Raw genomic sequence first — 144179 nt, 5'->3', positions numbered from 1 at the left:
AAAAATCAGCTGAAAGCCTGATTAGCAAGATAACATGGCCAGGAGTCTACATTTAAGAATTATCCATCCATTTATTTGACACTGTCTTTTCTATGATATACTGTCTGAAAAACAAACAAATGATGTGTGAATCCCACCCTCACTTTGAAGCTGTCTACAAAGGTAGGTTTGGTATTTGGGAACACAAATCTCAGTTGGATAAACTGAAACTGATTTATGACAGAGATTATTTTCCCTCCAGCAGAATCAGCAGTAAGATTTGGTGTGGTTTTGTTTTTTGTTTCTACAAGTGCTAAAGATGCAACCAAAATCACAGCTTGTGCACCATTTTTTCCTCATCTTCTACCACGGTTTGGCTGAAATCTGTCAGCCTGTTAACATTTAGAAGTCCACATGGCACCTGCCTGTTAGAGCTGAACCTTAATCAAAACCAGTCTTTGAGAAACCTGATCTGTTCCTGTTATATGTGGTTTTAACTAATCATAGTGATTACGGCACATATTACAATAAAACTGCTTGTTCAGGGAGACAACGGAAAAAGAATAAGAGAAAAAAAAAAAGTTTTTACAAAGGAAAAGTCTCATAGTTGTCTAAAAGAGCTACTCAAAAAGAATCATGCTTGGTTTTGATTGCCGCTCTAATGTGACAGTACATTGACAGATGCTAATGTAAACCATGTGGATGGACAGATGGATCAGTGTGATGCATCCATGTTGCCTCCCTGATGATCACGCATCATGCCATTCAACTTAATACATTGTTCTGTCCACTCGTCAGCACCATTTGCAAATCATCATTGTATACTGTTTTATTTAGGTTAGTCCCAACTTTTTTGGAATTGGGGTTATAAAAGCCCTGAGCGATTATCACCCTCAGCTGCAAAAGGATGGCTGTGAATTTATGCATTACACTTAAAATACTCAATATCTAAATGTTATATTTCATACATGTGCCTTATTTTCTACTGTATTTTTTAGTTTACCTCCTGTGCATGTGCAAATTAATGTTTTCATACATAACCACCTTTCAGTTTAAAATGACTAATTCAATCAATGTTAATTATTTTTAACTGACTGCACTTTTGGAAGTGGTTCTTACATATTGTCATATATGTCCATGTTAATTCTTAAATATACAAAGAGACTTATATAAAACTGTCACCACTGTGTTCCATAGGAAAGTCATCAATGCACAGATGTTTTACTCATTATACTACTATACTATATTGGCTGGTCTATGAACATATTATTAGCTTTTATGGAACAACTAAAAATATTCTGCATCTAGCACATTCAGTGGGTCCTTTAAGATCTTGTAAAGTTTTTGGCTGCGTTGTGTCTTGACTTTGTATTACAGCACTGTGGTTTCTGTTTAATTCATTTAGTGAAAATAATTCAAATTACTTGAATTGTAAATTACCATGGTTATAGTTTGGGGTTAATTAATAAGGACAAAAGTGGATTCTGAGCAATAGCCAGCTGCAAAGCCACTATTCCGCGTTAAGCATGTTATGTTAATTGGCAGCTGATGATGCTAAAGTTACCCCAAATGTGAAAAAGGGCAGAAACAGTTTGCAGTTAGACGCTTATGCTGGTGCAAAATGCCACAGAAATGTGAACAGTCCAGTCTCCACCATGTTTTGTTACGCTCTGTATCTACTAGTGAGAATGGGCTGGTAAAGGGAGTGTCCCCGAGAGTACAGCCAAACTACCAAGAGCTACTTTACTGCAATATGACTGGAATGCCCTGGTCAGCTTTACTAGGGCACATGCGAATTCCGAATTAACAAAACAGAAGCTCTGGTACCTTTTGTGTGATGACACAGTAGAGAGTAATTATCAACAGCAGTCCGCCACAGATAGAGGTGATAATGAAGCCGAGCGTGTACATGTTTTTGACTGTTCTCCTCTGAGAGGCCTTCACTGAGTTCCTATCATAACTCTCTGTGGAGAAGGGGACATGTGACCTGTTATCTCAATAGCCCCAGACATAAGTGATGAACTGTCTGATTCACCAGGGATTTTCCAGACAGAGATTCCCACCTGTGAAATGCTGTGAGGGAGACTCTGTCGGGAAGTCTGTAGAAGAGCCAAATGTTTCTGTGTATTCATGCTGACATGTCCAGTCGACTGGTGCATCACTCATCGTCACCAGCTCCCAGTAAACTGACAGCACCTCTGAAGCCCTCTGCAGAGCCTCAGAAGGAGACCCTCTGTAGAGCATCTCAAAGCTCTCAGGTTTATCCTAAGGCAGGTTCAAATAAAAAGAACAAAAGGTGAACTTTAACAGACCAGTCTTTTCAAACATATGTTGCTTTTTCTTGATTTATCTCTTCATTCCAGACAGTCCCTCATATCACATTTTTCTGCATCATGTTTTATATTATAAAAAATTCAGTCTTTTTTTCTGGTTTAATAAAAACCTTGTGCCTACTTCGAAAAAAAAAAAAAAAATAGACACTCACCTCAACCTCTTCATTTATCTGCGGCACACATTTCTGAGAATAGATGTTAAGTATGAGAGCCCTCAGGGACTGAACGTAGCCATCATTGACTGAACCCCTGCTATATTTGAAGTGGGTGGTGAGAAGCTCCAATATCCAGGGTAAAGCAGCTTTTACAAAGCAGCATTTGCTCTGTGGGGAATCCGAGCACGAGGTAATAGAAAAGAAAATACAAAGCAGTAAATGGAAAGTTTGAATCAAACATTTCAAGTGGAAACAGACCTCATAAAAACTAAAGTTACCTTACCAAACTTCTCCGTTCTATGAAAGTGTAGGTTATTGAGCAGCCACTTCTCAACTGGTTATCCATCTGCAAAAGCATCAGGGAGTTTCAGCTAGGACCGTGTTAACTAACAGACACTTTCTAATGTCTCTAATGTTGAATCGACACCTACCAGATGTCTAACTGTTAGCAGGTGCTCCCTCGTGATAGAGTGTCTGCATGGACCAGGGATCTCAGCCATAGTCAGAGGGAAGCTCAGGAACATAAGCACACACAGACACCTAACCTGCAACTGACATAAGGCATAACCTCATATCAGTCACTTCTTGGAGAAAGAGCTGTCTCACACATGTGGGCCACTTCTGTGCTCAGATTTGGAAAAAAAAACATTCAAATATGGATGTCCAGCATGAATGTTTTTACTTGACTCACTCAGGGTGAATATTTTTTTACCAAACATCTTCTTTTCTATTCAATGATGAACAGCATTCAAACAAAGTAATCACTCCCACATTAAACTGCCTCTCCTACGATGCAATATTACAAATGTAAGCTTTCCTGCAGCAAACCCTTCTAATAAACTATTTTACTAGAGAAACAGCTAAATTAAAAGGAATGTCTTTGTAATTACATGAGAGCCGTTGAATGGTATGCATCAGTGCAGCTCTCGTTTTCCCAAAAAGTCAGCGTGAAACATTATCCAGAGTTTTTTTTCTTTTTAATTTTACAATATCTTGCAAAATCAACAGATACATGAAAAAACTTTTGGGTTAATGTTGTGACAATCCCTAAGGAATTTTTTCCCCACCCATGCACATTTATGTTTTAGAATTCTGCGTCTTGACTCTGATCCCAACCAAGGATTATGTTTCATTTACAGCGCTGCATAGGCTGATGTTAAAAGGTGCAAGACCTCAGTGGAACCTGGCTTGAAGTTTGATTAGTTCCAGTAATGGTCAATATGCCTCTTCACCATGAAGAGAAGCCTAGTAAAGCAACAAGGAAGGTCCCCTGAAGTGAATGATGCCAGCAGCTACCATGTACCGTTTGGCAACTATTAAAGTAAAATCGTATCCAGATGGATTTAATTCTTTGACACTAAATTCAAATGTGAGAATAAACATATGTTAGTCACACTGCAGGTAAAATGTGCGCATTGGGAGGTACAACTCCCTTGACCTTTACATCCATTTGAACATTTACAACTGGTTCTCAAATAGTTAACAGAGGTGCCGATGAAACACTGGACTGAAGCAATAAAGTATGATTGATTTGTTGTTTGGTAAGTTCTGAGATGCATTAAAACACAAAAGACGATTCTTTAAAAACCTCTGGAGAAATGAAATGTGGTTTTGTTATGCTAGTGTCTGTTCCTCATACAATGCTGAGTTGTACAGTTAACTCTTGTTTAGGTTCATGAATTACATAATATAGTCACTGTGATGCAAATTGGACTTTAAAAGTGGTGTGAACATATGATGTGAAGGAAAGAGGTTTGTTTATGTTCAAAGACTATCGCTGGTCTTTGACTGTTATTGGTATGCCACTTAGTGACTGATGATGACTTAAAATCAAATGAATATAATCTAATATCTATTGAATGGTATGTGGCAGAAACTGAAGCACATGATGCAAATGTCACTTATCACATGATTTGCTTTTTAGACGAGTTCTATGATGTTTGTAGGTCAGCAAAATGCACAACCACACAACAAATTTCAGACTTCAAATAATACCAGCATGCTTTGCTGTTTGCATGCACTGAACCATGAGCCTTTATCTGAATTTGCACTACGGTTACTTTAGAAACATTCACTCTTACCTTTGCTTTGCTCTGGATCAGGGTTGACACAAAGATGGTCATCTGGTACGTGTTTGACAATGGAAAAGCCCAGACTCCACTGTCACACACATTGAAGCAAAGAAGTCCTTTTCACGTATTCAATCCCACTCCACAGAAAGGAATTTTCTGTTAAGCAAATTTGACACTTTGTCATGTGGCGCTGCTCTTCAAAGTATTGCCTGATGTACTCCTCCTGCACAGAGTGAGTTCAAACCAAGACTGTCTCCACTGACAGACAGCCCTTATAAAGACCTCCCACCTCTCCTCTATTTGACAAGACACAAGGTCCTGGACATTGCAGACATGTGCTGACAAATTTGTTTCAAGTAGCATATAGTCTGGAAATTGCATTCTTGCTCAATATGAGTGGAAAAAAAGTCTAAGTGAAGTTGAAGTATTGAAAATACAGGAAGGAGTGAGTATCTAAAGCTGATGATAGCAACATCTGTTCTTGTACCTGAAATGTTATCCTTTGAAACCACTCTGCCATTAAAAAATGGTCCACATCTGAACTCTCAGAATAACAATTTTGATCGGAGGCGATGCACCCATGCTGTCCTTAGGAGATTAAAAACTGCAGTAGAATGGACCCACCTCTGTCTGAAACTGAGCAAGGAAAATAAAAGGCACTCTGGCTGGGATCGCTGTGGGGGATCTGCAGAGGTTGTCAGAGGAAGGTGTTGCTTCATGCTGCTCGTGGAATCCTGTACTTTGTATTTTTTTAATGTCACATTAGACCAAAGAGGAGTGTGGTTTGTTGTGTGAGTGGGTGTGTACGACTACAGACTTAAGTGAACACAACAGAAAGAGAGAGAGGGAAAGAGAGGGGGGAGAGGCTACCACAAACATGCAAATACACACACTTGCTAGCTATTTTATACAACAGATCAACAAACCCCAACAAAGGAAAACACCAAAAAACAACCCCACCAGTAGCCTGGAATCTATTAAGACAGGAAGTCAAATTCATCACTTCATGTATGAGGTATATATATATATATATATATATATATATATATATATATATATATATATATATATATATATATATATATATATGTATGTATGTATACACATACATATATACAAGTCCAGGATTCCTAACATTTTCATTTGTCCAGTATTTTAGTTGGACTGGTTTTGGTCTTTTGAAAATGTTCCATCTCTCATCCAATAGACTTCTTCATTTCTAATAACTGGTGGGGAAAACTTTATTGATAAACCTGCAGGGGGAGTGGTCCGTAGGAGTTTTTCCAAATGCTAATGAACTTAGTGTTAGGGTTGTAGAGAGAGTATGTCCCTGGGGATAGGGTCATTGGTGGGTATTGTGTGAGAGTTTCAGGGTCAGTGTCCAAATCCTTCAGGGGGGGTTTGTTTGATTTCAGGTGAGTCCAGATGTGAAAGGTTGTTAGTTGAAAACTGTTTGGGAATGTTGTTTAAAATGGTGTTATAGGTTTTTGACATGTAGTGTCTCAGACCACCACCGCTGTTCAGGGAAGGATTTTCCACTGTCACAAAAATAGCTTCTTTGACTCCTCTCTCAAACCATTTGTCTTCTCTGGCCAACATCCTGACATTACTGTCATCAAAGCAGTGTCCTTTTTCATCCAAGTGAAGATGGACTGCACTGTCTCGGTCTGAGGTGGAGGTTCTCCTGTGTTGAGCTATGTGTTTATGGAGGGGTTGTTTGGTTTCTCCTATGTATACGTCTGTGTATGGAATGTTAATGCCTTTTCCTTTTTCTGACTTTTCCTCTGTGTTGTTGGTGGGTTTTTGGTTCCTTGGTTTGGGTTTAAGGAAGGCCCAGTTAGGGTAGCTACATGTTCTCAGTGCTTCCGTAACGTGCTTTTCTTCCTTCTTCCCTTCAGACTCTCTAGGAATTTCTTTTGCTCTATGGTTGAGGGTTCCAATGACTCCCAGTTTGTGTTCTAGTGGGTGGTGAGAATCAAAAAGAAGATATTTATCTGTGTGGGTTGGTTTCCTATAAATGTCTATGGTTACTCCTCTGTCATGACAGAGGACATGTGCTTACCCTATCTGGGCCTTCCTTAAAGCCAAACTAAGAACCAAAAACCCACCAACAACACAGAGGAAAAGCCAGAAAAAAGGCATTGTCATCAGTGGCATTGAACCTACTTATTTTTCAGTCAGTATTGCGTATACCCACTTCTAAAATCCCCCTGATGCGCACCATTCAGTAGTATCTGCGAGCCAAATTGCCCATTTTCAAGCCATGACCCGCTCTACTCTGCCTTTAGTTAGCTAGTAACCGGTGCCTTCACTGATTAGATTGGTTAACTTTAGGCATGAGGACTGATGAGCCAATAAGAGGCAGAGTAGGGCAGGTCATTCTGAGGAAAATATTGCTAACTAGTGCTGACCATCTCTGGAACCTGATTGGACACCTCAGGTGCCAGTGCCACCCCAACTGATTGACAGCACGTCTCGTTGAAAGATATGCGATTATTGGAAATGCAAAGGAGAAAGAATAAATGTCTTTCAAGTGAGTGGCACATATGGAGAGAACCTACTTTCATGGAATATGTAATTCTGAGGTAAGTTTTAAGATGGTTTCCAAATGAGTCGCTATTTTAGACTACTGTCCATATGACTACACAGTTAGAGGAGAAGAGATGGTGTCGCCAATAGCTGAACTATGCTAGTAGGCTAATGTTATGAAAAGCTAGCATCCCATGTTTGCCTCATGTTGAATACATTTGACATTCATGCAGCTTCTTCTGTGACCAGTAATACCTACAAACTGCTCCTGGTCAAGTCATGATAATTGTATGATAGTGAGCAAATACAACTGATGGATTTTTGGGTAAACGAAATAGAGTAGTCTTACATGTCACTGTTTCTAAAACAGGGCGTATTTCCAGACTACTTAAGAAAAAAAGACAAAAATTGAGAGTATACCCACTTCTCAAGGGACCATTACACCACTGATTGTCATTCCATACGAGCGGGAGTCTCTGAAAAATTAGGAAGAATTTTCAACCAGCTCAATATCCCAGTATTTCTCAAACCCACCAATACCCTGACACAGGCTTTGGTACAAACCAAGGACCAACTACCTAGGGAGAAGGAAAGCAACATGGTCTATGCCATTCAGTGCAGTGAGGAATGTAGGATTTATACATAGGAGAAACCAAACAACTTCTCCATAAACACACAGCTCAACACAGGAGAACTTCCACATCAGGCTGAGACTGTGCAGTCCATCTTCACTTGGGAGAAAAAGGACACTCCTTCTATGACAGTAATTTCAGGATGTTGGTCAGAAAAGACAAATGGTTTGAGAGAGAAGTCAAAGAAGCCATTATTGTGAAAATGGAAAATCCTTCCCTGAACGGAAGTGGTGGTCTGAGACACTACATATCAAAAACCTTAAACACTATTTTAAACAACATTCTCAAACATTTTTAAACCACCTTCCACACCTGGACTCACCTGAAACCAAACAAACCTCCCTTGAAGGATTTGGACAGTGACCTACCCCTCTTGTCAACAACCCTGAAACTCACACACAATACCCACTAACGACCCTACCCCAAGGACACACTCTACGAACCTAACACTTAAGGTCATTAGCATATGGAAAAACACCTACACAGACCATTCCCCCCATGGGTTAATACTGTAAGTCCAGTTTCCCTCACCAGAGAGACGAAATGTTTTCAAAAAAGTGATAAACCTGTCCAGTTGAACCAAGAACTACCAAGATGAACTACCAAGAAGAACGATGACCTGGGCAAATCAGAACCTACACAGACATCCAGTACTTTAGGTTTCACCCATGTATTAATAATAGAGCCAACCCCTCCACTTTATATTCATCTAACTGTCATAGTTAATGTAGTTGCTTTGCAGATAAATGTTTTCATGTAAAAATGGCATTAAATACAAATACATTAATAAACAGATGTAGAACTGATGTAGACTTTCAGTTCAATTCAATATTATTAATATATAGCACTGATCATAATACAGTTATCTCAGGCCACTTCAGAGATTAAAATCAAGTGCCAAAAATATTATACAGAGATGGGATTTCATTTCTGTATAATAAAAAAAAATTCCTGGGAGCTTGCTTGAAGACATAGCAGGAAGAAAAACTTCTTTTAGGCGGAAAAAGACAACTGACAAAACTGGGCTCCATTCAATGGCATCTATTAAAAGTCATAATGAATTACATAGGTCATAAAATCCCAAACAATAAACCAAATGAAGCATATGGGCACAGAAGACATTTAATTAGAGATTAATGTATAACAGAAAGTAAAAATGATTTATCATGGATAACAAAATAAAAAGAAATTGATCAATAAAATGTAATAAAATCAATACACTTACACTGGCTGATGGGATAATCTGTGTATCATTAACCAAAATCACATTTGATGTTTATTATATTTCTTCACCAGCCTATATGCTAATATTTAACACAACTCTGACAAAAAGTGGTTTTATAGTTTTTCCTTTATGTCATCTTCTGGAAAACAATAAGAAACAGGTAGGTGACTCATGCTGTACTCGTGGGTATCTAATATTTAGCCGGATCCAAAAAACAGATCCAATTCATTAAGTCACAGACCCTGGGTACAAATGCTTGATGGGCCCCTGTGGTCAACATCACCTGGTGATTGGTCTTTAATGAATAAACCATGGCCAACAGGCTTTACATGGAACAGTCTGGATTCATTATGGAGTATATTGGACCTTACTGGAAAACAGTAATATCATAAATGGGTTTCATGTATGGCTACCAAAATCACCAACAAATCAACATTATTCATCCACAGACTCTGTTACTCACTGAACACAGTGTAAAGGTCCCTGCTTACACACATCTGTGTGTTATGGAATCAAGTGTTCGCCTTTAAGCAAGAGCTCACAGCCAGTTTTTTGACAGTTGTCTAATAATCTTTGCGTGCTGCCTGATCTGATAGTTTACATTATAGCTCTGTAAGCTTAGCTCTGTTTTAGTTGCAAAACAGCCACAGTAAAACCACAAATCACTTCCATTTTCCAAATGGTTTATATTGTCAGTAACTGCACTGAGGATCTGTTTTGAATTGTCCAAATAAGTCAAAACTGTCACAGTTTTGTCTGAACCATGGATCAACAAACAGTGAAAAGTAAGAATAATAGCATCATGTAATAACCTAATAGCCTTATAAACACACTACTACTACTACTACTACTACTACTACTACTACTATTACTACTACTACTACTACTACTAATAATAATAATAATAATAATAATAATAATGATAATAATGGATTAGATTTCTATAACGCTTTTCAAGACACCAAAAGCACTTCACATTATCGATCCATAATTCATTCGGTCATATAGAAAACACACTGCGATTTCAGTATCAAACTCCATTTTTTTTAGTGGTGGTGTTAGTTTTCCTCACCATGGGAGCCCAGCAGAGTGACTCAATACTCCCTTTAGTGGCCACATAGATCTGCTACATCATAGCTATAGTTCATAGATCTATGATCCAGTACATTGACATTGTTGGCATAAACTTTAAACTTTTTTTAAAAAAATCATACTAATTATAAATTATGTAATATTTTACATCGGCAATACCACATGTAAACCCTTTAAAGCAGGGGTCATCGAGGAGATTTGTGTGAAGGCAAGAATTTCATGGGGGGCAGATTTGATTGTACTATTAAATTGCTGAAAATGCTATTTGTACATGTAGACCAGTAGTATAAGAAAATTGTTTTATTGGTGAAGCAAATATTACAAGGCCAAAATTTTGCCTGTATGTATTCTATTAAGGTAAAAATGAATGTGGTTTTGATTATTACACTGAAGGTGTTTGCACATACAGTACTGGGTACATGACTCTGCTGCTCAATACTCTACGTGTTACGCCATTTATCATGTATCATGTCATGTCATTTATTATGTTTAGTGTCTTTAGCTTAGTAATGTATATGCTGGTTTTTTTTACCGAAGCAATGTATTTATTTATTTTGACTTGCAGGTTTTTAAATTAATTTGCTTATTGATTACGTGTTGTTATTACTGTTTTTTGCTCGATTTCATTTAGTGTTGCGCACTGGTCTAAACCAGGATCTCAGAAAACAACTTTTGTTCTGTTCTCATGTATGCGCAGAACTGACTGACAATAAAACCTCTTTGAACCTTTTAACTGGTTAGTTGTCTATTTCACTGCTGTCTTTAACTTGTTCCCAGGAGCCCTTGAGAATTCCCTCTGGATAATCTATCCTGGTCAACAACACCAAACACATCCACATAAAACACACTGTCTGCAAAATGACACACCTTCTCACCCAAAGACCTCAACCATAAAACCATCACTCTAAGTTCACTTATCATCACAAGTGACCCGCGGCTCAGTCTGAGGTCACTGACTTGTAAACGTACACAGCAGCGCTGAACAAGACACCATGTATATCATGTGTATAAAAGCATGTTCACATCTACTTTCCCTGTTTGCTTGTGTTCCTGTCTGCCTGTGTGTTTATCTGTTTTGTATGTTTTCATGAGGCACTGGGATAATTGTGGCAACAAATTGCCCGGTTCAACAACAGTAACGATTATGTATTTATGAAATTCTTTGTTGAATTTTTATCATCTCCTGCAGAGGATCTAAGGGTTAGTTAGATTTGGGATGATGGGGCTGTTATGGATCGTGGCTCTGCAGGTGGAACTGACCAATCACAGCAAACTGAGTCTTTTGGGAGGACAGGGGAACATCTCCAGATTCCTGTGTTGAAAGGAAACACATAAATATGCAAGCAAATAACATTCCACCGGCCATTTTATTGGAAACTTTAACTATTTCATTCTTGCTATCTACTACATTAGACATGTGTCCAGACTAAATGTACTATATTTGTGATAATGGCACAAAGTAACCAGTTTTTTGCCTGAATGTGTAGCCCTATGTGACTATAACATTAAACCATATGATGATTTTTATGCATTAGCGGTAATAACCATGATCAGTGTTGGGAGTAATGTGTTACAAAAGTAATGCATTACAGTAACAGATTACTTTTCGCTGTAACACAGTAGTGTAAGGCATTACCTATCCATTTTCAGTAATATCTTACTTGGTACATGTTCAAAAGCTCACTTTTCGCCCATAATTTAATTGGTGATATGACAAAAAAAAAAAAAAGAACAACAAGACCGCAAACAGCAAAAATGCAGCAGGAAAGTTCTATTTCCTGTTTGTGCTCAGCCAATGGGTGAAGATGGTAGAAGACAGTCCATTGGCCACATGGACATATGCCCATTACTAACCCTAACCCTGCTTTACAGAAGCTAGATAGCATGATCCCAGTGATCAGTAATGACAAGGTAAGCTAACGTTTCTATGACTAGCTAGAATTCTTTATTGATTGCAGATTTATCTACTGGCTTTCTCAGCACTGCGTCCCATGTTTGAACATATAAAATGTTGGAAAAAATGCAAGCGTTCCTGCCGATTTTGAACATCGTAGACTGTAGTGTTACTTACTGAGCTATCTGTCCACATGTACTTCAGGGTGCAAATGTATGCCTCCCAAAACTCTCCTATTTCTTGTACTGGGGAGGGGGGGTTGATATTTGACTTTGTGTGTGCGTGTCAGTTATGATGAGAGACTTTATGTAACTCAAAAGTAATACAGGACGCATGTAATGCATTACAGTTCTGAGACAGTAATATTGTAAGGGTAGGAATTACTTTTAATAACAGTAACAAGTAATCTGTAATGAATTACAGTTTGGAAGTAACTTGCAAAACACTAACCACAATATTACTGTCACTGAACAAACCAGAGAGGGGAGTTACTAATTACCTCTATACGTCCACTATGTTTCACTGCATTATCCCTCCTAAATAGATGAATAAATTAATAAACAAAAACATAAATCATATCTACGTATTCACAAATTCTATATAATCATAAATAATATTCTGCCTTTAAGGTGCTTGTTTGACTATCGATTTACAGTGGATGGGTGTACCTTGGTAAAAAAAGAAAAAAAAAAGAAAAGAAAAAGTAATGAATAAAAATATCCATGTGGCTATGTTTTAACTTAAGGGACAATAGAAAGTTTAATGTAAGCCAATCATTTTCTTTTTTAATAATTCATGCATGTAGGGGTTAAGTGAGGTTCTCCCACATTTTTGTCCCAAACCCCCACACCAGTTGTGTGCAACAGTAACCATCCAACAGTGGTTAAATAGCTGGTTTACCAACCAGTCAGAACTAAGAAGTCTCTTTGATGAGAAGTGAACCATCCCCAACAACTACCTTCTGCAAAATGCTTAAAATGACTATGACCTACCCAACTGAGAATTTATTTGACTTGTGGGAAATAACATTTCCAAAAAACCCCATCCTGCACCAATAAAATCTAATCAACTGTGGGTTTCTGACTATGTCCTACTCTGTTGAATATTTTAGATGTGAACAGAGTGGTTTAAGGCTTCAAAAGAGACATTAAAACCGTGTCTGATTGTAAGTCGTATTTTTGGTCAGATTTATACTGTGTTTTTTATATTGTCTGACTCTGCCCTGAACACCCATTTGCGACTCAGCCAAATCACTGAATAGAAAATTCAGATTCAGAACATTGTATTTATATCCAAGGGACAATGCAGTTTGCAGACATGGGACAAAATTGCAGCTCATACTACGATGGTTGGCAAAAAACTGAGATCTTTTTTCATTCAGCAGTAGCCCACATTTGTTTCTAATAAACCATTTAACATTTTAAGCATTGCTACTTTTGCCTCAATTTTTCAGATGTTTCACCCTCATGTCAACAGGAAAGGAAGGAGTGGGATTATTTATAAATCATGTTGTAAAATTCAACTATATCCTCCATAGTAAAATATTTAATTGTACATCTGTTGTTGCTGCACAATTCCATTTATTGAAAGGAACATTTAACTGTGAGCTTTAATAATGAGCTACTCAATTTTGTGAATACTGGGAAAATGGCTCATAAATAAAATATGCCCAAGAAGAAAATAGTAAAATATTTAAAATGTCTGAAAAGCAAAGTAAGACAAGGTTTTTCTTCAATGTGTAATAGCCTAACACTTCAGTACAGCAAAACAATAATTACTATGTCTCCGCTTGCGGACCGTAAATGTGGTTTTAAATGGAATTGTACTGCTGTTTTAAAAGATCATAAGTCATAGTTACACATCAGAAATGTAGGTCAGAAAAACCTCAAGTAACACAACACTATTATTTTTTGTCAACTTAGATCCAAACCCATAGTTACGCAAACATTTTAATTTCAACTACTGACAAATAGTTGTCAAAAATAATGCAGATTTGGTCTTGTGATGTCTGCTTCTGGTTTTCGGCATTTGCCTGATTTGTGGTTTGGAATGAACTCCAGGCTGAATATTTCTGTTGAATCAGTGAGAGAAATGTTTTTGCAGGGGTTTGAATATTCTGTTGATGAAATGCCTGCAAAGACAGAGCCACCCTCACCTCCCTGTATATTGTCAAAAGGTAAAATACAAAAAAGACAATTCATGGATGTGAGAGCAAGGACACATGACCTCCTCAGAGACTATTACTGCCACCCCGTCGTAATGTGGCCGAACCTTCCTGACCCACTCAAACAAAGCAAGACAGAAAGGTCTGACAAGACCATCTGATGGATTTGTGATATTCTATTGTGTTTCTTATCTATATGTCTCTTCTGCAAGTGCTAAATATGTTGAGTCAGTCCGTACATCCCTCTGAATATGCATGCTAACTCTAAATAGCTGGGGTTTATCTTAGGATGAGCCTCAATCATGAAACTTAACTCAAACAAATACAGGAGTGTAGAAGCATTTCCAAGCCAAGCATGACAAACATTACCCAGAACTTTCTTCCACTGTAACAGAAAACTGCCAGAGTCTAGAATCACACACAAAACCAAGCCATCTGATGATTGTGACATAATCATACTGTAGGCGTTGGTATCTTACAGATCAATCGCCACTTAAGAAAAGTAGTGTGTGTTACTTTCACACATTACACAAATGTGAGTCAATTTGCTTTACATATCATCTCAGAATGGAAATTTTCCACAGTTAGATTCATAAAGACTGCCACATGTTTATGTTGCACATGTGCTGGGGCTAATTTTAAAAAAAAAATGCAATGCCAATCTGATTTAACTGTTATCTGGCATAGTAAGAAAATGCATTTGACAAACTCTGAAAGAAAAACAATGTCGATATCACAGCAAACACGCTCATAACAAATGGAAACCAAGTAAACAAGTTTATTCTTGTTCCGTCAGTAGAATACAGATTTTCATTGTCGCTGTTTCATAATAATCAGCAGTCACATGTGGATAATCTTTGCATTTTCTGGTAAAAGCTTATAAATGGAAAAATGTTGGAATGTTTTCAGTGCAACTGGAAGAAAAAAACAGAAGAAAGGTATGCTGCAAAAAATTCTGCATCCTTGTACCCTTTAGCATTCTTTAAAAGACACATTTAGATTCATCAAAAAGCCACTCAATATAGAGGACTGGACATTTGCAATCAAGAGAAAGGCCAAGTAAAATGGATGTTGTTTGGCTTCTGTTCACACTGCTGTGGCAAATCCTATCCGGTTATTGCGACGGTCAAATTCTGTGTAGTAGCGGGCAATGAAGTTGGCTCCCAGGATCCAGATTGGGCCTGTAGGGGGCGGCACATCCAAGCCCATGAAGGTGACAGTGCAGACATCCCCTTGAATCTGTGATTGCTAAAGCAAAAAAAAAAAAAAAATCATCTGAGTTTTATTTTCAGCCTGAGTACTTAAAGAATAACAAATTAATATTAAGTTAATATGCGTCATCTTGCTTACCCATAAAATATAGTCCTCATGAGTGAGTAAGTATTCCTGGCCACCCAGATGGAAAGTGACACTGGGCAAAGTCTTCACAGTGTCACAGTTAACTTTGTACTGAGGACATAAATGAGTGATGACAGCTTGTAAATTTTGCCCTTTTTTTTTTTTTTTTTTTTTGGCGGGAAACAATGTTGGGAGTGTAAAAACTTACACCGCTTTCATCTAGCTGTGCTCCGATGGTTTTCATCAGCACAGACACAGACGAGGCAGGGCCTGTGATGTAGGAGGAGCCTGTGTCGATCACAGCTGTGCATCCTCCTGCACAAAACATCATCTCTGCTCCCACAGAAACACTGGAAAAATTGAAGAAGACAGAAAGAAAACAATATGCATGTTGCTTCAGAATGGGTGTACATGTATGATGAACAGTAAAACAAGATGAGGCAATGATCTTACCCTTTCATAGTAACTTCCCATGTCCCTTTTTCTCTGGTATCAACATAATTGAAGTTTCCAGTGTAGTAGTTTGGGTCAGTGCCACCCAGTACCAGCTCTCCACCTGGTGAGTGTTTTGGGTCCCTGAAAATGATAAACTGCTTTTCATTGTTTACATTTTTAAGTACACTCTACTTTTCATCTTACCCTTTTCACTGGTGTAACTGTGACTTTCTAAGTTATGTGAATTTAGAAGGTTTTCAAAAGGAAAAGAAAACACATGAGAAAGGCTCATCTTTTCCCATCCAGTTTGTTTTGGATGTGACTGAGTACATTCAGGGGTACAAATGTGTAAGAAAACAGACATAAATTGCTGTCTGCTTTCTCATAACACCACTTTGTCTTGTCTGGCCCATATCCAGCTTTAGCACTCTGGGTGTTCTAGATTTTTCTTCAGCTCTTGTCTTTCTTTTCTCTTCTTGATCATCATTACATATATTTTCTGATACACCCTGTTGTTAAAAAAAATCCTGCATATTTCCTCATATATATGAACAATGATATGGGTCAGAGGATCTTGCTGAGTGATATTTTGACAGATTTCAACCCACCTGCTGTAGTAAACAGAGAACACCTCTTCCTTAAGGACGTGCTGAGACATGATACGGTCAAAGACTGGTGTGATACCATCAATGGCCCTGTTGGGGTACCCCATTCCCAGGACTCCATCAAACTTAGCAAATATAAAGGGCATGGCAGACAGAGATGTGGCTTCAGCAAACACTTGCACCACTGGAATACCCCCCACCTGCAGAACAATGAGAGGGTCAAGTGCTTCTTTCACAATATGCTCCCTGACGATGGAGTGATTTCTTTGGCTGATTTTTAACTCACCACCACCACATCCTCACTCAGAAATCCCCTGATATTTCCAGATGCATACTGGATGGAAAATCCCGTTCCATTCTCAACATACGTCCGAGATTGCGATGCGTCATACCTATTGTGAGTAACTGAAAGTTCAAAATTCATTTGAGTGACAAAGCAAATATCTGGGAAGTTTTCCCATTCTTTTATCTACTTGCTAGAAACAGTCTGTTGTGTTTGCGTAAGGTAATACTTACAACAGGCAGTGGAGAAAGGTGAGCAGCTTTGTGAAGGCACCCATAGGTTGGCTGAGCCTGTGTCGAACACTACATTGAACATCTGGGCAGGAGAGCCGATGCTGATTTCTCCATAGTATTGTGTCTGTTGGAAAAACATTTACATTTATTATTCGCTCAACTAAAAATGCTTTAATGCTTGTCTAATGTTATTTCCATGTGCACAAAGATGCACCTATAATTCAAGAATGTTATTTTAAGAGCATGACTGCTAAAGAAAAACAAAGGTTCTCCAAAGGTGAAGGTAACGCCGTATTATAGTCAGTTTGACATTCATCCAAGAGGCTTCATCTGCTCTGAAAGCACAAGGATGAGGGGTTATTTTAACTCTCAAGGCTAGGGTCTGGTTTATTGTTACAAACGCTGCAAATCAGAGTGTATGTGGTGTAGTATTAGCACTGCAAAGATACACAATGTCTTATAAATTGCCTTGTAAACAGGTATATACAGTACAGTCTCACATCCAAGTAGTTGGTTAGAGGGGTGGGAGCGGTCCCGTTGCTGGTATCATCTGAGCTCTTCTGGGTTAGTTCACTCATCACCTGCTCTGCCGAGACCCCCAGCTCATGCAGTGTCTCTCTGATAGATGACATCTTCTTCAAGGTGATTCTGAAAATACAACAGAGAGAAACGTTCTTCAGAAATTGAATTACTGCTGGGAAAAATGTATACAGTGACTGAAAAAAATGCTCAAAACATCTGTGAACAATATTTTTCATGCTAAATATCTGATATATATATGTCTGGTCATCTTCCCAGTATAGCAGTGAATGTTTAATAAAATACAGAGTGCGCTGGTTTCAGTGCTTAGCCAGAAAACTGATCAAAAACACATGTTAAACCAATGCTGAAAACATTTGCCTTTGTAATGAGCTAATAGCATGTGTTTGTTTCCCTGTCTGGTCTTTGTTTTCATATTTACTTTCACTACTTATTAGTGTACTAGCAACTATTACTTTAGATGCATGCAATTCTTCATCATGGTGAAAGGGACAAGAGGCTTGTATTTGGTGAAAAACATAATCTCTTACCTGTGCAAAGAATGACTTGTTGTCAGTGTTAGTGATAGAGAAACCCAACACATCCAGTAATTCACCATGAGCGACATTTTGACATCGGTAGCACAAGGTCAGTGATGACGGCACACGTTTATTGAGTCTGTCTTCCACACTGTCTATGTCTCTAACTGGTCCCTTGGCTCTTTTTATACCATGTCGTCTTCCCTGGAGTCTCACCCATGGGCCGCAAGTTAGAGCTGGGAGCTTTCCAAAAGGTGACTCCCCACCTCCCCCACCCCCCTTCTGTCAACCCACCCTGTGATAAACAGGTCCCAGTGAGAGGTCAGAACTTCGACCTCCTAAAAAACACTAAAGACAGAAAGCAGGGGTGCAGCTCTCCTGGGAGTGCTGACGTTGTTGGGATGGACACCTTGTCTGCAGCAACTTTTAATACAGTTATAAGTTAAGCAATATGACTTTAACTACAGTTAGATTCTCTTACATTATCACAGAACTTTCTGTGTTGGGTTTTGGTTACAGTAATTGTCCAATTTTTTATTCCTATATCACTCTTTCATTTCTGTTATTTATTGCATCAATGTTTCCCTTTCATGACAGCTTCAATGGTATTTACGGGAATGATTACTTTAAATTATTACTCTGAATCCAGTGCTTTTACACTAAGGTTGAAGGAAGTGATGTATATCACCCACCATCGTGCAACATATTTTTAATACAAGAATTTCAAGATTTGTATTTAACCCTAATCCAAAAATGCTTGGACATGCATGCATTTAAGCAAAGAATATTCCTAAATAACTAATTATGACGAGTTATGTGCACTCATCATTATTCAGCAACACTTAAAACAATTCTCTAATTGTGTGTATAAATCATTCATTCATTATCTGAACCCGTTTCATTCTCACTAGGGTCGTGGGGGTCGTTGGAGCCTATTCCAGCTATTTATGGGTGAAGCTGGGGTACACCCTGGACGAGTCACCAGTTCATCGCAGGGCTGGATGTATGTATGAATGAATGAATGAATAAATAAATAAATAAATAAAATTGTCATTGTTGCTCAAGAAGCAGTATAGATGTTGCAGAACAGACATTATTTTTATATATCATTAAGTAAACCAATATATATAAAATAATGTATGTTCTGCAACATCTGTTCTGGAGCATTTAGGATAGTAAAACTTTTAGTATCCTTTACACTACATGTCCTTACCATTTGAAATATGCTGTTGCCCCTAAGGTTGGAATAACTTTGTTTTCAGACATATCCACTTTTTATATTTTTATTAATGTCTTTTATTTGATGTCTGCACATCAGTAATCACCTTTGAGTGCAATGACGGTTACACTTTATCAAGAATAAGCCACATGTCACAATCACTTCACAAGAAGAGGTAAAAAAAAAAAAAATGTTACTCCATCTTTATGGGCAACAGAGTAAATCCATAGGGAAGAATGTTCAAGTCAAATATTCTTACAAGTCTAGACGTTATGGTAAAATTTAACACCTTTCTACATTACTCCAAACAGATAACTGAAGGTCACTACAGCTTAAGCAGCACTTTGGTATTGACTTTCACAAGCGCAAACATGTAATCGATAAGAACAACACACATCAGTTCATTTTAAGGTCTTTGAAAGGGATCATTGGCAAGAGATGGAGGCCATGTTGAGAATATTATGCAGCACAGTGACTGGCAGCAATCTGTGTTTTGATACTGTAATTCTTGCTGTGATGCACTGACTTGACAAGGGTTTACACCTAATCATTTTGCCCCAGTTCTCACTAGGATTTAACTCTGGGAGGATTTTCGCAGTATCAGGACTATCAGGGCAGGGTCATGCGTTGGTACCGCACTGACCACCCAGTCAAGCCTGTAGATATGGGGGTCTACGTCATGTACAAACTGAGACGGTCATAGCAGAGGTCAAGAGGTCAACAGTTAGATAGTCCCTGTGGGCAGAGCTTCCAGGAGGCGATAGCATGGTCACACAGCTCAAACAGCAGTGAGGAGTTATAGCAACAACCAGTTTGTAATGTTATATTACACAGAGATACTCTTATTTATTTTGTCATAAATATGAAACATAAAGGAAAATGCATCTGTTTTATCATTCATTTCAAAGCTGTATGTATTCAGTACTTTTTGCCACTTAAACCATAAACACAACATGTATTACCATAAGCTGTGGTATCATAAAGTTGTACTAGTAGTTAACACAACATGATCATCAGTTTAGAGTTATGTTTCAAACTGCTTAACTTACACAAATCTAGTTTTTCAGTCTTCTTTTTGTTCTGCTTTGATTTCTGCATAGTTCACATGGAAGTATTCAGCTGTTAGATGCTTCACTTTGACTGGTCAGTCTGTTAGTAGATGCTAAGCAGGTAGCATGAATCAATTTGACTGAAGTTTTTTTTTTTTTTCTTTTTTTTTTTTTCAGCTGAAAACAGCTGTCTTTTGCAGATGGACGGAACTTCAATAGAACAGTGAGCACACTAGACCACAGGTTACACTGAGCAAATCAAAAACTTAAACTGTGTTGAGTCATTCGATCTGGAATTCATTCTCCTCTTGCATCACACATATTTGGAGCTGTTATTGTTTAATACTCAAGGCTTAATACTCTACATTTTCATATTTCTTTTTGGCTGCAGTTAAGTCACAGAGGCATATCTTGATGGGATTTGTTAAGGACAAACTTACAGACGTCTGACTCAGGACATGTCAGGCTAAAAGGACACCCGTGGCTCTTTCCCACACTGTCGACAGAGACCATGCGTCACTTGTGGCTGGCCTCCCCCTTCTGTGGTGACTCCCCTCAGTAGTGGGCATGGGAAATGTGAACATCTCTCCTGCATTATGACTTACTTGAGTTTCACATGTTTTCATGTGTCAGTCACTTTTCCTCAGGGGCCATGGGCATGAGTCCTAACTTAAAAATGGTGATACAACATCCTGTTACTTGGTTAATCTGGCTGAATATAAAACGAAGGGAGAAAGCTGTAGGCTGTCTAAAAATGTGGCAAAATCTCACATTTTTGCTAAGCGATGCACAGCAGAAGGAGATTTCATGTAAGAGGATCTTGAGTGGTTGTGAGCTATCAGTCATGATAAGAAAGGTATGAAGCAGCACTGTTCTTGTTTGCAGGAAACAGGACTTAAGGGAAGTTATAACTCAAGTAAAAAGCTTGACTCCCAAATCCACAAAAGCTCAGCCTTAAATCCCGAGCAGCTGGTCCAAGCAATGAAACACTGAGTGTGTTTGCTTTTGGCTTATTCCTCAGCCAATGCCTCTCTCAATTAAGTACACAAAACCCAGAAAACAATGATTCAGTTTCACACATTTTAAGCCTTGTTATGTTTTATGTGAACCCACAGAACTCTAAATAAGAAATGATGAGACTGTGACCATCTGGACACTATGTTTGTGAGCATGTGAAAAAGGCGTCACAACAGGAGGTAAAAAATGTAGAAATAAAGACCAGAAGAGAAAATAAAAGCAGTTTTTTATTTAATTGATGATTGGGATTAAAGATGGAAGTGTCTGGGTTTGTTGTTGTGTTAAATTTTTTACCCGACATATTGTTTTCATTTTTACAATTTTTACAGCATAGTTGGATGAATTTGGATGTTTGGATATGTTGCATCCTTACTGGCCACCAAGGGGCAGCATTGTCCTTCAAAAGGCATCATGAACTGAGCAAATTAGACTTCAACACCGACTATATTGGTACCCACATAAATTATGTGTCCAATGATTTACTCACAGTTGTTTTTTTTGTTTTGCTTTTACGCAAGGTAAAATGCTTAAATAAACTGAAAATAATGTCCTAGACTGCAGATGATATAAGATTAGAGTTTACATTTGTTGCATCTTTATTTTTTGCAATACAGACTAGCAATAATAACACAGACTTCTATTAAACACTTTAGTAGATTCAGGAGCGCATAATTAGAAGAATAAGCAACAGAACAGACTAAAAAACATCATATACGGCAGTACAAGGATCATGTAAGAAGAAAACATATGATAAAAAATAAATATCTAGTTTAGGGCAATATACCAAATGAGGACTGATGAAAAGGTTAATAACATTATATATAACACCAAAACAAAAATGGAAATGGCCCATGTGATGCATAGCTTATCTAGAACAGATTATGTGAAGATATATGGTTAGTGTCCTGTGAAGATGATGTGCATATGATTCCCAGGGAGATCCATTAGGAAACAGGTGCTCTACCAAGAAAGAGAACATCTGGTGAATATGTGAAACCATGGCAACTGTGCTTGTTTTGCTATTTAATGTTTATGACAAAATGTACCTATCCATCACCTACACCATGAATATTTAATAATTACAGTCACACGGTAAGGTATGTATGGATCGCCTTATTACCATTAAGCAGCTCTGATGGATCTTTGTTGGTTTCATACATCTCGCTGCTTATTTTTATGCTTTTTTTGCATAATCTGTGTCTGGGTTTGCACATCTCATAACCAATACTTCTGCAGTAGTGATAGATTATCATGAACAGACAGCAGGCTAAATACAAATCTACGTTAATTCAATTGTGCATCTGCTTTTTACAGCTGCACACAATATCAACAGATATAAAATAACTATGTGAAGCCAGATGATTCAATAAACGGAAGAACAAAGCCAGAAAGCTTTTTAGAATTGTCTGTTTTATACTTCAGAGTCTCTTTAATAAGAGACACTGGACTGTCCAGGCTTCCTGCAGTCAGAACATATGGTATGGCTAATAAAATGGCTGGTAAAGATGTTGAATTATGCTCACCTGTCACCTGACTGATACAATGAAATCCATCCAACCGAAAATGGCCACCTACATGTTCTTTGACAGTCAGTGATATACAATGCAAAGCTACTCAAATGTTAATATAAAAGTGCTGTGGATAGACTATACTGAGACCTACAATAACAGTAATGGAGTGCAAAGAGTTAATAAAGCTCAAGGGTAAAAGATTTAGGAGAATGTAATCGCAGAAATGGAATATAATATCGATAAATCTCAGGGCATAATCACAGAAAAATGAAGGAGAGTGAGCAGGTAGTAGTTGACCACACTGCTTGAACAGACTTCATCTTTTTCTTATTTCTGTTTTATAGCACATGGCATCCAGTTTATTCTGTTTATTATTCTTTATTGTGGATCCCCGTGAACCAACGCACAAACGACAGGCTGGTCTTCCTGGGGTTCTCTTAACCCTATAACGCCAAACGTATCATACTTGATACATGAGTTTTGAAGCCCCTCTACATGATCAGTGTGATTTTTTTTTCTTGAAAAACCTGATGTATACAATTAGATACATGCAATACACAGATAATCCACCAGGGGGGATGAATTAATTCACCGGAGGGCTTTCCAGTGATACTAAAAGATTAAATTAATGAGAAAGGAGGAAGAACTTTGTCAGTTTTGAATTGGAATTATCAATTTGTTAGACGTGTGTGTTATATTATGTTTTTATTTGTTCAAAAATAATAATATTTGAGCATTGAGACCTGATGTATCAAATATGATACGGAATTGAAACATACATGGAAACTGATATTTGAAAAAAATAAATAAATAAAAATTGGAGGGTTTGTTCAGAAGGACTAATAAAGGCTCCAGTTTCAAACAACTGGAATTTTCTGTCAATGATTCAGTAGTTCAGGATTTACAGAGTTACAAAAAAAAAGTTCAGGGTACAAAATAACAAAACACAGATCCAGTTACAGTAAAAAAGAAAGAAGAAGAAGAAGAAGAAGAAGAAGAAGAAGAAGAAGAAGAAGAAGAAGTGTTTTATGTTTTTCAGTGTTATGGTGCATTATCGCCATGTACTTCACTGTGGATCAGAGTTAATTTCATCTTAATTAAAAACCCCAGAGCAAACAAACCACTTGATCAAAGAAAGAACTCCAAGGATTTTGTGTTTTATGCTTTATATTTGTAGTAAGTGTGTGAGGGTGTTCAGTTGCACATTGCACATTCACCTTTAGATGTCAGTAATTGAAAAAATGACACAACTTTACCTTCAAGCAAGGTTTCCATGTAGCATAAACCTACACTTTTTACTTTTATGACCCTCATGTAAACATAAATATCTGTTCTTTTTACCCCTTGTAACTTTAAAAAATGGCTTGGTACAATAGCTTTAGTATATTTGAGAATGATCAATTATTGTTTTTTTTTTTTTTTTTTTGCATCATTACAATACCTCCTCTCAAGGCAGATGGAACAATAGCACGACATGATCCTTAATGATGCATATCACTCACAAAAATTGTAACAAAATGAAAATTACACAAACAATCATATAAAGTTCTGTAGTTGACATGAAAAAAACATATTTTAATTCTGGTTAAGTTTAATTTTAGTACATTACTTTTATCTTATCTGAAGTCTGAACTGTTTAATAGTCTTTGTATCGTATTGATATGACATGAATTTGGGTTTGTTTGGCACAGAAACAGCTAGTAGAAATGCCCTTCAGAGCTACTTGAGATTTCATAAACTTTGAGTTTATTTCAGAGCCTGAATACTTTCACCTTCACTTGTATCAGTTGAGTCGGCATATCTACTTTTACCAGAGTCTGTTTTTGTTTTTACTCTGTACAAGTTGTTTACTTCACACCCAACACTCAGAATATTTAACCACCTGAAGCAAGTTATGATCAGTAATTCCTCTCCTACTGGTTGTAATGTTATTCTTGTTGGTGAGGTTGAGTGGATTTAAAACCTTTTTTTTTTTTTTAGCTGAAAGCAACACTATGAAAGCAGTGTTTGTGAATTAAAACATTAAGTTCAGATCCAAACAGTGAAATAATGATCTTAAGTTGCTATAACACCCAAAAAGCATTTATAATAAAGTTGCTTTTATTTTAATGTTCTAGTATCTCCTCTGTGAAATACATTTGCTTTAATCTATTGAATGCATTAGACCTGTGTTTAATCTTTCCATCTGTAGGGCTAAAAAAAAAAAAAAAATAGATGTTATATGCAGCTTGATTACATCTTTAGGAGTCAGCTCTCTTTTGTTGTGGTTACCTTAGTCACATGGACAGGATTGTGTGCACAGGATATCCCCATTAAAAAAAGGCATCCTCGTCTAATTGCTCAGCATCGTGGCTTCCTGTACAACAAGCTCCCATATCCTCACAGCCACCAAACATCCTCTGTGTAATGTTCACAATAATGGGCTGACTCATCTCTGATGGCAGATAATGGAAACATCTTAAAGTAACATTTCTACAGTATCCCTCAGTGTTGTGTCAAAGTTTAAACCTATATGGATTTTGTAAGATTATTACTCCATTTTTCTTATGACAGCTTTTAGTGCAATTCAAGACATTTCCCAGTAATAAAGGCTAAAAGTTTTAGTAGTTTTTCCTCATAGTGTCAGTTTACAGGCTTGTGTGTTAACTACAACAACACATAAAACATAAAGATGACACGAGCAATACACTGTGAACGCATTTCATACATAAAGGCAATTTACTGTGATTTACATGAGCAAAAACAACTTCTGGACAAAAGAAAAACAAAGTGCTTGAACCATAAAACTGTAAAAATATAAGAGAAAAATTAATTGCAGACAAACAGGATAAAGAAGTAGACACTGTAACGTGGTTAAAACTGCTTATTCTGTTTATCACAGTGCTACTTTTGTGTTTCCAAATGAATTTCTCTTACTATTTAACCTTTCCTTATTTATCACCATTTATTATAATATTGTCATTTGTATTTTGCATTTTTACAGTAAATTATGTATTTTCCTGTATTTAATTTAGATACTCATGAAAAATCTGAGTTAAATCAGAAGTTATTATATCAAAACAGAAAAAAAAAAATGGAGAAAATATAACTTTTTGTGCAACAATATCATTAACCGTAAAGACCCAAACAGCCACCAGCAACCAAAATCATCTTTTGATCTAAAATGTTTAATACCTGTTGATCCACTGAGCCTACCAACACACGTAAATAATTGGTGTAAAATGCAGTTTGTCATCTTTTCATGGCCATCAGATATGATACATTTGGATGTTCAGAGGCTCCGTAGTGAGCACAGGAACATCGTCATCTTCTACAACATTGATTCACCAGTAAAACCCATGGAGTTTGATCAGTGACAGTGGATGGAGACAATTTGTTTATGTTCAGTTAATTATTTATTTTACTGAAAAAGTCACTTTTTCTTCAGTTTACCTTGTTTTTGATGGAAGAAACCTCATGTTTAATTGAAGCTTTTATGAACAGTTTCATGATCAACAAATTAAATAATGGAAAATACCTGATTTTGACAGAAAAAATGCAAAATACAGAGGATAATATTACAATAAATGGTGATAAATTATTTAAGAAAGGTGAAATAGAGAGAAAAATACATTTGGGAACTGACACAAAAATAGCTCTGTCTTTATGGGTTAACTGAACATAAAAACAAGTGTCTCCATCCACTGTCATTGATACAACTCCATGGGTTTTACTAAGGTTAGGGTTTAATTGGTGTAAAATGCAATTTGTTGTCTTTTCATGGTCATCAGATATGACCCATTTGGATGTTCAGAGGCTCTGTAGTTACCATGGAAACACCGTCATTTTCTATAACATTGATTCCACAGTGAAACCCATGGAGCTGGATCAATGACAGTGGATGGACACACTTGGTGTATGTTCAGTTATTGATATCTTTGTTGAAAAAGTCACTTTTTCTTCAGTTTTCTCTCTTTTGATATAATTACCTTTGAATTTACTACGAGTTTTCATGAACATCTAATTTAAATACAGGAAATTAAATATAGGAAAATACATGATTTACAGTAAAAAAAAGAAGCAAAATTCAGAGGATAATATTGTAATAAATAGGTGTAAATCACTTAAGAAAGTTTAAATAGAGAGAAACTGCTGTAAAAGTAGTACTGCGTCTTTATAGGTTAATACACACGGCATCAATGAAACCATTACACTTGATTTTTTTTATTGTGGGAGCTTCATAATTATATATTTTTTTAAATTAAATCTGCTTTGATTTATCAGCTGTGCAATTCTAAATATGTTATCTAATGAATGAAGTGCATTTATTGCAAGGCCAATAAATTTGTTGAAAAGAAAATAATACAAACTTGAAAATCATAGCAGTCAGACCCAAGGCACAGTGATGTTCATTCTCAAATAATCTTGTCATGGCGTTGCTCTTGAGGTCTGATTATTCTTCATTTCTGGGGGCATTTTATGGACAATATCAGTCCCAGAATTAAAAGTACAGGATTGGCACTGATCACTGTGGAAAATCACCTTATCTATTTTTCAGCCAATCACACGGCAGCACACCAAAAAAAATCAAAAATGGTCACAGTTCAGTGGCCATCAACATGCCTTGAGCTGTTACAGTTAACTCAGCCAAATCAATGCTCAAAAAAGTATTTATAAAAACGTAAGTGTAAAGTTTTCATTGATGCCAATACACTTTTCTTCTAAAAGCTGCACGGTTTTGTTGTGTTTTAATTCTGGTTTTGTTTCTGTTTACATTCAGAACAATCATGTAGTGTATTGATGTAGGGCATTATAACAATACTGTATTATAAAAAAGTATCTTTGTGTATCTTTTGTTAAAATCATTTATATAGTATATGCTGAGTCCTACCCATGCCTTTCTGCAAATACCTGTTCCTGCCACTTCGCCACCCCATGAAAACTTTTCTCGATGTAACTGCTTCAGGGTGAACAGCAGCGACAGAGGATTGAAATACCAGATACTTACTTTTGTCAGTACAGTTACATACGGTTATGAAAGCTGTTATTAAAGATGTGTTAAAATCACATCCAGAAAAGCAGTCATATATGTCTATATTTTTCTTTTCCTTTTCTTATATCTTCAGATGTTGTTCATCTTAAAACACATGCTGATTACATTCACTCCACTTTTAGCTCAAAGACAGTACTTTCCTTTTAAGCTTTCTGACTTTGTTTCTGTTCTATGGGCAGTTGTATGGCATTCTGCTCTTTCTGGTAAACCACAGTAACAGCCACTTTACAAACAATTTCACAACAAACAACAAATGAACCTCATGAAGTGCTTATAATAACTACAAATTAACCCATAATGACCCAGTGCTACTTTTGTGGCAGTTCCCAAATGAATTTTTCTCTCTATTGAACCCTTCTTAAATGATTTATCTCCATTATTTTTGGTTCAGTTTGTTTGTTTGTTTGTTCATTTCTATTGGTTGAGCTCATGCTAAATTGGGTTTATAGATTGGCAGCGGCCCAGAAAAGATGTGGTTACATTTTGGGAAAAGTAGGTCAAAGTTCACATTGTTTATACGTTTCTAAAATCTTTTTCTTCTCCCATTCACTTATAATGAGCGAAATTTCAAATGTCTATAAAAACATCCATTTTATTTCAATTTACTTCAAACTTAGCACATATACAGAGGCAACTGATATGCTGACATTAGCACACACATAGACATGATGACATCAGCTGGATTGATCCCAGAATAAGCTACAATATCTGCGAGGGGAGGAGTTTGTTGTGTCTGGCACCACTTATTATAATATCATTCTCTGTATTTTGCATTTGTTTCAATGAAAATCAGGTATTTTCCTATATCTAATTCACTGATTCATTGAAGCTCAGATTAAAGTTGGTCGGCGGTGGATGTTTGGGTCTTCATGGGTTAAATCAGTGTGTGAATGAATCATCATTAGTTCAGTAATGTACAAATCATACACATGACAAATGCTAAATGTCAAAAAAGCAAACATAAAAAGTAAACTGATGAGAAAATAGATGCCTCTCTGGATGAAGTGTAAATAACAAACCAATCAGAGGATGATGTACAGGACACTTTTTTCTTGTTTTATTTTGTTTATTTTATTGGTTTATTCAATAGGGAGCATGCATATTTATGAACATTGTTGTATAAAAAATACATCCATGTAAATATGCCAGAATTAGTAAAAATAACTACTTTTCATCTGCAGTCCCTATAGGCAGGTGACTAGATAAAACAAGACATAAAACAGCCAACATTGATACAGCGCTCGTTCACTATAAATTACAAATTAAAAAATACACATAATGCTCCCTCCCACCAAACATCATGTCTTTCTTCCTGTCTAGTCATTTTGTCAACCTGAGGATAATATTTAATTACATTGTTGTGTGTCCAAGGGGATGTGAGATGGTTGTGAAGAGATGTGATGTTTGATGAGAGGGAGCTGCAGCAGCGTCATAGCAGAATGAACAACTCTTTCATGCAAAACACCTCAGGTATTGACCTCAGATGCAACTGCACTCATATATAGATAAACACACGGCAGTCTGAGTAACAACTTGTAAGTCAGTAATATTTCTATATAGTAAATCCCCTCCACAATCAGTTAAATTCTACTTTCTTTTCTTTTATGTCTTTGTAAAATATAACCTCTTTGTCCCAATATAAAATCCCCTCAGTTACTAGACAGATGGTGCTTGTCAGGTTGATTGTCTGGAAGCAGAAACTTTGCGTATTCGTTATTCACACAACATGAGATAAGAGATAAAATGCATGATGGTGGAACGTGGTTTACAGCAGAACGGAATGTATTAATATCAAAAACTGAGACACTGTTTGACAGAGGAAACAAACCAAAACCTGAACTCACATCAACTGAAGGAAGGAGATAGTGATAATAACAGCATGTATTTCTGAAGGTTTTATTTTTGTGAACAAGCAGTAGGAGTAAAATTCACATTAAAGACCATTTACTCCTGAACTCATAATGTCTAAACAAATTGTCTCCTGTTTGGAACTGTGAAGAACTAGGACAAAGCTTCATTATCTCATTTGGGGAAATATTTTTAAACCTTGCATGAGGTCTGTCAGTGATGTGAAACCCATGGCTGGTAATAAAATAAATGAGGATTGGATCTGTGCTTATGTACACTGGTGTGACAGCAGAGGTATGCACACCAGTGAGAAACAAAAATTTAACTCATAAAGACACAAACATCTATCATTGACCAAATGCATCTACTGATCTAAACTGAATACCACCTCTTGATTTATCAGCCCTATCAATACATGTAAATAATTGGTATAAAATACTGTTTGCCATCTTTTCATGGTCATCAGATATGACCCATTTGGACATTCAGAGGCTCCGTAGTTACCATGGAAACACCGTCATCATCTACAACACTGATTCATCAGTAAAACCCATGCAGTTTGATAACTGACAGTGGATGGACACGCTTGTTTTATGTCCAGTTAATGATATATTTTACTGAAAAAGCCCGTTTTCTTTGTTTTTAATATAAAAACTATCAACTTTAATCTGAGTTTTATGAACGTTTGAATGATCAGCAAAATAAATACAGGAAAATACCTGATTTATACTGATAAAATGCAAAATACAGAAGATAATATTATAATAAATGGTGATTAATCATTTAAGAAAGGTTAGATATAGAGAAAATTTTATTAGGGAGCTGACACAAAAGTAGCACTGGGTCTTTATGGGTTAAGAGGCTTTTGTTGTTGGACAGTTTTCAGCAGCAAAATGTCTTTGAGAAGTACTTATGATAAGATAAGATAAGATAAGATAAGATAAGATAAGATAAGATAAGATAAGATAAGATAAGATAAGATAAGATAAGATAAAACTTTATTGATCCTACTGTGGGGAAATTTAACAGTTTACAGCAGCAATATGCAACACACCAGTGCAACAAAAAGGCAGGTAGAAATAAACGTTTTTAAAAGTATAAAAAAAATTAACTATAAATGTTTTATATATATATATATATATATATATATATATATATATATATATATATATATATATATATATATAAAAATGAAGTAGTAACATGTAAATTGTGTAATGTATTGTAATAGCATATTTCACCTTTTTTATATACCATGGGCTATTAACTCTACAACAGAGCATCCATACATCCATACATACATCCATACACCCATCCATCCATCCATCCATCCATCCATCCATACATACATACATACATACATACATACATACATACATACATACATACATGCATACATACATACATATATACATGCATAATTTTCATATGACATCCAATTATCACCATTAGTAATGTTAGGTAGGAGCTATAGTTTGATGCTAATTTTAGCTCGTTTCACATGTTGTTCTACTTCAAAATGTGGTTCGACATCCAATGACACTTTCATCCTCCATTGTCTTTTCAGATGTTTGAGTAGGGATTTTTCAGTTCCCTGATTATGAGGTGATCATTTTGTTAGTAAAAGTCCTGCCTGTTCTTGTGTATCTCATGGGAGCTAACTTGAAGTATGAATGCAGATCAGTGATGAGAGATTAAATAATGTTTTTGATCCTGTGTGAATTGTGCCACTATATGTCAGCTTAAAGAATAATTAAACAAAGCAACAAAGTTTCAGTTTGTGATAATGTTGGTGTAGTATCTAGTCCAGAGTGAAATGTCTCAGTGAGCTGTGTTTCTCATCTCATGTGATATGAGTCACTAATACCGCTACTGGTCCTGTTTCACCTCATTCTAATAGAGTTAAGTGAAAAAAAGGTCATATTAAATTTGCAGAGAAATCTCTAGTGCCTCAGAACAGGTAGTAGAAACAGACAGTGACAATGAAGCCACCTCCATGCCTTTCAGGTGTGTAGTCTTTCTATTTACATGTTTTTTCAATCTGACTTTCTTGACTTGCAAAATTATCTTTTAGGGCTGACAAACATCATTTGGGATTCATAACTCAAATGAGATTAAAAATGTTTCTTGCCACTGACAGTAATATCATCATCAGTTTACAAATGATCATGTGTAATTATACTGTAAATGTGTAAATAATATGTATGTGTCTGTACAGAAAAAGTAATTTGAATAGCAGATACTCTTGAATTCCCCATTTTTACTCTTAAATGTTCTGCCTGTTTTCTGCACTTTGTTTCCTGTATTTTTGCTGCTTTAAACACTGCAATTTCCCCACAGTGGGATCAATAAAGTCAAATCTTATCTTATCTTACCTTACCTTACCTTACCTTACCTTATCTTATCTTATCTTATCTTATCTTATCTTATCTTATCTTATCTTATCTTATCTTATCTTATCTTATCTTATCTTATCTTATCTTATCTTATCTTATCTTATCTTATCTTACCTTACCTTACCTTACCTTACCTTACCTTACCTTACCTTACCTTATCTTATCTTATCTTATCTTGCCACGGTAATACATTTTTTACCCAAGATACGGTCCCATGGATTACAAGTGGAAGGGATGGGATTTTGCATGTTCATATAACTGACCTTCTCACCCTGCCTGTGACATCAGAGAAAAATAATGTGTGAACCTGGTCGTTTTAGGAATGACAGAAGTGCAGTTGTCCCTGCACATAGAATGTACATAGAAACCCAGAATCCTTTGCAGAGTCAGATGGGGAAGTGTTAGTGCACTCTTCTCAGTATTATGGTTATCATATAAATTACATACCTCAAAAAAAATCTAATAAAATCAAAGTATTAACCACGGCAGAGAAATTATGCCAGTGAATGTACATTAGGCCACACATTGTCTGGTGAATATAAATAAATGTACTATTAGATACTGTTCATTTATTCACATGCATAATGATTTACAAGTGAATAATAATACAAACAGTGCCATTTGGGGAGAAGTCACTGATAAACAGCTTTGCATTTACATTTACAAATAGTCAGTGCTTTGCTTCCAGATTAAAGTCAACACAGCCCTGCTCCCTCCATCGCTGCAATGTTCTCTGTGCCTGAATAATTCAATATTGCTCACAGTCTGCTCCTGTTGTGTACTGCATGGTGAAGAATCAGTGAAGGGGAAGGCTCAATGCATGGGGACAGGCCTTGTTTTCTACGCCCGCAGCCAAGCGTGTGTCTTATGTAAGCAAAAGGGGGTTGGATGGCCAGAGTACAACATCCACCGCATGAAAACTCCTGTCGCTTTGTCATCGTATGCCCCCCCCCCCCCCCCCCGCTCTTGTTTTCAGCGTCACTAACGCACCAATTGTTACTAACAGTGTTCATCACAAACAGCTCACTATTGCAGTATCTTGTTTCCTACCAGTCTAAAGGCTGTCTTTACATCTCCATATCTGCCTGAGCTCTTTATCTTTATCTCTGTGGCCCCCACCCCCCACAATCTCCTCGAGTTTCTCTAAACAGGCAGACATTTTGACAGGACACTGACAATAACTGTTTTAGACTCATTACCAATCGATTTACTTTTGTAGTTGTGCTTTTCTGTTTCTGAATTTAGCTTTTTTTGCAAGCCATTTGCTTGCATAAAAAGTGAAAATTACACTCATTAACATGTAGTTGCTGCTCACCGCATCATTACAAAAACTTGAACCTTGAATCCTACGAGACATCTGGAAAATGAGGATTCAGCTGGTAACTCCTGCATTATTTAATAAACCCTCCAGTCGTCTGATCTTTCACAGGTGTACTGTACATTAGTGTTTTTCTCATGATTTCACTATACATTAGGACACTCAGATGCTTCTCTGTAGTCACATCGACATGTCAATTCACTTTATATTACACACCTTTTTGAATTTTTCTTGCTTTTCATTGTAAATACAAAACTCTTCAAGCTACGACACTTTATTTCTTCATTTCCTCATTGCATATAAAACAGCAGGGATGAATATTTGCAACTCGTAGTGAGCACGTGGCCATTTTTTCATGAGGAACAGAAATAAATCTTGCTAAACTCTACTGACCAGCTGTTCATCTGTTACGCACTAATCTCTCTCACATGAAGGTAACTGAAGGCATCAGACTCTCCAGTGCACTCATTGTTGGTAAAAGATATAAACCACACTTTGTGAGAATTAAATTATGGACTTAATGAAACACATTCAGCTCTGACTGTGTAGACTTCTGGTGCTATTTTGTCCCTTTTGAAGCTTTGACGCAGCGTGACCGATCAATGAAATGTTTGATTTGTGGGTTAATATTTAATCACGTTACACTGTTCGGGGGGACGTGGCATTCCTGAGGTTTGGACACTCATTAAACTAAACATAGCCTCTGTTATATATTACCAGACTCTTTTTTTGCTGTTCTGACTGTCACTCAAAGACATATTTTTCTCATTTTTTCCTAAATAAAGCAAGTCTTATATTCACAGGTTTGTTAAATCACTAAAGAATTGTTGAAGAGCCATAAAGCCTCAGACATAGTGTTTGCCAATTATGTCATTTACTCAAGAATGAGTCACTGGTATTTACAGTAAAGACTCTACATACCTATAGTCAACCCACACTAGTGTTTTCATTTATATTCTCTGTTTACATTTCATATAACAATCTTATCTTACTCTCCTTAGGCTGTTCTTTTTCTTCTTACCACTACATTAAGTTTAGTCAACGCTCCTCTTTTGACTGAAATGAAGTAAAAGGAAGTGTGACCAGCTAGAATAACTGATAAAACTGAGCTGAAATTTTGCTTTTAAAATGAGTCAGTGTTTGGTGTGTTATTTTAACTTAATTTAGCTGTATTAGGGTTCTTTTCCCTTTGGAATCTCACTTGTTCCCATTGACCTATTTATTTATTTATCTACATTTTTAGTGTTTCTATTACAACTAGTAATATTGCATTATCATTATTATTCATTTCTTTTTACTCTTTATGTTATTGAAAGAAATTATGTTTATAGACATATAAACATCATTTCTTCTACTTTTATGTCATTTTTATTTGTCCCTCTATACTTCATGGAAGGTATGCAAATGATATTCTTTTATTTTGTTTAAAGTACAATTAAGTCAAGGTGAGGTATTCTATAAGCCTTTTGGGTTACTGACCTCACCTATATATTTTCGTACCCTTCTCTCTATCAAGAGAGATATATATATGTATTTGTCTCTATACTATATGTGCAAATAAATAAGTAAGTAAATAAAAAGACAGTGGCAATGTAAATAGACCTGTTTTTGAGGGATTTATACGAAGCAGGAATGTCCATGTATTCACCTTGCCGGTTTAAGTGCATTACATGTATGTCGTGTTCTTTGGCCTGCAGCAACGTCACGTCACATGTCACTGAACACTTTATAACAAAGCAGGATATAATGGAAATGTCAGTCATTGTTGCCTCTTTGTTCAAAGTGACACAGATCTACAGAACCCAATGAATGCAGGACAAACTCATCTAAAATAACAGAGAATATCAGCCATATTTTATTTGTTTGAGACAAATGACTCTATCGACAAGCAAAAAAGGTAAATGTTAAGACATCAGGAATGCTGCAGCGCTCAATATAGAGGTGAAATGGGATGGAAAGCTGCCTTTCATGAGTTGCTATCCAGGCCACTGCCCTCGCAGCCTGTGGTCCAGTGCCAGTTACTGAACTTTATCCGTACAGGCAGGAAACACAGAGGGCCTGTTTTCCCTGGCAGTGGCATGTGTTTCTCACCTGATCCCTTCACACAAACAGATACTCCATAAATCTGCTCTTTTGTAGACATTCACACATTCTTTTCTCAGTCATTTAAGAAGGTTCTCTCTGCATCTACATCAGAACACTGTTAGGATGGTTGGAGTGAAACCATACAAGTGTCAACATTTGAAGATCCAAGACTTACATAGTGAATTTTTTTATGTTGCATGTGTACATTGTGCTTCACCAAATGATCAAAATATCACAGACTGCCATCAAGATTAGACAGGTGTGAATATCATGGAGATGGAGATCACAAATGACAAAACATTCTGCACAGTTTAAGCCCCAAATAAATCATTTCATACTTTCTCTCATTTGGCAACACTTCTTTCCAAACAGATATTTTGTGACCTCCAGAACTTCAGTTTACTCTTGCTCCTGTATACTCTGGTCTTTAGTTTTCTTTCTTTTAATTTCCCGTACAGACCATGGTTGAAATGAAATATCTGTTGTGCACAAGGAGACAAAAAATTGGAGGCTATTGTGTGTCCTCCAACTTTTGAGAGCATCAGTTTTGGTGAGTTTCTCATTTTGTTAAATCAGCAGAAGATTTACAGGAAGTTGATGAAAGATGATAAAAGGTTTATAGCGTTTGTTGAGTTGTATTTGCCTATGTAGTGCAGGAATAAAAATAAAAACTGTACTGGATCTCGCCTTGAATGTGACTAAAGTTATGTATAGCAAAATTAGATCTTTTGTTTTGTTTTGTTCTGAACTTTTCTCTAAACTTAATTTAAGTTACACTGTAAAAAAAATCCTGTTGTTTTAATGGAAAAAAAAAATGGCAGCTGTGGTTTCCAGAACAATACTGTAAAAAACACATCCAACTGTAAACATATTTAAGGAGTAACATGTAGATTTAACAGTTTAAACATGTAGATTTAACACTGGATTTAAATGATAAATGGACTGCATTTATTTAGCACATTTTCTACACCTTCATGGTGTCCAAAGCTCTTTCCAAATCCACCAGGTCCAACTGGGAGCAATTTAAGGTTCAGTGTCTTCCATGGACACTTTGACATATGGACAGTCGGAACCAGGATTCGAACCACCAACCCTTTGGTTATAGGACGAGCCGCTCTACCAACTCTACCAACCCATTCATTTACAAATTTAAAATGTTAAATTGTAAATATTTACTTTTTATATAACTTTTTAATTAAAAAAAGAGAGAAAAAAAAGCAAATATGTCGTTATTTCAACACTATGGTCTTGCAATTTAAACAGCACCACAATGTTTTTCAATTCACAGTTTTATTTTCTAAAAACAACAGAAATACATCATTTCTACACACAAATCTGATTTTGTTCACATACTCTTGCTGTAAAAACTACAGCTATATTTGATTTAATCATTGACACAAAAATCTTTTCAGATAAACAACTTTGCATTGTATTGTCACTTACAGTTTTTTTTATGTTGCAATTTTACAACTTTTTGGTGTTAATTCTACAGTCATTTTTTACAGTGTACACATGTTTTTAAGTAAATTCAATACTGATATTATGTCAATCAATGTTTGCAGTTAAATTCTAATAAACTCACAGCCATAGAATTACAACCAGCTGGTTTTCCGCGTCGGCTTTAGATTATTTATGAATAAAAAAGTACAGGCTGCAGCTCCTGAGGGGATTAGACAACAGATGAGATAGCTGTAATCGCTTTGTAGACGCGTGCGGGCCGGTGGGTTGGGTGGAGCTTCAGCCTCGGCAAGTGTGGGGTCTGGTTGGATTTTCCCTCGTGGAGTGGCAGCCGGACGCATGCGCCTCCCTTTACCGTTTCTCCATCCAGAGCGCAGGAGCAAATAGGATGAACTTGTCATGTTACCTGCTTAAAGGCGCCGCCGGTTGCGTGTGGAAAGCTCAGTCTGGTGTCATTCATAGGTAAATGTTAACTGTTTTTCTTATCTGCTGTAAAGTTAAAAGAAAAGTGGAAACAGACAGATTAATAAGGAGAGGAGTGTTTGGATGTGAAGCGAGCAATCACAGGGTGGATTAGATCCTCTACCCAGGAATCAGAGCGCGCATTGTTGTTGAAGATGCGGAAACAGCAACACAAGCAACAACAACAATCTGGATTTTAACCCAACGGGATCATTTACATGCATTGGAAGAGGCATGCCTTGGCTCAGGAGAAGGGTGAAAATGTTCCAACTTGGATCGACACCCAAGCACCCTGAACTTTTCTTCTTGTTGGGACTATCTCTGTGCAATGTGTCGGCTGATTATTACACAGATTATCCGCAGAACTAACGGGTTTGGTTTGCACCTGATTCATCATGTCCAAAGTCATTCAGAAGAAGAACCACTGGATCACAAAAGTGACCGAGTGCGCAGTGGTCCGGGACGCGTGTGGGGAGCTGAATGTGGAGCTGCGCGGAGGAGCGGAGAATGGGGAGTTTGCATACATCGGTCAAGTTAGGGAGGATGCTGTGGTTTACCAGGACGGAAAAGTCTGCGAAGGGGAACTGCTACTGGAAGTGGAGGGGCTGTCTGTGTCTGGATTACCCCTCTATGACATTTTAACTGTGATGAAATGCTGCAAAGATCCAATCAGGTTAAAAACTGTGCGCCAAGGTGAGCAAAGTAAAAAGAAATATGTGGAATCTAAATATCAAATCCATCAGTATGTGTGTGTGTGTGTGTGTGTAGGTGTGTGTGTGTGTGTGTGTGTCTGTGAGATTAACATTCATGCACACATGCCCCAAACTACAGAAATCCCACTGGAAATAGTTTTATAATTGCCATGTGGCACATTATTATAATCAAATAATAACAAAATGGTGATCTACATGTGTGTGTGAAGTAGGACAGAAGAGTGGAGCTGCTGCTGCTGCTGCTGCTCATCTTCCCTGTTGACATGAAGCTGCCTTGACAGTCCTCCTGCCCCCGTTTGTCTAACATTGCTAAAGCCACTGTGGGTCAGACCTGCAGGGTCACAGATTAGTCCACATAGAGTCACTGTAGCTTCATAAACTCATGCACATCACACACTCTTCCTGCTGTCATGTACAAATGAAGCAAATAGGACAAAGTTGGGATATCTTTTCCAACTTATGATGGTTCATTTTCTGTTATGTCAAAATTTGCAGTTTAAAACTTACAAAGAAGTGTGTTCTGTTCTACAAATGACTTTCCTTAAGAGAGGGATGCTTTGTTTTGGACTCCTGGGCAGCTAAGGTTATTTCTGGAAGTGCTCCCTGTGTGTTAGATGAGCTCGACCCATTGCCCACGGTCTGCTGCGCATCTGTCTATGGATGCAGCCACGGATTTAAACACTGGTCTCCTGTGTATTATGCACTGCTTTGTGTTTTTTGTTACTCTTCATCAGACCCCAATCTGGATACTCTGCGGTGCTTTCCGGGCCTCTAGTGAAATGAGTCATTTTTTTTAAGTTTTAATATTAGATTAAGGCATTTGTGTGTTTCATCCTAAATATCTGTCATCAGCCTGCCATTCTGATTTCCACTCTCTTACTAGCACGATACTTTACAAAGCTTGTACGTCTCTCTGGGGAAATCATTAACTGTGTTATATAACAGTGGTTTAGTTTCAGTGTAGCATCATAGCCTTCCTAGTGTACTGTATGTCCATTAGTGGCAGTGTAGTGAATGTTTGACCTCTGAGCCTGAAGTCATGACCACTGGGACACAAGCTCAGCACTAACCCAGCTTTATGTTTGCAGAACAGGCATTTGGACGCCCTCAGTTTGACATATGGACAGACAACGCTCGCATTACTGTAAAAGTACTAGAAGAAGGCTTTAAATATTCATAATCAGTAGTGGTGTGCAATATGACGATATTAGGATTAGAACATATCGATGATCCAATAAAGCAGAGGGATCGCTGAATCCTCTACAACAGGGGTGTCAGACTCATTTTCTTCTGGGGGCCAAATTCAGTTATGCCAATATTTACATTTACAAACTATCCAAACAAAAAGGATGTGAATAACCTGTAAAAAATGGAATTTGTTAAGAAATCTAAGTACAAATTTATCAATATTCTGCCTCGACTAATCATTTATACATATGAATCACAAATCAGATCTACAAAGACACAAAACATGTAGTAACAGGCAGAATATTGTTAAAATTGTGCTTAATTTTCTTTAGACATTTCAGGTTGTTCATATTTGTTCTGGTTATTCACATTTTATTGTTAAAGGATAGTTTGTTAATGTAAACATTTCATAATTTAATGTTTTTTGCATTAAATCAAAGGGAAAAAATTGGTGTTGTCATTGTTTATAGGTTATTATGATATTATTTTTGAGTTCGATGCCCTAACTTGCACTTTGTAAATTCATCTCGCGGGCCGGATTGGAACCTTTGGCAGGCCGGTTTTGGCCCCCGGGCCACATGTTTGACACCTGTGATCTACAGTAAGATGTAGTAAGAGTCATAGAGTATTCAGCTCTGGATGTATTTATATGCTGATGACACAGAGACGCATCATTTTGGTTCATGTCCACGTCATATGGATTTCACAGACATTGTATAGTGGGAGTCATGGCTGACAGTGAAATGGAAGAGATACTTCCTGAAAAGAACTCCACTTTCATCGTATGGCATTGCTTTGGCTTTTCCCCAAACGATAAAGCGCAAACAACAGTAATTTGCAAAATTACCAGCCACCTGTCCTGTAAGCCTGGAGTATTATTTGAAACGGGCATTTCCTCTTTTGTTTTTTTGTCATGTCTATTTAAAGCTACCTCAAAAACCAAGTGCAGTTTAGTTTTTATGTAGCAAAAGTGCACTTAGTCAGAGTGTTGTTGTTTACATTTTAGTAGGTTTATGTTGTTGGCACATGTTGGCACAAACTATTTAAATCAAAAATGTGCTGGAAGGTTCTTTGGAGTAAATTGTCTGTTTTATTTTTTTCCTTTTAGGGCTATGTTTTACATAGGGAAATTGTTTGGTTGCACTGTTCAGAAACTTTCAAATTAGTCAGAAAGATCAATGTAAAGAATCGTGATAAAATTGAGATCGTAATTTTATTAAAAAAAAAAAAAAAAAAAAAATCATGATATGGTATTTTTGCCATATCGCCCACCCCTTATAATCAGTGATGAATCTGTTTCAAACTCACACAGACACTGTTTTTCTCATTAATGCTGTGCTCTATTTACACTATATGAGAGATGGGGATTGTTAAAGACAAAGAGTAGGTGTAATGATATCCTGAGCTATCTTCATGGCTTTGTCATTAACTTTTTTATGAGTCAGCAGATTCCCTTTGACTCTAATTAAACTAAAGGGATATTCTTCGACTTTCTAAACTCACAAAACCTCCTTTGTGCCTCGGCCTGTTGGGTTACCATGCAGAACCGGTCAGTGACTGCGATCCAAGCTGTTCCAGACCAGATGACAGACTGTGGGGACAGATCAGTTCTCTTTTCCTCGACTCTCCAAAGGCCTGTGGGTCAGATTACAGGGGCCACATCACCTCAGTACTGTAGTTGGAAACCCTATCGCTTTGTGCAGGTAGGCAGGTCGTTGTTGGCGTGGTATGCTGCAGCCCCACAGGTGTGTTGCTCCCATTGAGGAATGCGGCACGAAACCACTTGAATGTCTGAGCATTCCTGTGGAGAGGGTGGAATATTACACTCCTGTGGTCCTGACATTGGGGTTTTTTATTAATCTTTGTAAATAACACTTCAGGAGTGAAAGAGTCGTGGGACAGGATTTTCCACAGACTTCAAACGTTGGTTATTTACACAACACGTGTATAATGACACACTAGGAAATTTCCCTGTGAGATTTCTCTGCAAATGTTTTTGTCTTTTTACTCCATAGTCAGTGAAGAACATGTAGTTTATTCAAAAGTCAAACTAAAGTACACACTTGCACAAAGAACACATTAAATGCAAATGTACTTTGTGACTTTGCAACATATTCTTTTCTCTCCCTCAGCAACCTCAAGTTTACCTTGTTGACAGATACTCAGGTGAATAATGAATAGTATTATGGTACGGAGCAATTTTGAGGTTAAAGTACAAAGAGTGAGTAGTTTAAGACACATGGCGACTTTGACCTACGTAGGTGGAGGCCTGTTATCATCAGTTGAATCTGCCTCACAGGTGAAAGGGTTTGTTTTAAATTAGAGGGTGTGTGATAGTGGATTTCTAAGGCTTCAGATATTACCAATAGTTTGACGCAAGCAAAAGCAATGATATCAGCTGATATTGTCAAAATCAGAAACAGTCTTTGACTTTATAACTGTTAAGCTATACATCTGAGTGATAAAAATAATAAATACCTATCATCATTGCACATCAAGTCAAATCAAACTGACACTGAATATGAAACTAAATACTAAAAGTAGGTGATTCTAGCTGCAGCTTCTTAGACATTTTAATAAACCTAAGTCAATAATTACACTTGCTTAGGCTAATATTATCCAAATAACCACAGGAGTGAAATTCTGAACATATTGATTGTTTGTAAAAAGCCCTATCAGTGCTGATAAATCAGATTAGGTCAAATTCTTCCTCATGCATATTAACCCATAAAGACCCAAACAGCCACCGGTGACCAAAAGCATCTACTGATCTAAAATGTTTGATAACTTCTCATCCACTAATTCTATCAATACATGTAAATAATTGGTGTAAAATGCAGTTTATCATCTTTTCATGGTCATCAGATATGACCCATTTTGACGTTCAGAGGCTCCGTAGTTACTGTGCAAACACTATCATCTTCTACAACATTGATTCACCAGTAAAATCCACGGAGTTATATCAATGACAATGGATGGAAACACTTGGTTTATGTCCAGTTAATGATATATTTTACTGAAAAAGTCACTTTTTCTTCAGTTTTCAGTTTTTTTTTTTTTAACTTTAATCTTAGTTTTTATGAACATCAATATGATCAGTAAATTAAACATAGGAAAATACCTGATGTTCACTGAATAAACACAAAATATAGAGGACAATGTCATAATAAATGATGGTAAATCACTTAAGAAAAGTAAATATAGAGAAAAAAAAAATTTTGGAACTGCCACAAAAGTAGCTCTGGGTCTTTAGGGGTTGATTAACATGTACAATATGTTCAGGTCATGTATTGGAATTATATTAACGGGTACTGGTTTAATCTGATACATTTACACTCACTGTAACGTATTCTACAACTTGGTCATTTTTCTCTGTATTTAAGCAGTTTATTTTTACAAGTGCACCAGAAGCCCCTCCAGCATCTGAAGGGTCTGGGGGTTTATGGTGCTCTGATCTCAGGAGTGTTTGTCTCACTGCTTGTCTGTTCTCCAGGACAAATGGTCCTTAGTCCTTCAGATCTTATCCCTCTATTTAACCCAGTCAGGGAGAATCATGACAGCCTGTTGGATGCCAGGCATTCCTAAGAAGTGGGTCCAAGAGTTCACTGGTTTACTGAAATATCTAATTTGCTTTCATACTCGAAATTTCAGCCTTAACCCTTCTCTCAGGTCACCTAATGAGTAGACTCTTTTAGTGGCATAGTGGTCTTGCCATGAGGGAGGAGACCATCTGTTTATTGAATTCAGAGTTCAGCTTAGTAAGCATCTACCCGGCTGAAGTGTCCTTTAGCAAGGCTCTGTGTAGTGAAGAGAGTAGACAACAGAACAATGATATACAGTATCATCAAAAAGTGTCATGTTGAAGAATACAAAAGGCCAATCAGTCATTTGTTTAATTTCTGTGTTTTGTTGATTTAGATGTGTAAAGACAGCGGCAAATTAAATGATTGAAATTGTGCCTGTGGTTTTAAGGAGTTCATACACACACCAGGAGAATGTGAGGAGCTTTGCAGACACTGATGTCTTTTGTGTCCCTTATATTTTCTGAACTGCAAAGACTTTGTCAGCTTTGATTAAGTGCCAACTACATAAGTCTATCCCCGAAAGGCTCATCCAGTGATTATGACACGAATCCTGAGGTTATATCTTCTCCTCCTCCTCCCTTCCCTTCTCACACCCCTGTTCCTTATGAGCACTTTGTTTTAGGCAGCCAGTCTGATGGTATTTTGGGACTTGTTTTTATTATATATGATGACCTTTATCTTAAGCATTATATACAGGAATAGTAGCTTTTGAACAACTGATTGTCCTCAACAGAATCTCTTCACATGGTGATGTTTGCATAAGTGTAAAACCCAGATTTATAGACTGTATTTTAACTTGAGCCGTCTTACATTGCAAACAGCTACTGCACACCAGCAAAGGGTCAGTACCGCCACACAGGCAGCTTGTGTCATTTAAGCTTGAACAAACGGCAGTGTAATTCAGACTTTGCCTCAGGTGTTGGAACAATAAGGCTGGAGTAGAATGCAGGCTAGAGATGGAACGAAAATAACCACCAGCACCAGCTTGAAAATGTTTTGTTATCCTTATATAGTATTATGTCAGTCTATAAACTGACAGGTGGACATCTAAAAACCTACAGAGAATTACAGCCTTCAGCTTCTCCTATATGTGCCTGTGTTTTGACATAGTGCTTAAGGTCATGTGAAAACTTAGCTCCCGTTTGGAAACAATGCAGGCCTCTACAATATAAATCATCCCATATTAGAGTCTCAGAATGGGCTGGAAGGGTTAGAAAAGTAAGAAAGATAAGAAAAGTGTCCAGTCAGTGCAATGCTTCCTGAAGGAATGAAAACACAATTGTGTGAGTACATTTGACTGAGAGCTTGTGTGTGTTTCTCTGAGAGCTGGACAGAGATGTGCATCACTTCATTGGTGCAGAAAACAGGTGTTACCCCACGGGGAGTCAGGAAGTCTTGTCTGACCCTGCGTCTACACACAAAAAAACAAACAGATGTTGTGTTATTAGGTGAATATTTCTGTTGTGTTTGAAATGGCTTCAAAGAATAGTGAGTTTGTGTATTTCTCATCAGTTCTCGTGAGTTTAGAGGAACTTAAAATATAGAAATGACCTCAGCTCAAAAAGAATTCTCCGTGCGATAAAGGAGAGTAGCTTTGTGCCTGTACAGTATGAAATACTCCATCACAGTGGACTGGGGGATGTGATGATCTTAAAGTAGATGGACTTCATTTGGTATATGAGGAATAATACTGATCATGTCGTTAGGTAATAACTGCACTGTTCATTCGCTACTATGACTTTATTTATTTATTTTATTTTTGTCAGTAGTAGTTTGTCACACTCGTAAACATGCACCACACCGAAATTTGTCTTCTGCCTTTAACCCGTCACTAGATCATGCATCACACACACTGCATGCTAGCAGCAGTGGGCTGGCCATGTCAGGCGCCCGGGGAGCAAATGAGGGAGTTAAGTGCCTTGTTCAAGGGCACATCAGCCAACAACTCTCCGCCAGTCCAGGGAATCAAGCCCGCAACCCTTCGGTCACAAGCTGACTCTCCAGCTGACTCTCCATATAGTAGATACAGCATACTGTTTGATAGAGTTGCAACTAAGATTGATTTCAGTTGATTGATTGATATGATTTAAATAATTGATTAATCTGTAGATTATTTTAATAATTAATTGATTCATCGGATAAACTCAAAAGACTCAATTCTCAAAGCTCGGCATTTAACCCAAAGCAATATAGGCTGCAAACAAGTCATTAATGTTTACGTCCCAGCAATAGCTTCAGGTATAGTTAGCGAGCGCTAGCCCACTGCCTAGACTTGTTATGGCTAGATATAGAACCAATCCCAGTTCACCCCTTAGCCCACTGCCTTACCCCTACCCCTTGGCCCTCGCACTTAGCACTACTGCTTGAAACAGAGCTGCAAGGGGTAGGGGTTGAAACATCCCCCTATGAAATGGGACAACCCTTCAACACCTGTTACGTCATCAGCAGTCATCAATTCCACTAGATGTGACAACTTTGTTTCTGAAAGTATTAACCATGCCGTCAGCAGTTGGAACCAACTCTGTTGCATGGACTTTGGTCATCTTTTTGCAGCTATCAACTATAAACCACAGAAATGTGATCTATAACACATTAAAATGGAAATAAATGGTCAATCAAATGATTAAGTGTTTTACGAAGAAAATATGTACATTTGTGTGTTTCTTTCATCACACTGCTGCACTTTTTGGCTGTGTTTACCTCCATCTTACCAATGATTTGAACAGAATTATGGGAAATTTCGTCTACCCCTCCATTTGTAGTGTAGTCCTGAAAAATCTCAGTTTCGAGGGCCACACAGACGTCCACCTTAGCCCTTCCCCTCCGTCTAATCGAGAATCGAGAAAACACTACCCCTTCACGTGTACACGCAAAACAGAGGGGTAGAGGTAAGGGGGAGGGCCAAGGGGTGAATTGGGATTCAGCCATAGTCTTCAACCAGCTCCAGTTATAGGCTATCAAACTAGTGTTGTATGTATTAGTTCCAGTCAACGATAGGTAACGTTAGTCTGTTGGCCTGATAAATGGAGATGGATGAAAACGCTGGAATTACGACGATAGTCTCTAACTAACTTGCAGGCTAAAGTAATCACGACACATAGGCTATCTTAAGCTAGGTTTACATCATGTCGCTTGTGGCCACAGCAGCCCTGTTGGCCCTAAACATACGGCGCTGTGGGATTTTGGCTAATTTTTTTCTCCAAATTCAAGTTTTGTTACATAAACAGCACACTACGTTTGGGCCAAACGGGGCTGCCTGGCATCAGAAACCTCAGCCACGTTCCTCTGTGTTTTCCTCCGTTACACTACACAGCGTGTGGGCATGCCTCACTGCTAACATGCTCAAGACCCAACGAATCGACTGCCAAATTCTTTGCCAACACTTTTAAGAATTGATTTGGATCGAGTTAATCGACTCGCTGTTGCAGCACTACTATTTGACTTTACAGCCTCTGTACCCATGTATTCACAGTGTTATACAGGGAGTGTTGCATCATTTGTAGCTTTAATATTGATGGGCTTGGAAATTGAATTCCATTCATAGTGATTCTTTACTTTCAATATTAATGTGTTATTTATAAATGACATGACATGATCTGTACAATCCCTCTGAGAGGCAGATCATATGTCCAGTTAAGATCATCCATGATTTACGGTCATTGTATCAAATACTGTCATGTGAACTGTCTAGTTTTATTTATCGTGAATGAATGAAAATGACTGAAATTGCGTGATTACCTTTTGGTGTATTTGTTTGCATGTGTTAATATTAACAGTTTTTGTCTAGTGAGGCTTCTTGTTTGTATTTGGACGTGTGTGTACTACTACTTCATGCACCATGAGTTTGCAGTGTTAGTTTCATCAGGCTTACTACAGTTCATTGTTGCACTTGCATCTGAGCTGCCTTTAAAAAAATGCAATCTGTAGCCTTCTGCCATCATTATAATGCTTTATTTTTGAATATGTTTGAATCTTTTATCTATGAATTCATTGTTTTTACAATCTTTTGAAGTGTTAATATGGAATCAGATATTTATGCTTTTATAGTTTATTCACTGCTACATTTATTCTACACTTGTCTTGAAAAACATAATAAGGGGCATAAATTCTCATTTTGTTGTTACTATTAGAAATGCTTTTCAGTTACTGTATCTTTACCAGCTTCAAACAGAGCATCTTGATGTTCTGATCATTATCCTCATTCCTGTATTGGTCTGAAATGTCCATACAAAAGAGACAACAAACATGCCAATTAAATCAGCATGAATTTCCATGAGGGAAAAGGATCCTGTCACTATAAAGCTCATGTACGATATGAACATGTCTTTGAATATCTCTGAGGATTGTCATTTTGTCAAGGAAAGACAGCAATTTCTTCTATATCTTGGAATCATCAGCTCACTGTAACTAACATTCACACAGCTCTTCTTTACCAAAATTGAATACGATGGTATATGATCACAAGTTATGTCTAGTAGCCAGAAAGATAAAAAACAGCACATTCTAGCCAGCTATCTCATAAAACACACTGCGTTCTTCTCTCTCACATGTGAATAAGCCATTACATGTCATTTTCATACATTTGAGAAATGAAGAAGAGCTGATACTCTGCTGATCTACTTCATCACTCAACACACTGTTAAGTTGTAGTAGAAGCAGTACAGACAGGTCAAGCAGTGACACGGTTACATGTTCGATGGGCTTTAACTTTGTACATATATTATCTATATCTGTGTATGTTACATAGGTCAGTAGGTATTTGTAAGTACTTACACATGGTAAGGATGATGATTGCATAAAATAAAAAAAAATGTTAACAAAAATACTTTAAAATGTGCTCGGGAACACGGTTTCATCAAAATGTCAGTGATTTTGACAAGGTTTACACCAAAGTGCTTAACATGCGGTTCCCATACAAGAAATTCACTTAAATTTGGCTATGATGTGTTAAATAACATTTTAAGCTACACTGATGTCAAAATTTAGGAAAGTATATTGGAAACTTCTGGGCTTATTGACACAGATTTAGAGTAGTGTTTCAATTCTTGATCCTATGATTACGGAAGTGCAGAACTGCTACAGAAGTAAAAAAAAAGTAGCGTCTCTCATTGTAACGTAATAGCTTTATGTTCAAATTGATGATTTTCTTGTTTTAATGAGATACCATTCTCGTTAAAATGAGAAAATTCTCATTCAAACGAGATGTTTCTCATTTGAACGAGAAAATTATTGCATTAAAAAATGTTTACAAGAGACCTCCCATGATGCTTCAGGCAGGGTATGTTAGTCGGGGTATGACTCTGGTTTATGGCTCATTCAGAGCAGACCAGAGACTGGAGCAGGTCATTTTAACATGATTTTAATGAAATAAGTATCAAACGAGAAAATCATCTTGTTTGAATGTATTAAGTTATAACGAGAAACATTACTTTTTTTTTTTTAACTTCTGTGGCAGTTCTGTGCTTCTGTATATTATTATATTAGGGACCAGTGTGTCTACAAAACACATAAAATATTTTAAATACAAGCATTTATTATACATCACAGTAATAAGCTAACAAATGAGTGCGTACAGAATAGGAAAAGAAAAACTTTGACTTTTCCCATAGATGTGTGTGTTCCCTTGACCTGACCCAGTAGCAGAAGTGTAGTGTTCAAATGTGTATCACTGGTTCTATGAGGAAGCTACATGTACGAAACATTCAAAGAAACTAAATACACAGAGAAAAGGGGAATGATCTGTGACATAATGACATGAATAGAGTTAGGACATAATATAAAAATGATTGTAACTGCGTACAATAATAAATAGCAGCAATAAAAGTAAGATACAAATATAAAAGTTAATGAAGTTAGACGACACATAGTGGAATAAATAGTTCAAATAGTTAAATATTACCGTAAACCCTGCTCTTTAGAATGAATGATTAACAGATTTTCCAAGTAATGTTTGAAAAAAAGAGATGTTGAAGGAGATTCAAGCTTAATGAACATTCATAACCTCTGAAAGAAAAGCCACTGCACAACTGTTTGATTCCATAATATATGACAGAATTATGGACAATAAAAGCACGTGTTTCGAGATCAGTACGATCATAGTCATATTTGACTTCTATGTTTGTCTCTTTATATTCATGTTCTGCATGAGTAGCTGAAATCTACTGATGAATCAGTTATGAATAATAATAATAAGAATTAAATCCTAAAAGAAAACCTTTCAGTGACTTAAGAATGTCCATCTCCACTGAACTGAGCACTCTGTGGCTCCACAAATATCAGGCTTTCTAGTCATACACAAAGCACACTGTCAGAGTGAAACTTCTGTCATGAGAAAATAGATATGCATGTAGGTAAATACATGTGGGATGGAGGGAATGAATTACAAATACTGTTATTCCATTGTTAAGCCTCTCCACTATAACTCCCCCATCCTTATCTTTATATTTATTAGATTTTCACCTTTGCTTCTTGTACTGACTTTTATTTGCATTTTTTGTTTTAGAATATTCTTAATAATTTACTTAATGGCTGAGTTATATAATTAAATCCCTATGTCTTTTACAAGCTACCACTGTTCTATATTAATTAAACATCAAGTTTATGAAAAATAGATGAAAATTAATCAAAGAATTGGAACAATGAGTTTTTTTCCATAGTGATGATGGCGTAGTATACATACGTTTGCATTCGTTAAAGGCAGGAATATGTCTGTGGGCTATTTGCCATGAGTCAGTTAAGTACACTAGGAAAAAAAATGTTTTTGTAGCTAAATTTGTTAACCCAGCAGGGGGTTGGTATTTGATAGTTGAAACATAGGATTCCTTTAAAGCTCAGCTGTTGGAGAGTCAGCAGATTGGTAGATACGGCAGCTGAACAGGACATTTATGTGTTTTTTCTTTAACGCTGTTCTTTTTGTACTGCTCTAAATAACAGCACAGTTTTTCCTCCATCTCGCCTGCTAGAATGTGATGGTTTGGATGTGGTGATCCAGAAAAAAAAAAACATACTGGGACACAGCTTGCTGTCCCTATCTCTCGCTCTCTCTTTCACTTACTTGTGCAGTGACCTACACACACTCACATGCTGCTACTAAGTCACACAGTCAATCACACACACACATGCACATGCACGCACACACACACACACACACACACACACACACACACACACACACACACACACACATACACAAGCTCACTGCAAGACAGTCTCATATAGTGGAGATAAATTGACATTTAAGCTGTGCTCCTCCTAGATTCACACATCTGGAAGGGATTATCCACCATTACAGGCTTCGTTTTATACACATGAATCATAGTTGTACTTGTAGCCCATTTCTTTGGTTTTGTTGTGGTTTTTCGCCACAGTAATTACACCTTGCTTAAGATGCAAATAGACTCTGGTGTGACAAACGTTCTAATTTTCGCAAAAGTCCTCTGTCATCAAGCTTATTTCAACAGAATTGAGCAGGATGTGAGCAGAAATTGTCACATCTCAGTAAAGGAACGGTCGGTATCTATTTTTATTTGTATTTTTATTTGATTGATTACAGTCTGAAATAAATCTACACGTGTAGCATTATTCTTATTATATGAGCCCTGTTCTGTTGTGTATTTGAGGTGAAAGGTTTTCAGATGATCCTTAGAGGATTTCTCATGTTGCTGATCTCTCTATTCCTCCCCTCCTCCTCCTCCATGGTCAATCTCCACAGATTCAGGTTGCTCATAAGCTCTTGAGAGGCTGACCTGACCCTGCTCGGTTTACCAGTGTATAAAACGCTTTATGTAGTATCATCTGATGTCCTGACACTAATGTTCACACTGATGTTTAATCTGAAAGCATGCTTCTGAGTGGCAAAATATATCAAGATGATTCCCTACAGTTTGACTTTGGGCAGCAAGTTATCATGTTTGAAGTAAAAAAAAAAAAAAAAACGTGATAACTTAATATAGTGTAATGTTACCCTTGTCTTACTCACTGAAGAATAATATACTTTTAAAAGAATATCAGCTATCATGGTGTTAATTGTTATGAGTAACAGAGTTTGACTTGAACAAATCAAATTTGGACCCTTTTGATTTTGGCTGCTTTTATTCAATATTCTGCCTCCATGTCCTCACAGCTGACTTGAAAACTTACTGCAACAACACTGGGAGAATGATGAGGGAAGGTTAAGCTGGAAACAATCATTTACAGAATGGTCAGATAACATGCCGGACAGCTGAAATGTAAATATTTCACTATCAAACTGGCAAAGAATTCAAAGAATTTCTGGAAAAACCTACAAAATGTTTGAGTGCAAAATACGGTCACAAAAATAACCTCAGACATGTAAGTTGTTTTATCGGCTCTATTATACAGTTTAGTTTTTATTTAAGATCATTACTTTATTTGGTGATAGTAAGCATGTATCTAACAGTAGTGGATGAAGTTCACTGAATTGAACCATATGATTTTGAAGATATGATTTTTGTTGCACTTTCAGACTGTGATAACATGGTATTTTCTTTTCTAAAGTGCATTCTTCATAATTGTGGTGTATCTTTTCACTGTGTTCTAAAGGCCAGTGTTAACTCCTTATTTGACCTTTGTGGAATATTTAAATCATAGGTTTAAAGATGTAGCAGATAAAAAGCAATGTACAATATGCAGCCCTTACTACTACTAGTACTGTTACTACTACTACTACTACTACTACTACTACTACTACTTACTATTATTTCAGATTTTATTCGTTGTTTACATTTTTAAATGTAGTTTATAGTTTATATATATGCAGTTTTGTAACTATGTTGTGCCTTAACCCATAAAGACCTAGAACTATTTTTATGGTGACTTCCAAATGAATTTTCTATAAACTGAACCTTTCCAGAGTCATTTATTTACATTTATTGGATTTTTCATTAAAAATCTGGTATTTTTCTGTATTTACTTTACTGATCATGTCAATATTCACAACAGTTTACGCTAAATTCAAAGGTTATCAAAATCAATCATCAATTTATAGGCATCAAAACAGAGAAAACTAAAGAAAAGGGAATTTTTAAGCAAAATGCATCATTAACTGAACATCAAAACAAGTCCATAACCACTGTTATTTATCAATCTACATGGGTTTTACTGGTGAATCAGTATAGCAGAAGATGACAGTGTTTCCATGTTTACTACAGAGCCTCTGAATGTCCAAATGGATCATATCTGACGTTGCTGAAAAGCTGAGAAACTGCATTTTACTGGAATTATTTCAATGTTGTGATTGGATTAGTGGTTCAACAGTTATTAAACATTTTAGATCAATAGGTGCATTTGGTCAGAGGTGGATGTTTAGGTCTTTGAGGGTTAAGATGATTTCTATTCTATTCTATTCTATTCTATTCTATTCTATTCTATTCTATTCTATTCTAAATGGTAAAGTGCAGAACATTCTTTGCAGCTGAATTGTCCTTGTAATCCCTATCTTGTAATCCCCTATACATGTATAGAAAATAAAATATGATTATCAGATCCCAGTGGAATAAAATGACAGTGATTTATATGTATCAGCAGGAGATGGAGATATTTCAGAAAGGTATCAGGTGAAGTGTTGTGAATAAAAATCTCACTTCAGAGCCCTCTTGTGGCAGAATCATGTATCATATATCATGTATATTACTGAGTTATGACTATTCCTTATGGTTTTTAGTTATACAGACATATCAGTGTCACTCAGGTGCTGGTGTTATTTATACAGATCTGAGGAGCCAAGGCAAACACTGAGGTTCCTCTGACATATTTCACAAGAACCAAACCATGCACACAGTCAAAGCAGCGGCCTTTTGATCTCTCAGGTTTAGAGGAACCCTACCGGTTTCCCATGATCATCTTCCCAGGCTTTTTACCCTGGAAAAGGTTAAAAAGGTAAATCACACCAGAGGACCTGATGACTTCAAACAGGTGAAGTGCGTGTTCCGCTGCTGCAGCTCAAACATTTTTATGAGGTTTGTGTATGAGAGTGTGACTACCCCAGCATCTACACCATCTCCTTTGTGTCGAGTCATATATCTGCATCTTGTGGCAGGTGGAATGATGTCTTTTTAAATCAAAGCAGCTTTGTGGGATATTGCCTCCTCCATCTGATATTCTCATTAGTGTCAAGAAGCTTCCAGACTGTTCCGGTTGTGGTGGTTTCAGTTAGTCACAGGAGCTGAGGATTGGGCTGTGAAGATGAAGTTGATCAGTGTTTTTGAACATGTGGAGACAAAATGAAGTACGAGACTCATTTTCATGCTAATCCTGCAGCTTCTTAAGCTATGGAAACCAAAACGAAATAAAACACTAAAAATTAAGTCACTAATGGTAAACATATAACAAAATAAAAATTACATTTACAGTTACAAAGTTAAAACGTAGTTAATTTGTAATGACAGTCAAAATATAGAATGATCTTCACACACTCTTGGATATTCTATACCTAGATGCAGATTTGTTTGGCTCCAAAGTTAAGCAACTACACCCATTTAACCTGTAAAACCAGGAATACTTTCCATTATTGCGAGCTATTACTAATTATCTACCAGTACTGGTCATGCTTATGACATTAATTGTGCTTTGTGTGTTACTTTTAAGTAAGAGAGGTGCAAATTCAGTAAAAAATCACCATAAATGCAGCACACTTGACCTTTTTATTATGTGACTTATGCTGGTGCAGAACCAATGGAGAGCAGCCGTCGTCAGCCAGAAGTGACGTACCATCATTGTGATGAGTGCGAGTAAAAAAGCAGCAGTCAGTGAGAAAGATTGAGTGGAAAGCATGTGTTTGTACTCATTGTTTGTGCAGCCGTAAGCTTTGCATTCCACCATTGTCCTAGAGATGCAACCCAGCACTGGCTGATAATGTGTCATCGTAGACTGGTGTCTGCTGGACAGAGTCAGAGATCAGTCCATCACAACCCAGGTAATCAGACAAAACAATGTTATTGCGTCATTACTGCATCGTTACTGTGTCATTACTGTGACCGTGTAGGAGGCAACATGTCGCTGACCATGCCTGACTGACAGAGCAGTGACTTAGTATTTGAGTGTACTTGACAACGGGCTATGATGTAAGTTATCTGACGGAAACGCTAGTATTATATGTGATCTTTTGAAATAGCTAACAATGAAATTTCACGACAGGTACCCTTTAAAGATGACAAATTGTGGTGATTGAAGCCAAAAAAACTGGTTGACATTGTCTCAGTCTTGCTCGTTTGACTTCTGACCTTCTTCTACTAAATAACCAATGCAAAGTCTACATCAGATGGCACACTGATTACTGTAGCGTCTACTTTTTAACCTGTGTTTTTTAAATTGTCATTCATAATTAGCTTCATATGAAGTCCACAGTTCCACATTCTCTTCCTTCTGACTTGGATTTTTTTCTATACACATAAATACCACTTTTTTTAAAACAAATATCAGCCTCTCTTTATTGTTTATAACTACATCATCATAGATCGACATTATAGGTGCTATTATTGCTGACGTTTCCTCAACCTAACCTGAGCCTTTTGCTCAATTCTGCACTAATCTTCTCTCATTTGTGTGCCAAATACATCATGTGACTATCTGAGAAGAACTAGAAATGTACCAAAAATGTTCATGGATACCTGAACAGGTCTTCTACGTATCTGCATCAAGATTTGGCAAAAATGGCCAAACTGTAGAGCGCCAATTTGGTCTATCCCATGATACCAGCAGAGACATGGAGACAACCTGCAGACTGGAATTAAACGGTTGGAATTTGTTGCTGCCATGAGCGCCTAAAACTTTGGGAGGTGGGAGGTTAATCTGAGCAAACAGATCAATATAATTATGTAACTCTATTCTTCATATGACAAAGTGAAAAATGACCTGATTCGTGGGTGGTAAGGGTTGTAAGGGTAATGGGCATGTCTTTGAAAAATGAATTCTTAAAGACATAAGAGATTAATTGATCGTGAGAGGAGCTGACAGTCAATTGCCAATTGATTACATGAGCTGCAGACAGGAATTGATTAACTGACTAATAATTTCAACACAAGTCCATCTTCTCAGTTGCAAGTGCCTATCCTAAGCACTTCTCCTGCAGGCGTTCATTTTTATTTACAGATTATGCCCTCTGTCCTGCTGAACTAAACCCACGTCTGCTCCTCTTCTCATGACCGTATATCATGTGAGCCCTCCCAAGATCTGTGTTTTGCTTCAATCCATGTGGAAATCTACCACAATCTGACACATGCCTTTGCCAATCAAATCAGCTGCTGTTTTTCTTCCAGCTGTGGGTCTGTATTTCCAGAGTAAATTTAGACTGTTTTGACAAAGCGAGATAATGATGGAAGCATTTTTCCTTTAGCCGTTGTTGTCGTCTTAACCCATTTTGAGCACTTAACTTGTGCACCTTGCTTTCAGTCTTATCTGGTGTTATCTTGCCTTTGTAAAGCTGACCTAAAAATGAATGCCGTCTCACTGAGCTCGTAGACGAAAAATAACATTTTCCTCTTTTATCTTTGTCTCTGTTCTCAATATAGAGCTTCAGTGTGAGGTTATATATGGTAGCAACGTCTGTTTAATCAGTAAACCATCTCTGTAGGTGCCATAATCTGACCAAAATCTCATCAGATATAGTTTTTAAATGAAAAGTGTAGTTTTAAAACCCTGTTTCTGCTGTTTTCCCAGAGCTAAAATAATGATAGATGCAGAGATACACATAGTATCCTTCAACTCAAACTGTGGATTTGTTCCGTTACCGCCTGGGACTGTTTGCAGGTTTCTGTCTGTCCGAGGGAGGGAGTGACCTTGGGCTGCAGCTGTTTATCAGAAGTTGGCAGCATCTGGCTGTACTGAGGGGTGAGTTGTAGTGGTGTGAGAGCTCAACGCACAGAAGTGTTGAGCAGGTCAGGCAGGGTTATTTAGAGGACGGGGCTACAGTATAGAAGTAGTTGGTTTCATGTAAAATCAAAAGGGGAATGATGACAGAGTCTAATCAAACAGTTTTAGGTGGGGCAATGTTCTGCAGTACCTTTACATTTATATACTGTATTGTCCATTTGTACTCAGGTTATATCACCATATTCTGGCTCTGGTTTGCAATAGATGACTAAATGTTGCTTTGAGGTAATCATCATTGGTCGATTATTTCACAGTATCAGCACAATATTATTTTGCAAGGTTTTAAATGTAAAATGAATACAGATACATCAGTCTTGTCAGTGTGGCTGCTGTCAAACAATGTTAGTACACCTTATTTTTTAATTCACAAGAAATACAACAGAAACAGAAGGCAGAATAAATCACAGAAATAAATCAGTGCAGACATAACAGTGTCTAACAAGTGGTGCCAGGCACAACAAACCCCGCCCCTCGCACGTATTTCGCCCATTATTAGTAAATGGGGAGATTTTCAAAAATCATTAAAAAATTTGTACTTTGACCTACCTTTCCCAAAAAGTAATGACATCTATTCTGGGTCACTAGCAGTCTATAATCCCAATTTGGTATGAATTGAACCAATAAATTTGCTGCTACAGTGTTAACAAACAAACAAACAAACAAGCAGAACCAAATACAATACCCCTTGTCTCCCCTTCGGTGGGCAGGGTAAGAAATGTTTGTTTAATGAAGATTATGTAAAGATGTAGATGGGGCCATCGTGACATCACCCACTGGTTATTGGACTGCTGTTTTGATGCCAGGAGTTTGTGCTTTGGCCACGTTGGAGTCAAAATGCACCATATTTGGGCAAATGTATGAGTTGTGTGAGTGCAAACGGTAATTGGTGAGTTATTGTTAACACTAGCTTACAGTAAAATGAGCCATTATGCTGCATAACAAAGTCATATGACAGTCTTGTTAATGTAACTTGTAGCTCAATATCAAGAAAATAATTTGTTTTATTCAGCAAATACAAGCCCAACTTAGCAGGAAAGAAATCATTCATACAGGGTGGGGAAGCAAAATTTACAATGAACATTTAGTTGTTTTTTCTCAGCAGGCACTACGTCAATTGTTTTGAAACCAAACATATATTGATGTCATAATCATACCTAACACTATTATCCATACCTTTTCAGAAACTTTTGCCCATATGAGTAATCAGGAAAGCAAACGTCAAAGAGTGTGTGATTTGCTGAATGCACTCGTCACACCAAAGGAGATTTCAAAAATAGTTGGAGTGTCCATAAAGACTGTTTATAATGTAAAGAAGAGAATGACTATGAGCAAAACTATTACAAGAAAGTCTGGAAGATACTATTAAAGAAGAATGGGAGAAGTTGTCCCCCGAATATTTGAGGAACACTTGCGCAAGTTTCAGGAAGTGTGTGAAGGCAGTTATTGAGAAAGAAGGAGGACACATAGAATAAAAACATTTTCTATTTTGTAAATTTTCTTGTGGCAAATAAATTCTCATGACTTTCAATAAACTAACTGGTCATACACTGTCTTTCAATCCCTGCCTCAAAATATTGTAAATTTTGCTTCCCCACCCTGTACATACCAAGCCTGACATGGCAGATATGAAAGCCTTCTATTAGCCACACAGTCTTATTAATGGAGCAATAATTAAAAAACAATCTAATTCAACTTATCTACAGTCTGGCTCTGTGATGCTAAAATAACCAGGACAATGATTGGAAAAAATATATACTATTCATATGAAGAGCGGAAACAGTGTAATGCTATTTTTCCATACAGTGCATAAGTCTTGTTTGTGGTAAAGACGTCACACACCACTTTATGAGTCTTCAGTAACTTTTCACAGGCCTGTCTGGTTGGTAACAGTCTAGACGTCATCATACAGTACAACATGTGATTATTTTACATCAACATTTCACAAATATTCACACAACAGGCCTTTATTTGGCTTGTTTGAGATCAGCCATATAAATAGTTGTCACTAATAATTAGAGGCATGCACAAATAAAAAAATAATTTGTCAGTTAGTCACAAGAACAAGGATAGCTCACATCGTTTTTTTTTGGAAGCAGATTATTATTTTGGGTGGGAGTGGGAGGAGATTTCAGTTAATAGTCAGAAAATGAATGGTATACTTGTAGTTCACTCATACCATGTTTGGTCAATTTTTATTTGTTGTTTTATTTAATGTTTTAATTGTATTCTTATTCTTATTTTGGTTTGGGTGGAGGGTGTGTGTCAGATATGTTGTCACAACTAATTGACCTTTCGTGGCTTGACAATTTGACCAGAATTGTAATTAAAAAAAGTGTAAAAAAAAAAAATACCCCATTTATTAATTTGCTGTTTGCTCTCAGATGAAAAAAAAAAAAAATTAAAACCATGGTATGAGAAAGTCCAAATAAACAAATGAGGCTAGAATGGCACATGGAGAACAAATATTGACTTATTGCATTTTCATAGTGGCCGTTGGTGGTATTACACTTTAAGATACAAATGTATTTGCTTCACTTTGAGACGCAGCCCTTTCCTCATACTCTGTCTGTTGTTGTTGTTGTTGTTATTATGAAATTTTTATTTTATGGGTATTTTATGAGATGTAAAAAAAAAATACAAGAACAACAACAACAGCATATCAGCACTAAACATTGTTCTTCATCTGCTCTGGTCTTTAAAAAAAAACATTAGTTGACGTATAGATTTGCTCCTGATTTGTAAGCAGGTACTGTTTAGAAACCCACTCTCACTGTGTGCAAGGAGTCTCAGCAGAACACATTCTTAAGAAGAATGTGTTAAAAATTTACAACCTAACATCATTATTTGGGTAAAGTGAGTGTTTATTTCTTAGATTTTTTAGGCCATACCTCCTGGATGTAATGCTTCTTGGCAGCCAACTTTCAAGTATTGAATTTCAGAGCCTCACATCATCCTTGAACTCCTTGCAAACAAGATTGCAAAGTTTTAAAGAGAAGTATGAAAAGCAACATCCTACGGGGTATTTGCAGCTGCAGGAGAAAAAAAAAAATCCCAAAGTTATAGATTTAACAAGTTGATCCTCACAATGCTTGCTCATCAGATCAATCTAGATCTCAGTGTGTTTTTTAAAATGATCAGCAACAACCTCAATTATAATATACTGCCAGAAATTAGTAGATATGCATTGATTAAATTTCATGAATTTGGGTACAGAATATGAAGGTATTTTAAACGACAATACCTTTGACCTTTTGAGGAACTCCAGTTTGTGTACATAATCTTGTGCATCACATGGTCTGTTCTCTTAAAAGTTAAGCTTTTATTTACAACTACATGCTGTTTCTAGGGTTGTTTCTAGGGTAAGAATAACTTTTTTAGGGCTCTTCTGCTTTGCCAGTTGTTGACAACAAATAATTGAAGCTTTGCCGTGATGTACAGTAAATTTATAGTAAGTTATACAGTAAGTTTTCACATATAGTCCACTGAGGGAGAAATGTATAATTTAGACAATCTTCACACTCTTTTCTTTAATTATTCATAAGCTTGTTATCATTGCAGTGTTAAGGCTTTGACAACCCACCGTAGATTTATATAATCCATAACATGATGACGTGGATAGTAAAGATGATAGAATAGAATAGAATAGAATAGAATAGAATAGAATAGAATAGAATAGAATAGAATAGAGTCATTGCAATACAGATGTAGTACCATGCAAAAAGAGTTTGCATCTCTGTAAAATTCCATACATAAAAACAGTTAACAATACAAATTTAAATAGAACTAAGGGAACTAAGGATAATAAATGTGCAGTATGGATTGAAATATGAATTGTAAATCTAACTACAAAAATATGCCTATGAGTAGAAAACATGGAGAAATGTGCATTGAAGTTTCACTAATATCATCTCAGATATGAAGACTCTTGGGGATTTGCAGCTGAATATGATACAAACATGTTTTGATGTTCCAACATCTTGACTTTACACCATCAGCAAACACTTCAGATGAAGTTCTGCAGGTTACAGAGAACAAACCAAACATTTTTAGTGCTGACAGAGTGTAAAAAAATCACTGGAAGTAGACATGCAAGCCTAGTTACAGTAATGCTGGGCTAGTGGGTGAACAAAGAGAAGTTGTTTGTGACAGATTGCACCATTTTTGTTCTTCTTCTACAGGATTACTTTATTGTTCACCACTGCATAATTAAAAAAGTGAACATTAGTTTATTAAAATTGAAAACTGATGTCTGCCCATTTAATAAGTGTTCAAATAGTCAAATATTCAAGTCCAGCTTTAGTTATTTCAGTGTTTTGACAAAGACGTTAGGAGCAGGTAGAGTACAAACAACTGGGCATATTTATGCTGTTTGATTATGTGATGAAAGCTCCATCTTGCTTCATATTTAAAAATAAGGCGTGCATTTAATAAGATGTTTTCCACTAAAAATTGGAACAAAAATAAGATCCCCTAAATAAATGTAGAGAACCATCATCATATAAAATGGAGCTGTTTCTATTAAGACCATGCAGGCAAGTATGAGGGAAAGAGAGGGAGTCCAAGGCCCAATCCCAGTTCACCCCTTGGCCCTCCCCCTTACCCCTACTCCTTGACCCCTGCACTTGGCACTATCCCTTGAAACGGAGCTGCAAGGGGTAGGGGTTGAAACATTCCCCTATGAAATGGGACAACCCTTCGAGACCTGTTACGTCATCAGCAGTCATTGATGCCGCTACAAACAGATGCAACAACTTTGTTTCAGAAATAATTCACCATGTTGTCAGCAGCTGTAACTGTCTTTGTTGATGGGCTTTGGTCATCTTTTTGCAGCTATCAACCGCAAACTGCTGAAATGTGGTCTACAACACGTTGAAACGGCATTAAACAGTCAATCAAATGATTAAGTTCTTTGCAAAGAAAATCTGTGCATTTGTGTGTTTCTTGCATCACACTGCTGCACTTTCTTGCAGTGTTTACCTCCATCTTGCCAATGATTTGAATAGAATTATGGGAGATTTCTCATACCCCTCTGTTTGTAGTTTGGTCCTGAAAATCTCTGTTTCGAGGGCGAAACAGCCTTCCCCCTGAGCCCTTCCCCTTTGACTCATCGAGAATCGGGACACCATTACTCCTTCACGTGAATGCGCAAAATGGAGGGGTGGGGGTAAAGGGGGAGGGCCAAGGGGTGAATTGGGATTGAGCCCAAATTTGCCACATGGATTAGACTTTTCTGGTATCTTGCATGATTTTACCAGGAAAAGCTGTAAAAGGCACAAGGTCTTTGCTGTGTTTGTTTATGATTAAAATATCCTTCCTTTTCCTATAGACCTTGAACACATCACTGGTTTAAATATGTCTGGGTAAGCACTGGAAAGTATCCAGTCGTATTGTCATCACCTCTTCGGCTCCGGTGGATTTCTTGCCATTAATATGAAGGACGAGGGAAGGAAGGGATTACTAATCGACTTTTACTATTTGTATGACAGGAGCCTTGAATGTAAGAAACACATGGGTTGAGTACAAATGAAGATATCATAAATATTCACGTGACATAATGCACATAACATTATCCTCTTTGTCACGACAAACCAACCGCTCAGTGGGTGATGTGACAGGCCTATTTCTGCCCAAGTAAGAGTCAAGTATTTCCTGATAAAGTGATTTAATTGATTCATGCCCATTGTTTTGTAAAAACAATTTAGACTGAGTACGCTTTCAATAAATTGAATTTTTTTGGCCTCAAACCCCCAAAAGATGAAAATGAACAAACAAAGAAATGATTTAATGAAAATACCCTGTAAATAAACTATATTACCAACACTGTGACCACTGTTCCATGTTGTAAAAACTTCCAATTTTAAATTCAAGACTTTAATATATAGCCTGATGTGTAGACCTGTTATTGACTTTTTGTATCAAATGTATGGTGTGGCAGCAAGGATTTTGCCGTGGCGGTGCGCCGTGGCAAAACCTTACCAGCAGAAACACTGTGATATGTGTAGATGTTTTTTGTGGCTGTACTTTGGACATTTTTAGGAAGGATAGGGTTTGAGATAATAAATATATGAATATGATAAAAAAAATACCTGAAAGTATTGTGCATTTCATATTGTGTTTTCCTTTACATAAATGCACGACTGGCCTAATTTTTTTGTGGCTGTACTTTAGACATTTTTATGAAGGATAGGGTTTGAGAGAATAAATGTATGAATATGATTTTTTTTTTAAATGTTATTGTTCATATTGTGTTTTCCTTTACATAAATGCATGACTGGCCTAAATTTGTTACACTTTTGTGAAACATTATGTAACCTAAAAATGATTTGGGTAGAAATAGGGTAAATTAAGAGAGGACACTTGACACATGGCATCACATGAAACCCACAGAATCAGAGCTTCATTTAAGTAATACTCAGAGACACAATTAAACACTGCAGAGGATGAACCGCAGTGAGTGGGAAGCGGCGCTTGATCTCAAATTATTCATGTTTTCCTCTCCTCTTATTTCTGATACAGTGAAAGTGTTTATTGTGCTGTATTTATTTTTAAACTCCTAGCGTTTTCATGTCCATCTTCTCGCTCATCAAACTGTCAACATCAGTGGTTCCCAGTCCTTTTTAATGTTTCAAAGATACAGCTCATACCACGGGTTGCTATTATATAAGATTCTGTCTGAGCGCTTTGTATTTGGTGCGGAAGTGGAAGCTGTTGAAGCTGGAGGTAGGGAGATAACAGTGCACAGATTAGGAGCTTTGATCAAAATACTGCAGATGTTCCTTTATCGTCTTCTGGCTTCTTCTGTCCTCGTTTCTCTTGACTTGAAATGATTCTTGTGAAGGTCAAACTGAACTCCTCTTCCCATTGGCGGAAGCACAGAGCAATCTTGGAAAGCCTTGGATTGTTTGGAATCACTGGTCTTCTGTGTTAGTGACTTGGTTTAACAGCATAATGACACATCTCCCCCGCAGGCTCTGTTTTGCCATTTGAGGCCTCACAACCAATCTTTTCCCTCATTTCATCATCGGTGTCGGTCGGTCGGTTATCTACTGTCATACTTCAATCTCTATTATCTTGCAGTTGTCTCTCTGTTTGCTGAATTCCAGCTGTGAGGAAGTATCTGTGATATTTTCTAATCTGAAGGTCAGATATTTCATAGTTTCAAAATGAAAGCTTTATAAAGCGTGCGCTATGTGTAACTAGAGTCAGATATAGAGACATATTTTTAACCCCGAGCATTCTGTTTGAGGCAGAGACGAGCCAGTGATTTTAATGAATGCTCTAGTTTTATCCCATCATTACATGGAGATCCTGTACACTTGAAATGTCTTTTTGTTGGCTCAGTGAACCTTTTGCAGAAAACGCCATAATTTGGTTGGCAACAGATCCATCTTTCTGTTTTTTCAGATTGAAGTCGGTCCATTTTTCATGTTTCTGTTTACACAAAGTGCTACAGAAAGGGACAGACTCTTCTGTTCTCCAGACCATCTGTTATATCTTCACCCATGGGGATACTCACCCAACGAATCAATTGTGTTGTTTCACCAGAAGCCAGAAGCAGTGCATCACAGTTTAGTTTAGGAAGGAGGAGCTCAAATCATAACGACACTGCCTTATGCCTCTGTGCTCATCGGATCTGAACTGTTTCCTTTTCTTTCTTTCTTTCTTTCTTTCTTTCTTTCTTTCTTTCTTTCTTTCTTTCTTTAGGATCCCCATTAGCTGTACGTAGGGATGTAACGATTACCAATATAACGATAAACCGTGGTAAAATAGCAGACGGTTAGTATTACTATTTAAATTTTAATTATCATGATTGATTACCACACTTTAAGGGGAACAAACCCTATGTAAAGATCTGCTTTTATGTCAAATATTTGAGTATAGTTTTAATTTATTACAATTTTAATTTTATATACCTAATATTTGGAACCAATATTCACTTTTTAAGTCTTTGAAAAGGTTCGTTAAGCATCTTTGTGTTGTTTATGCAATAAATTATATACATTTTTCAAATCGGATGTTTTTTTTTGTGTGTTTTCTGGCCTTTTATGTTTTTATAGTAGCTTAAAGTGAAAAAATAATAGGCAGATGATATAGATGAAGTTGTGCTGAAAAAAAGATACCAAACATGGGTATAGTATACATTTGTTCATATAGTATATAAAGGCAAAATCAAAAGTACTGAAAAACAGCCAAAACAGGCTCAGACCACTAGGGGTTAATATTTGAATGATTCTGCCAACAGAAGGTACATTGTGCCTATTATTTTATTTTATTTATTTATTTATTTTTTTAAATACTTGGTTACTTGGTTAAAATATTTCAATGTGTGTATTAGTACTTTTTGAACATTTTGGGCACAATTTCAATAATACCGTGATAATAATGATAATTTTGGTCACAATAACCGTGATATGAGATTTTCATATCGTTACATCCCTAGCTGTACCATAGCTGCAGCTATTCTTCCTGCGGTCCTTACAATAATCTTAACTTAATTCAAATAGCATACAATATAATCATACAAAACAATTTTTTACATACAACATAACATGAAAGAAAATAAATAACAGACAAGATACAGACACAACAGCTCCTTTAGGTCAGCAGTGGTATTGTATATTTAGTACATATATTCAATTAGCCCAAGTATCAGTCATTTATGGTCAATATAGATGCTTCTTTTTCCCAGAATATTTTATTGGAAATATGCAATACAAAACTTTTGCAACAATTCCAAAAATACAATTTACCATTTCCATTTTTGCATATATACAAAGTCAGAGAAAGAAAGAAAAAAAAAAAACAAAAGAAACAAAAAACTAATGCAAAACCCCAAAACACCCTAAAACAACCCCCACCCACCCACCCACTTCAGCTCATCATGGCCAAAACAAAATACTGGTTATTTATGCAATAGTGTATCCGCTACAGGCACGCAGTCAGTTAGGTAGTATCTGTAGATTAGTAAAATAAGAAATAAGTGGCTGCTATTTGTGGGAAAATGTGTCTGTACATTTTCTCAATGTGTATTTAATCTTTTCAAGTTTTAGAAAACGCATGACATCTTTGAGCCACTGGGAAGAGTATAGATGCTTCTGACTAACTTCCTGAATTTTGTTTTACAGTTTTCTTGTGTGATTTGTTCCGGTAGTTTGTTCCATTCTTGCATAGCTCTGTATGTTACCATTTGTTTCATTGTGTTTGTTCTTGATTTGGGTTGTGTAAAAATACCTCTGGTCGCCAGCCTGGTTGCATAGATATGTCTATCTGAACTAAAACAAACATTTTTGGACAAGATGGATGGCGTTTTTGTTATAATATTTCTAAAGAAAACCAGTAGTGAATAAAGTAATGTTTTGTTTTTGTTTTTTTTTAACAGAGAGCCAGTTCAAGTGGCCATGTTTGTTATTGACTTAAGTATGATGGCTTCACATATGAATTAATTAAAAGAGTAAATTAACTAAAGTAAAGGCCAGGATTAATTAATGTGTAGTGATTGTTTTTTAATACCCATTTATGCCTATACTTTGATGATTTCATCAATAAATTGTCTGCATATAATGGTAAATTAACAGTTATAATTCCACTTCCTCTTTGTTTCTTTCCATCCTCTTATCTGTCTGTTTGTTTCTGGAGGATAATGGAAAATCATTTAACATTTTTCCAGTTAACTTGCTAAAATATGTCTTGCTATAGATCCTTTTGCTGCTCTGTTTTCTTCTCTACAGTTTGCTACATGTGTCGTTCACTGACTAAAGAGACATTTTTTGAAACTATTCAAGCTCTTTAGGTTTTAATGCACATTCAATGATATTAAGCGATATCAGGAACCAGTAACACTTTTTAGGTTTGCAGAGGCTGAGGGATATACCATCCTCTGATAGATCTTGCTTTCTTTGACTATTAATCTTCATTTCAGAGCAACTGAAAAAAGTAAAGTACATTTGAGAAGTAGCAATAATGTACTTACCGGGATGAAAAAGGACTTTTTTTTTTTTTTTTACATGTTTGTCTTGATCAACCAGTAGGTGTGTAATTTCTTCTTAGTATCACACGTTTTATGATATTCTGCCCTATACTTTTCTCCTTTTTTCTTTTTTTTCTTTCATTGTCTCTGTCCATGACTCATGAAATCTGAGGATAAGCCTATATCAGGTGTACACAACCCATGGCTCCAGGGCCTCATGCAGTTCTTTAGTCCATCTCCTGTGGATCCTTGTGGTTTTGTACAGGGATAGAAGCAACAAGTTACAAATAGCCTCCCTACTTTTACCTAAGTATTTTATTTTTAGCTACTTTACTTCAGCATGGTCTAAAAAAAGGCATCATGGAACAATACAGTCTCCGATACTAAGGCAGCTTATTGAATGACAGTTAACTGAATTCTAAATCGAGATGAAATGGCACAGAAGTGGACTGGATATGAACAGACATAAATGCAGATTTACACAAATCACAACAGGTAAAGCTCAAGCTGAACATGAAGGAAATATTTTAAGGGACCAGTTGAGTTTGAGAAAGGTAACTAAAATACAGAGAAATGTTTTCCAAATGATTAGTTGATCTTTGTTTAGGCCATTTTGTCAACTAAAATGTGCATCATACATCATCTGTTACCTACATTTAATACTTTTTTTGGCTTCAGGTAGATGACTTTTTTCTATTTCCAGCCAAAACTGGTTCTTTAGATAGTAAAGACTGCTGGTCTTTGACCTATATTAATTTCAAACTTACTTATAATATACAACTTAAATGCAAACTTATAAATGTAATTGACATAATAATGTAATAAGGTCCAAATAAAGCACATGATGTGTGTATGTGCTGCTCCATATTGAGGATAATTTGATTTGAACAGGCAGGACTGACATTTACTCATAAAGGTTTGCAGCATCATACCAACAAGTCAGTCTGCTGAGATCTGAGGCCTTTCTTTAATCTTACTCCAGCTGGTGATCTCCAGCTGTCAGCCTGCTGTGTGTTATCTCCGCTGTCAGACAGTTTTGATAAAGACTGAGGCATGTGACTCACCTAAAGTTGTTTCCTTGAACAACACTTGAAAAACTGTAATTTTCTGCGATGTTGCCTCATTTTCTGTTTATAAATGCTTTTTAGCATATTAGCTAAATCCTCTGACAAACATGTCCAGCTGGCATTTCTGAGATAGTGCTTCCCCTCAGCACAAAATTCTGGTACTAGGATCCAATTGGGTAACTAACTGAAGAAATTCACATGACAGATTAATTTAATGAATCTCCCCATGGGGCCTCTTGTCTGTCAGCTATCTTCTGACACACAGCTCTGTATATGTGATGGATAGTCCCACAGTTAGAGCAGCTATTTTTATAAAAGTGGGTGTTCCATATATGTTAATTAATATTAGGTTCAACACAGTAGAGTTTACAGATATATAGGTCATTAAATGTCCCCTCCACTAGTCTCCCTTTTAGCTCAACCCCACTGGTTTGTTTGCTAAAACATAGCTGGTGAGCCACATCAACTGCACCAGCATCCCCTTCAATTACAGCCCTCAAGTTACAAATTAGTGGTTATTATGCTCAGTGCAGAGGCTCCTTCTTTTCCACTCCTTCATCCCGATGCATATAAACTATAATTCAAGCCTAATGTGGTAATTTCTTGTCTTGTTTTTTATTGTTTTGAGTTTCATCATATTATCTGGCTGGTGATGACACACTTGTCCCTGTGGTGTGATGCGTTCCAGTCTGCTGCAGCAGTGGAAGGAGGGAGGACGGGAATGTGTATCTCATCTCCGTCTCATTGCCTGTGGTCACAGGCTCCTGTGAAAGAGGGGACTTTAATGACAGGAGGGCCCTTTGTGTGTGACGGCTAGGCAGGCAATGACATTTAACAGAGGCAGCCAGTTAGAACTGATGGCATGCTCACATAGCTTGATGTTTCTTATCAGCGGCAGGGAGGATTCAGCCCACTCCAAGCCTCAGTGTGTTCACATGTGTAGCCCATGGGAGGAAAAAAACATACAGTACAGACATAAAAATAACTGCTTTGTGTGTATTTTTACAACATGAAATAAAGAAACGTTTACTTTATTTTAGGGAGCATGAAAAGGTATCTTGCTGTGTGGGTAATGTTGACTTGATTTTCCATTATTTGACAGGAGAAGATGTGCATGTTTAGTCTGTCTTCACATATTTTTGGACTGAGATTTTCTAAGCAAAGTCTATGTTTATCTGGGCTGATGCATCAACTGTCTCCCTGCTCGGCGCTTTTGCTTTTTCTTTTTCGTTTACAATACGACCAACTTTTCTTTCATTTCATGGCTGTTTTTTCATTTTCCATTCTTTGGCCTACTCAGCTACTAACGCTCAGCTCAAAGAGAACGGTAGGCATGGGTTCCTCTGGTTATATTTAGCAATGAACAGATGCAGCGCACTGGAGCGGAACATACTGCCTCTGCTCGCCTCAGTGTGTGCGTCTGTGTGTGTGCGTGTCTTTGTCTGTGACTCTTCCTTCATACCAGTTCTCCCATCATGCACTGCTGACTCTGACTCAGCAGCACAGCACAGGAGAACTGGGTCAGAACTGACCCGTCTGCATCAAACTATCATTACTTGATTGTTCAAAAGACTGAACCACAGGATCTGATGGAAAATAATGTTGATGACATATTTATAAAATGATTGTTAGAGCAATTTTTTGTGCTTCAGTTAAAAAGTAATATTTATATTTATATTTTATTTCTTATTAATAATTTATGTATATTATATGAATGTCAAGTAATAATAGCATAAATCTTGACATCATTGTGTGATGCAATCCTATTGGCTGCTAAGATTATAAAAATGTAAAGAAAGAGAAGCGGAACCAGAAGCCTTGAGCCAGGAGCATCACAGTCTTTTGACTTTCATATAATTTAATTTAGAAATTCATCTTTTGTTTGTATCAATCTAAGTTGTAAGTAAAGACCACACAAACAGAAAAGTTGGATTCCAGACCCTTTGTTTACTGATACGTGTCGCGTACAGAACTCCGAGGTTCACAGCTGGTGAGTTATATGCCGCACTCACAATGGTAGACCACTGGAAAAAGACTGTTTAATTGTTGATCAGCAGATACAGTGAAAAGCTATGTATTTAGGTATAGACACTATGATTTTGGGTAAATCACAATACACACAGTTGCCCATAAAGTTGGAATAATTTGTTGTAAAAACAAACATTCCTCTTTTAATTCCTATTTCTACACATCAGAAATCACCTTTGACCAGGTATTATGATTACATACTGAGTCCCAGTTACATTTATCTGTCAAGAATAAAACACATTGTCAGAAACATTTCAAGAGAAGTGGTATAAAAAAAAAGATTTTTATTTCAACTTTATGGGCAAACATATATGTAATGTACATTTCAAGTGTCCAGAGGTGGCATCTTTAAACATTTTGTTTTGTGCTGAGTAAATATAATCTGTGACAATTTGTCATATCTGAAAACATAGTGACCTATTATTATATAAATTTTTGCATCTTTTTCAGTGTTTGTTGTGATAAATTAAATAAATATTTTTTTTTTTATACAGTGAACTTTGGAATTTAATGCATGACCAATGTTGTTTCTGGTAGGTAACCTTCAATTCTTGAATTTTCATAGTCACCTGAGCACACCATTGTTCATTTAGACAAGATCAAACACCGAAACGGTGATTACAACTGATTTTTGTGTCGGGTGTTCACCATCCAAAAGCATCTCTTTGAAAATGATGATCTGAAGTCAGTCAGTAGTTCTGATCCACATTTATTAATCTTATTGGAAGTATTGCAGTCAGGTCTGTCTATGTTTGCAACTCTAAATCTAACACATCAGCATGTTCTTGGCTCTGTTTTTTATGACATTTTTACTCAAGGTAGGTGTTTATCACATCTTGGCTTTCCATGAAGATGGTCTGGATCTGGATCATAATACTTTCCCATGTGGCTCTTCACTATCGGAACTTCCTGACATTTTTGTTATTATCTCAGAGCTTTAAAGCAGCTGTGGCTCCGGAAAAAAATCACACACGTGCTCTCTGACAGCATCTGTTAACACGATCAATTTTTAACTTATCCAGAATATGATCCAGAACTGAGAGCATATTTTAGTTCATTTCCTAAATCTTCTATATTGGACAGTTGTTCCTTCTGAATACAGTAACTTCGAAACTATTTACACTCGGTTCTTTTTCATATAAGACCTGTTCATACTCAGCGCTGACAATATTAACAATAAAACAACATTCCCTTCACCCTAAGAAGCAGATGTTGATAGAAACATGAACTGAAATCCTGGGAAAGGGATCAAGGGTTACGGAATTGATTTACAACATATATACAGTATGTTTCTCGTAGTATATTCACCCAGATAGTGGAATTACTCAGCGTGGTAGATTTGATCTAAGTCTTTGTCTTGTTATATAAGTGCATCGGGCTGATTTGAGGCTTATGTGCTGTCTGGTTCCCCTGCCTGAAGAGCAAATCTTCAAAGTGGGAATACATGGAAGCAGCTCTGGGTGTGGCTGCCTATGGAGGTAATTATAGAAGGAGAAGGCAGAGGACCGGTCCAGAGCTTTACAGTGGACCTCTATGGGATTGTTGTTTTTTCCTCTCCACCCTTGCCACACTGATTGCAGGGCTCATGAAAGGCAATAACATACCATCAGCTGTCTGTAGTGAACATGTGTGTGGAAAAAAAAAAAAAAAAACTCAACTTGCTGCTTTAATTTGGCTCCATTGTGGTTTTGAGAAATGGAGTGAGTGTGTTTAATTGACGTGATAAAACAAGTTAGGTCCATGTTTTAATATCATTATTTTCATGTCTACTGTATCAGCTGTCACAAATTCTCTCAGCCAAGATAATGGGTGTGTAATAGAGATTGAAGACACTTTATCACACCACGAGAGACGATTGAAGCCCATCACTGAGTATCTGATTAGTTTTTGTATATTGCACCCCTCCCTATATTCCCCCCCCCCCCCACCGTGCTGCTGGATAATGCCGAGTTAAATGCTCTCATCTGTAACTGGAGAGTCCAGTGTTGACTGACGGGATGTCCTGAGACCCACAGGAAGCTGCTGAAACAATGGAATTTACTGTTTAAGAACCAGCATTTCCAGTTCCTACTTTGTGGCCATTATTTGGAAATGACCAGAGGAAATACAATATTATTTGTCCTCCTGAGGAAATGCCGTCTCTTTGTGCTCAGCTCGAGTTCTGCATTATCAGCCTGAGATGGTTTAGAGATGTAGAACAAAACGTAAAGGTTTAGAAAAGGGATTAATTGCAATAAAACCACGATCCACAACGTTGTGTCTGTAGTTTCTGTGGAGCTACACACCAAATAGAAAAATGCAGACAGAGTGGAGCCTTCTTAATCAAAATGTGATAACAGCCAAGCTTGTGAAATCCTCAGCTGCCCACTGTTTTTGAGATGCTTCCAGGTCTGTAGAGCTAAGCCGTTCTTAATATTTACCACATCTGGATAAATTGTCTGCTACCTAAGGGAAAGTTTCAACATATTTTTTTAATCACTTTGCATGAAATAGGTAAGACACTTGCTCTTTCAGTGTCAAACACCTAGACAGGGTCACCTTAGTCCTTCGAATCTTTGGTGGGGGAGCGGGCCTGGGAGGGCATCTTGTTTTCCGTCGTAATCCTCCCTGTCATCACTACAGGTGGTGTTTCATTAGGCAGTGTGTGTGTTGTCCAGTTACTACAAGATTGTCTGTTCCCTTCTATCTTAAGTAGAGGACAGTTTTCCTATCATTTAACACATTTTCTTGCAAAGGGGCACCTTCTGAGGGAGAAACAAAAGTACAAAGGCAAACTGCACCCACATGACCACTGCCCTTCTTAACATACATGAACCACTGATGCACGGACAAACATGGCCTACAGAGTCTGGGTAGCCCGCTTTGTTGTTATATGAGATTTTTACATCTCTTGCAGCAGATTTCTCTGGGACTTGGATGGAATTATGGTGTTGACTTTTCTCTGATAGTATATTTGTTTTGTGTAAATAATGCTAAAACCAAAGTTAAAGAGCTTTCATTTCCCATGTATAATCATCACTTTATCTCATAATATGAATTTTGTTTGCAGTAATTAGTCACTCTGTAATTTCAGAGTATTAACTCACAGAACAGTGTTTATTGGCAGATTTTCTTTTTTTTATGGTCAGTTTAGACCAGGGGTGTCAAACTCATTTTCTTCTGGGGGCCACATTCAGCCCAATTTAATCTGAAGTGGGCCGGACCAGTAAAATAATAGCATGATAACCAATAAATAATGACAACTACAAATAATTTTAGCGCAAAAAATAACATTCAGTTATGCCAATATTTACATTTACAAACCATGCAAATAAAAAGGATGAGAATAACCTTAAAAAAAAGAAATTTGTTAAGAAATGTGATTACAATTTTATCAATATTCTGCCTCAATTCATCATTTATACATATGCATTATAGGTCCGATCTACAAAGGCACAAAACATTTAGTAACAGGCAGAATATTGTTAAAATGGCACTGAATTTACTTCAGACATTTTAGGTAATTCACATTTTATTGTTAAATGATAGTTTGTTAATGTAAACATTTTCATAATTTAATGTTTTTTGAACTAAATCAAAGAGAAGAAAAATGGTGTTGTCATTATTTATAGATTATGATATTATTTTTGAGTTTGATACCCTAACTTGCACTTTGCAAATTCATCCCACAGGCTGGATTGGAACCTTTAGTGGGCCTGTTTTGGCCCCCGGGCCGCATGTTTGACACCTGTGGTTTAGACATATCTTATTGTGTGGTCTGACAAAAGAGAACAGATCTGTTAATAATTATCAGTAATATCAACTAATAAGACCATTTGGAGCTCGGTTAAAATGTATGTGAGCACATTCAATTATGCACCTTGGATAATATATGTATGTATAAGGTATAAGCTTTCCTTGCAGCTTTTAATTAATTGTGTTTCTGGTGTAGCATAGCTGATGTTACAGATCATTTTATATCTTTAAATTAACTCAAACTGTAGCAGCAAAGACCTAGAAGTCTCATCTTTGAAGATTGCTTCCCTCTAATCTCATAATTTGTAATCCACCACTAGGGGGCAGCAGCCCATAATTACCACACACTGCTCATCTCATTCGCTGGTTGCCTGTGGGTTGCTATGGTAACGGGACTGTGTGAAGCAGACTTTCAGTGTTTAGGTTTAGAGACACAGAGGGCAGTGTTGAGCTGGAGGACGGGAGATGAATCCAAATCAGCACCTGAACAGAGCTCCACTCACATCAGAAACACTCAACAAACACACTGTTATGAATGTATTCTCAATTTCATGTACACTCTCTAAACCCTGATCCTGTATGTTCAGACAATAACATCCCAGCTACTACTTCATCAGTCTTTCAGTCAGTTTGTTTTTACAGATTTGACAGGTTTTAGCCGTGACTTGTGGTGATGACAGGTGTTATGTGAAACCTTAGGCTGCAGCTGCTCGGCACAGTCTCCTGCTGATGTTTTAAGCAGCCGCTGCCATATGTTTATGTTTCTTATCTGGCTTGAATGTTATACTACAAAGTTTTCTATATTCCATCCAAACCTATTAAAAACAACCTAAAACCACATTTGGTTTCCTTTGTGTGCCATCTTTGAACCCAGATTTATATGAGAATATGTTCAAGCACATGTGATTCACTGTCTCCTTGGATGTTTGGGAGCATCATACACCCCGCACCCACCCTGTCCTAAAATGAGACAGGGGTGCATAACTAGATTTAAGGTTATGTAATGCTAACTGGAGGCATGGAGGATGTGTATAATCCACTCCTATTTGGGTTAAACCCATCGCTCTCTCTATCTGACAGCGGACAGGGGCCTTACATCCTCACATCTCTCTTTGCTTCATCCAGGGCTGAAATGTACTGATGTCTGTCACACAAAGTCTTCCACAAACCAGCTCCATGAATCAGCCTCCTCTCCAGCGCACAGGCAACCTCCCTCAGTGTTATACTTTAACTAGAATATCAGATTTTCTCCGACGAGGGGATTTTATTGTTATGATACTGATAGCTCAAAATTCTTCTTTTCTTTTAGAGACAGTCACAGAACAGCATACCAGAATATAATGGCAGTTTATACATGAAGGTGGATTTTTTTTTCTTTTTTGTTATAGATATAAGACGTTCTACTGGTGCATTTATATTGCATGGATGGACTGATATCTGTACAATATAAAGGACTCTCTCTTTCATAGTTTTGCACTGTTTTTCTTAATGTTTCACAAAAAAGTTATCCTGTTAAAGTCTATACCTGGCTTAGCCCATTTTTTCAACAGGACAAAGTATCAGCAGAATCCAGATGGGTTTATTAAAGGCAGCTGTGGATTAGCAGACACTGTAAGGGAATGTCCAGCACACTCCCAGCTACAACACATCATATCTACTGTGTACAATACAAGGATCTCTGTTCATTAGACAGACTGAATTGAACAATTCACGATTGGTACTGTTTGTTGAGCTGAGATAATATCTTCTGTCTTTTTTCTCACTACACTGGCTTACATTTTAAAGCTTTGTTTTGAGAAAAATGCTGCTGGGGTGCCTCCCAGAACAATACTGAAATATCTCACAGTCTAAAATACCATAGCTGTGCTCTATACTGAAGAGTATACAACCGAATACAACAAAACTAGAATGGTTAATTTTCTGTCCTGAAAACGTGGTGAAACTGTTACCACCATTTTATGCTGTTATGCTAAATTTTACATCCTTAGATCCTTTATGAAGGTGCTGGAAACAAAGATAGCATTCAGAAAGCTACAGAACCAAAAAATGTATTGTGGGAAACAGCATTTTTGGTTAAAAAGAAGAAGAAGAAAAACAGATGAGGAGCTGAACACAGAGTATGCAGTGAACACATACACACATGCTACGTTGGTGTGAGTGTAATCTCTGATCCACATGAGTGTAATCCTCATAAATATTGAATATTTAATGACTTTCTCATTGATGGAGCATGACACCTGGGAGGGCCACCCTCTGCTAGCTGAACGTACCCGCAGGAGGGGGTTGTTCCTGACAGTGGTCCTTATCTCACAGAAAGCATCTGAGCCAGCAAAACTGAAATGGCAGACCGCGAACGCCAGTGTGTGTGTGTCATGAACTGAACATATTTTATTTCTGATGAGATGCTATTAAAATAAACCCAGTCTCCACAGGAATGGAGAGTGGTTAGCAGAGGATGTACCGATTGAGAAAATGCTCCCATGTTCTTGTGTGTGAGTGTGTGTTTTCAAGTGTGCAGTTGTATCTGTTTTTCCTTTTTACAATCTGACTGCTGCTTGCCTAGCAGGGACTGTAATGATGGTCGTCAGCACTGGCTGGTTGCTAGGTAACAATTACCTGACTGTGCTTTACTTGCACTGAACAGTGGGCTGTGTATATGTGCATGTGTGTGAGTGTGTGTTGAGGAACGGAAAAATACAGCAAAGAAGACTGCCAACCGGTGTTTCCACCTCTGGATAAAAAAATGGCCCAAACCAGAATGAGCTTTAAGACCAGGAAAATATTAGCTTTTTTTGTTGTTGCTTCTAAATTTCCTTCATTTCTTCACGAAATTACCCCTATTATTATTATTATTATTATTATTATTATTATTATTATTATTATGTTTGCAGGTTTTACATTCCATTCCATTCCATTTTCCATTTGGTGTTTTTATTGCTACTTGATGAACCCCAGTGTTGTATTTATAGTAAAGTCCATCGGGGGGAGGCGGGCCATGTGATGCGGGGGCTGCTCTGACAGATGATGATGTCACTGCAGGGCCACACCTCAGGGCAGATGACAGAGACAGCGCTCGCCTGCTTTAAGAACATCTTCACTCTCAGCTGATACACTGATGCTCCTGACGAGTCTGTCCTTTTGCCTAAACTGGGCGTCTCGACAGAGCTTTCTCTTAGGCTCCCAATGTCACATTCATCATATCAGAGTTATCCAAGTACCAATTTTCAACTTGTCAACACAGTAAACATCAACATCTAAGTGGTGGTTTTAAGCATTTCTCTGCTTTATTATATTTGACTTGGCAAATATAGTCCAGTGTCACTAAGAATATTAAGAGAACCTCTTGTTAAGGTCCTCCCCTTGCATTTTTGCACATGCACAACTGTTTTTATACATAGGTCTTTTCTTTTTCTTTGTCTTATTTTTATTATTATACAAAAAGTATGTACATATTGTTTATATATAGACCTTATTGGGCTAAAATCTGGGACCTCGAATACACAAATTTTGTGCCAGCTCATGTGTAAATGTGTGCTGTTATGATAATAAAAATCCTTGAATCTTGAATTAAATCCAAATTTAAGGCTATAATTTGTACAATTTCTTAAAACAAAACAAACAAAAAACGCTTGACCTACATATTCTATCTGCTGAATGAATATAGATGCTATATATACATCACACACACAATATTTCGTTAGACTTTGATTTTTGGATGCATTCTTGTAACATGATTTTTGCCGTGTAATCCTTATGCAATGTCAAAACAAAGATGTGCTTCAGTTGCTTTAATTTTTCACCAAGATCTTGTGTTGATATTGTGTGAGTTGGATTATCGTGTATAAAATTCCCAAAAATTCTCAACAGGATTCAGGTCTGGTGGCTAATCATTTTGTAATATGCAATCAGAGGAGACAAAAATCCACTGATGTACACCTCATCATTCAGTACATTGATGAACCTAGACCTGAACCTAGACCTGACCAACTGAATCAACCCCAGATCATAACACTGCCCCCACAGGCATGTACTGTAGGCGCTAGGCATGATGGGTAATCACTTCATCCACCTCTCTTCTCACCTTCATGCATCCATCACTCTGGAACAGGGTCAGTCTGGACTCATCAGACCACATGACCTTCTTCCACTGAAACACAGTCCAATGTTTATGCTCTATATCAAACTGATGATTGCTGAGAAAAGAGAATCTACTCACTGCATCCATTAGGGACAAAGCACTTGTTGCAGCTGAAAGATATTAACCCATAAAGACCCAAACAGCTGCCGACGACCAAAAGCATCTCCTGATCTAAACTGTTAAATACCTGTTGATCCACTAATCCTATCAATACATGTAAATAACTGGTGTAAAATGCAGTTTGTCATCTTTTCATGGTCATCAGATATGACCCATTTGGATGTTCAGAGGCTCTGTAGTTACCATGGAAACACCGTCATCTTCTACAACATTGATTCACCAGTAAAATCCATGGAGCTGGATCAATGACAGTGGATGGAGACACTTGCTTTATGTTCAGTTAATAATATATTTTGCTGAAAAAGTCACTTTTTCTTCAGTTTTCTGTTATATAATAACAGAAAACTGTATATACCTGTATATATAACACCTGTATATATAACTATATAATAACTCTCAACTTTAATTTGAGCTTTTTATGATCATCTACATGATCAGTGAATTAAATATATTAAAATACCAGATTTTCACTGAAAAATAAGCAAAATACAGAGGACAATATCAGAACAAATGGTGATAAATTGCTTAAGAAAGGTTAAAATAGAGAGAAAAATACATGTGGGAACTGACATAACAGTAGCACTGGGTCTTTATGCGTTAATCATTGCAGTAATTATTCAATGGAAGGATCTTACATATTTGCTTTGTTAAATCCAGGTGGTGACTTTTTGTGCATTTTACAGACTTCTTTATAATGAGTCTTTCTAAACAGGGTCAAACTCATGCAAATCCATCATTTTATTTAATGCAATAACCTGTTTTCATTGGTTGCTCTAATCGGCTTCATATCCACTGCAGGAGTTTATATGATAAGTTTTTTGGCTACGCTGAATTTTTTTGTCATGCGACCCTGGAATCCAGTAGTGAGCCTATTTATTAATACATTTCAGTATAAGTTTGGGTCACTACAATGTACAACCAGCAGCTAAGGTAAACCACAAAGCTAATATATACAGTATCATAGTCTTAATAGTGGATTTACTCGTAGATAAGTTGAATGGTAAGTTAGCAGTTAACATTAGATAAATTAACATTATTTGCTGTTATTTAATTGAATGAAATGTCATAAATATGTCATTAATTGTAATGTGAATAAAACACTAGTACATTTCCTCTACTTATGCAGTTACATTACCTTTTTTATAAATGTGATTTCTGCCTGAGTCACATCAAATTTCATTAGCAGAAAAAAAAAAAAAAAACTCCCATGATTCCACAATACATCACTGCATCTTTTCATGTTGTTAGAAATGACATATAATACATCTGTGGCAATCTTAAAAGTTCAGGATTGAGTGTTATGAATCATGTTATTATTGTCATTACACCTGCCTAGTCAGCACACTGACCCTACTATCCCAAAGCCTGGAGCCAGAAGAAAATCTTCTGCTGTGATCGGGGGCCGACAGGAGGCCATGGCACCTCCCCCAAGAAGTGCTTGCCAGCTCTCCCAGACATGGATGATATATTTGGAGATCATTAAATGGTCCTAAATGAGACCCTGGCGTGAGAGCGAGCTCTGACCATCTGGCCCCATTGTGAGCACCGATGCTTTGTTCAAACTCAGCCAGCAGCATCAGCTCCTCTGATTGGATAGACGCTGACTAAGTATAAGATTTTCAGCCAATCACTGAACTTTTTCATTAATTACCTTCAACCTTCCTCAGTCTAATTTCTAAATTAACCATATTGTCACTCTCTTCCTTGCTGCTGAGCTTTTTATACAACATATTACACTGTAAATTCAGTAACACACAAGCAAATAGCATCATATTTGTCTTTCTCTTACATGTCTGAGCTAAGTGATGCTGAAATTTTGCATCATATCCTCTTAAAAGAGAAGAAACTTACAAGAGTATAAATGCAATTCAATGTACTTTTCTATTCATGTGGCAATACAAACTCAAGTAAAAGTATTTATTTACTAAAATACCAGTTTTTAATGTTCTAAAAAAGGTAAACAAGGATATTCATGAGCTTCTGTTGTATCCAGGAGCATTTCAGCAGAGCAAATGTCACGGCCTTTCATGCCCCTGATTTGGTTCAAATAAGACATGGCAGGCTTTTTGTGACTTTGAGATCTGTTTATTTGAACCAGTGTTGTCTGTCTGCTGTTTCCAGGTCACAAGCTCAACAAGGACCTGAAGCACTACCTGAGCCTGAGGTTTCAGAAGTCTTCCGCAGACCATGAGCTGCAGAAGATCATCAGAGCCAATCTGTATCGCCATGCTGTGCCTTGTGAGTAAAGAAATTAACAATGGCTATAATATGATCATGGACGCTAACAAAGGCTTAGGAAAATCAGGACATCTGGCTGAAGAATTGTGTCTTTAACCAGACATTAGCATCATTTTCTCATCCTTTGCCTCATGACCCACTTCCTTCTAGCTTCATTCTTATTTGTTTCATCTCCTTTAACCCTCAGTCTTCTTTCTTATTCACCCATGCATCTTTTCTTTTCATCTTGTGTTGTTTTCTTCATTTTTGGAAATCCTCAAAGAAACGCACATACATCCCCTTTTCTAAACAGTAGCTCTGGTTTGTGTTTGTCTTGACTACACCCCAGTACCATTTTTACAGCACACACGGCTCTGAAATATACAAAATGTGGCTCAAGTCAAACATCCAGCACTGTGCCAGACTCCACAGCTGTGCTGTGTTACATCAGAAACAGTTGGACCTGTGGTCGGCTTATACTGTCCGCTTCAACTCATTTAATTTTCATACTGTACTCATGTCATGTTTCTGCTTTAATTTCTTTGCTCAAGTTGTGCTGATGACAAGGATTAAGTGTTAACTACTTAAAGGGCACTCATAGAAATACTCAACCTTTCAACCTTAGTGTGTTATTGGAGGACCTAACAAGGCTTTTTCAAAATATTTTATTGTCATGTAGAAAATCAAGGTCCATAAAGTTACCATATTTGTGTGTACATGTATTAGAACATTAGAATAGCACTTTTAGAACATTACAACAATATAAGTGCTGATCCAGACACCTGTCCACATCCACATTATCCCTTTGAACATCATTCCTTACATTAGTACCATTACTTCATGGTACCTAACAAAGCAGGTCCACTCACTGTTCATGCAGAGGTGGACCTTACAGACCCTGTAGACCACATTGGACCTGAGATTGTTGACTCACTGTCCTCACTGGAACTGTTGCTGTCACTGTCTTGTAATGTGTGTGGAAATAACCAAAAATAGTCACTTGCTCGATAAAGGGTTAAAGCCATTCAACACATCAGTAATGTATATATTGATTCGTGAGTTTCATGTTTCCCCCCTTGAGAATTATTTTGATCATAACACAAATTCATAAACACTACTTCATCAGCAATGACAGGGATCATAGTCCGTCGACAGAACCACGTCCTCTGGGTTTTATGCACAAGTGGTTGGCTGTTTGTTTAACTTCATTTGCATCTGTTTGAGTGCAGCTTTGCATGGCAGTGCTTTGTAATAAAATTTGGCTTCTAGATTGGATTAGTGTATTTTCATTCTCAGATTTCCCTTTTCTCTTGTTCTTCACTTTTTCACTCTGTCTCTCACTCTGGCTGTCTGTCCTTCTCTTGCGCTCTGCCATGTGACTGGTAAATCCGTCTCTCTGAGCCTCCCCCGGTGGCCGGCCCGGGATTATGATGTTCTGATATATTGAAAATAGATTCCTGCCTGATTATGTGATGAACATGTTGGGCTCTCGCAAAGATCACAGGATGATGAAAAAGCCTTAACACGTAAAAGAACGAAGAGGTTGACATTAAACTTAACAAAAACCTGCAATAAAAACACAATATATAGGTGTATAAAATTTCTGTTTGTGGAGTCAGTGAAAACACTTTGTTGTCTTTAACAATAATAAGGTGATCCTTTAAATAAAAGCACATCTGTTACTTTCACTAACTTTAGGGGATAACCAACATAACAGCGAGCATCTTTGCATGTACACTTATATTCTGAATATGACAATGTTATGAAATTTGAGCAAATTCTATTTAGAAACTCAGAATTAAGCCTTTTAACAAATGGAGCACATGGGATATGTGCATATTATTCCAGTTTTATGGGGGTTCCTTACACTTGTGTACAAGTCATTTGGAAAATGTATGTAGCACTGCTTATTTACCTTAAGGTGGAGTAAAGTCAAAGTTCCTCGCTAGTAGAGATGAATGCTCTGGAGAAAAATTTACATTGGGTGCTTCTATTAAACTGGTCCCTAAAAACAGGACAGAGGGGCTAAAAATTCAAACTAGATGTAGACTAATGTTATGGAGCAAGTTTGGAAGCACTCTGAGTCTATTTTAAAAATAAATATTTACTGAGATAAAAGAGAAAGTATTTTCCCATAAAACACATTTTTATATTATTTTTGTACAAAAATCTGTGTGTAACATGGTAAAAAGGACACAAAAATTACACGCTACTATTTTTTGAATATCTTTTTATTCCCTCACAGGTACATTTTGGGAATCAAACTAATTATGCAAGGGAGAGTGTTTCACAAAAATGACCACTGTTGCAAAATCACTCGCGATTTATTTGTGTTTAAATGGGCAGGTTCTGCATGTAATGACAGTGGACACAATGGATTATACATGAAACCTGGAATTAGACTGAGATTCATGAAAAACCTGCCTGGATTAGAAAAACCACTAGGATTGACAAATTTAACACAGTGTCTTTATTTATAACTGTATATTAGACCATTTCGAGCCGTGTTTTCCAGATAAAATGCACTGACACCTTGGTAGTTTTTCCTGTCCCAATTTTGGTCCTATTTTTGGCCCCAATATTTTATTAAAAACTCATTAATTTGGGATTTAGTATAATTTTTTTTGCATTTATCTGAGGTCATCATTAGGCATATCCTGGGGGGGAAATATGTCTGGATGTCTCTTTTATTATTGGGTTTAACAAGCTGGCAAAGTGCCAGGTACTAAAATGAACCCAGTTTCATAGAAGCACCCATTTCAGTTTGGAAGGAGGAACACACCTACTAAACATTATGACAGAGCATATCAACAGGTTTACAAATATGAGCAAATATCAGAAAGCTTATTTTATCTAGAGAGGGTTTGAAGCAGCTAAAGAGGGAGCTTGAGTTAAAACAGTGAAACATCTGCCATCAGGGGAAAACTATTTGAAAAATATTGTTTTAAAGGTGTATGAGAGGCCAAATGTGAGCAGGAATATTAGTGGAATATTCATTATTGTTAGTCATGTAAATGGCTTATTAGGAATTTTGTCTTTTTCAAAATACAGGCAGAAAAAGATGCCAGATTCAAGAATGTTTATTGTCATGATGTGCATATAATGTAATTCTGCTTACTGAGAGTTCATGGCTAGGTAAAAAATATAAAACCACGAAAGAATATGTACATCAAGACTATGTATGTCATAAATAAGATGTGTAAAAACACAGTATACAATAAAAAAAAGGAGTATTTTGTGCACATAAACACCAATACCTGTATTAAAATATGGAAACTTTATCATAGTGACCTGGTTTAAAGTGAGAAAATGTAAAGGCTTCAGTGTGACTCATGTTAAGGTTGCTGACAGTCTACATATCTGAAGAGACTGGGATCGTAGACATAATAAAAAGTGTTTTTGAACAGTGGTTTTAGATTACATTATTTTATTACACTGTCCAAATGACCTGTGGATGTCTTTGCTTTACTTTCTTCATTGCAATAACGTGAAGCTGATCTGCAAGTAATAATTTCCAACTTCAGTGAGACACTGTAGGTGGTTAACGTACGTCTGAAAGTAAATGAACTGAATATGCATTTATGAACGGCTTTAAGGCTTGAAGATCGAAGTCAAATGCGATCCTGAGACTAAAAATGCCAAGTTAAATATGCCGTATTTAAACAGAAGAATATATAAATTGCCACTGGATGCAACATTCCAGATTGAGTATTTGGAGATTTTCTGATTTGAGATGAGTACCACCCCTACAGGCAGCAGAAGAAATTACTTAAATGGTGGAAGATAACAGCAGCACAAAAACTACCACTGAAAAAGTCCAAATCTACAACATAACTGTAACATATAGACCACAGGTGCCAAACATGCGGCCTGGGGGCAAAATCTGGCCCGCCAAAGGGTCCAGTCCAGCCCTTGGGATGAATTTGTGAAAAGCAAAAATTACACTAAGATATTAACAATCCTTTTAGGTCAGATTCCACATTCAGACCAATTCAGTCTCAAGTGGGTCAAATCGGTAAAATACTATCACCATAACATATAAATAATGACAACTCTAAATTTTTCTCTTTGTAAATGTAAATATTTTCATGTATTTACACTAAAACAAAGTATAATTTCGCAAAAAATGTGAATAACCTGAACAAATATGAACGACCTGAAATGTCTTAAGAGAAATAAGTACAATTTTAACAATATTCTGCCTGTTACAAAATGTTTTGTGTATTTGTAGATCCACTGTGATCTTTAAGTTATAATGTACATGTGTAAATGATAAACTGAGGCATAATATTGTTAAAATTGCACTTATTTTGTCAGTTTGTTCATGTTATTCATATTGTTTGAAAGGATAGTTTGTAGATGTAAACCTTTTCCTAATGTAAATTTACTTTTTTCACTCTTAAACAGAGAAAAGTTTGGTGTTGACATTATTTATATATTATTATTTCACTGGTCTGGCCCATTTCAGATCAAATTCAGCTGAATGTGGCCCCTGAACTAAAATGAGTTTGACACCCCTGATATAGACTGTGACAATCCTATTTTTGGTTATCTTAGGCACAAAAACAACATATCAATATTAGGAAAAGGTCATAACTATGGAGTTTTTTCCAGAAAAATGACAATACTCCACATTTTTAACCCCTTTAAACAGCCACCCAGCATTATAGCTTTCTTCTGGTGAGGTTAGTCTACATATTTCTTCAGTATTATTTAGTGCGTGGTTGCAAAGTCAAAATCAGTTACCTGTGTTGCCAGCATGTAGGTGTATGAAGAATAAACAGAATATAGTTACCCTGCCCACTGTCTTTTCACACCTGAGTGAGTGTCCATGCTGAGACTAAGCAGTAATTGTTAGTTTGGGATAATTATATATGTATATTTTTAAAAATACAGATGTTTTCTCACACTTTTTACAGATAAAGTAGTGCTTGGGGTTAACAACAGGACAAAACAGGCATCATCCCTGGTGGCCTCAGCGCTGTTTTACAATTTCATGGTAATAAACCTCTGGCAGCCTTTATTATACCCTCTCCTACTAAAATAGCCTGAATACATATAGAGAACTTGCTCCTGATGATTTATTTATTACAAAAACTCGGCTTTCTCATCTTAAATTAAAGGCCTCATGAAGTAACAGTGCTTCATTACTTGTCGTGATGAATCATTGAGAACTCTGTATGTAGTTGAAGTTTAACGAGGAGCTATATATGATGTTTTTCTCTGTTTAAGGCAACAAATTATTATTTTTACAGGTCGCAACACACTGCTGGTCAGTCTAACGCTTAAATGTTTATACTATTGACACCTCCTCTCTCTTCCTGTCTCGTGACCTACTATCGTTACTACCTCCTGTTTATTGTTTCTTTCTTTCTCACACACACATGCAAATATTTTCTTGGCGTGACAAGGCAGTAGGACAAAAGCAGTCAAATAAAAGCCACACTTCTCAGCCCTCAGTTTCCTTTGTCTGTCCATCTCAAATATCACCTCCCCCTCTTCTGTGCACATGTGTTGCTCCCTCTCTCTCTGTGTGTTTGACTCGAACAGGTGCCTTTTGCCACTGGCTGGGTTGTTTTGGGTTTTTTTTTCTCTGATTTGGGGTTGTGTATGTGTGCTTATAGGAAGACCTCACTTGCCACCATGTGAACTCCACCACCACCACCCCCTCTGTTGTCCCTCCTTCCATCCTTTTTTCCCCTGCTCCTACAGATGGCCATTGTTATCATGTGCAGCAAATGTCACAATTGATAGAGAAGTCGCTCTCTCATGGGATTCATTTCCCTCTCACATCTACAGCTGCTGCTTGGGGATGAGGGTTATCACGGCGTTATCCCAGCATTTGAGCCACATAGCAAACCAATCCTCCCTCCCCCACCTGATCTCACCCTCCCTCCCTCTCTCTCTCTCCCTCCCTCCCTCTGTCGTTCTCCTCTCTTCACTTCAAATCCTCCAGTGAGTGTCAGCGTCCCTGTGGCTCGGCGGTGGCTGCTGCCTTCCTCTGTCTTTCTCTGTCACATTCTAGCTGCTCCCACTGTCTCCCTACCTCTGCTGCTCTCGCCCTCTTCTCCCTCCATCTCCTTCTCTCTCTCTCTCTCTCTTTCTGTCTCTCTCCCTCTCTCTCTCTCTTTCTCCCTCCCCTCCTGGCTGTCCTTCACTCCCTCGCTTCCTTGTTTTCCACTCCACTGCCGATCTTGGGGAAATCATTGTTGGAGACAAATTTCTCTGTTTGCCGCTTACACAAAGAAAGGGATTACGGCTTGATTTGCTGGCTCCGGGCTCGCTCTGCATCCAGGCAAGTGGCAGCTCCTTATTCTCTCCTCATTCTCCTCCTTCTTGCTTTTCCACTCTCGCCATCCTCCATCCGTTCGGCAAACCCTGTGATGTATGCATGGCAGAGAGTATGTGTGTGTGGTTGATGCTGTGTATATAGGCTAAGGGAATCAGGGAAGGTGGGGGTAGGGGTGGGAATTATGTGAGGGAAGAGGGGGGCAGGCACACTTGGAGCAAGCACGTCCAACCCAGAGGGACAGATGGCCAGTAGCCCTGGTGCTTTTTCCTCTTTGGTTTTCTAATTCACCCTGCAGGCTTTGTGTAAGGCCCACTAGTACACAGACCTTCTTTTCAAGAAGCTAGAGATGGCTGCTCTCCTTAGCTAAAAGAGGGAGGGAGGAGGGTATCTGTGTGTGAAGAACGGACAGGGTATAGGAGAGGAGAGGATGGGGAAGGGGGGGGGTTTGCTGTAGAGGCAGAGCAGGTTTTTAAGAGGAGGTTAGGATACGAGAGAAGAGGAGAAGGAGAGGAAAAGAGATGAGGAGCTGAAAGGGAGCAGAGAGGGGGGTCATCTCCCTCGATTGCATGGAGGTCAGGTCCAGATGCTGCTCAAACAAAAGGGCTTCTCTGGGGGAACGGCAGGGGGAAGCGTGGCACTCGCCATTGTGTGTGTCGCTGCATTGCAGGGTGCTGCCGGGGAGCCTCATGCTAATGATGGCCATTCATTCTAGTAACGGATGAGTGGGCCCCAGCTTCTGTTTGCCTGCTTTTCACATACGAACAGTTAATATTTTGTTTATGCGACCAAATATCTGCTGTGGTAACACTCGATTCGCTCTGGAAATGACATGGAATGAGAAAAGGACAGCTTCGAAGCTTATTGAATGAGCTGGGCAAATATGTGTTTTTGCATAGTAATTATGCATGAGGACAGGTGCAGGCTGTGTGTGTTTACATGGACTATGAATGTGCAAAGTTTACATCCAGTACATGTGTGGTCATGTTCACTGCCAAATTTAACATAATTTAATGCTATGTTAATGATTTTTTTTTTTTTTTTTACTATAAAAATAACTTGTATGCTAAACATAAACTAAAGGGATTGCAGATCGTCCTTCTTGTGTGACTGGCATGTAGGTGGAAAGTGTCACTGGAGGTTGTGGTTTCTGGTGTTTTTGTTATTGAAAATCTCCTGTAATGATAGATTATACAGAAAAAAGAAAAAAAACATTACAACACTACACTGGTTTCTGATGCTGCACCTGGAGTGTAGAACAGCCTGTACCCAGAGCACAGTCTTAGTTTAACTTGATCAATTCTTATGTGGAGTCTTTGTAATGATGACTATAAATAATACCTCACATTAAAATTGTTCTTTATAATCAGCATCCATGTCTTCGCACTAAGGAAAACAATCCTCCTGTAATCTTATGAATTGTACAGATGTAAAAGTCAGTTGACAGGATCACCCCGGAGTCAGTTTACAGTGATCAGCCTCTGATTAATGATTCAGTTTTACATCCCAAAATTGCAGAAATGCTTTTCTCGAGTTTCCTCTGTGGGCCTGGTGAGACTGCAGTCTTTTGGCCAAACCAGGAATCTCTTTATCTGCATAAAACAAAAAAGACTTTTGAGAAACAGCTGGCTATGTGTTTCTAATGATGATAGCCCTGTCTTTAAGGTCAAGGAAATGAACTGTGCTAATTCACTGAGCAAACAAGGATTCACTGTTATGATCATGAACTGGGCCTGTGTGTGTGAGTGTCTTGTGATGATTTGGATGTACTGTGGAGGCCAAGTGTTTACTGGCCTTGATGCCTCCAAGCAAGTGGGTGTAATGTTGCCAGAGTTATAAAAATCAGATATGTTTGTGACTGAACTTAACTTGTGTGCACATACTTTAGTGGACGAGAATATTCAGGGTTTTATTTGATGATAAGACAACTATCAGAAATCTAGGTTTTACATGCCCTACATAGGCTGTCAGTGCAAGTAATTTGTTGAAATATATATTGTTAAGTATTATATTTTTGTGAATGAAAGATTTTACAATTTCTTGAGCCAATATATCGCCATGCTGTTGTAATTTTTCCAGTCTTTCTCAAAGGAAGCTAGCAATTCTTACATTTTTGTCTTTATATAATGAGTTGTGAAGAAACTAAGTAGCAAATGCTGAATGAATGAAAGAGAAAGACTTGGTCAGTGTATTAAGTGTAGATGAATGTGCTGCTGGAAAAATACACACTGAGATTTTTTTTTTTTTTTTCTTTCTCACATACTGTTTACAGATATTCTAAATATGCTGCATGTTTACACATCTGAGCTCCTCCTATTACTATGAACACTTACTATGGAGTTGTTATCTCACCTTCACATCATTTACAAAAAGATATCTTTTAAAGAACTAAATAAGGTATTCATAATAACATTTTAATACACCAAAAATGAGCAGATGGAGGTCATCAAACATTTCCATTAAAAAGGTACCAGTAATTGGGGCAGAAATCTCAAAGTAACATGGGATCGATGTAGATGCTTTCCTACTGTGTTAGCTGTGTTTTTTAGGATTTATTGACACCTAGGAACCAGGTGAATACCCCTCCCTTCACTAACTTCCTAGAATAAGCTAAAGCCTGTGTTTATCTATTATGGGCTGCTGTAGAAACACGGCAGTGCAACATGGTGGACTACACACAACAGGACCGGCTGTTTATATAGATATAAGGTCATGAAGACAGTATACAGTAGTGTTTTCAGGTGATTGTACACAAATGGAATAACAGTGAATATTATTTAATCTATAAACAGACCTTCCCTGAATCTTTAGAATTTACACTACTTTCATGTTTGGTTGAGTAAGGGCATGAATAAGGGCTGAGATTGGGATTGTGTGAATCCAAACAGAAAGCTGCAGTCCTCTTCCCTCAGGGCTGCTTCTGGGTTTTATGGTCAGGTTGCCTGGGCAGTAGTCCATGTCCATGCAGGTACAGGCCTGCGCTGCCAGGTGAAGCTTTCCTTTGGTCCGCCATTGGACACTTAATCTCCCAATGCCCTAATCAAGCCAAGTCTCTCCATGCCAGCACAGTTAAAGCACAGTAAACCAAATCCAACCTGCAACTAACTCTGTTCTCTATTTGCTGTCTCATTATTACCAACGGCGTCTTTTTGAGCTGTCATTGTACCCCTTCACCCTTCTCCTTCTGACCTCAGCACCCTACCTTAATCCAGCATTCACTCCTAGAGAGGTTTTCTCCATCATGAGACCTGCATGAAGCCGTCTGTTTATCAGAAGGGACCATGTGTTAGGTAATGTCAAGAGTCTATATTTATGGCTAAGATAGCAGGAGAGGGAGAAGGGAAAAGGAGAAAGACAGAGAAGGGAGAGAGCAAGAGGGAGGGAGGCAGTGGGCGGGAGCATGCGGGGGGCTGTGGGGCTGCAGCCATTGGCCTCAGACAGGAACTGGAGTGTGAATAGCTCACATTGGCTTAGCCTCTAAGCTGGGCTGGACCCATAATTTGCTCTGCTTGTGGAGCTTTGAAGAAAAACGGCAGCTGCCTACTAGCTGCCTGCCTGAATGAGCTTGCAAGCTGGGAGCTAGCACTGCTCACAGACAACTGGATGATCCATGGATGGTTTGGAAGGAGCAGGGAGGGCAGAATTCAGCCTGTTTGGATTTATCTTTTTGAATATTCCTGTGGAATAACGTGCAGAGAGGAAAGCAGCAGCAGTATAGAGGTAATTCTGTGACATTTACTTCTTCTCTTGGGAGTGATGCCCTGGCTTCCGGGATTAGATTGGAAGAGATGTGGGTGGGGAGTAAAGACGGATACACACAGAGACAGAAATACCGAGGCAGGTGATTTTCTTTTTTTTTTTTTTTTCTGTGCACTAAGATGAGAGGCTGTGGGAATCAGTGCCTTTGCAGATTTGTGGTGTGATGTTGATGAGCAGTGATGAGTTGTGCCGTGTGTCTGTGATGATGGCGGATCAGTGTGTGCGCATATGCATGTTTGTCTGTCTGAGATGGTGTTTGGTTAGGGGCTGCATTTAAACACTGATCTGTTGACACACTCGCCTGCTGTTAGAGGACATTATTCCCTGTGCCTGCCATTGGCTCACACAGACACATCTTCTCCCTCATCCTTTCTGTGTACCTCCTTTTTCCCTTCATCTTACCTTCCTGAGTCCTTGTGCAGTAGCTCTCTCTCCTCATCTTTACTCTTTAAAGGGAGGTTTAAAGCTTCTTCCCCTGCTTTCATCTCAATTTCCAGTAAACTGTGAATCTGAATAGGTGAAAGAAAAACAACAGCTCTCTTGCCTTTGGTGTATATTTTATGACATTTCTAGGTAATGATGCTTAAAATTGTATGTGCTTACCCACAATTCAGTTTGGCCCCCCTCCCTCATTCTTCACCCCCATATTGAAAAAGGAGCAATGGGGAGGGAGCAGGGGGAACAGCAGGAGAATAGCGGCTGGGACTCAGCTGTGAGGAGTGTTGTGGCGCGAGCTGAAAGAATGGCCTGTTGTGTTGGGCAGCAGCAGTATTGTGTGTCTGGCCTCTCTCTCCCTCTGTCCTCTGTCTTCTCTCCCTTTAATGGTTCAGTCCATCATCCCTCCTTTCAAATAATCCCAGCGAGGAACCTGCTTTACTTATTTACAAAAAAAAAAAAAAAAATAGGCTAGAAGACTCCAGTGTAGATGGAGAGCTGGGTATTGTTTGGCATGTTTAATTCTGGGGTATTAAAATCAAGAGAAAAAACATTCTTTTTTTTTTTTTTAAGTGTTTGCAATAGTTCTGTTTTCATATCGCATAATAAGTTCTCTATTGTTCAATATTATACAGTCATGAAAGTCATGAACATGTTGTAATTTTAGGCAACATTTTACCAAGATGACAAATACATACATATTCATGACCAGCTTTCAGTGTTTGACAGCTTCTAATGCTCAGTGCTACTGAGACAAGCATTAATGTTTTGATACCCAGCCATCTGTAAATTTTGACTCTTCTTTTGTATCACTGCAAAACTACTGGATAGAAAATTTCTGCGAGCTTTGTTTTGCTCAACAGTGTGTTTTAAAGGTTCAGTGTGTGGTATTCAGTGAAGAACTAAGTGAATACCATTTCATCCTCACCTACCTTGGCTGCAAAATATACAGAAGTCCACTGTTGCAGCCTGTATCTCTGGGCATTTTAGTTAAGGGGATATTAGCCCTACAAATAGTAGTAGGTGACACTGATATTCCTTAATGTTAACTTTCAGTATGTAGTCCATTCTGACTCACTGTGACTGCTGAGCAATATTATGTAAATCTAAAACATATTAATATATTCATATTATATTCAGTTTCTGCAATTGCTCCTAAATCTCACATTGGACCTTTAAAGGTTGTTTGATTCTGTCTGTTTACTCATGGGATACACAAGGATGCACCTTAGCTGTTGGAACTGTGATGCTATTCCAACCTCATGCTAGTTAATTGAAACTAGTCCAGCATGACGTGCTCTTAGCAGCACCTTGCCCTCAGATAGGAGTGGGGCAGCTATTTGCTTAATCATTAATCTGAGGGCCTCTGCTACATTGATTCTCTCTCTGTTCCCCTTCATAAATCATTATGGGCGAGCAATCCCTTTAATGGGGGATGGAAGTGCTGACTGAAAAGCCACAGCGCTCAGGACCTAATACTCACCTTGCTCTCCAGGTCAGATAACCAGGATTGAAGAGATTGGGCCGGTACCTGCAGCAGTAGTAACAGTAGCTAAGCTCCTTTTCTTTATACATGAAGATGGAGTGAGACGGCTTTCAATGCATTGAAGTTTAATCCATGTCCAGACCTTTATTAAAACTTGTGTTGAAACATAGATTGTAATTTTCTGTTTTAGGCCCATTAGCATGTCTAAAAAGACTTGTCCTACTGACACCATAATGGATGCAAATGGCTATCTATCCATAGTTTGTGGTTGAGACGCGCCCATCATCTGACCAGTGTATTAAGGGAGTACTTGTGTAGATGAGGCCTTAAAGTGCTGCCTCAATCAATGCTGCTCCGGTAATTGGCTTAGAGGCCCAAGAGAGTTGCCTACTAACTCCCTGTGTGACTGTTTGCTTTCCCTGCCCCTCCTCTACTCTGTCTGCTCAGAAACATGCGCGTAATTCTTTTAACGTCACCTCTGAGCCTCTATTTTCATAACACACACATCGGCGTCAACACTAAACATGTGTTTGTCATGGCAACACAGCTCAATTCATGCTGTAGTTATGGCTTTTTAGGACTAACGTCAAAATCTACTCTTGTAATTTTGTTTTTAAGAATATTAAGTATGTGTTTTATTTTGTCTTGTGTATTTACGAGCTGTCATGCTTCACTTGAAGGAATAGTTCTGTGACAAGTTTATAGTCCCTCCCTTGTTAATCTCACTCTCAGGTCAGTTGTTAAGTTGCTCAGCCGCCCCCCCCCTCCCGCTACGTTCACACTCACAACCAGCAGGGGTTAAAAACAGCAGATGTTTGGTTGAACCGGTGTGCGTGTGTATCTGTGTGTAGATGTCTGAGTTAGACAATGACTGGAAGCTCCCCAGACCATCAACAGCAGGAAGGCGATTGAGGGTATCAGATGTCACGAGAGTCAGCCCACTGCCTATTGTTAATACACAGAAGGACATCTTTTCACCTGGATTTGTGTGTATGTGTGTGTATGTGATTGTGGTGGCAATAGCATGGACACACTGCATCATTTCTGTTCGATATCATTTAACAGACGCTCGGAATTTGCTTCCATTGTTGTTTTTGTCAATATAATCACACATTCTTTATTTTTCTGGCAGCGATGAGCTAAACTCTTATAACCTGGACAATCAAACTGTGCGGCAGGTTTTGTGAGTGTGACTACAGAGGTATTCAGGTTGTCTTGGCACCAGGTAAAAGTGGACCAAACTGAACTAGAGGTCAGAGCAGGCCACGAGGACAGAGGCTGCAGAAAATGTACCGATCCATACACCCCTCCATCAAATGTCATGCACTTCACTTGATTTCTATGGCAGCTTCTTCCCAGCCTGAACCTTTTAGAAAAACTCGAAACAAGATGAGCACAAAGATGAGCAGCTCTGAATTGAGTGTGGAGGCATGCTTCAAATTACACACAATAAGTGCAATAATGTGACTATCTTGTGTCAGTGTAAATCAAATCAAAAGACTCAGGTGAAGTAATAGTGTGAAACAAAGTATACAGACAGTGAGTGGCGCAGAGTACATTTCGAAAGACTGAAGTCTCAGTTAGTGTTGTCAGTTGCCTGGCAAGGAAACGGTGTGAAAAGACAAGCGGAACTGAGTATCAACAAAATCAGTAGGAAGTGTTTCTTTATGCTCAATGTGTTTAATTAAATTAGAGATGTCCTCTGTCTTAATAACCATAATGTCATCATCTTCTTGTCTTTTTCTTGTCAACCATATGTAACGTGGATGTTGCTGCAAACCTCGGGCCACTTTTAGACAATATACAAACACTTGGCTATATGAATGAAATATTTAGTCGGCCTGTGCAGATAACAGCTTCCCTCCCAGTAAACTTACACAGCTTGCATCAGCCCACCTGAAAGGGTTTTAATACATCTTTATGATGTTACGATGCTATAAATCTTTTTTTAGTCTACAAAAACTCTATTGCTATCTATTAATATGGGTAAAAAAAATCCCTCTTGTTACAGTTCAGGGGTCATTATCTTGATGCTGAAATGATGTGGAGCAACGTAAGGAGAAAGTATGGATTTGTGACTGCCAAAATAGTAAAAGTTGAGCCTTGTGCATTGTAAAAGATTCAGTAGCCAGATGGCCATAGAATCTGCTTTCCTCTGAAGCTACATGAAATGGCCTGTGAATGTTTTCTAGCTCATGTTTATGGTGTACAGCAGCAAAAGCTTTGAGAAACATTTGGAAGAAGGAAACTCTGCCTCAACGTTAATGAGATAAAGGGATTTGGGACATTCTTTGTTTTGGAAGCTCTCTGTATGTATTTTTTTCCTGGTGCTTTTATTGGACAGGAGATCTCAGTAAACAAGGTTTGAGATGCAGAATGACATACAGTAAATGTCCGTGTACAAGAAGTTGAAGGAGGATGTTTATGGTTTATGGTCAGTACCCATAACCACTATGCTTTTTCAAGGTTTTAAGTAAAGGTGAAGTGGCTGAAACCTTTCTGTGATCAAATAGTCTTAGTATTTGTACAGAGAGTCACCTAACATAAGCCACTTTTACACAGAGATCCTGGAAAAAAGGTGAAATGGTGATCCCACCTTTTTTCCACCATTGACTGATTTCCAAACCCAAGCCAAAGGAGTAACAGGGGTGTGTTCTGGAATCAAAGGGGCGGTGACACAGCGCAGTGTATAGTGTGACATATAACTTGTGTGTCGGAAATACCCTGAACATATGTTTGTGTACTGTACATGGCCTGCTCTCATTTTTAAATTCCACTGGCACAGGGGTCAGACATGCAATACGTCATCAAAACCTCACACCTTGGTTATGGAACGAGAGGGGTTCCTTTTACGTAGCGCTCCGGAATCATGATTCCACCTTTATCAAGGCTCTGTTACTACTTTCAGAGGCATTACAGAGCCATGACAGAGGTGGGACCAAAGGATCCCACCATTTCATTTACAGAGATCACTCTGGAATAAAAGTGAAATATTCCCGTAACAGAAGTGCTGTGTAAAAGGGGCTTATGTTTTCCAGAATCCATGAGGAAATACGAACAAATCATTCATCCCTCACTTATTTCATCTACTATGCATCCCTATGTGGATATTTTTGTTGTCTCATGGTGGGGTCTTTATAAAAGGTGCAGTTTTCTTGTTCCCAGGTTCAGGGGTAAAGGCCATGTTAGTCTTAAAAGTGTATTGTGCTGGTTTCTGTGGTTTCCCTTCCTTTGATGTTAATCTCTGTCTCTGTTATCCCTTAAATCCGGGGTATCCTCCAAGACAAAGACATTTATATGAGGATAAACAATCACTTTCGATCATGATAGACCTGTGGGAAAATAAAGCGGTTTTGGTGATTACAGGGTAAGATTACAAGTTCATCTGAAGCTGAGAGCTACAGTACCTCTCTGAGGTCTGTAATTAATGACTTAGGACAACTGAGATGCTCCTACAGTTTATGGAGTGTGTTCAGTAGAAGTGAGTGAGTGGCCCAGTATTAGGAGACAGGATGTGGGTCATAGCATGTACTCAAACAGGCCACTTCAGGGACACATGTCCCCTGCTCTGGAGCTTTTTATGAACTGCCAGTGAGGACAGAAACTGGCTTCCACAACTTTCTATTTATAGTTCTCACTTCTGTTTACACACTTCTTCTTTCTCTTTATCATTTTGTTTTGTGTGTCTGGGTGGCTCTGGGTTTGTGTCAGTGCAGATGCTCATACCTGCATGCATGAGTATATTTACTGTAAGTTTCAAAGCCTTGTACATAAATGGAGCTACACTGAGAGCGGGAAGTGGGAATAAAAAATACACACTACACTTAGTTTGCACTTGAATGTTTGGTGGATAATATGTGTTTCTTCTCCACTTTTTTGTGTTTGAAAGACATAAAGAAAATATAATGTATTTCCATCCAGTGCAACAACACCATGCCTTTCCAGGGTTTAGATATTTGGACCCTCTTCACTGAATTGTGTTTTACATTCTAAATATTATACTGTCATTTTCATTATCCTTTATTATTGATTATTTTTTGGCTAAACTTAACCATTACAGTGGTGGCAACTACTTGTCTGATCTGAAAACCTGAGAAAAGACATAAAAACGCACTACATTCTTGTATTTGAAAAGGTAAAAGCAGCAGAACTTTTTGTCATTTTTGGTTCAGAAATTCCTAAATGATTAATCAGTTTTCATGGCTGTTGTCAATATTTTTCAGCTCCTCAGTCTATTAATAAATCAGCTGCTTGTATCAGCACTCAGTAGGAGCTTTAGGTGCTGTGTGACAGGGACATAGAAATGATGTCAATGGCGTGACAGAGGCGAGGACAGGCTTGCCTGGACTCCCTTATCCTTTTAACATTGCTTAAATCAATACCTCTCTCACACAAACACAAATACATGAACACAACCAGCCTCAGTCTTGTAAGAAAGACAAAGCGATGCTCCTCACTCAATAACAAGATGCCCAGACAAGATGAAAGCAGAGAAGCTGCTCAGGTAGAGTACTGCACAAAAAGCCAGAGGTGGCCTGTGTGCATGTGTTTGGTTTTTGTGGTCTGATGGTTGTTTGTCAGACAGTAAGAGGTGAGAATGAGGGAGAAAGTACGATCTGTTTGTTGTGCGAGGGATTCCAAATGACCATTAGGTGATTAGTATTTTCCGCGTTTGTACCACCGCCATCCTCTGTCGTTCTCTCCATCCCTTTCCTCCTTACTCGTTTACCATTTCACACCAGTGGACTGAATCCTTCTGCCTGCAGGAGCTGCTGGTTGATGTCTTTCTAAAGAGAATGACTGATAGTAAATTAATGATGTCTCTTTGATTTCCCTTCAAAACTGTAGAGAGGCATATGTGTCCTCACTTCTGCTGTGTCCACCCACTAAAACATTTACTAATTTAGCAAAAGAGGAAGGGAAAGGGACACAGAACTGTTAATTTACCTAACGTGTAAGTATTTTGACACCGAATTTCTTTTCAGAAGTCGTATTATGTTGTAGATAGCTGTAGTTGCATTGTCATCAGACACAATTCCCACCCACCTGAATCATTTGTAACACTGTAACACCACCTGCTGAAATCGACAGTCTTAAGAAAAGTGAGGTGACAAGTCGGCAAAAGATTCAGTAAATAATGAATGGTTTAATTGTTCTTGTTCTGATAGTAAAGAATGCAGAGATGCCACCTTGTCTTGTGAGCATTGTGGACATATTTTGTGCACTTGCATGTGATTAACTGTCATACAGAACATGGTATTTGAGCTCATTTGTCAGTCAACTGAATAGAGTTGTAGAAAAACTGTGAAAGGTAATTTATTTATTTAGCAAAGCAATCAGGAGACACGTTTATAAGAAGGAAACTTTCTGTCTCAGAGTTATTATGACAAAAGGACTTGGGATGTTCTTCACTGTTGTTGCTCTCTTTATATACTTAATTTTTGGTGTTTTTATTGGAAAGTTAGAAAGATGGAATGACATGCAGTGATGTACCAGGAGTTGAAGCAGGTGTTTTTTTTTGAGCCAAGGAATCAGGATGACACTACAGTGGGTGTCTGTGCACTTAAACCTGTAGAAAAGCAGCTGTTGAGCCAGGGATTCTCAAGTTTCTGTCACATTTTATAGGATGAAACACACACTGTGGCTTGATTTGTTGATTAATGTATACAGTCGCAGAAAAAATTATTAGACCATCCTTGTTTTCTTCAATTTCTTGTTCATTTTAATGCCTGGTACAACTAAAGGTACATTTGTTTGGACAAATATCATGATAACAACAAAAATAGTTCATAACAGTTTAATTTCAGAGCTGATATCTAGTCGTTTTCCATGGTTTCTTGATAATAACCAAAATCACTTCAGTTCTTACATCAATAGCTATGGCATTGTACTGCCAAAAACAGTGCTTTTAGGCATTCCATGTTTTCTTTTCAGTCTGTTTTAGTCACATGATACACACAGGAGTTAGTACTTGATTGCATAACCATTGTTTCTGATGACTTTTGATTGTCTGATAATTTTTTCCAAGACTGTATGTATGAACTGTATGGTAACTCGTCAACAACACTTCAAGTACTGCTTTAATCTACTAATGCACTGTTTTGTTTTGTTTTGTTTTTTTAATTTTTATGTTGTCATAAATGAAGGCAAAGACGTAAACTATTCTAATCATACAATTTATGTCTGTTCTTCACATAATATCACATCCACTAAATTACACTAATACATTTAATGTTTTCATGGTTCATAGGTGAACCTACTACTAGCTGCATTTATTATATTTCGCAAATGCATAATGTCTTTGTATGTTGTGACAGTGATATTGTCGTCTATGTTAGTCAAATAAACTTTTGGCTTTATTGTGCCTGTCATCACACAGCTGTAAAGCATACATTTATATCTGTCTATACTGACTTTACTGTGTAGCTGAATATTTGTTTTTATCGTTCCCACATAATAAAATGTATTGTGATTATGATATGGTTGATTAGTTAATAATAATGTGACTTTTCGAGAGGAAGGTACATTTTCTTTGAGAATTTAACTTTCCTGTCATTAGTTTCGTAAACGCACTGGTTCTAGTAATGCAGTGGTAGTTCAGTAAACACATACTCTGTCTATAGTCGAACGAGCACCTGTATAGGTTTATGTTATTTATTCTAACTACACACGATCTGCCATTGGTTTGTGTTAGAGGTTGTGATGAAAACAGCTGCAGAATCTGAGCCTTTTGAATAAAAGTACAGTTTTGTTTTGTTCCACCTCTCATGCTTATGTTCCGTAGTTTATTCACACATTGATGATAAATTTGCTATTTTTATGTGTGAAAACTATCACACAAGAGCACTATAAAGGTTAATGTTATCTTAGCAAATGTAAATACTGAAAAAAGTTTTTGTTTTGATTCAACATTAGACCATGTGTTAAACATAGGGGTGTGTATCAGATGTAGTATTGTATGTACTGTATATCTACCTATAAGTGTTGTTACATGCTAGCGGTAAAACCAGTGAGAAATGTGGTGTATCCTTCCCTTTACTGAATACCCACTGATGCCAGTGAAGTTGAAGTTCAGGAGTATGTTTGATGTCTTCAGAAGACCCAGGCCTGTCATATTTGATTTTCCAAAAGCAAAACCAAAGAGACAGTGGAACATAGAGATCTTAATTTCACAACACTTCAAAGAAATATTTCAAAAGACACTATTCTACACTCACACTTAAAAAGATTTTGACTTGAGATGAATTATTTTAGTTATACTGAAAAAGACTAAATGCTGAGAGGAACAAATATGTAACCAAATAATTCTAATTTTCTGGGGCACAAATTAAGATGTTTAACCCTAATAATGGCTCAAAAACAAAGGTCAATGAAGGTCAATAAATACTTACAGTTGTCATCCTGTATTCATGAAAATTTAAATCAATACCAAAATACTTGGTAACCAATTCAATTATATTTTTTAATCAACTGAAGCCTTGTCCACATGAAAATGGTTATATTTCTACATAGATATTTTCTTCCCCCATTTAAAATGTTCACATGACCTTACTTTTACAAATGATCTCTGTCCAAATGACAACATAACAAGTGGTGCCAGGCACAACAAACCCCATCTCTCACATGTACTGTAGCTTATTCTGGCATCGATCCAGCTGATGTCATCATGTCTGTGTGTGCTGATGTCAACATATCAATTGCCTCTGTGTATGTGCCAAGTGCGAAGTAAATTGAAACAAAATTGATGTTTTTGTAGACATTCAAAATTTCACCCATTATAAATAAATGGGAGAAAAAAAAAAGATTTTAAAAATTCATAAAAATTTTGGAACTTTGACCTACTTTTCCCAAAATGTAATCAGATCTATTCTGGGTCACTGGCAATCTATAAACCCAATTTGGTATGAATTCAGTCAATAGTTTTGCTGCTAGAGTGTTAACAAACAAACAAACAAACAAACAAACAAACAAACAAACAGAACCAAAAACAATATCCCTTGCCTCCCCTTTGGGGGTGGGGTAAAAATGGCTACAAATTGGTATAAGTGGTCAGACAACCCCACCATAACCCTGTTTCTGTCGGACTTTAAACAGCTGAAGACACCGTGGATAATACAAAGGCAGATGTTTTATCTGTAATTCTGAAGTTATAAACCTAAGTTTCCTTATGTGTTGGTTTCACTTGTCAAAGTATATTCTTTACATGTTGTGAATTTCATCGTAAAGCTGGTTTGTTTCCCAAAAATAACTGTGCTGACCTTGATCTACTGCAGGTCATACACTGATCTATTCACGTGCATTGGATGTTTTAGATGTAGGTTCATTACACAAACCAGTAACAGACATGGGGTGTGAAACCATCATCTTCCATCCTGTCTGTTTTCCCTGTCCACATGGATCCACACAAACTGGAGCTAATTTTTTTTTTTTTGTGACCTAAAACACCATTTACATGTTAACAAGAGTTTTCCCAAACGCAAACAAAAATATGTGTAGATGGGTGTAAATGTGAGCTCTAACAGCAAAGTTATAACCTGTGATATAGTACATCTATGAAGCTTCTATGAAACAGAGGTGTCACACTCATTTTAGTACAGGGGCCACATACAGCTCTGTATGATCTCAAGTGGGTTGGACCAGTAAAATAATACTATAATAACCTATACATAATGACAACTCCAAACTGTTCCCAATGTTTTAGAGTAATAAAAGTAAAATTATATTATGAAAATAAACATCTATAAACTATCCTTTAAAAAATGTGAATAACATGAACAACCTGAAATGTCTTTTAAAAAATATGTGCAATTTTAACAATATTAAGTCCCAACTGATCATTTACACATGTACATTACAACTTACAGATCACAGTGGATCTAAAAAGGAACAAAGCATTTAATAACAAGAATAATATTCTTAAAATTGCACTAACTTTTCTTAAGACGGTTCAGGTTGTTCATATTTGTTCAGGCTATTCACATTTTTTTGTGAAAGGATGGTTTATAAATGCAAACATTTTCATGTAATTTTAATTTTGTACTCTAAAGCAAAGAGAAAAAAATGGAGTTGTCATTATTTATAATTTTTTGTGACAGTATTTTACTAGTCGGACCCTCTTGAGATCAAATTGGGTTGTATGTGGCCCTGAACTAAAATGATTTTGACATCCCAAGGGCTGAATTTGACCCTGTGGGCCTTGTGTTTGACACCCCTGTTCTGTAATGTTGTTGTATTGAGTCTTGGGCCTTGTCTGAAGGTATTGTATCCACCCTCTACAACGGTTATCTTACCAACCAAGCAAAGGTCAAAACAAAAAATGAATGCTCAGATTTTATTTTATATTTTTATTCTTGACTGTTGTTATAATTGATGTATGTATTTTACTCTGAGCACTTTACAGAAAATAAAAAACTACTTTCATTGCACTGTACAATGGTATTTTGCAATGACAACTAACCTTTTTCTATTCTATTCTATTCTATTCTATTCTATTCTTGTGCAATTGCTGAATGAGTAAGAGCCTGACTTGTCTCTGAACAAAGATCATGCTCTTGACTTGGTGGTATTTCAAAAGTGAAGACGTTTCCAAATGTGCTTGTGTCACATTTTTCCATTCATGCATGCGATGGCTGGTTTCTCACAGTGAAATAATGGAGTCCATTGATGACTGTCAGTGGAGTTGTTTCATCAGCGCTGGGGTAAAGGCTGAGTGTGGCCCAGTCACTGTTTCTCAGGCCAGAGAAAATAGAGACAATCCACAGCGATAGTAGGGAGATGGGGCTGACCTCACAGTTACTGTCACACACTGAGGGTATTCAGATTCTCTCTGCTCTGAGTCTAAGCTGCTGTGGACAGAGCAGGAATTATCTCCAAAACGTGACAATGTCATTTAGTTTAAGATGCTATTTTTATTGTTTCTTGCAATAAAACATACTAATAATATTATCCTGTGAGGTTGAGCTTTCAGGTATTTTTTCTTAATCATATATAGGCTATTCATGTTTTTTCAGTTTTTCAGTTTCTTATGTTTAATTTTTTATTCTTCTATCATAATACTTTTTATGCAATACTGTTTCTACCATGGCAGCTACTTTTTTAAGATCATCCTTGTCATAGCTTAATAGCTTTTGCAGATTGAAAATAGCTATAAAGAGACATTTAAGGCTTTTTGTAAGGGTCATTTTAGATTTTTAAAGCAGAGTTATATTAGTGAATTACTTACATATTATGGCAGGTGTACCAATATGGCAGCTAATTAACCTACTGTCACCCTAAATGTACATTATATTTAGAATATCTTCATCTTGCCATCAGACTGCTCTGTAAAGCCACCACACAAACATAAGTTTTATCTCACAAGAAAAAGCAGCATCGATCAGTTAGTTTGATTGTGATTATTTATGATATTGGGTCAAATGCAACATGGAAGAGGAACTTTTCAGCTAAGTTCAAGTACACTGCTGCTCAAAAAGTTGAAATAATTTTGTTTTCAGACACATTCCTCTTTTAAATCCTATTTGGGAGGCAGCCATAGCCTAGAGGGCTGGAGAGTCAACTGGAGAGTTGGCATGTGACCGAAGAATCGCCAGTTCGATTCCATGGACTGGCAGAAAAAGATGTTGGCTGATGTGCCCTTGAGCAAGGCATTTTGCTCCCCGGGCGCCTGCTATGGCAAGCCCACTGCTCTTAGTTTGCAGTGTGTGGTGTGCTCCTGCATGTTCTAGAGATGGGTTAAAAGCAGAAGTGTGTGGTAAATTGTACCGTATATTGACAATAAAGGATCTTAATTTACACACATCATTAACTATGTTCAATGACTACATACTGAGTCCCTGTTACACTTTATCTATTAAAAATAAATCACATTATCACCATCATTTCATGAGAAGTAGTAAGAATATTTTCATATCAACTTTATGGGCGCTTTAATTTTGTCGCTCCACATTAAGAGACTAGATGTAAAAGGGATGGCAACAGAGAGTGGATGCAAGATAGGACCAATTTCTAATTTGGAAGAATGTTTGCAAAATGGAAGGAGGTGGAATTAACTTCATCATCAGAACCATCTTAAAATGTTCTTCCATGTTCAGCTATAGAACCAAAACAAAAAACAAAAAAAACCAGCACTATTGGGTCAAAGTAGGATTAATATCCTCTCTCTCTCTTTTCTCTAACTCCTGGTTTCTCAAATACCATGGTCTTTGTGCAAGCAGGAAAGGTAACAGATAAGACATAGTACAACCAGGAATTGAAAGGTGAAGGTCTCAACCAGAAGCATACCTTCCCAATGGAGATAGTTACAAGTAGTCTCTGGATCAGGTTGGATCTGATCTGTGGTCAGTCTCACACAAAGCTCTGTTCATCATAGAACGAATGGCGCCATTGGATGATCCAGAATGAATAGAAAAAGCTTAAATGCTCCAGACTAACAACTGAAGCATAGCAAAAGGATTAGAGATTGTAGGAGGATAGGTTTTGTGCATATTTGATCATTGTTTTGTAAACATGTTTTAATGACTGTCTTGAGTCATTTAGTATGAATGTCTTCTCAGTCTTGTACACTGCAAAAAAGGGTGTTTAAAAACAAGATATAAACACTAAGTCTGAGGAAAAAGATACTCAGAACAAGTGAATTATCTGTCCATGCTGCAAGATAATTTCACTTGACAAGATTTCTTGAATTCAGACTGTTAAATGTAGGAATAAGCATATCTACAGACTTAAAATAAGAAATTAACTCTTAAAACAAGACAAGTTATCTAACACTTCTAAATCTAAGTTCGTCTTTTTTTTTATCTTGGTAAGAACCACGCTGGAAAAAATCTTAGTGTATTTTTCTCATTTTTAGTCAAAATGTCTCACCACACTTAAAATAAGACAGAATCACCTAAAGAGTAACTTTCAGTGAGATATAAGAACTTATTTTTAGACGATAGATCTTGAAAATCTTATTTTAAGAAATCTTACCAAGATAATTTTCACTTGTTCCACCTGCAGATTTTTTTGCTCAATTCAAGATTTTTTTTGCTTAATTCAAGCAAAAAAAATCTGCCAGTGGAATAAGTGAAAATTGTCTTGGTAAGATTTATTGACATAAGATTTTCAAGATCTATTGTCTAAAAATAAGTGCTTATATCTCACTGAAAAGTTACTCTTTAGATGATTATGCCTAATTTTAAGTGTGATGAGATATTTTGACTAGAAATGAGAAAAATACACTTGGTAAGATTTAGATTTTTGCAGTGCAAATAATTTGCTGTGTATTTCTGGCTTATTTATACAACACCACTGTCGTAACTGCTCAGCCACTTAATTATTATAATTTTGTGTTGGATGTAAAGTGATGAACCGTTAAGTGGAAATCAGGAGAAGAAAACATCAGAATCTGAAAATACACCCTTCCTCCTGCTGTTGTTTCCTCTCTGTCCTAAAATCGTACAACATATAAAGATCGATATTTCCTGGAGCTGCCATTGGTCATTACAGCTGTCATTCATCTGCTTTTATATCATCTGCTCTGAAATATACCTTGATTGGCCAAAATCCTCAATCACAGCATGTGGGTAGATTTTCTAAAACCTGAAAACAGAGTTCAGAAGAGACATGGCAGCAGTTTACAATCAAACACACAGGTTTAAACATTTTTTCCTTTTTTTTTTTTTTTTTTTTTGATTTTAATATTTTGTTCTATTAACCAATAGTGGTGCTTAAGTGAAAATACCACCGTTACTTTTGCGAGATTTCAGGGAATAAGCTATGTGGATATGAGTTATATAATCCAAAAGCTATGGTTTTATATTTTCATTTGTCAGTTGCATTGTAGCAGTGTAGATTTGAGATAAACATAAACAGTAAAACATGAAATGAAGGAAATATATATTGCACAACATGCCGTAGAAGCTCCAAAATCTGTTATAACAAGGCAGCGTCTTCAATATTCTGTATATTCTGTAATATCACACCAGAATTAGTCATCCTATCAGAGCCCTCCACATCGGGGAATAGCCTGGAATAACAGCTTCATTCCCTGCTCAGTAGACAGCGTCATTAGAGCACACACTGAACCTCAGAACCATCTCCCACCATGGGACCACCCAGTCCTATGACTCAAACTCTCAGACAACTTCACTTTCATCTCAGCTCAATCCACTGTGGTGAATTCAAAGCAGCTCTTTGCTGTATCACACTGCTGTACTTGATTTTTTTTTTTTAATTTATATATGAAGGATTGTTTTCTTTTTGTTGCTCATAATTCGAGCACTATGTTTTGTCAACAAAAATATCTCAAGTAACCTTTTCAAAATGGCAGAAAGAATAAAGCGATAAAAAGAGCTACTGTTTTTTTTTTGTTTTTTTTTGTTTTTTTTTTCCTGTGCATTGCAGTGCAGATTCAGGCCTGAGCAGTGCACTATAAAGCACTGCTTATTATCAGGTGTCTGTGGGATGCATATACCCTGAGGGATGGAGTGTGAGCTTGCATATTGGAGAGGCTCAGGTAAACACTTGAACAAGAAAGGGCCTTGTGTCAAACATAAGCATTCTCACACACTGATGTTTTTAAAGTGGTTTAAGAGAGAGCTGTAATTTCAGCACTTGTCATCTTATCTGCTTTTACAAAGTCAGTCAGTCGTCTTCAGAACCGCTTTATCCAAAGTAAAAAGTTATTTTGTTAGTTGTATCCTCCATAAATGTTTAGAAGTTTATGTGGTTTATTAGTGCTGCAAACAAGTACAATGCTACAAGTGCCAGCATCTGTTAAGTGAAATCTAGCTCCGTTTGCAGGGTGTGGGTATGTATATGTGAATGTATGCTTGTATACATGGGTTACAACTTCTGTCGGCCATCTGGCCTGTCATCTCATCTCTTTTCTTTAAAGGCAGAGACACAATAGCTGCCATTTCCATTGTCTGGTGTCATCTTCCTCCTACAAAGTGTTTCCACTACAAAGTAAAATGCCGCAGACCGCTAATCGTTAACTTTAATGGGGATCAAGCTCAGGTCAGTCAGGCAAGCTAGGTTTAGTTTTTTTTTTTTAATATCATGGTTCACGCCTATCAGAAATACAAACCAAAGGGTTGACTGAGAGTTTAATCAGACCTCTAATCTTAGGTTCTTTGAGAAATACCTTTTTGGTTTATTAAATCAGACCAGGTTTTTATTCTCTCATTCTGAGAAGGTGTCATTGAAATAGAGTTAAATTTAAAATGCCATTGAATGTAGTAAATGTACCCATTAAAGAATATAGTCATAACTGAGCGAACTGGCTTATAAAGGCAGAGGAATGTGAGTTGTTTTCAGTACCGTTAACAGCTTCCGTTGGATTAATCAGTGTATCAGATCTCAATTGCGAAAGGTGGCCTTTAGTTTATCTTTTGAATTAGCAGGAAGTAGTTTCCCGTGAGGCAGTGGGACAGCTAGACATGTAAGCATCGATTTAATTTCCTGACATCATCAGTCATAGTGCTTTCAGTCATGGACCTGAATTACAATCACACCCTCTTCATTTCTATGCTCTCTCATTTCCTGCTTTGGGAACCTTTCTCGTTGACCGGTCATCTTCTAAAAAGTAGAATGAATGTTGGGATGTGCTTGTGGATTGTGTTTTAACTCTAATGGCAGGATTTCAGTGTCCTACTTGTTAGAGAGAGTATTAAATCTGGAGCTTTTTCTGTTGTTGCTACTGTGCTGGTCGTAAAAATCAGATTTCACCTTCAGACAAGTGAAAGCATATGGTCTGAATTTTAACTGGTCATTGTCTTTTCTGTCTTCAGGTACGACCCGCCCACCTCGAGACGGAGAGGTCCCAGGGGTGGATTACAACTTCCTATCTGTGGAGGACTTCCTAGAACTTGAGGAGAGTGGCACCCTATTGGAAATAGGAACATACGAAGGTACGGATGACAACGATCTCAGCTGGCTCTCCATGTAAATCCTGTTAACGCAGGTGTCCTGATTCACCACAGGTACAATGAACGCGGCATAGCAGCGATCAACATTTATTTTTTTCCTACATGCAGGCAGCCTGTAAGACTGTGCACTCAGTTGATTCCGATTAGGCGGTGCATGATGGGGGTAGATGCATCCAGGAGACAGCAGGTCACTCCACATCTGCCCCTCTCACTCTGATTAGGACAGTGTTGTGCAGCACTAAGTCTCATACTGACACAAACGTGTGTGTGTAAACATGCATGCATGTGTGGGTGGATGTGTGTGTTTTTATATTGTGTGTTTGTGTGTTAAGTCTGACTCTAACACAAGTGTGTGTCTCTGTGTGTGTGATTGTGAGCACAAGGCTGGGAGAGAATGTTACGACATTAATCTGTTTGGCACCGGTTCCTCTGTGTGTTGGCACGTTTCTTCCTTTCACGCAGACAATGTCAAATACCTGTCCACAGGAGTCTGTAGTCATCCAGACAACTGGAGAGAGACAACATTATTGATTCAGAGGAAATTAATATCTTCATGTGTATGTAAAAGAGTCCATCTTCATCTTGAATTAATCATTTTTCTCACACATTTATCAAAACGAATGAACACATGTAGGTCAGGTTAATTCTCCGGCTAAGTGCCTTAGATCTGTACTTTATGTCCGGGTTCTGCACAGCGGCTGCCCACTGCTCCCAACACTGCGATGGATTAAATATAGGAACAATAAGCAATGATGAAAGGAAAATATTAAATGTCACTTACAACTCATAAATTATCACTCCAGTCTACAGTTTCCCTCAAATTCACAGTCATTTAACTCATCGTTTTGGTTTCCAGCCGTTAGTTTTTTTTTTTATGGAGGAAAAACTTGCAGCCAAATAAATTTGCTGACTTTCTGAGTAGTTTAGTGTATTTTGCAACCCAAAGAAATTTTCCTCTTAGCAATGGTCCAAACAGATTTAAAAGGAAAGGATTATTGAACTCACACTCATGGTGCTGAAAATTTCACATTAAAATATTGCTATGTATCCATGAAAAAAAAGGGCCTTGTTTACCACAGACAGGCAACTGAGAGTTTGTGTTGTGTTACTGCATGCTTCTGCTGCCACTAAATGGTCAGTCAGTTAATGCATTTTGTTTCATTTTTGCTTTTATTTTTTTTATTTGCTAGTGACCAGTAGAGAGTTGACATACCCCAACAGAAAGATGTGAGCGAGGAACTGTAACAGACGCATTCACGTGCCATATCTTATCCCATATTTATGAGGAATTTCAAGATAGTTGATTGGTACTACTGTGTGTCTGAAAAAAACATGAGTAATTCTTTGTTTGTTTTCAAAACTACCCTACCGACAAATATTTTCTGTCAAAAAAAAGCTGCTATAACAAGCCTAGTATTGTGACATGGTCCATTGTTTTTGCTTTGTACGCTTTCAGAGTCCAGACAATGTAGCTCTGCAGTCCATAACACAAACAGGGACCGTTTTGCTTTCCCACCAGCTGCTTATTTCCTCGATTTGTGGTCACAATGTGATCCAGCTTTATGTCTTTTCCTCTCAGTGTAGGATTAGAAGGTTTCATAGATCCTCTGCCTGCTATCTTTCTGTCCCCTGCTCTGCCTGTTTTTTTTTTTATCCCCGGCTTCCTCTTTCCGTCTCGGTTTCTCCATCTCCCTCCTTCTGTGTCTCTCTCAAGCATGCTAATGTCCTTCTTGTTGCCTAGGTAACTATTATGGGACCCCCAAGCCACCAAGGCAGCCCATCATTGGGACAGTGATTCTCGGTGATACAGGCTCCCAGCAGTCCACCCCAAAGCGCACCAAGTCCTACAATGACATGCAAAACGCCCGAGTAGTGCCTGCTGACGACGACGATGACGACCAGGCCACGGAAATGAACAACAGTTTTACAGGTGAGGGTGTCGCTGCACGTCTCCATCCTCCTCTGAGTCTTCAAGTTTTTTTGTATCAGCAGCTTTTCTATGCCTGGATCTATTTCATGTTGGTGCAAGTGTTTGCTCTGAAGTGCATGTTGACATAGGGGTATCCGTGTGTGTTCAGGATTAGAAATACAGCAGGAGAGAGATAATGTGTGTATGTTTATGATCCTCTCCTCTGTTCAACGGTGCTGGGTGTCTAGCGGTTACATCATGTCTTTGTGATGCTGATTCCTTTTCTGTGAGCCTCCAAACACTGCCATCTGCCTGTGAGGAGGGGTGTAGAGGCGGGAAGAAGTAGATTACAAGCTACACTCGCATAAATTAATCATTTTATGTGCATACATCAGCTCTCATATGCTTCTTCATCAAGTCTTAATATTCTTATGTTTTGATATTTTTTGTGTCAGACATGTCTCTGAATTGTTACCATAATACAAATAAAAATAGGTGACTATAAGATTATTCATTCAAACCTTCATTATTTTCCACCTTTCCTCTCTTTTGAGATCCTTTTTTACGAGTGCAAAGAGATGGTGTTTTTTCCTCTGGATGCTGGGAATCTATGCCCTCTCTGTGTCCCCCTGCCAGGCTGCCAGAGTGTTGAATTAGCATTTGATCAACCCTGAAAGGCTCACGGAAGTGGAGGAGGACAGTGGGCCAGAATTGTGGTGCGAGTCTGGATGGGGGTTGGGACAGCTAGCTTTTAGGAGAAAGAGGCTTATGGGTGGAGAGGTAAAGCAGGGTGGGGGTTAGAGAGTTTTGGAAAGGACTGTTGCTGAATGCATTAGCATATTCCTGGGGCCCTTTCAGTACACTAGGAGTAGGAGGGAGCCAAACTTTGCATGGAGGAGGGAAAAATGGGACTCAAGTGTAGTTTTAGTTGCATGCTATGTAGAAGTGTAAGCATGCTTGCCTTCTTCTGCTTTGTTTGTCTTTTCTTGCATGCCTAATCCATAAACCATGTTTTTGTTCTTTTTTGTTGTTGTTTTGTGTTGTGCTTGTGTGACCTACCCAGGATCCTTAGTGCGTAGTCTCTTCCCCTCTCCTTTGTTGTGCACAGGTAACCCTAACGACCAGGACGAGAGCCGCGGCGGCATCCTCCGGCCGTACCCCGCACGTGACAATGCTCCATCCATTGGTCTGAACAATGCGGCCATCTCCACCGCAGACAGTGGGCAGCAGACCCTGGCAGAACCGCAGGTCTCTCCAGAAGACCCGCTGGGACCGCTGCCTGAAAACTGGGAGATGGCTTACACTGAAAACGGAGAACTCTACTTCATAGAGTATGTGCCAAAAACCTTCAACACTTATTTTGTCAGTTTCACACACTGCCTGAATAAGCATTTTTCACCATAACTGAGCTTGTCTGTGTTTTACCTTCACAATTTTTGTTTGTCTGGTAGTTTGTCTCCCCCCATGACTCTGGTTTTAGGCCTTCCCTACCGACCTGCCCAGCCTCCTGGGTGTCACTGCTTTCCTGTTAATCCCTGCATGTCCAGATCTCTAAAGGAGATCACATCCTGATCACCTGACTACCTCCACCTCTCTGTCCTCTCCGCAGCACAGCTATGGCACACCACCCGGATATGGCTATGTGTTTACAGAGCTTGTATGTTTATTTCTGCAATTACAGAATTACAGTATTCTCTTGTCTAACTATAATGGAAAAAGTCAGGGTTCTTTATTGTCACTAGCCTGTTTGTGTTCTTCTTGTTTTTCTCCGCAGCAGTTTCCTTCTGTCCTCTGTAAACTTGCTGACGCAGTTTACTCTCTAATTCTTATTGACGCATTCATGCGCTCCTGCTGTGCTTTTATATGTTGGTTTGACAGCCTTTGTTGAATCACCCTGTTGTCTTGTTTGTTTTCTCTCAGCCACAACACAAAGACCACATCATGGCTGGATCCTCGATGTCGAGACAAAGCCTCCAGACCTCTGGAAGAGTGTGATGACGATGGTAAGCTGCTAGAGATCATTTACACATCAGTAGTGTACATTTACACTTCTGTAGTGATTTAGTTGCCATGTGGTGCCCAAGGACTCTTAACTGGGGCTTCTCTTGTTTATTAACTAGTCAGATCACATTGTGAAGCACTTTATTTCCTAGTAGTGTATTTTAAGTATACAACGATATTTAATTTGGTTACTCATTTGAATGTGGTGATCTGGTTTGCAATAACATTAACCCAGGAGCTTCCCAGAATTGTCCAAAGGCAGGCTAATTTGTTTATTGTCACCACTATAGTTATTAAAAAAAATCTGACAAGTAATTCACAGATAAATAAACATTTGAGGAATACTACGTTTGACAGTTGGCTTAAAATTCTAAACACAAGCTGCAAAATTGCACCATCAAGTGGCGAAATAGAAAGTGGCATGTTCCATTTCAGTGGATTGCTCAGATTTCTTTAGATGTTGTTTCACCCTGTTTTTGTGAGTTCTGAAACTAAGGGGGTTCTGTTTTTCCATTTGCTTTTCTCTAAACTGTCACTTCATTCTTCATTTGCTTTTGATTCCTTCGTCTCCTACCCACTTCTCCTTCTCCTCTATCCATCTCTTTTCTACTCTTCATTTTGTTTTCTCTGTTTCATCCTGCTTTCACCTTGGAGAAGAAGGGATACATACGGAGGACCTGGAGAGCGACCTAGGTAAGAATATTCACATTTGACATCAAGGTTATGATACAATACCGGTCTGAAATTATACCTTTTATTCTCATAGCTTGAAATCCAACTTGTTAGAGGGTGTTTGCATCATGTGGGGCTGTAGACCAGGGTTTTAATATTTGTTTTCACATATTCTGCTCGCTCCATGTGGGAGAATATGATAAATATTTCTGCCACATTCATGACAATTGGTGGCAGTATTGTGCACAAAAAGCAAACTGTTGTAACTGAAAAAATAGAGGAGAAGAAGACTGCAAGGTGAACAGTGAGTGAGATGGAGTATTTAAATGTCACATGGGTAATTGTGCATTACAGCACATGTGTTTTAGTTATTGTTGGTCACAGCTCTATTTCTATAAACTTTTCAGCCTTTTACATTAGAACTGCATTATTCTGTTAGATTTTCACGTGGTAAATGTGGTATTCTACTGACAGGAATAATGCTTCAGAATCCTAAAAACATGTATGTTATGCTGGGGTTTTCTGGTGAGGACTTCAGATTGAGATTTGTTCTTGGAGTTGCTTCATGGGTTCAGCTGCCAGTTCCACCACATTTGTAGGTTGCACAAACAATCGTGTAATGGAACAAGATCTCAGCTTCAAACAAGGCCAAGACTCTTTGGTCAAAGCCTTTTATTATTGCTGGCTGTTCAGATGCCGACAGTCTGTGATTTTTATTGATTGTGAAATCCAGTCTTGTGTAAAAGTTGTTTACTGGACTTGGGAAAAGCCCACAGTAACACAAGGAGGTAATGTCTTTGTCTGAAATCAAATACAGTGAAGAGGAAAATTGAGATGGCAACATCTTAATGGAAATGTATCATCTTAATAAGCCTGTTCCCCTCAGAGCGTGGTTAGGTGTCTGCACTACATGGGTGTGAAATTAAGCACACAGTGAGCTGAGGGTAACACTGTAGTCATATTCAGCAGAAGAATGACAGCCTGCAGGTGTTTGCTCTTCAGTTTTCACAATGTTTATTGTAGCCACTTTCTGATGAAGTCCTTTGTGTGGTATCTTTGTTTTCCCTGAATGAGATGTGAGATGTGTTAACTATGATGAGAGTGATAATTGTGGTTATTGGCAGCAGGAGCGTGATCCAGGTCATAATTTAGTTGAAAGCACTTACTGAATTTAGACAGTTATCTGAAAACATCAACTCAATAAGTGAAGCAACAATTTAAGAAATGCAATGAACACAAAACCAATTGAAATGAAAGGAAAATGAAAAATTGCACTGTTGATCTGCTCTTTCATTTCATGGTATTAACTGTCATTTTAGCATTCCGCTGCATGAAAATAAAACACACATTACCATAAAGCCAGTGTGCTTTTACACTTTTGTGATATGACATGACTAATAATAATTAATAATAATTTTACCCACTCTATCAACTTTAACTGTACGATATAGCCATATATGTAACAATGACTGTATGCTTAAACTCTGTGTGTTCACCACTGCTAACGATGGAGGTAAACTTGTTTTATGGTGTTGTCATGGAGTGTTTATTGCTTCTGTATTTCAGAGCTGCCTCCAGGATGGGAGAGGATAGATGACCCAGTGTACGGAGTGTATTATGTAGAGTAAGTTATTCACTTTATCGACACATCACCAAGAAAAGAACACAAAGAAAAACAGACCTCCTCCCAATTACAGACCTTCTGACAAATCCCTTTACTTCTTCAGTCTTCTTGCCTTCAGGCAGCAGTAGCTAGTGTTAGCCAAGGCTGACCTTTTGATAGGAGCAAGTCTGTTCTCAGTTCTAAGATTGAGTTAGTTCTTCTGCAGTGAATCTGTTTTCTATAGGACCGTTGTTTGAAATCTGTGAACCATATTGACTGCCCACATATCTTTTTTTTTCCTCTAACATGTCTTCACCCCATCATCTTTTTTTCTGTTTCTCTGCCTCTGTCTGTATTAGTCATATAAACAGGAAGACCCAGTATGAGAACCCGGTGGTGGAGGCGCGGCGCCGCAAAATCCTGGAGCAACAGCAGCAGCCGCAGCCTCCAGAAGGTGAGCGGTATATTCGAGGTTCGTTTCCTGCCCTGGCACGGCACCATTTCTTTCTTTCTTCATGTCTGTGGGTGTCATGTGTTTATTGTGCGTCCAGTTTCTCCCGGGTTTGGACCAGTGTGCTTTTCTCTGTTGTGATTTACCTCAAGACATGCATTATTTTGTGTTTTAAAGTTGTAATTTGCAAAATATGAATTTTATTTGCGTGTTTGAGCTGGTCCAACTCCTTGTGTTGTCTTTGGTGTTTAGGTTTTTTATTCATATGATTTATGATCATAAGGGCTGTATATGATTTTATATTTGACCATTTGTATTTTTGATTTAATGTTCAAGTGGAGGCTTTTGCTTTAGCCTGCTCTGTCAAAAATTGTTGAGAGTTTAAGCTAACAATATCACATCACACAGAATTATCATACAAAGATTTATAAGGAACTGACTATATTTGAGGCATCAAATGAAACCAGGATCAGTCTGTGTGCTTTAAGCTCTGTGTTTGTTTGTGTATGTTGTTGTGAAGTGTTTAGATGTTTGCATGTTCATTGCATGACAATACACTTCTGTGGTGAGTATGTTTGGAGTAACTAGAATGTGTGATTGCATCTGGACAGAATGGATAGAGGAGCATTCCTCAGCTGCAGCTCCATTGGCTAACTATGCTCCAAACCACCTGGAGACCTACAGGGACCCTCAGGTCCCACCAGCTCTACCTCCGGGCCCTGCAGGACCCAAACGTAAATACAATTGCTTAAAGACACTACTTCTGTACTGTAAACATAAAGTACTCTTAAGGCTTCATCATCCCTTTTTTGAAACAAATTGTATGTTGGTGAAAACAGAAAAATGTTTACTATTTAGTAAATTACACCAGTACTCTGGCATTTTCACCACGCTTTCTGAGTAAAATAATTTATTTTCTTAGATTTGTTCACAATCTTTTGGCATGATGTTTGTATAGGACCCTGTGATCTTTAATTAAGATCATAAAAGCATAAAAGTGACAAATGTTTACATTCAGTCTAAATGCTGCCAAAAACAGCCCAAGCAGACTGTCTAATAGCTGGATCAAAGAAATGTTGCTTGTTATTGAAGGTGTTAATGGTGCTCAGTGCTGTAAAACTTTAAGAATAAGGTGATAAGCTTGTAGTCCACAAACTAATTCTAATCTGGAAAATTATATATCAAACACAATCTGCAAATTAATTTAGCGGTTAAGTATGTGTACAAAAACAGATATAAAGTTGTTCTGTGATGTTCTGCAGGAGGGAAGCCTTTTTTCACAAGAAACCCAGCAGAGCTGAAAGGAACTTTCATCAACACTAAACTGAAGAAGAGCCGTCGTGGCTTTGGCTTCACTGTTGTTGGAGGTGACGAGCCAGATGAGTTTCTACAGATCAAAAGTTTGGTGTTGGACGGGCCTGCAGCTGTGGATGGCAAAATGGAGACAGGTGCAGTACATAACCACTATCCACAGGGGGCACTGTTTGCATTCAATAACATTCAGTAATGTGGTATTCCATAGCATGTACTTTTTTTTCTGAAGGCTGGAAACCTTTACATAAATGAGCAGTAATTCCAAATATCTACTTGTTTTAAACTGTTATTACAGTTTTATAACATGCAGTAAATTGTAATTGACTGCTAGAAATTGAAAGTTCTAAGTGGTCTGGGCAAATGTTCAAAAGATCTCACTCACAGCATGTTTTCTGACCTTTTTAAAGTCAAAATAAGAAAAAAAGTCCAGGCTTAGGTGTTACAGGGTTAAACCCCAGTTTGTCACTGTAGTTGTCTTTATCACTAACTCTATTGTATTTCCTGTAGGTGATGTGATAGTCAGTGTGAATGACACCATCGTGCTCGGCTACACTCATGCTCAGGTGGTGAAGATCTTCCAATCCATCCCCATCGGTTCTATGGTGGACCTGGCCTTATGCCGCGGCTACCCACTGCCCTTTGACCCTGACGACCCCAACACCAGCCTGGTGACCTCAGTGGCCATCTTGGACAAGGAGCCTATCATTGTCAATGGACAGGAGACATTTGACTCACCTTCCAACCAGGCCGGACCAGTTAATGGCATGAGAGAGCCGCGACCACACAGCCCCTCGGCTGAAGTGGCGTCTAACGGTTCACATGGCTACTCCAGCGATGTTGTCACCCTGGCCTCTTCCATAGCCACACAGCCTGAGCTGATCACCATCCACATGGAGAAGGGAGACAAAGGGTTTGGCTTCACCATCGCTGACAGTCTAACAGGAGGTGGTCAGAGGGTCAAGCAGATAGTGGACTATCCACGCTGCCGTGGTCTGAAGGAGGGGGACATTCTGATGGAGGTCAACAAGAGAAATGTCCAGAATATGAGCCACAACCAGGTGGTGGATCTGCTGAGTAAATGTCCCAGAGGCAGCGAGGTCACCATGTTGGTGCAAAGAGGTATGTTTTACATCTTCATGTCAGATATTTTACAGAACACACAGATTAATAGATGCAGGAACAGAAGTTTGGAGTTAAGTACACAAAGGAATGTAGTGCATGAAAGACGTCTGCTGAATAGACAACAGCTTGAATATTTGGCAAAGAGAGAGCAGCACAATGAGAAAGTGAAGAGTGGGTGGTATGTCGGACCGAAAGGGATGAAGCAGGGAGAGGTAAGGAGTGGATGAGCTGAGTTAGCATGGTAGTGGATGAGCAGATGACTGTGGGAGGGAGTGGGAGGCTGGGTAAAGAGGCAAGATGGATGAATGAGAGAGGAGGGGTGGAAGTGCACATTAGGTCAGGGACTCGTATACATTTTGAATGCAGATGCTGCTCAATTGGATGTCGTTCTTCTTTTCACTATGCCTATGTTTCCTATGCTGTATGGTAATTAGGTATTTTCCTAAGAATAGTTTTACTCTACCTGGAATAGGGGAAGGAGCCTGTGTTTGTGGAAATAAATAATAGTTATTACAGTAATTAGTTGGCTGAAACTCTGAAAAGGTAGCAGATACATGTAAGAATCAATGCTACTTTGCCTAGCTCCCTACCTGAAAACTCCATTTCTTAATGTAGAAGAATATGTTTTTTTTTTCTTCTAAACAAAACTAATTGTTTGCAATGTGAGTGTATGTCAAGTATCCGCGCTGACACCAAATGACATTTGGGTCACTCATTTATGTCCAGACCTAAATGTTGTTAAATTGCAGTCCATATCAGCTGCCCCAGATCTCTATTAGTAGCAGGTTAGAATATGCACCCAACATCAATTATGCCCTCTAATGAGTTGACCTTGTGCACTGAGGTTGGAATAACACTGCGGTATTGTGTTAAATGTCACCATCATTATGGGCTTCTGCATGTGTGTATAAGACGGCAACAATGATCCGAATACATTACAGTATGTGCCACCAGAACACTGAGAGTAAAGTACAATGAAGTGGTGATACATGGAGTCGGGGGGGGCGTCAGGTGGAAATTTATGGCAGAGTGAAATATCTCCATTCACTTTGACACCTGTCAATCAACCCTGTAGGTTTGAGTGAGTGGACAAGTCTAAGATGCATGGAAACAAACAGTACAGGGTTTACTTAGAAGTAGAAGTCTGAGGTGGATAAATCATTTTTAAACAATTTTTTTTTCTTCTGCATTTCGTCTTTATTTAATGTGGACAGTGACAGGAAATAAGAATAAGAACAACATGTAGTAAACGGTCCAGCTGGGAACTCACTGCTCAGGACATTTATGCCTTAACAGCTTAGCTGCTGTGTAGCACTAGACAAAAGATGTGTTTTTATTTGGCAGCTTTTTTAATCATCTATTCATTGTTGTCACTGGCATTTTCAAAGCAACATTTTCAGCTTCTCACATGTAAATAATTGATGATTTTCTTTGTCATCTTTGGGAGAAAATAGAATGTTTTTTTTTTTGGATAAAAATACACTATTTGAATACAACTATGAGCTAAGGAAAATTACAGCAGGCATTTTGTAATTTTTTGACAATTTACAGACATAAATTTGATCAAATAGGCAGATAATTATTTGAATTAGTATTCTGAGGGACCAGTCTTTAATGGACATGTTTCAGTTGGTATCAAAACTTAAACACCCAGTCAGAATCAGAAATCGTTATGTAAATAATGCAGATACAAAAAAAAAGGAAAGGAATCGCATTGGAAAAGCTTATCATCTGTGACAAAATTAACATTTTGATAGTATTTTAATCAACAGATTGAAAATAATCAGCCGACAATCAACATATCATCTACTCTACAAAAATGACAAAAATGTTGCTTTCAGTAAAGATGAGAATTGGTAGCTTTTCCCTTTTTATAGGACTTTAAACTGTAAATCTTTGGGACATTTATGTTTGATAAAATAAGTAATTTGGAGATGTCACCTTGGGCCAAAAGAGCTACGGCCATTTTTTCATAATTGTGTGGCATTTTATAGACTGAACAATTATTTAATCTGAAAATAATTGCCAAATTAATTGCTCATAAAAATAATTGCCAGTTGCAGCTGTAGTCTGTATTGCTTAGGAATGAAATATAAGCTGGGCTCTGTGAGAGAAGGATGCAGTGACCTTTCAAGTGATCACTAGCAGTGAAGGTATAATCATTCACAAACAACAATTATGGGAGCTTTGAGAAGTGAAGTAAGCCTGATGATAAGAGGAAAGAGGAGCAGAGCTGAAATACGAGGGCCAGGGATCATGATTTGAGAAAGTGGAGGGGGAGGATTAGAGGAGAGAGAAAGTGTGAGATTTGCTGAACAGCAGTGGAAGTTCAGCGAGGGGAGCATATCTGTGGTTTTACAGAAATTTAGGCAGAGAAGAGGTGGAGGAACAAGGTGGACTTCATCTGAAGGAGCTTTAATCTGTTCACCTGTGAGTCATCAATCTGCGATGCCTCACTGAGTGTCAGCAGAGAGCATGAAGAGTAGGCAAAACGCACAAGGTCACACAAACATAACATCTTACATAGTTTTCTGTTGCATCACCAAAACACTTTGAAATCAGTCTTCTCATTTTGGCTGAGCTCCATCTTTTCATAAGTGGATAATGTGATGATTATTTTCTTGGTTCATATTGTCTATACATGAAGAAACTTGTGAAAAATGGCTTGGATACAAAGATGTTAACTTTACTGTTATGTACGACAAAAAGCACACATTAAATTCTTGAAATCGCACGACTGTCTACAGTAACATCTATCTAAGCCAGTGTTTTTCAACTTTGGGGTCCTTGAATTCAAATGGGGTTGCCTGAAATTTCTAGTATTTGATAAAAAAAAAAAAAAGAGAAAGAAAAACTTACTAAATATATATATATATATATATATATATATATATATATATATATATATATATAGTGAGTTGAGAGAGACAATCCCAGTACATAAAAGACATGACAAACTGTGAAGCTGAAACTGAAGCACTGTGGTACTGTTTATCTGTCAAATGTTCATTGTGGTCAGTTTCAGATGCTGCAGCTCTTTCATAATTCATAGTTTAAGTTATTGTTTGTTCAGTATTAATTGTCAGCCTTGTAAATACAAGCTGGACTGACTGTACATATCCGACCAAGGAACATAAAATTCTCACTTTGTACAGTAATCTACACCTGGCTTTTCTGCCTCCGTCCATAATAATATACATTATATAGACTAAATGTCATCTAAAATTAACGTTTACTTGCAACATCGTATAGGAAACTACTACATCATAAACAAATTAATTTTAGCAAAAAAAAAAAAAAAAAAAAAGTCTCTGTTTTGAATGTCTGGGGTCGCCAGAATGGGGTTATGAGCCAAAAATTGTTGGGAACCACTGATCTAAGCTCTTGTAGCAATGAAGTTGAGCTTGAATTTGCAGTGTAAACCATTGTAGGATTATAAATGAATTATAAGTACTTAACATATCCTGTGCATCGCTTTCTGAAATTTCGATGGAGAGCTCCTCATTATCAGAAACAAATGACAAAGCGAAAACCATCCTTGTAATATTACACCTGTTCCACAATTTGTCCTTTATGCCTAGGAGGCAGCATTGCTGTGAGACTGACAGTGCCAGAGTAGTTAATTTGCACAGATTCTCTTTTCTTCACAGATTTGCAAAAGGCTGTTGTGCTTTTTGCCATTGCCTCAATGCTTCCCTGCCACAGCAGAATGGTGTGTCAGAAATAAATAGACAGACAGACATGTTGGTGTTTGGATCATTCAACAAATGGTCTCTGTAGTTTCAGTGCGCTGGCTATTAAACACAGAGAAACGGGTTACCGTCGGGGAAAATGACAGACTGTATTTTCTACAAAGGAAATAGACAAGAAGCAGAATAAGTTAGTACTAATGAGGGAGGTAGTTGCTAAAAATACTGCGAAGTGACAGTCGTTAGAAAGAGATGCCTTGATGTTTTCCAAATTGGAAATGAATGTTTTTGAGTTTAGAACATTTAGAGTTGACTAGATTTGATAAAAGTTCAAAAATGTCTCACCACTAGTCAATAAACTTCATCAATCTAGCAGACTAGTAAGCTTTTCTTTCTCGATCTTCATCCGACAAATGTGCAGTGGATCAAAATGTGTGCAATGGTGAGCATCCATTTTTGCAGCATAGTGTAACCAGCTGCATGTGCAAATACAGTACATACCTGTTAAAAGGATCCATTTCTACCTTAAGCTTTCAAGTGGAGGATTTTTTTGTTTCCTATTAAAATTTTAAAATGCCTCTTTCCTAAGATAACATCTGGTGTCTTCACATCGAGGATTCTTCCGCTGAAAAGGAGGCCAGGCCAGCTATGACTCCTCCATCTTGTCTTCCTATCGCTGTTGCCATGACAATCGTGCACAGCGCTCCTGTCCCCTGAGAGACAGAGAGAAAGAAAAGAGAAAATGAAAAGACAGGAAAGGGAAATAAATTGTGTGTGGGGGGTGAAGGTAGAGGTATGAAACATGATAATGAAAAAGAGCTCGGCAATGTAATTTAAGGTGGATCTCTGCAGGACAATGATTATCTTATAAGCACAGCAAGGACACATGTTTACAAGTTAGCTCAACTAGATATGGAAAACATGGACGAAGAGCTATTCACTGACTGTGTGTGGGCTCTACACAGGCACACCAAGGCCACTTCAACAGCATATTGAAACACAGGGCCATTCATTTCTCTGCATATTTCATTTGAAAAGCTCTAGATTATTTCAGTGCAGTTATTTCAAGATGATAGGTTGACCCACACACTTTTTTCTCCATTATGATGTCTTAACACACATTTTTTTTTAAACTGGCTGCAATGCATCAGTAACAACTGTTGTTTGTATGTGTGAAGACAGCACCCACCTATTTGTCCTGCACATTCATGGCACCGGCATTTTGAAGTAAGATTGATCCGACCCACTCTTTCACACAAATTATTCAAAATATGAAACCAAAGCCCTCATAGGAATGTGATGGTTGACTGATTGCATATGCACCCTGTCTTCGAAGTTGCTCCCGTGTGTATACATTCACTGCCTTTAGTGCTGATCAATAATTTCCTCATTAGCATATCTGCCAGTGGCTGCAAACATTTCTCTGACTGCTATTATAGAATAGGAGGAAGTAGGCCCCTCCACTCTGAGATCCTGTTTAGGTCACAGTGCTTGCTTTCACTTATGATTTGTTTACTTCCTCTCTCATTTGAATGTTAATGGAGACAGTCTTAGTCACTTTGGTGGAAGGCTGCCTCTTTAATAATATCATCAGGTCTTTAAAGTCTATGTTGTATCCACGCTGATCAATTCAAAGCTTTTAAATGGAGCTGCGATCTGTTTTGAGGTATTGAGAAGAGATTAACTGTCATTCAGCTGCTTCAGCAAAATGAAAAATAGTAGGATTATGGCTTTGCTGTATAGTGTAAAGGCTTTCTGCGTTCATAGAGAGCATGCAATTTTGCATACTCTTTTACGCGTTCTTGCTGCGTATAGGAATGCTTACCCACCTGCCCATGGTCATATTACATATGTATAGCATGTATGCATTTATAGATGCTAGAGAGTTGCGTGCATGTGCAAGAACATGTGATTCCCATGTTTCTTTCACCAGGCTAGAGTTGCTCATAAATGATACATTCAGCCAGATTTGATCAACACTAAATTACACATACACATCAGTGTCACACTGCCATAGCAGGTAAGTAGATTTAAAGCCAGCCTCATGCATGAACACGCTCTCACACAAGCATATTGCATGTTGATTCGCTGTTCTAGCTGACACAGGCTATTGTGAATGAATATTAGTGAGTAGTGGCAGGGTCATATTCATTTTGGTCACATGTTATCATAATTATTTGTGCTCCTTCAATTGCACATTAAAAATTATAACCCATATGGCCATGGTTATATTTAGTTGTTCTATGATTGATGTAATTGTGACCACATTGCTAGTCTGAAGATTTCTCAGAGGTTGTTTGAAAGTGAAAGGTTTCCATTGAGTTTCCACAGTGTGTAATTCAGGGTTTCGGGGTCACACAACATGCTGTTGTAATGGAAGGCACTTATTATTGACATCTGACCTTCAGACGCATGTCCTTCTTGGGTCAGATGCGCATGCATGCTCAATGATACACGTACAGAAAAACAGTCATCAGCACTCCAGCAGCTGAGCTCTTCATCTTGTTCAGCAGCTGGAACCCATAATCTGAGAAGGAGAAAGAAACAGAGTGAAGGATAGAGAAAGAAAGGGAAGGAAGGAAAACAAGGGGGTAGGATAAATTATGAATCGTGTAGAGAGAGGGGCTTTGCAGCAACAGAGAGTTTTAACATTTAATGATTTTTTGCCAATGCAGCAGAAAGAGCCTAAGATGGATGCTCGCATGTTATTGCATGTGTTAATGTTGCTGAAACATTCCATTAATATCTCCAGTAGATTTTACTATTTGAGCTCGGTAATGGTTTGTAGGATTGTACTGGTTTAATCCAAAACAGTAATGAAGGAGACCATAAAGTAATGGATAAATGGATTAAAATGGAAATATGGGGTGTTGTCACCTCCTCTTGTTATTTTACAACAGACTATTTGCACTTTACAGAATCACACATTTCCTGTGGTAACAGCTATTCTTTGCCCCAATCCTGTCTCATGTCATTCACGTATTCATTTTTCTATTTTTGGCTCAGCATACTGTGCACTGGAGTAGGTGGCAACTTCAAGAAGGCAAAGACATTCTGTTGAAGAACAGTGCACGCCCAGAGTGTGGGGGAAATAATTAAGTTGCTGTTAATATGTCTGATGTAGAGGACCTTACATGATGAATGAATAGTTGAATTATGATGGATGTGATTTTAGGGGCTAAGTGGGAATGTAGATTATTCCCTACACTGGTACACTGTGAATCCTCTCCCCTGACAACTGGCTCCCAAGTATTAATATTTCACTAGCACAAATGAGATTGATCTTCTTGGTGACTCTGTGTTAACTGGTGTATATAAATATATATATATAGATGTGTGTGTGTGTGTGTGAACGAGAGATGGAGACAGATAGAGGGCGAGAAAGTCAGGGTGCACAGAAGAAGAGGAGGGGGAGGGAACAAGAAATGAGCACAGAGAGAGAAGAGCAGCTTCTCAATGTAAGCCCTGAGCAAAGCAGGAGTGGAGAGGTGAAGAAATAGCTCTGTAGTTACTGAGCCACTCCACAGATGTACATAGTAAGACAGAGGGTTTTCCTTTGATATAATGCAGAAACTGCTGAGCTCCTTCTTTATTTGGGGATAGTTGAGATTCTGCTGGAGAGCTCAGAGTAGCATCTGTGTTGGAGAAAGCTGGCGAGCAGACTTCGGGGGGAACCTGTAGCTGGGACCGGCAGTCTTTGGCTGCTGCAGCATCAGAAAGCCTGTCTAATGCAGATAGATCAGTAGCTCGGGTGAGAGCACTGAGTGGAGCGGGATACAACACAGGGGGAGGAGATCACTTAGATTAGCGAGCAGCCTAGCGCAGTGTGTTGTTCAGAGAGAGAAAGCAACGGAGAGGGTGACAAAGAGAAGGAGCTGGGCCAGTTACGCTCTGCTCTGCAGCAGGAACCAGGCTCCAGGCTCCAGCCGTTCATCTTGGGGAGTTTTTGATCAGAGGGGACAAGGGAAGAGCACCGCAGGTCATTAATGCTCTCTCTGTCTCTCTGCCGATGCTTTGCAGGAGTGGTGCCAGCCAAGAGGAGTCCAAAGCTGGTGGTGAGTACAGAAATCTTTAGCTCTTTGTGTTAGTCCTTGTTCACTCTGAGTAAAAGGAAGACTATTTAAAGAACAAAACACAAACAGATATGATAGTCAACTCCTGCTCTTCTCATCTGCATCCAGAACTTCAGAAATCATCCCCTTCTGTTCTTCATGGTGCTGTCATCATTTCCCTCTCTTTTGTCTGTCACTTTGTTCTCACTTCTGTTTTCAGCCACATATGCTTCTTTCTTTCATTGTTCTCCTGCTCTTGTGTTTTCTGCTTCTATGTTGTCATTTCTGTTTGTTTTAAATGCTTTTCTTCATCTCTCCACTCCTAACATGCTGCCATCCTGTGACTGATTACACGCAGCCTAGGATGAACAGGGTAACAGTGACCAGCTGTTAGGGAGGGCAGGCAGCCACAGTTGAGAGAAAAGAGGCATGAAAGAAGGATAGGGAATGGGATGAGAGAAGGGAAGACCAGTCCCACAAGAGTGATTCACTATGATATAGAGGACACACTGAGGCTAACAGACAGGGAGAAGGGGGCAATGATGACGGAGTGAGCTGGAAGCAGAGGACAGGGAGATTTTTGAAGCTGAAAGAGAGACTGCAACAGATTGCAATGTGACTTACAGTTACAGTAGTAAAAGATAAGAGAGCATGGAGAAAGAGGAAAGAAAATCAAATTCTGTGGTAAACATGAGGGCCTCTATGAGGACAGTGCAGCATTTTAGGAGTTTCAAGAGCAAACGCCTCCCTGTTTTTACGAGTCATCACAACCTGATGAAAAAAAAAAAAAAAAAAATCAATACAGACTCAGAAAAGATGCCAGTGTGGCTTTAAATTACTGTCACCCTAATTCACCCCTGGAGAGCCAACAAGTTATAGCAGAAGAGCATTTTTTTCAGGACAGGCTCATCCAAGACTCATTAATGGTAGGTTGAATTTTCAGCAACTGAGAAGACCAAAAAAAAAAAAAAAAAAAAAAAATCATCCTCATCCCACGTCTCTTGATCGACATTAAAAGCCCTCGCCTCAGCCAGCTGGATATTAGGATTAGTTTAAAATGGAATCAGTCAAAGCTGAGGGTGTTACCTATTGAGGTCACATGACATGGAGATTGAAAAATGGTTGGGTGCTGTAAGGGGGTCGAATGGGACCAGTACTGGCCTTGGCTGACTGTCACTTTGGATTAGCCTTTTCACTGAGGAAAAGCCAGTTTTCCCCCTCTGTGTTATGTCAGTGAAATGTCACGCTGCATGCAACTTCGTGTCAACCCATACGACCAATCTTGCCTCCAGTTCAGGCCAAGTAGATGCTCACAGTAACCTCCCATATGCAAGAGAGACTGTGCTGTCTCAACCCATTAGGCAAGTCACTAGTGATCAAATGAGAAGTCAATTTTATATGGCTGTTGTCCTCATTAGGAAGCATTACAGGAATATTTGACCCCCTCATCTCATACAGTGATGAGTGGGAGACTGTGCCGTGACTTTTCTAGCATTTCACAAGGTGGTTTATTATTCATAAGAGATAAAAAATGATTTGGTTGTCAGTAATTGCATTTTCTCCGTAAGGCTCGTTTTTCATAAGACTGTAAAGTGATTGTAATGTGCAATCATACACAGCCTGCAAACAATAACATGGAAACCGTATATTTTGTGGTTGTAGAGGAAAGCAAAGAAGAAAGAAAGAAAGAAAGAAAGAAAGAAAGAAAGCAAAAAGAATGAATGAAAGACAGCAAGCAAGAAAGAAGGCAAAGCATCACATTAACAGGAATTTTAGATAATGTATGTAAAATGGGCTTTTTTTCCCAGTTTCACAGTCAACTTTGGTTACTTTAAGCGAATAAAGTGAACTCATAACAATTAAATTGATGAGTTGATTGATCAGGTGTTCTTCTTAGATGCTGAGATTTGCCAGATTCCATATGTTCCTTGTCAGTTGCGGTCAGCCTTGATTCTGTTTCTGTGCAAACAACTTTTGGCAATAACTAAAAAATATTGGGACTCATAAAAACCTATATCTTTGTTCATTGAAATTCCCTCACATTTCCAACAGTTTTTGTCTTGCAACCATGGAAACCAAGTCATTTTTCTCACACTCCAGTAGACGTTTTTAGTGAGAGATGTTCCACGGCAAAGTCTAAAAAAGATGACCTTGGATGTTTTTTCCTTCTCTTTGTCCTCCATCAACACTTTCTCACTCATCTCTTTTACCCTCCATCTCACCCTTATCACTGACTCACTTATCACTCTTACTTTTTTCTCCTCTCTGCCCTCTACCTCCATCTTCTGCTTGAATCCACCCCCGACACACATACACCTCTCTCTCTCTCTTTTTCTGTTTTGTCCATCCAGCACCAGTTAGAGAGAAAAGACAGCCAGAGCAGCTCCCAGCACAGTGTGTGCAGCCATCGCAGCACCCACACCGATTCTCCCAGCCACCCACCCTCTGCCATGCCCAGTGAGGCTGTGGTTCCCACTCCTGCTGCACCCACTCAGCCGCTGCCAGGCCTGCCCCCTCAGGACCCTGCAGATGGCACCCTCACCCTCCAGAAGAAGCCAGACCCCTTTAAGATCTGGGCTCAGTCCAGGAGCATGTACGAGAGTCGACGTGAGTAGAATTGTGTTCTAACTTTTTGCTGATTTTAGAGTTTAAAAGTTCAGGAAATGATTTTACACACCTTTTAACCTGCTATAAGCCCAAAATGTGGCTTGTGATCCTCCTGAGGAGACACTTAGATCCTCAAAACTGATGATGGAAGCTTATAACTGCTCGCAGTTAGAAAATGACATGACTATAATTCCGAATAATATCACACATAGATGAGCTTTTCAGAGAGGTTTGAAATTTTTGCACATTTAATTATTATGCCATGTTATTCTGTTAATCATTCTTTTAATTTTCTGCTTTTGCATTCAAATCAGTTTATAATTGATTTTATGGAAGATGTCTGCTGAAGATGTGCAGTTCAGTATGCAACACTGATGTCTGTATGACTCCTGGTTGGAGTTTTTAATCTATATTTACTGATGAAAAATCATATGAAAGATGCCTAATAAACAGTGATGACTGCTTTGCTTAGAGCAAATTAGTAATTGTATTTTTTCCATTGTTGAATTTTCTTTTACCACAAAACAAAAACACAGTATTTAGTAAGATCACTGCCGGGCACATCTGTGTGTGTGTGTGTGTGTGTGTGTGTGCCAGGCTGTGTTAATGTGCGTTAATGCCTTTTTGTGTGTATGCTTACAATTGTGTTCTGACTGAGTCATAACTGATACTGTGACAAAAGGTGCCTCCAAGAGGGAAGTGTCCTTGAAACACTAGTGTTTGCTCATGAATGGCATACAGCAGGAGACGTGACAGTTGTACATGCCCGTTGATGTCATCCCATTTAGGAAGGAAATGCAAAAAAGATGCATGCTTGTGAGCATTTCGGCATATTATTGAGTGTAAAGACGAGGCAGATTCCTATATAAATTTCTTTCCTTGAGGAAAAATGTCCACATTTTATCAGTAGCCAAACAGATTGTCTCACAGCCTGTTTAGTCACTGGCACCAGAGTCTCCAAAAATCAAAACTGGAGCACCAGAAAGTAGGCAACCTCCCTCTAAGACTCCCCAATATCATTTGTAGTCATGGTCTATTCTTGCATTATGCATGGAGGAACAGTGTAAGGGTGTCAAACCACTTATCTTTTTTTTTTAACAGATAGGACTTAGAAAAAGATAATTGATCTTAAAATATTGGGTCTTTTTTGTGCTCCACTTAGACCTCCTGTATACATGAAGGTGTATATGATGTTAAAATGCAAACAATTCTGCATGCATGCTGAGAAATCACTGTGTTGTTAAAGATCCTGTTTTGATTATAGAGTGCCAGGTCTGCCATGTTAGCTTGTCGCACACTTGTGATTGTTGCCCGCAAGACATACGGCCCTGAACATGCTCTGTGTTGCAGTGTTGGTTAATAATTATGGCTGCCTGTAAAATCTAGGACTGCTGCTGATTAAATATTAACTAGGCCCAGAGAGGGCTGCTTTAAGCTGTGGCTGATTGGTATATCTGTTTGATAGCCCCTGAAGGAATTGCAGCTCCTTTGTAAGTCAGTAGGGATGAGTGAAGAAACGAGAGAGAATTGTAGACAAAGAATGACAATGAAGCCCTGATTTACATGTGCACACAGTTACATAAAAAAATCACTATTGTATCAGTAGGTAAATCCACACTTACACTGAGAGTGTCTGAGTTTAATACTGCCAACACAGTGAGGGTGAACTATAGTCAGTTCTGTTCGTATTCACATTTCTTTATCTGCCACTGGATGTAGCACACAGTACCTCTTTCTGTTCGTGTTGAGCTTTGATCGCTACTATAAACACAGGTCAGGGAATTGCTAATTAGAGCCACGGTAGTTCTATTAACACTGAACAAGGCAAAATGGAGAGCTGTGTCTAATAAATTCACCACTGGCCTTGCATGGCAGCCGTGTAGACAGCAGGCAGAGCGAGAAGAAATAGCCTCTGCCTCCTGTGTGGACTGGCCCTGTGGGCTGAACAGACTCCAAATTGCCTGTGTCCTGCTCCACGGTCTGCTCTGATGCAAATGTGTGGGATGGGTATCTATGAAGGCGACTAACAGGAAAGAAAAAAACAGAGATGTGTGTGTATTGGAAAATGTCTGTTATTAAAAAACAGTATATAAGGTAAAGTTTCATGTCACAGGTCTGGGATATGATGAGGTCACAGTCTGTTGTTACAGCCTAGTTTTTGTGAAGAAGCCTCTCTGTCAACTAAAGAAAGGCCATCTGGGTAGCCAGGGATGTGCATGGACTTAAGGTCGATGTGTGATGATTGCCCAAAGGCAGAGATGTAACTTGTTGATTGTACTAACATGTACTTGATGACAACCCTAATTTTTTTATACAGAAGTGAGCTTGCTGGTCCTCTGTGTATCTCACAGTTGATCTCCATACACTCCTCTCACTGTACTTTTTCCTGTATTGCAGTGCCAGATTGCCAGGAGCAGGACATTTTCCTCTGGCGGAAGGACACAGGCTTCGGTTTCCGAATTTTAGGGGGAAATGAGCCCGGGGAACCGGTAAGTATCCCCACACCAATAAACCTCATTATCACAGATTATCAGTGAATAATTGGGTTAAACAATAATGAATTCTTGCCTTTTTAACATTTCCATTTCTATAGGAAGCTCTTGTCTGATTCCTGCCCTCTTTACCACTACTCCTTTTATATTGACTTGAAAGTGTAGAAACAGAAACCCTTAACACATCCCTCTTTAACTGGAGCTGTGACTCTCCAGAGGATCATATAGACAGCTTGTTAAGAGAAGCAAAGGCCTTACCCACAATCCCTCTGTTTGTACAGAATATATCTGTTTTAAAAGGAGACAGAAAGAGAGAAAGTGAAAGGAAGATACTGAGGAATAGAGAGCGATAAAATGGCAACAAGCTTCAGGTCTACCTCACAGGAGTTGGTACTTGTTGTTTGTGCCAAGAATGCTGCATGATAGTTGTGCGCTTGTTTCCGTCAGAGGTGTGCACACTCCCACACAATGCCTAAAGCATATAAGCCTCTGCTAGTCCCCAGCAGGATGCACTGGCCTTCTCAGTTTCTCTGAACGTCAGGCACAAATAGCTTGAAGTTATGCATCACAAGGCTCTAAAACAGTGCTCTTGTTAACAGATTAATTAAAATGAGAAGCAGATAAGTCACACTGAATCACTGCACTCTCTCCTGGCTGATGGGTTTCTATTCTGCCTTTTACAAACTCTGAATAAGCCCAAGCATTGTGTATGCATTTACTTCTCTTTAAATGCAATAAATTACAGAGCATTTGAATAAAAGTGTACATCCTTTACATTCTATACTGTGTGCTTGCCCTTTACAGATCTACATAGGGCACATAGTGAAGTATGGTGCTGCAGATGAGGATGGTCGTCTGCGGTCAGGTGATGAGCTCATCTGCGTGGACGGCACAGCGGTGGTGGGCAAGTCTCACCAGCTGGTGGTACAGCTGATGCAGCAGGCTGCCAAACAGGGTCACGTCAATCTCACTGTCAGACGCAAGACCCCTGGATACGGAGGTGATGAGCGTTTAGTGCATTTTACATAAACCTAATGATCACTGAATTTTCTTCACCTTCACCAACTAAGCGTATCTTCGACCTCACTAAGGGGGGTGTTTGACATGAATACCTGATTCCGAAGTTCAAAGCACTTGTCAGCCAAGTTTGTTCTTCTCCTCTTTTAGTGTCAAAAGGGGACGGTGATGTTCCCCCATCTCCCGCTTCTTCACACCACAGCAGTACCCAGGCACCCAGTCTGACAGAGGGCAAGCGGACCCCCCAGGGGAGCCAGAACTCCCTCAACACCGTCAGCTCCGGCAGTGGCTCTACCAGCGGCATAGGCAGCGGTGGCGGTGGTGGCAGCGGGAGTGCAGTAGTGCCCGCCACCCTGCAGCCATATGATGTGGAGATCCAGCGTGGAGAGAACGAGGGCTTCGGTTTCGTCATCGTGTCATCTGTTTCCAGGCCCGATGCCGGCACCACCTTTGGTAAGTCGGGCAGTCTTCACTGGAGCCAGATGAGATTGACAAGGACTGCTATTCAGTTTGACGTGAGAATTAATTTGTTTACAATAGAGTGACTCTGTTTGACTTCAAAGCGTAATGTCTCCAATCTAGACTTTAATCTATCTCAGCAGTTAGATTGATTGTTTTCTAAGTTTGTGATATCTACTGGTGCGTGTTGCCACAAAAGAGCTTTTTTGAACAACACTATGTTTATCTGATATTAATTTACACTCCAATTGTGATCTGCATGCACAAACGGCTCCAAAACAAACTAATTGTTATTCTCAAAGCAAAATTCTTCAAAGGTCACAAAATGATATTAACAATAATAGATTGCTTTCTAAGAACATTTTCACAGTGGACTCGTATTTGACAACAATTTGATCTCAAAAGTTGTCGTACAAAACCAGTCCAATCTCCTACACAAACACCAACAAAAAGACACATCAATAAAATATGAAAGCACTGCTGCACTGAGTCTAAAGTCTAATGCCATCTTCTGCCAGAATTAAAATATTTTTGCATTTACTTCTTATTTCCTTGACTTTATGAATAATATGGGAGTGGCATTTGACAGGAGTATGCTAATGCTGCCTTGTGAGGTTGCTCACAAACCTACCGTCATGAGCGGAGGGATGGAGAAATCTCTTTATGAGTGGAGAGCATTCCCCAGGGATCAGGCAGGCTGCAGCTTTATCACAAAACACCATCATCACAGATTGATGTTTCACCGCATCTCACCAATTCATTCCTGTAATTGAAGTCTACTCAGCACCGTCCACAGCTGTCTATGGCATTTAGATATTGTGGCAAAACAGCAGAATTGCATGTATTAAAGTTGGTCAACCATTGATGAGGAATTGTAGTTGCCCCTCTTGAACAAATTTGGTATTAACCTTTGTGACACTGAATTTTCAACACCAATGTCATGCCAAGGTCCCTTGTATAGTTAGCCGTTATGATGATGTACGGTTGGGTGTCACAGGCAAAACATAAGAATGGATGAGGTGCTGGCCACTCATTGATCCCATGGGCTAATGGTGCTGCTCTGTGAAATTTAGTACAGAAATTAATGCATTATTTATAGTGACACAAGTGACAGTGCTAGTCAACAACCTGGTCTAAATGCCTTCAAAGCTTTAGAGTTTTACTCTTGTGTTGCTGTTTTTACTGCTGCTTCCCTGCACTCCGCAGTTCTGCTCAGCCGCTGTTCCTTTTGGGAGAATGAGATGAATGGACCTGATACTTTCATGTGCTGATCTGGGATTTTGCTGTAGCATCTTGCGCACACACTCCTAATGGATTCTAACCATGTGGGACATGAGCAGAAACCTGACAGCGGGATCTGTATTACTAAAAAAAACATGTAGGATCCTTCCTGGTTTGCTCCGTGTTTGACAGTCCAGAGAAGAACAAAGCGCTTTCAGCTGATTCAACATCTCATACATCATGGATATAAAAACCATTTTGCTCCAGTCCGTCAGAGCCCATCCCCCTCTCATCCCTCCTACTGTGACCTGTGGTTGGTGTTGTGCTTAGCAGATTGGGTATTAAATCCTGGGTACTCGCCACACCCTGTAATGTCCAACATCTCATTATTAGGACAGAGTGGTAAGATAAAAGTGCATTTTTCAATCAAGACAAAGGGGAAGGGACTTGTGAAGGAAGATGATGTAATAAATATGGATGCTGCAAAAAAAAAAAAAAAAAGGATGGAATTGGAAGTATGGGGAGGGACCGAGAAAAGGGGAGTGAGGTGGAACAAGAGTGGGGAGATCCCTGGGGTCTGTTCAGAGCTTCTGTGTAAACAAGATGAACAGTATTGAACACTGTCACTCACACGCAGCCTGTATTTCTTGCTGTGATTGCACTGACCATGACTAGTGCCATAAAAAGGCTATAGGCTGCAAATCTCACTGCAGAGTGCTCCTCTTTAGGAATCCTTATCATTTTCTGAGCTGTCAGGATCTCACAGCTCAATTACCTTAAGCGTCTTACACTGCAGCAGTGATCATGTCCTCATTGGTGGGGCCAACCGTGATGCTGTGACCAGTGTATTGATAGTCTGTCAAGCGTTGGCCGCTGTGGGCTCCGACCAGTGGCATATGATTCACAGTCATTGATTAACATGTCAGAGCATGGGGGCAGGGGACAGCTTCTGCATTTTCCCACTGAGCCCACAAATTTGATTTTTGACATCGTATCAATTTCCCCTCCTTTACATGGCATGTAATATTTTGCATGTGCACTGATTGGAATATCATTTACATGTAAATTATTGGGTTTCTGTGTGCACTAGGGAAGTGGTGATTTCAATAATTAACACTTCTTTTCCTCTCTCTCTTCTTTTCTTTTTGTCTTTTCTCATTTTTCACAAAACAAACCAATCAATTGATCAAATGATGTCATTAATCAATCCAACACTCTAAAATCTCAAATACTTAATATATATGCAAAAACATGTCAATACAAAAGCTGGAAATGCTTGTGTGGCCATGCCCCACAAAATAGGACGTATCATCGAGGGCAGCCCAGCAGATCGCTGCGGGAAGCTGAAAGTCGGGGACCGAATATTGGCTGTTAATGGCTGCTCCATCACCAACAAGTCACACTCGGACATCGTCAACTTGATCAAGGAAGCTGGGAACACAGTCTCTCTCAGGATCATCCCGGGTGATGGTAAGGCTTCTGGCTACCAGCTTCACATGGTTGTTTCATAATGCAGCATGATGTGACTTATTCATGGATGTGGTGGGAAGGAAAGGGCATTGCTGCTGCTGCTGCTGCTCCTGTTCCCTGGCAAGAGCACTTTCTATCAGGGTGTGAACCCTGGTATCTCAGAGAGTGAGTCACTGAGTAGGAGTAAGGTGAAGTTGCCCCCAGAAACTGTCTTTTCTTCTCTCTCTGCTCCTTTTTTGCATCACTTCTCCCTGTTTACTACAGTTAATGAGTTTAGAAGGATTAGAATCAGTGCTCACATTTAATGAAGTGCTTCTTTAGGTTAGTTAGCCATAAAGGAAATGGATATGTGTAATACAGCCCAAGGAGTTTGTGCTCCCCATGTGGGAAAATAACATAACAATGGGGTTTGTTACCGGCTAAGCCACTAGTCAACCAATGAAAATCTTAAGCAGAGCTCTGGTGTAATACCCTCCACAGAGACAGAAAAAAATGCTGTAAAGATTAATTACGACAAGAGGTGAGAAAGATATAAGCAAATCCACACACATACAGTACCCACAGCCTGAAAACTACCAACCCCTTATTCTCCTTTGATATATAATTGTAGAAAGTGTTGTTTCAGTAAACTGTTCACTCAAAGTAATAGAGAAGTAGCAGTAAGGAAGTTATATTTCTTCAAGTAATGAGGGAGAGTGAAGAACGAGTCTGAGACAAATGAGTCAGGCTGATGTTCTCGCTGAACACAAACAGAGCTGTACTCCTGCCAGTACTGATGGAAACTAATGTCTGCTGCAGCAGTCGAGCCAGTCAAATGATAGATAGAAACAAAAGGCAAGAAAAGACACTCGTCCTTGCTTTTTTTCCCCTCTTTACTGGAATAGCAGGTGAAACAAAATGATGCTTTTGCTGCTGTTTTTTATTTTTGTGCAGCGGAGCCTGTTTTTTCCATGAGCAAATGGCAAATGACAACATCACAGGCAGTTAGCATCAGGTTGGATGGAGTAGCCTGTGGGTGGTTCATGGGACTCTTTGGATAGTAACATTTTGTTCTTCAGAGGGTCTTTTGAGAACACGGCTAAGGTCAAATGCATGTAATAAGATCAGTCACTTTATTTTGTTCTCTATTGTAATTTAACTCTGTGTGCTTATGCTTTTTATCCAGAATCTTCCAATGCTTCTCTGCTGACCAATGCAGAGAAGATCGCTACCATCACCACCACACATACACCTCAGTCTACAGACTCCCGGTGAGCGTAGTAGCATTTTCACTTTAAGTATGCACTGATACAACGCTTCGTTATGAACACAGGTAATGCACACAGTGATCTTTAATGGGCCTTTTCTCCTTTTAAAGGAATAACTCAAAGTCTAAAGGAGCCCCTCCTCCTCCACCTACACAAGCTCAGACAACACAGGTAAGAACATTTTATCTGACTAGGAATAGTACTACCTGTATACACATAAAAGTGTGTACAGGTAGTGCTATAACTACAACTGAGATTTACAGTAAATGTGTAGATATGTGTAGTTTTCAAGGCGATGCAGGGGATATGTCGCCATATATACATGGAATACATGAATTTGTATAAAAAAAACAAGCAGAAGAGGAAATGAGAATGATAATTATAGATGCTGATGATTTAAAAGTAATGCAGAATGCCTGTGCACTTTACTGTGTTATACTGTTATAGTTTTTCTGCATTATATTATGTTTCTTTGTTTGCCTCCTTCTATTGGTTGAATTCATACCAAACTGGGTTTATAGATTGCCAGTGACCCAGAATAGATGTCATTACATTTTGAGAACAATAAGTCAAAGTTAAATTTTTTTTATGAATTTTTAAAATCTTTTTTTTTCCCATTTACTTATAATGGGTGAAATTTCCAATGTCTGTAGCAGCAAAACTGTTGGTTGAATTCATACCAAATTTGGTTTATAGATTGCCAGTAACACGGAATAAATGTGGTTATATTTTGGAAAAAGTAGGTCAAAGTAAAAAATTTGTAGGAATTTTTAAAATCTTTTTTCTCCTCCCATTTACTTATAATGGGCAAAATTTCAAATGTCTATAAAAACATCAATTTTGTTTAAATTGACTTCAAACTTGACACATATGTAGAGGCAGTTGATATGCTGACATCACCACATGCACAGACATGATGACATCATTTCAATCCATGCCAAAATAAGCTACAATAAGTGCAAGGGGCGGGGTTTGTTGTGCCTGGCACCACTTGTTCTAAAGTAATAAGCATGGTAACAAAGGTATGCATCTTAGGTGGTTCCTCTAAGAAAATAATTGATCTTTTCCATTTCTGTAAAGAAGGAGGCATCAAAGTGTAATTCCCACTCACATGGCTAGTGATGCTCCAATTAGTATTTCCAATTTCTCTTAAATATGTTACTGGATTATAGTGCTTGTCATATCCTGATGAAGAGCAACAGACACTGTTTATCAGACATATGGAAGAAGACCATTCATTAGGAACATTCTTATTTTATTTGGTAGCTCAGTCCTGATTTGGTACCCCATTGCAGCCCTGATTTTTTTTTTTCTGCCAACCTACTAATCACATTTTACTTGATCAGTCCTCTTCAAACAACCTGTTCACCAGCACCTATTGGCGTCCTCCCTGCACCGATTCACCCAAATCACTGCTGAACAATGTCTCTACAAGCTCAATTTACACATTAGTAATTTTAGATCCAGTCAAAAAAAAAATGATGTAATGTTCGGGTTGAAAATGAATCGATAGTTTGCTCAGTAAATACTATGTGTTGCTTTTCATCGGGATATAACCAACATCAAAATAAAAGTCAGTGTTCGAGTGAAACTGGAAATAGAAAGTGGTATAACAGTACTTGTGTGAGAATATTTTTTTTTGGATACACCAGTGATACATGCCTTCCAAATCATGCATATTCCTTAATTCCCTGCCTTGCTATTTTCTTAATAAAACTGTATTTTTATCTTCATGTGTTTAATGCTTGAAATGTATGTGTTGCTCCGTTGTTCAAAAGAACCTTCCACCTACGTCCTCTGTATACGCATGTTGACACAGAGGCACAAAAGATCCAATACAAGTCCCTTGAATATCTCTTACCAGCATTTTACTGAAGGGTGATTTATTTAGCATCAGAGATGTTATTAGATTAATCAGTGAGTAATCATACCATACCATACCACTTTTATTTGTATAGCACATTTTACTGATACAAAGTCTCCAAAGTGCTGCACAGAGTACAAACTAGCATAAATTAAATCACTCAATCAATCAATCAGTGTAAATAAATAAAAACATGTTCATAAGCATACAATCAACAATATAATGAATATTTAGAATAAAAGACAGTCAGAGGATTTCACAATTCTCATGCTGGGTCAAAAGTGTGGTGGGGTGTAAAGTGTAATGAGGTCTGATATGTATGTGGAGCCAGTCCGTGCAAAGCCTTAAAAACCAACAATAAAATTTTAAAATCAACTCTAAAATGATACTATTAATCAGTTAGTATTTAAAAACAATAATATAGTTGCTCAGATGTTATGTTTTGATTCTTGTCTTTTGTATATCTGAAAGAAAGTAAGTTTCTATCTAAAGGGGTCCGAACGAGTGACATGAAAAAGTAAATTTGCACACAACATTTATCGAGTGGGCAAATTTTTTAGCTAAAGATCTTTATTTTATGAAACTGTTATCCTTTTTAAAATACCACTTGTAGAATTATCAGTTGTAGTTTTTATACCATAGCCATGCCTCAGACATAAAAATATAGCTCAAATTTGATGCTAAAAATGATATCTAAAAAATTTGAAAATTTAAGTAATCTGTCACATTTAAAAAGACTACAGGGTGGGGAAGCAAAATTTACAATGAACATTTACTTGTTTTTTCTCAGCAGGCACTACGTCAATTGTTTTGAAACCAAACATATAATGATGTCATGATCATACCTAACACTATTATCCATACCTTTTCAGAAACTTTTGCCCATATGAGTAATCAGGAAAGCAAACGTCAAAGTGTGTGGTTTGCTGAATGCACTCGTCACACCAAAGGAGATTTCAAAAATAGTTTGAGTGTCCATAAAGACTGTTTATAATGTAAAGAAGAGAATGACTATGAGCAAAACTATTACGAGAAAGCCTGGAAGATACTATTAAAGAAGAATGGGAGAAGCTGTCACCCGAATATTTGAGGAACACTTGCGCAAGTTTCAGGAAGCGTGTGAAGGCAATTATTGAGAAAGAAGGAGGACACATAGAATAAAAACATTTTCTATTATGTAAATTTTCTTGTGGCAAATAAATTCTCATGACTTTCAATAAACTAATTGGTCATACACTGTCTTTCAATCCCTGCCTCAAAATATAGTAAATTTTGCTTCCCCACCCTGTATATGTGAACTGTTAACAAGAAATTACTCTTTATTTGTAAATTTAGCTATATCAATATGGACCACCACAAGTTATAAATAACACTATGTTAGTATTAAATATATTAAATAAAGCATTGTGATTGTATGTGGCTTGTTGTTTTAAAAAATAAGTCAACATTTTTGGTGATGCATACAATGGTAAAGAGTCATCCACGTGTTACTATGGCAACCTGTCCACCAGTTATCACATTCTCATGTCAATAAAACAGACACTTTTCAAGATTTACTCCAAAATGTATTTCCAGCATAGTTGAACATAATATCTAAGAGGTTTTGTCCTACTTGATATCAATTTCTGTCGAGAACCGCATGTTTTGACTGTTTGCATAAAACTTAAAAAATTTGTATCCGTTTCAAGTCCACGTGTTACCGAGCAGCAATTTGACATTTTTCACCAAAAAATTTTATCTCCCCAGATTTTATCATCCAGTGCTTCTAAATACCTACTCAAATATGTATAATACATGCATATAAGTTACTCTGATTACATGACAGAGACTGTTGAACACCAAATGTGTCCACGTGCTACCGCTTGATCGGACCCAAATCTATAACCATGGGCTGTAGGAAGCAAAGTTAATGCCAAAGTTAGAAAAGTTAGCCCATTACGTTAAATAGTCCACCTCTTTCTATTATTATAAAACTTACATAATCTCTTCTGTCCGTGTTAAAATAAATCAATCTCAATCTGGCATCCATAATGAATGTGCAGATCGATTTTGATCAAGACTTCAGAGCAGTCAGTACCAGTGAAAATTATTTTAGTGAGATGATATTTGTGCAGCTCTAGGGAGTAACTTTTGATGAGTGTGGCAGGTTTTGGGTCCAGCCCTTGTGTTGCCCTTGCTTAGTGATCTGTACCCTGCTCACAGGCTCACACAGCATTAATGATTCATGAATTCTAGAGTATTGTACTGCCATTGACATTTTGTGAATTTTCCTGGGACAGAGTTTGATTAGTCCTGAAGTTTAGATTCACCTTTTGACTCATGGATTACCTACTCCTGTCTAATCTGTCTGTGACTCTCTCTTTATCTCTAAATCTTTCCCAGGATGCTGAGTTCTACTCTGTGGACCTCGAACGGGACAGTAAAGGTTTTGGTTTCAGTCTGAGAGGAGGACGGGAATATAACATGGACCTCTATGTTCTGAGATTAGCAGAGGATGGGGCTGCTGTCAGAAATGGAAAGATGAGGGTATGAATCTGCTTAATACTGTGGTGATAAGAGTATGTATATCAAAACGTCCTCTTTCCATAGTTTAGAGACATCATCATGATTGCTCTGTTTTAGGTAGGAGATGAGATCCTGGAAATAAACGGTGAGAGCACAAAGAACATGAAGCATTCACGTGCTATTGAACTGATCAAGAATGGCGGTCGGAGGGCACGGCTTGTCCTCAAACGGGGAGACGGATCTGTACCTGAATATGGTATGTAAACATGCTGATGTGATCATAGTCTTCTCTTTCTTTGAATAACAACATTAACCTTCGAAGACCAAAAGCATCTATTCATATAAAAGGTTTCATAACTTCTGAACCAATAATAATATCAGTAAAGTGAAATAACAGAGGTAAAATGCAGTTTCTCAGATTTTCAACAGCATCAGACATGACCCATTTATACGTTCAGAGGCTCCATAGTGAACGTGGAAACACCATCATCTCCTGCAACTTTGATTCACCAATAAACCTTGTGTAGTTTGATAAATGAAAAGTGGTTGCAGATACTAGTTAAATTCATTGAATTATATTTGTTGATGAAATTTTACCTTTTTTTTTTTTCAGATTTCTCTGTTTTGATGCAACAACTCTGACCTTTTATGAACATCTACCTAGTAAATAAATGTAGGAAAATACTGGCTTTCCACTGACAAAAACTTAAGATAATATAATAGTAAATACTGATAAATCACTTAGAAAAGGTTAAAAGTAGAGAAAAAGATATTTGGAAGTCACAACAAAATAGTTCTAGATTTCTAGTAAGTAGTATACACATTAACACTAGAACCACCAGAAGTCATGCACAGCCACACTAGTTCACAATAAGTGGTGCCAGGCACAACAAACCCCGCCCCTCGCACATATTGTAGCTTATTTTGGCTTCGATCCAGCTGATGTCATCATGTCTATGCATGTGCTGATGTCAGCATATCAATTGCCTCTATATATGTGCCAAGTCTGAAGTAAACTGAAACAAAATTGATGTTTAATAGACATTTGAAATTTTGCCCATTACAAGTAAATGGGGAAAAAAACATTTAAAAAACTCATAAAAAATTTAAACTTTGACCTACTTTTCCCAAAATGTAATGACCTCTACTGTGCATCACTGGTAGTCTATAAACTAAAATTGGTATGAATTTACCCAATAGTTTTGCTGCCAGACATTTGAAATTTCGCCCATTATAAGTAAATGGAGGAAAAAAGATTTAAAAAATTTATTTAAAAAAATTTTACTCAGACCAAATTTTCCCAGAATGTAATGAGGTTTATTCTGGGTCACTGGCAATCTATAAACCAAATTTGGTATGAATTTAACCAATAGTTTTGCCGCTAGAGTGTTAACAAACAAACAAACAAACAAACAAACAAACAAACCATACCAAAAACAATACCCCTTACTGCCCCTTCGGGGGGTGGGGTAAAAAGTCAATCTATTTAGTTTAAGTCAGTGTTTCTAGTGTTAACACAAACACATTTTTGTCATTACTTTAGTTAGTTGCCTTCCCTGGTATCAATACAAAACTGCTATCTAGTAACATTGGTTAATGAAGAAACGGTGCTAGGAAAGCTGCAATATTTTCAGCTGTATAGAATGTGAAGCTCATATATTTCATAGCAGAAGTAACATTCTCTTCCCAGAGCTGTATGCTATGCTGATGGATTACTCTTTTCCTATTTAAGCCATAGTGTTCATAGCATTCTTTTGTTATTTTCTAGTTTGTATGGTTTAATTTTTTCAGAACACTTTTCTCTTTCTCAGATAGGTTGAAGTAATATTTTCTTGTCTTTCACAACAAATTCCTCCTTCTCTCTGTTAAGACGCACTGTAAAACAGCCTCTTGTCTGTTTTATTTGTTTTCTCTTCTATATTCCTCTCTTTTTCTCTCTGATTGTCTCTGTTTGCTGGGCTCTTCCTCCTCTCTCCAGCGATGATGGCTCCTCATCTCGCTGTTGGTACAATGAGGAATGACAAGATGGGAGAGCCCTGTTTCTACCTAATGGGCCAAAATCAGACCACGGTTTGTAGCCAAAAGTCTGTCCCAATCCATCTCCCTGTCATCTTTTTCCTTTCGGTTTTACACACCCTTCGTTCCAGCTCATCCCTCTTGCATCCCACTTTGTGTGTGTTTGCGCGCGGGCGTTGCAGTGTTCGTGCTTTATGTGTTGTCATGCCTGAAATAAACTTTACTTTGCGTCAATGCGTGTGAATCTGTACTCGCACAAACCCCTGCCATTTGTCAAACCAGATATTATTTTTGCTGGGATTAACTTAACCACACCTCTTATCACATGCTGCTCCCATAGAACCTGTCTCTAATGTGGCAGTCCTGCAGCCAAACACACTTGTTTTTGTTTTGTTGCTTTGGTTTGTTCTTCCAATCGGTGAACATCGAGATGTTCACCATTTCATTTTGAATGGTTTCCTAGGTGCCTGCTGTGTCATTGATAACCCCTTGCCCTATACTTTGTACCTGCTGTTGTTGCTGACATCACCTTGTGTTTCAACCCACAGCACTATAGAAAACATATTGAAGTGATCCATCATTTCAATGCAATTTTTGTGTAAAGCTCAGTGTACCACAATAGATTACCTGTTATTTTTGCTGATATCCAGTATACAGCATATGAAAGTGAACATGTATGCATGATTTCCATAAAATCTCTGCATTGACTTTCTTTCAATCTCAATGCAACAGCTCATATGCACCAACAAGGAAAATCATGTATGCAGAGCACAATAAATATCATGCTTATTGATTTAATCATATCAAACATGTCAGCATCATATCTCTGACAGTATTTCTTATCATTTAGAGTCTCCTCTCCTCTCTCCTCCAGACGGCAGCAGTGACGGGCACCCTCCCACACCCGGGGCACAAAACACTCCGGAAGTGAGAACGCTGCCACCCCACAGCCGATATCACACCTCATTGGAGTCCAGTTATCCACCAGACCTTCACAAACCATCACGCCAGGAGGAGACTGCGCGTGGCCGAGACAGGGACAGGAACAGGGACAGGGCTGGGGCAGATCAGATGGACTACCAAGGCCAGCAATTTAACCCCCACCATCATCACACCTGGAATAACAATCACAGTCAAAGTACCCCCAGACAACAGTCTCCAGAGGACAGTAACAGCAGTAGCAGTGGCAACAAGAAGAGCCGAGGCCGCAAAGTCAAGAAGTCTGAGTCGGAGAGCGGCATCTCTAAACTCCTAAAGACTCTGAGGAAAGACAGCTCAGGGAAGAAGGCTGCAGCTGCGGAGAAACTGAGGGGGCGAGAGCTCTCAAGCAGCAGTTCTACTTTGGACGGGAGGTTTCGACAGCAGCGCCGTGGCTCCCTTGATCGCTCACCAACCCGGAAGCGTGCCTCCTCTCCTGACCGTCGGCGGGCCAAGTCGATGGACCGCAGGGCAGAGCGAGCACATCGGGACCGTACACCTGAGAGGGAGTGTGATGACGGAGGATTCCTCGCCGTCACTCCTGAGCGCAAGTTCTACGAGCGAAGGCTCTTCAAGGACTCTGTAATGGCTGGGCGAGTTAGGGAGGTCACAACACCTGAGCGCACTAACAACAACGGGGATTCCTTGTCTTTTTCCAGGGGCCGTACATATGACAGAGCCACAAAGAACGGCAACCTCCTGAGAGACTCTTCCTCAGAGAGAAAGGAGGAGAGATACCGGATGAACGGGACACCGGAGAGACGATACAGAGTGGAGCGTGACTCTTCCCCTGACAGCACCTACAGCCGGGAGGAGCTGAACTATGCAGCAGCACCCAGACTGAAGGACTACTATAGCATGATGAAGAACAACGCCGCACACAACAATGCTGCATACAATAACACAGGCCATAATAATAACGCAGTAGGCCGCAGCCCAAACCAGCTCCCTGAGCCCAAGAGGAGGCTGTACAAAGAAAGCCCCAAAGACCTCAGCATTTAGAGCAGAGCAGAGATCCGCCTCGCCACTCTCTCCTCTATCTGTGCAAAATGTACCATACACTGGAAATGGACTTCACAGGATACTAACTCTTGTGCTTTATTTGGTTGACTGGTTTATTGATTGATTGATTGGTTGATTGAATTGACTTAACTACTTGTGATCCCATGCAGAGATTCATAAAACAGCAAGAGTACAATCCTATCAGTTCATACTGGTTGTTTTGTCATTGTTATAGTTATTTTGAACATAACAGAGGTTGTTGTACTATAGTAAAGGTATTGTATGTGCCTGCATATGAAATCAGTGATATTGCTTTTTGTAGGCATTGCTGAATCTAAATAGTTGTTCCCTCAGAGGTCTAAAACATGCTTCCAGTTGTGGTAATTTCTAACTTCTAAGCTTGTTTTTTCAACTTGTTTTTAGATGTCTTTTCCATTCCAGAATTGCTTTACTGATCAAACTATAGCACAAGACACTGATGGTTCACAAGAACTGTGAAAATGACACATATGTTGGACTTGAGGCAAAAATCTAAATTTGAGATCTGATGGTAAAACTAGAATGATAATTATAGATATAATATATGACTTTTTGTATTTGCTCATTATTTATTATTAATTTGGCACATATCTTGAGCAAGAGTCATTACAGCATTTAAGGACAAAGGTAGAAGTGCACACTGAACCTGGGAACGCATGTTGTACACTTATGTTGCATCTTTGAATTGTGTGGCAGCTCACAGTCCTTTGCCGAAATACACTCACGCTCCTCAAGTTATGAAAAGGAATCGGCCAGATGATGTGAAAATTGGCAGTGGTTATTATTTTCCTCCCTTGTACTTGGAACTATAAAAATAACTTGAAGACTATTTTTTTCTCAGTTACATGTACTGATGTAGCAGGAAAGAAACTCACTTTCAACTCTCGGCAAGACGGTTCTGAGTAGAGTCCTGTTATGGGCACATTAGACAAATCCAAGTTTGTTGCTCTTTAGAATTTCAATTTAATACTTCAGCTGAGTCTGTGTTGTGCCAGAATACCAGCTTCAAGCTGCCATAAAGTAGGTTTTTGTCTGATATGCCAAAAAGAAGTTTAGTTGATCCAAAATAAACATTAATTATTAACCCTGTGCAAGATACACGTGTAAATGAAAGTATAACCACCTTACCCAAATGATCTATGTAAGAATAATCAACGAGGAAAATGCACTGTTCTCCCACAGTATGCTTGCCCTGTCCTCATGTTAATGACAGCCACATTTGCGCACCAACCACCTCCTGGGTCTTGACACAGTGATCTGATGTGGTTTGCCGTGTTGGTAACGTGGAGAGTCCCGGCACAGGAGACGACCAATCTGCCATGCTGAGCCATGCTGTCACACCACTGGAGTCTGACTGCTGCTTTATAATGTGTTTTTGTGTGTATTCTGTTTTATGTTTCATTGAAAAGCTAAAAATATATTGGATAAACCACAACACATGCATTGTTTGATCACTGTTGTCGCCATGGTACTGTATTAAACAACAAAAAAAAGGAAAAAAAAACACATTTACGAAACCTGTTGGCCATCAGCTGTAAAGAATTTTTCCAATGTAACTATTAGGAACCTGTCGAGGAATAAAAATGTTGCCTTTTTCTTGTACAAAAGAGAAATTTATGAAAAACCTCAGCAGTGAGGAATGTGATATTGTGTTTATATCTCTGAAATGGACCTGACGATTTATGGAAAATATGTTCATTTACTCTGGATCAGGTATGTAAAGACATTTTAAATGAAAGACTGTATTTGGTCAATCAGAAGCTGTTTGATGGTTTGAATCTTTCTCGATGGTTAGCCTGCCTTTGTATTATAAAGCACTTGTATGCAGTCTGTGTTCTTCAAGCATTATTTCTTGCAATGTGCTCCGGACATAATGCTGTCTCTGTGTTGATAAAAGCAGTACATGTATATGGGCCAATCTTTTTTATAAAACTATGCATATATAAATACTACATTGTTCATAGCTTTATTTGACCCATGAAGCTATACATAACATTAGTATAAGTACAAGTAGATGTGGACTTATCCAGCTTCTTTCCTTGAGATGGATTACAATGTATATGTAGCTATCAAAAGAAGTCTGTGAATGCTATTTTTATTATCAAATAAAGTTTTCCATACAAATTCAAAGAGATTTCATATTTCTGCATGGCTGCACACAGTTTTTAGTAGTATCTTATTCAAGCCTTTTTTTTTCTCTTTTTCTTTTCGTCATCATCGTACTAAGATAGAAACTTGCATTGAAAAGCAGCAAATATAGTTTTTTGTACACTGACTAGTGACTGTAAAAACATTCAAAATGGACAAAAGTAACATGGAAGCAACAATAAATATGCCAGTGAAGGTAATCAACTGTACTGTCCTTTTAGAATGAAATATAAGACAAATTAATGCCTATATTCTTGGCCATTACATAGTTTTTTTTATATTATTTAGTAAAAACTCAATAATCAGTGGGCTGACCACAGACTCCTAAAAGGGCTGACAGCTAATACATTATTTAT

The 144179-nt window shown here is 38.1% G+C and overlaps 3 protein-coding genes across 16 annotated transcripts in view; 1 reads left to right on the top strand and 2 right to left on the bottom strand.

Annotated features, from left to right (window-relative positions):
- Positions 1–4771, bottom strand: part of csf1b (colony stimulating factor 1b (macrophage)) — a 9439-nt gene extending 4668 nt beyond the window's left edge. The window contains exons 1-6 of one of the 3 annotated variants that reach the window (XM_030139306.1): positions 4549–4771; positions 2899–3018; positions 2751–2813; positions 2465–2635; positions 2043–2244; positions 1807–1943 (exon numbers count right to left, since the gene is read on the bottom strand). In XM_030139306.1, coding sequence (XP_029995166.1) covers positions 1807–1943; positions 2043–2244; positions 2465–2635; positions 2751–2813; positions 2899–3018; positions 4549–4590 — 735 coding nt within the window. In that variant the 5' untranslated portion in view covers positions 4591–4771. The remainder of the gene's footprint in view (positions 1–1806; positions 1944–2042; positions 2245–2464; positions 2636–2750; positions 2814–2898; positions 3019–4548) is intronic. The other 2 variants (XM_030139307.1, XM_030139308.1) reach the window with 2 other exon arrangements.
- Positions 4772–15059: 10288 nt separating this feature from the next.
- On the bottom strand, positions 15060–18116 carry ren (renin). Its single transcript, XM_030139337.1, has 9 exons — positions 18040–18116; positions 17470–17617; positions 16970–17093; positions 16740–16858; positions 16457–16653; positions 15867–15989; positions 15622–15763; positions 15426–15524; positions 15060–15323 (listed from the first exon to the last, which is right to left on the bottom strand). The coding sequence occupies exons 1-9, from the start codon at positions 18114–18116 to the stop codon at positions 15162–15164; spliced, it is 1191 nt and encodes a 396-aa protein (XP_029995197.1). The 3' UTR covers positions 15060–15161.
- Positions 18117–37337: 19221 nt separating this feature from the next.
- LOC115422234 (membrane-associated guanylate kinase, WW and PDZ domain-containing protein 1-like) lies at positions 37338–143805 on the top strand. 12 transcript variants are annotated; one of them, XM_030138434.1, is made up of 25 exons: positions 37338–38115; positions 78972–79088; positions 105808–105927; positions 107687–107875; positions 108918–109185; positions 109775–109857; positions 110510–110548; positions 112094–112151; positions 112490–112602; positions 113193–113315; positions 113844–114029; positions 114403–115014; positions 122727–122761; positions 125110–125365; positions 127763–127854; positions 128662–128857; positions 129025–129327; positions 131821–132024; positions 133190–133274; positions 133382–133442; positions 137518–137661; positions 137758–137896; positions 139619–139710; positions 140389–140415; positions 140531–140713. In XM_030138434.1, the coding sequence occupies exons 1-25, from the start codon at positions 37818–37820 to the stop codon at positions 140585–140587; spliced, it is 3897 nt and encodes a 1298-aa protein (XP_029994294.1). In that variant the 5' UTR covers positions 37338–37817; the 3' UTR covers positions 140588–140713. The 12 variants fall into 12 exon arrangements, with proteins under 12 accessions (XP_029994294.1, XP_029994298.1, XP_029994293.1 ...); XM_030138437.1 differs by lacking the exon at positions 140389–140415 and having other exon boundaries at positions 37339–38115; XM_030138438.1 differs by lacking the exon at positions 140531–140713 and having other exon boundaries at positions 108963–109185; positions 110513–110548; positions 139619–140398.
- The last annotated feature ends 374 nt before the right edge of the window (positions 143806–144179 follow it).

This window comes from Sphaeramia orbicularis, chromosome 7 (genome assembly GCF_902148855.1).
Source record: "Sphaeramia orbicularis chromosome 7, fSphaOr1.1, whole genome shotgun sequence".
Lineage (NCBI taxonomy): Eukaryota > Metazoa > Chordata > Actinopteri > Kurtiformes > Apogonidae > Sphaeramia > Sphaeramia orbicularis.
This window is presented reverse-complemented; position numbering and strand designations above follow the sequence as displayed.

Excerpts from the sequence above, each read along its gene's own strand:
- ren (XM_030139337.1), bottom strand. The coding sequence starts at position 18,116 with ATGTCGCTCATGGTGAATTACTGGATGTGTTGGGTTTCTCTATCACTA. Across the intron at positions 16,859-16,969 it reads ACCTTTCTCCACTGCCTGTT|TTACTCACAATAGGTATGAC; the intron begins GTAAGTATTACC and ends TTGAACTTTCAG. Across the intron at positions 15,324-15,425 it reads ATGAGGACTATATTTTATGG|CAATCACAGATTCAAGGGGA; the intron begins GTAAGCAAGATG and ends TTTTTGCTTTAG.
- LOC115422234 (XM_030138427.1), top strand. The coding sequence starts at position 37,818 with ATGTCCAAAGTCATTCAGAAGAAGAACCACTGGATCACAAAAGTGACC. Across the intron at positions 110,549-112,093 it reads GGACCTGGAGAGCGACCTAG|AGCTGCCTCCAGGATGGGAG; the intron begins GTAAGAATATTC and ends TCTGTATTTCAG. Across the intron at positions 112,152-112,489 it reads TACGGAGTGTATTATGTAGA|TCATATAAACAGGAAGACCC; the intron begins GTAAGTTATTCA and ends TGTCTGTATTAG.